Source organism: Carassius gibelio, chromosome B11, assembly GCF_023724105.1.
Source record: "Carassius gibelio isolate Cgi1373 ecotype wild population from Czech Republic chromosome B11, carGib1.2-hapl.c, whole genome shotgun sequence".
NCBI lineage: Eukaryota > Metazoa > Chordata > Actinopteri > Cypriniformes > Cyprinidae > Carassius > Carassius gibelio.
In genome coordinates this window covers 13,507,405-13,651,583 of record NC_068406.1, presented here as the reverse complement: position 1 = coordinate 13,651,583, position 144,179 = coordinate 13,507,405, and the positions used below count along the sequence as shown (strand labels likewise).

General features: G+C 37.8%; 7 protein-coding genes and 1 long non-coding RNA gene across 27 annotated transcripts in view; 5 read left to right on the top strand and 3 right to left on the bottom strand.

Moving 5' to 3' along the window:
* The window catches only part of LOC127968201 (voltage-dependent P/Q-type calcium channel subunit alpha-1A), a 99,106-nt gene extending 87,587 nt beyond the window's left edge, over positions 1-11,519 (top strand). For 11 of the 13 annotated variants that reach the window (XM_052569225.1, XM_052569224.1, XM_052569222.1 and 8 more), the window contains 3 exons: positions 2,437-2,659; positions 2,810-3,051; positions 4,264-11,519. In XM_052569225.1, coding sequence (XP_052425185.1) covers positions 2,437-2,659; positions 2,810-3,051; positions 4,264-4,920 — 1,122 coding nt within the window. In that variant the 3' untranslated portion in view covers positions 4,921-11,519. Of the gene's footprint in view, positions 1-1,149; positions 1,186-2,436; positions 2,660-2,809; positions 3,052-4,263 lie in introns of all 13 variants that reach the window. The other 2 variants (XM_052569221.1, XM_052569226.1) reach the window with 2 other exon arrangements.
* Positions 11,520-13,632: 2,113 nt separating this feature from the next.
* LOC127968203 (immediate early response gene 2 protein-like) lies at positions 13,633-14,790 on the bottom strand. Its single transcript, XM_052569228.1, has one exon. It carries the CDS (start codon positions 14,661-14,663, stop codon positions 14,166-14,168), a length of 498 nt encoding a protein of 165 aa, XP_052425188.1. The 5' UTR covers positions 14,664-14,790; the 3' UTR covers positions 13,633-14,165.
* A 3,921-nt stretch (positions 14,791-18,711) lies between these two features.
* Positions 18,712-23,920, top strand: LOC127968583 (syntaxin-10). 2 transcript variants are annotated; one of them, XM_052569880.1, is made up of 8 exons: positions 18,712-18,865; positions 19,405-19,574; positions 20,399-20,493; positions 20,585-20,647; positions 20,741-20,842; positions 21,032-21,138; positions 21,379-21,473; positions 22,312-23,920. In XM_052569880.1, the coding sequence occupies exons 1-8, from the start codon at positions 18,831-18,833 to the stop codon at positions 22,386-22,388; spliced, it is 744 nt and encodes a 247-aa protein (XP_052425840.1). In that variant the 5' UTR covers positions 18,712-18,830; the 3' UTR covers positions 22,389-23,920. The 2 variants fall into 2 exon arrangements, with proteins under 2 accessions (XP_052425840.1, XP_052425841.1); XM_052569881.1 differs by having other exon boundaries at positions 18,821-18,959.
* Positions 23,921-24,851: 931 nt separating this feature from the next.
* Positions 24,852-38,435, bottom strand: LOC127968572 (nucleus accumbens-associated protein 1). Of its 2 annotated transcripts, none has more exons than XM_052569857.1 (5): positions 38,021-38,435; positions 33,450-34,456; positions 32,534-32,819; positions 31,964-32,061; positions 24,852-31,852 (listed from the first exon to the last, which is right to left on the bottom strand). In XM_052569857.1, the coding sequence occupies exons 1-5, from the start codon at positions 38,089-38,091 to the stop codon at positions 31,548-31,550; spliced, it is 1,767 nt and encodes a 588-aa protein (XP_052425817.1). In that variant the 5' UTR covers positions 38,092-38,435; the 3' UTR covers positions 24,852-31,547. The 2 variants fall into 2 exon arrangements, with proteins under 2 accessions (XP_052425817.1, XP_052425818.1); XM_052569858.1 differs by lacking the exon at positions 38,021-38,435 and adding an exon at positions 36,981-37,987.
* Positions 38,436-39,828: 1,393 nt separating this feature from the next.
* LOC127968649 (tRNA (guanine(26)-N(2))-dimethyltransferase) lies at positions 39,829-47,048 on the top strand. Of its 5 annotated transcripts, none has more exons than XM_052569963.1 (16): positions 39,829-40,038; positions 40,416-40,814; positions 40,902-41,121; positions 41,649-41,836; positions 42,112-42,227; positions 42,321-42,433; positions 42,512-42,660; positions 42,754-42,837; positions 42,963-43,032; positions 43,614-43,748; positions 43,836-43,921; positions 44,283-44,391; positions 45,327-45,403; positions 46,147-46,266; positions 46,359-46,473; positions 46,786-47,048. In XM_052569963.1, exons 2-16 carry the CDS (start codon positions 40,567-40,569, stop codon positions 46,858-46,860), a joined length of 1,905 nt encoding a protein of 634 aa, XP_052425923.1. In that variant the 5' UTR covers positions 39,829-40,038; positions 40,416-40,566; the 3' UTR covers positions 46,861-47,048. The 5 variants fall into 5 exon arrangements, with proteins under 5 accessions (XP_052425923.1, XP_052425925.1, XP_052425927.1 ...); XM_052569965.1 differs by having other exon boundaries at positions 39,864-40,038; positions 40,558-40,814; XM_052569967.1 differs by having other exon boundaries at positions 39,864-40,038; positions 40,555-40,814.
* Positions 47,049-49,258: 2,210 nt separating this feature from the next.
* On the bottom strand, positions 49,259-50,992 carry LOC127968651 (uncharacterized). The gene is made up of 3 exons (XR_008156038.1): positions 50,815-50,992; positions 49,613-49,794; positions 49,259-49,499 (listed from the first exon to the last, which is right to left on the bottom strand). It is a non-coding gene; the product is annotated as an uncharacterized LOC127968651 (long non-coding RNA).
* A 5,390-nt stretch (positions 50,993-56,382) lies between these two features.
* On the top strand, positions 56,383-70,736 carry si:dkey-238i5.2 (uncharacterized). Its single transcript, XM_052569014.1, has 18 exons — positions 56,383-57,038; positions 59,548-59,715; positions 59,809-59,906; positions 59,986-60,100; positions 60,216-60,287; positions 60,524-60,639; positions 62,432-62,588; positions 62,964-63,094; positions 63,239-63,335; positions 63,428-63,706; positions 63,870-64,001; positions 64,187-64,339; positions 64,584-64,801; positions 64,971-65,139; positions 65,273-65,404; positions 66,344-67,087; positions 67,528-68,761; positions 70,099-70,736. The coding sequence occupies exons 1-18, from the start codon at positions 56,631-56,633 to the stop codon at positions 70,149-70,151; spliced, it is 4,476 nt and encodes a 1,491-aa protein (XP_052424974.1). The 5' UTR covers positions 56,383-56,630; the 3' UTR covers positions 70,152-70,736.
* A 1,195-nt stretch (positions 70,737-71,931) lies between these two features.
* Positions 71,932-139,628, top strand: sipa1l2 (signal-induced proliferation-associated 1 like 2). 2 transcript variants are annotated; one of them, XM_052569013.1, is made up of 22 exons: positions 71,953-72,106; positions 105,394-105,564; positions 105,688-107,112; positions 107,239-107,366; positions 108,153-108,341; positions 111,436-111,610; positions 111,897-112,000; positions 113,726-113,883; positions 114,727-115,312; positions 117,240-117,514; positions 121,517-121,741; positions 123,445-123,582; positions 124,058-124,152; positions 124,383-124,489; positions 125,947-126,368; positions 127,246-127,470; positions 129,736-129,865; positions 131,296-131,515; positions 134,323-134,454; positions 137,654-137,774; positions 137,968-138,049; positions 138,186-139,628. In XM_052569013.1, the coding sequence occupies exons 3-22, from the start codon at positions 105,744-105,746 to the stop codon at positions 138,330-138,332; spliced, it is 5,028 nt and encodes a 1,675-aa protein (XP_052424973.1). In that variant the 5' UTR covers positions 71,953-72,106; positions 105,394-105,564; positions 105,688-105,743; the 3' UTR covers positions 138,333-139,628. The 2 variants fall into 2 exon arrangements, with proteins under 2 accessions (XP_052424971.1, XP_052424973.1); XM_052569011.1 differs by having other exon boundaries at positions 71,932-72,106; positions 105,394-107,112.
* The last annotated feature ends 4,551 nt before the right edge of the window (positions 139,629-144,179 follow it).

Below are 144,179 nucleotides of genomic sequence, written 5' to 3'. Positions count from 1 at the left end.
AGCTAAACATAGAACCTCAAAAACTAGTAAGAATCTGCTAGAATCAATATACATTCACTTGTGTGTTGGAAGTGTGGTGTGTACAGTACACTCCAGGAAGTGTGAGGATCCAAATCTGTGTTTGTCCATGTGGTGTAAAGATGTAACATAGATGTGGTTGTTGTTCTTGTGACTCACTCTTGTCTAACACTGCTCTGCCCCACAGAGTGTGCGTTCTGCTGCGGTAAGTGTGTTAGTGTGCTTCCTATCTTCCTCTACACTTGCTCAATTTTTGTCTTTTTTCTCTTTCCTTTTCCTTTTCCTCCTCCTCCCCCCAACCCCTTCCTGTCAATGCCTGTGTGTTTCTGTGCTCTCTCTAAATTAAAATGGGGATCACTATTTTTCTCTTTCTTTGTCTTCTCCACTTTGCTTTTAATCTCTCCTTTAATCTTGTTTTTTCTGTCTCTGTTTTAACACATAATTCCCTGTGGAATTTCCATTTCCATCCATTTCCTTTTTGTTTTTCTTTTCCATTTTACTTGTTTTTTGTGCTCTCCTTTTTTGTCATAATTTCTTTTTTTAAATTTGGCTTTTTATTTCTTTGTTTGTTTGTTTTTTTTTGTTGTTTTTTTTTATGGACTTCCTGTTTTCTTCTGTTTTACCCATAATGTTTGCTCATGGTTTGCTCTTTCCCTTTTTTCTTCCTTCCTCCTTTCTCTTTCTGGTTTCCTATTTCCCTTCCCTATTTCCCTATTTCATTGTCATTCATATTCTCTATTTTACTTTGTCATTTTGTGGTTTTACTTTTTCTTTCTTTCTCCATTTTGTTTTTGCTTCCTTTTGTTTCGGTCTCTGTCCTTATTCATGGATTTCCCATGATGTCTTTTCATCGATTCCTTCTTGTTTTGATGATTTCTCAACCCTGTGATCTTTCTTGCCCATTCCGTCATGTTGCACATTTAATTTGGCATCATTTTCATTTCATATCTCTGTGCCCCTTGATTTCCTACTCACCTTTTCCTTTCCTCCTTGTTCCATTTCCTATTTTCTTCTTTTATTTTCCCCTCTCTTTTTTTCCTCACACACTTTCTCTGCTGTGCTCTGTATATATCGTCCCGTGGTCTCATGCGTGTGTCCTGTTCTGCACACCGTCTGTCTGCTGTTCAACAGCGACGGAGACACAGGCCGCGAGGAAGTAACCTCAGTGTATGTACCGTCTCTGGCTTTCTGCCTCTTCTCCATGCTCTCCCTCATTCCCCCTCTCTTGTTTTGTCTGTTTTAGGAGTCTCTGTCTCTCTTTATGTCTTGACGTCACACTGTTCTATATTTCACGCCATCCTTCTTGTTATTCACCCTCTTTTCCTGTTTTCCCTTGGTATATTCTGTTCGTCGCTATACCTTTCTCTCTATATACCTTTTTCCTGTCCACTTATGCAGCCCTGTATCCCTATGTGTGTGTGAGTGCGAGTGTGTGTGTCTGCCTGTGTCTTATCTCTATATTTCTGGTCCTGTGGACATGGGAAGCTTTCGCTGTCTCGTAGTTCTTGACGCATGGATTTCAAAAAGGAAAACCTGCTGCTAGTAATGGTCGTGTTGTTAGCATGATTCAGTCAGGCGCATGGCATAAAGCATTGTGTGTGTGAGTGAAGAAGAGTGTAAAGGGATATTTCAGTGATTTTGATGCAGAAGAGCATTATGTGCCCAAGAATGTCTTTGTGTGTCCATACATGCTATAGATTGTCATGTTGACCATCATGTCTCCGGATGTGTGCATGGACAAATGTGCTGAACTTTGTTTGGCTGGATTGGGTTCTGTGTGCTCAGCTATGGCAGAGAAACTTGAGTATTTAATGGTCCCGACTGAATTAGAAAAACTGCAGTGCATGTAAGGCATGATCTATCTATCTATCTATCTATCTATCTATCTATCTATCTATCTATCTATCTATCTATCTATCTATCTATCTATCTATCTATCTATCTATCTATCTATCTATCTATCTATCTATCTATCTATCTATCTGTCTGTCTGTCTGTCTGTCTGTCTGTCTGTCTGTCTGTCTGTCTGTCTGTCTGTCTGTCTGTCTGTCTGTCTGTCTGTCTCTCTCTCTCTCTCTCTGTCTCTCTGTCTCTCTGTCTCTCTGTCTGTTGGTCTGCCTGTTTCTGCCTCTCTCTGTCTCTCTCAATCACCAATTATCCATCTCTCTATATATTACTATTTCTCGCTCTGTCTTAATTGAGCATGACGGATATACCTGTGCCTTGGTTTTCTCTCTGGGTGCGGAATGGGCTGAGTGTTAACCAAATTACGTTCAAATGTTCTCAAACACGCACACATATGCACTTGTAACACTGCATATAATCAAGCTGCTCTGTGAAAACATATCAATGTAAACTTCTTTCCTTTCCCACTCTTTTTCTACCTTCTTTCTTCCTACCTTGTTTCTTTCTCTGCAGACCATCACAGACACAAGTCCAATGCGCCGTTCTACATCTTCACTGGTTCACGGACGTTCAGGACGAGGCGTGCGACTGGACGATTACTCTCTGGAACGGGTGGTGTCAGAAGAGGGTCACCGACACGGTCCACGAAGAAGAGAACGGGATCGAGACCGGGAGAGAGACCGCAGTCACCGCACCTCAGAGAGATCCCTTGCTCGCTATACAGATGCAGACACAGGTCACAATTGGAAAAAAAAATATATATATATACTGCATATATGAATGTTGATGAATGTTGGTCCCCCCCACCCCCCCAAAGTTCATGACATGGTTACACACTTGGTCTAAAAGTGTGTATCTCATCTCATTTCTGTGCTGGCTTTAACAGGTCTGGGCACAGATCTCAGCACCACTACACAATCAGGTGACCTTCCGACTAAAGAGAGAGAACGAGAAAGGGGTCGAGCAAAAGACCGTCGCCACCACCACCACCATCATCATCATCACCACCACAGCAGCTCGGTGGATAAAGAGCAGTACGGTCATGAGCGCGACTACCACCGTCATCCTCAAGACAGAACTGATCGCCACTGGTCCCGCTCACCGAGTGAGGGGAGAGGGCATAGACAGGTGGGGCACACATTCACTGAAATACCACTTTTATTTTATGAACAAATGTAACATTATTTTTGGAAGTAACTCACAAAGTACATAAATGGGTCATTTCAGATTAAATGTTTTTCGTTCTCTGATCTGCACTTGTTAATACATTTTAATCAATGTTTCTTGCTCTGTAAGAGTGTGATTTATCCAAATGTTTCCCACCTTTCCTCTGGCTATTATTTGCTGCTTGAAAAATTGTTTGTTATTATTATAGCTTCAGTTTCTAATTTTATCACATATAATATAAGCAACATCACTTATGAGTTTCAGATTTGCTGTCAGGTCCACTATAGTTTGCACTGCCCTGTTCTTCGGTAACAATAACTTTGCACGTTGCAATAAGTTCATACATTTTTAATGGTAGAAATAACATTGAAAAAGTTTGAGCACTGACAGAGGCAGAAACATCAACATTCAAACTATATAAAAGGTGGAGATTATTTATAATGGGCTTATGTAATAAATAATGTAAAAATAATAAATTAGAGCCATCAGTATCAATACTGATACCAGTGATATATTAGTCTTTATTCTTAGTACTTATTGAGAAGATGCCATTAAACAAATATATAAAATATCAAGTATTTTAAATACTGTGGAATTCATTATCAATTGGCATGACCATTATTTTTATTAAAAGGTGAAGGAAAATAGCAAATTTCATGAAGTAGCATCATTTTGAAGCCTTCCTTTATTCACTTCATTCAGCTCAGCTTTTTATGTGCGTAAGTCCTTGGTTTTACAGTAACCTGCAATGCGGAGCCTGAGGGATGAAAGGGATCTTGAGCACACAGGTGTGGGTCGACTGAAACCAGACAGCATATGCACACCTGTGACCTTATCATGACTGCTTACTGAAATCAGTTTCTCTTTTTTTTGTGTTATTCTTTTGTTTATCTTCTTTTATCACTGTGGTTTCTGTCCATTTTTCTCGATGTGACTTGTGGTTTCTCTGTGTCTGCTGTTTTGCCTCATTACCGGTTTGTTTCTTTCTGGTTTTATTGATGTTGTTGTTTCCACACTTTTCTCTCTCTCTCTCTTTTTTCACTTACTCTCCCACGTCTCTATCTCCTCATCCTCCTCTACATCCTTCCCCTCTTGCCGGTGTGTGCTACTCTCTTTTGTTTGACGTTAATTTTGTGGTGTTTTTTTATTTGCCTTGTTTTAATTTTCATGTAGGGCAGTAGTTCTGTGAGCGGAAGCCCCGTTCCCTCGACGTCGGGGACCAGCACCCCCCGACGTGGTCGCCGGCAGTTGCCCCAGACACCGTCTACACCACGCCCTCATGTCACCTACTCCCCTGCCGTCCGCAAGCCTCCATACGGCTCCCCGGGCCAGGGTCGACTCCGTTCCCCTTCCCCGCGACACTTCTCTCCACCGGGTCACGAACCGCCCTACCATCATCCACCCTCCCGCCATGCCTCGCCCCATCACGGCTCACCCCGGCACGCCTCCCCGCGCTCTCCCAGGCATGCATCTCCCAGGTCCCCACGTCATGGCCGCTGGGGCCCATTGCCTGACAGCCTGGAGGGCGACGGACCTTTCTATGAACGGGACTATGAATATGAGCGGCACCATGAGCCGCCTGCCTATGAGCAGAGTCTAACACAGGGAAACCCCCACCCTCATCCACTCCCGCATCCCAGATCACCAAGAACTGCTCGTCAAGGGCCTCCCCTGCACCCACGTCGTATGCCTAATGGCTACCGTTCCTCCTCGCCCTCCCCGCACCGGCGCGACCCCCACCCAGGCCCACACCGGCCGCCCCATGGCCGTGGGCCCCGGAAGGGGTTGCACGAACAGTATAGCGAGACGGACGAGGATGATTGGTGTTAGTGTGCAGGGTGACCAGGAGGGGGCACCATTCAATTTATACCAAGATGTTTATGCACTGCAGCAGGGAGAGAGGGGGTGGAAGGGGAAACGCAAACAGGGCGAATGCCCCATTGTGAGACTCTGAGCCTTGGAGCAGCACATACAGCTCCCCTACTCCCTCTCTCTCTAAAGCTTTCTCCTGCTCTCTGGACTACGTTTCCCATGCTGCTCAGCACGCAAGGGAATGGGAGCGTATGAGCGAGAATTGGGGTGGTTGCGTTTAGATGGACTGAACTTTTAAAGATCAGAGTCGTTGTGTTTAAATGCTCCACTTCAAACTAAGAAAGACCGAATGCTTCTTGCCCGATGGAAAAAATGAGAAGCAACATTCTCTTTCAATCAAAACAAAAACAAAAAAGAAGAAAAAAAAAGAATTGTGAAAAAGAAGCCAGAACCCATTTTCCCCCTCACATCTATGCCTCTTGAAAAGACCCAAAAAATAAAAAGGGAAGAAAAAACAGACATTGTTAAAGGAAAAAGCAAGTGTTCTTGTGAACGAGAGCTCTACCTACTGCAAAACCAGCCCCATGTGCTGGCCGATATCGATGAGTTTTATCATCTGCGTTTACTGTTACCAACTCAAGATGCTGAGTGACTTCATCACTTGGGGGAGGGGTTAATCAAAGAGGCATGGTTTATGAAAGGACCCAGTGCAGGTGAGGAGGCGGGTGGGTGTGGCACACCGAAACCCCACCCACAAACTGCTACACGGTCCTGACAAGGAAAAGGCCGTGGAAAAAGAACGAAACGGCAGATGAGGATGGGACGGAAAGACTATTACCTCTTCAGAATGTCTTCAATTGATTACTTCTTTTCGAACATTTGGAGCTTGGTTATTCTGTTGCATTTGCTCAGCTTTCTTTGATATTTTTGGACTAAAATCTGATGGAAACTTGCATGATTGATTTAAAAAAATATATATATATAAATATATATAAATATATATATCAGACAGAAGATTTACTGTGGGAAGGGGGGTGATAGCTCTCTTTTTTCCATTCAGTTGGAAGTTCTTTCTCTCGTTTTCTCCCTGTTGCTCTTGCCATGTCTACAGATCTTTACATGCTGATGGAGTTTATAGATAGACGCAGCAGACCTTTCTAAATAGCGAGACAGACCTGAGGGTTTTTTCTATGTTATATCCATCTGAGGATCCCAGATGATGTTCTGCACTGTTTATTATTACTTTGGATTGCACTAAAACGAGCCTGAATGGTGAAATCTCCCTCATTACGGCTCTGTCGGCCATGGCTGCGAACAGAGAGAGAAACGGGGTGAGAGACATTTTCCTTTCTAAAGGCTTCATTTGCTATTGTCAATAACAATAGTCTTTTAATGATGAAAACTATCTTAATGCAATTGATGAAGATAACGGTGATGCTGATGAAGATAGAGGTGATCATGTGACTGTTGTCTTGTTTTCGCGAATTTTGTCTGTTGTGGCCATCTTGTTTCGAACCTTATTTTCGGTTCCGTTCACCACAAATTGGAGTCTATAAGGATGCGCTCCTGATAGCATCCTGAAGTTTACGTACTTGTGACCTCAGCTGAGTAGAATATTCCTATCTGTAGTGAATCGTTTGGGTCAGAGCTCAAGAATGTTTTAAAAGAGAGAGTTGGGGCATTCAGGATACCCTCGGGCAGTTTTTGTGTCAGAGTTTTTCAGACAAATTCAGGGTCCATTCCATATTTATTTCTTGACAGAAAAAGATGGTCACACAACAGTGTGATCTGATGAAACCGTTTTATAGAGGGTCAGTTTTTAACCCCTTGAATTATTTCACAAGCTAATGTAGAGTTAATGCAAGTTAGTATTTTGGGTGATGAATGTTGTTGTTTACTCTTTGTCCATGTTGTGGTGCTGTTGCGCAGCTTAAACCAGGCTAGACTATGGACAAACAATCCCTTATGAAAATACGGTCGCCAGAGGGCACTTAAAGAACTTTAGATTTTGCAGAACTGTCCCCCGATAGGTGACAAAGCAGGTTTTTTTTCCGACAGGAGTTTTTTGGGAGTTTTGACCTGGGTAGTCTTTGATCACGTAACTGGAAACAATTCTTCCACCCTGCCTTCCTGTTCCCTGCCACGGGCAGCTTGTTATGTCTTTGGCTGCCTGCTCAATCTGAGACCCCCCTCCTTCTGCTCAGGATACAATGATACAGCCAAACATATATCTCACAGGGGTGTAGAGGTGCCTCCCCTACTGTCACTGAACCCGTCCAGCTGACCCCCACCTATCGGACCATCTCAAAACATCAGAAAAGTCAAATGTTTATGAAATCCCATTCCAACAGGCTTTCCCCTCCAGACAATTTTATTCTCCTAAATCCTTCAAAAAAAAAAAAAAATAGACGCAAATGAGACATTTGTTGAGATGTGTTATGAATATATATCTATAAAATGATAGTGGGTAGCATATCTTTGACTTTTGATTGCAGACTTGGTGTTTAGCAAATCGCAGAGTGTTTTTGAAATTCTAAAGGAGACGTGTGAGATCTTTTTCTCATTAGAAAAAGACCAAAAGTCTCAATTTTCTCTCTAGGAGTAAGTATTGAGATGTTAAAGAGATCTCATTTCTGATCTTTCTTTATGGGAAAGATGCAAAAAATGCCATACATTATGAAGCCGAAAAGGATTCAATAGGTTTTCAACATAAGCACTCACTTATTTCAGAAAAGCTCATCACATTCGTCTAATCTTGAAGTCAGTTGGGCGGTTCTGTATTTTCTCAATTTTCTTATCTTCATTCTGTCCCAGAGTCATGGAATCCACAGTACTTGTTTTCCTAAAAAATACAAATAGTGTCATTTCATGTGATCCCTTCTCCTTTCCAACCCATATTCAAGACTTTTAGGGAGGAAACCACTGTTTTCTGGGTGTTTGTTGATGTTTGGCCCACATTTATCTACAGCTGGCCCCCAGTTAGCCCCTGGTTCGATGGCCATGGGTCTAGATGAACCTGCAGAGCCACAGTGCCTTCTGTTCTAGTGTCGCACACTAACCCTTCCCCTGCCTCTCTTCCCTCTCCCCTCTATCTCTCTCTTAATGTGATGGACTCACACTACGCCTTAACAAGTCCCCATGTCTGCGCTGTCTGCTGGGCTTTTTAAAGACAGGGAGGCACGGTTATATGCTGAGTTACTCGAGAGTAATTAAGGGAAATGACAACCAAGTTCTGTCAGGGTGTCCATCTAGGATCTCTGTCTCTCTTAGCAATGCTTCCTCAAGTGGATGGCAGCCATTTTTTGATTTGTCTCACCCTGCTCGTTCAGAGAGTTGCATCGAACATCGGAGGGATTGTTCTACTTCTCAGGTCTTTAGCAAAAGGACAGAAAGGCTTGTTTTTGTCAGGCATGAATGTTAGCTAGACCTTTTGCATGGTTAATAATTATATGCCCATTTAGAAGTTCTCTTGGTCTTGTATTTCTTTGCCGAAAACACTTGAAATGCAGGAAATTTGCTCCATTTTAGCTCAAGATGTGGATTGATAGATTATTAATTCAATTTGATTTTATTCATTATAAAGAGATAGCAGAAGGTTGTGGTTTTTTATGGAACAGTTCACCCAAAGAAAGAGAATTCTGTCATCATTTACTCACCTTCATCTCATTCCAAACCATTTACAAACTTTCTTCTTTAGAACAGAAAAAGAGAGATGTTCAAGGATTACTGTTGCTTTTTTTCAGAGCAGTTAAAATGAGTAAGAATGGAGGCTTTTAAACTTCAAAAAGGTAACAAAAGTTCCATATAAGTAGTCCATGTGAATATATTCCAAGTTTTATAAATCATACGAGATGTTTGTGTGAAAAACGGACTGAAATACAAGTTATTAACTAAAGATTTTAGAAATTGGTTGAACCGATTGACAGAACCTGTCAGAATGATTCATTAACAAATTAGAAAGATCCTAGAAAGGCTTAAATTTGGCATTAGGAGTAAATTGCAATTACTTTTTATTTTCTATTGTGATGCATATACAAATAAAACATATTGAAGTGGAAAAAAATGCATGTTTTTCCAATCAAGAATTGATTGGGCACATGAATTAAAAAATGATGTGCATGGATAAATCATTTATTATAAACATGGCAGTATTCCATTCATTCATGGGGAGTTTAAATATAGCACAGAAGTAGATTAAAAATTTCACACACAAGAAATTAAGTCATCTTGCTTTAGATAAAATGAGGGTGAATGATATCAAGAATTTTCTTTGTTTGGGTGCACTGTCCCTTTAAGAGTTTACAAATATAATTATGACCGGTTCATCTTTCTTTGGCTCTGCTTGTTCATCAGTTTAGTTTTGACCCTCTTTTGCTCTCAGTGTCAATGCCTTTATTGCTTTGTTTTCAACTCGCATCTTCATTTTCTGTCCCAACCGAAGCCATTTTCAGTTTTCAACACACAAGAGAATCATCTTAGATACACAACACACTTGCATTTGAGCATGTGTTGTTTGTTTCGTATCGTCCTTGTAGAACAAAGCTGTATTTTCTTTCTGTTTCATACAAAATAAGGGCTTTCCTTCAATGGTTGAGTGCTGCCAAAACAAGTAACCCTCTATGTAGCTACACCACTTCCTGTGGTCTCCCTTTGTACAGAACAGAACTACATGTGTGTGCATGCTAACGTGTGGGGGAACTGGAGAAAAGGGAGGGGGTGATGGGTAATGTAGTTTTTCTTCCCTGTATGTATGAGAGCAAGAACTTGAGGCACAGCTGTGGCCAGCACAGGCAATGTGCATGCCAAAAAACAAAACAAAAAACATCTTGTCAAATGATATTGTGCACCTTGGGTAATTTAGTGCTGGGTTTGCCAATGCATTTATGCTCAGCATTTACCATGGCATACTTCATTATCACCCTCATCTGATCCAAATCCAAGATCGGATATGAATCCATCACCACTATTCCAGAAGATCGGAGGGTTGGGTTCATCCATGTGACAGTGGGACAGTCATCTGCGAGTGTGTGCACGTGTGTCTGCGAGCTAATTTGAAGGCAATTCGTTTCATAGTGCCTTAAATGAACAGTTTCCCATTGACCGTAGATGCGAAGCCATCGCGAAAGCGAAGAGGGTCATCATGTTTGTACCTCGACTGTCTATCCATGTCTATCTAACTTGTTTTGTTGGGTCTATCAATCTCTTTCTCTTCTGTAACTCTTGTATATCTCATTCATAAACTTCCTGCAACAGTCTGTGTTCATCCTCTTTCTTCAACATCGTCATTTTCCTATGTTTCATTTCCTCTCATTCTTTATGCATGTCATGGTCTCTTTATTCAAGTAGAATCTATATTGAGATTATATTGATAACTAATATGTAAGAAATCATATTTTCATATAAATGTATGAATTGTAACATTAAAACATAGATCATAATTATACACAATTAAAGGAGTAGTTCACACAAAAGTGAAGAATGTCAATTTTTTTGAAGGATTCAATATTTTTAGTCTGTACAATGAACGTCAGTGGGGGTACAAGATGTTGTTTTTCTCTTAAAATATCTTATTTTGTGTTCTGCAAATTAAAGAAAATCACTGAGCGAGTAATCAATTACATAATTTTCCTTTTTAAGTGCACCAATGCCAGAATAGATGCTTTGCTCTCAAAAAAATGTAATAAAAAAATATAGCATTAAATCAGAGAAATTAACAGATTGAATGTTGCGGTTCTCTAATAGTAAGCAGATCACAAGACAGGAAGTGTGTTTTTTGCCCGGTCAGCAGGAGTGCTCGTGTGTGTTGAAGCGTGTGGTGTGAATGTGCGAGTGTGAGGGGAAGTTCCTGTGAGCGCACAGCCACTGTCACCGTGACACCCACAGACCCGTCCCATCTCTCATTAATCACCCATATCCCACCCGCCATCCATATTACTATTGACCTGAACCATTTAGAAGCAAAAGAGGAAGTTTAAAAAGAAAAAAAAGGCCATGATAAAGAGAGGTATTTAATTACTGATTTGCATGTGCAATGTGCATGCCACTATGTGGGTTAACAAGTCAACTTCAGGAATTATACAATTTAAAAAGAAATATACAGAAAAAGAGTATATATATGTATAAATATATAAATATAGTAAGATGTTTTTATGAGCAATGTGTTCCTTTTTTCTTCTATTTTAAAAAATGAAAAAGACAAAAAAGGGAAAAAAATAAAATAATACAAGAGACATGATAAAACTCAAATAATGTTTGTTTGTTTCTATTGCCAACTGTTCTCTGAGAATTGTAGGTAAGGTGAGCACACAACATGCTGTGGAAATGAGTTAAAAAAGAAAAAAAAAGTGAAAAGATACCCAGTGACTCTCAGTATGACAGACTGCACATCACTCTGATTTAAGAAGAAATCAAAAACCCTTTTGCTGATGTTGAGCTGTGAAAGAGGCTGCCTGAAACTGGTGATGTTACACATTTATTCTGGCTATGAAAAATTCCCCCTTTTCTCTCTCTTCCTCTGTCTCTCTGTCTCTCTGCTATTTCTACCAGTGCATTTTGTAATTCCGAACAGAACTCTTCCTAAAGAACCTGAATAAAAACCAGAGAGAATGCATTCTAAACCCATCTCTTGTCTTCAGATGTGCGACTGCAGTTTGTGTGTGAACTTGTGTCTGATTTCAGCCTCTGCACAAAACAATTGAGGATTTTTTGTAGAGGGCAAAATCCTCTCTTTTACATGTGCATTCACACCTATACAACAATCTGAAAGGGTTTCAATCGAGCTCAGTGTTTCAGGTGGGGGAAGTGATGCCACACACTGACAACTGTTCAGGAAGTGCTTATACCCCCAGCCAATGATTAAGGATCTGGCCTGTTAACTCAGTGGCTCCATGATAAATCCCAAGTATGAGCGACCCAGGAAACAATTCATTATTAACTGTGCATATAAACACCCTCACAGAATATGTAAAGAATTCTAACAATATATTTTACACTTACTTTATGAGACGTCTTAATAAACAAATTCCTGATTAATATCTTGTTAACAATAAACATAGAGATTAAAAATTATTTAAATGTAATTACAATTTATAGAAAGAGATATAAATATTTACAGACAGACAGAAATTCTTTTGATTATATTAATATTGTCACTCATTTTCTAGCATTATATAACATTATTGTGGATATATCCTGTAGGATATACATAATATAATTAGTCTGGTTAAAAAAATAATAATAATGCACTTTAATATATATATATATATATATATATATATATATATATATATATATATATATATATATATATATATATATATATATATATATCAAGACTATTTTTTTTTGTTTTACTATTATTATTTTGGTAGTAATAATGGTTAATCATGACGACACTGTTTTATGATTTTAATTTAAGTTGAAAAGGTCAAAATCACTATAATTTCCCCCTTCCTGTCTGTTTAGTTACAGTGGTGAAAGAGCCACATTAAGACCACCCTGGAGGAAACCGGTATTGTATCAGAAACAGGCTTGAGGTTTACACTCACGGTCACACATACCCACAACAAACAGCTTAGGTTTCACACAATCTGTATTCAACTGGTTTTCAGTGACTAATATTAAAATGAGTTTCTGTAATTATCTCCCTGCCGTTTCCCAGCTGAGGATTCACCCAATCAAATTGATCTCCACCTAAAAATTTCACTTCCTGTCAGCTCAGCAGACTCCTGGCGCCAAAACCTGCTACCTGAAATATCTTGCACACCTATGCTGTGCAGATCCACCCCCACAACCCAACATTTACAATCAAAGCAATGAATCATACTAACTCATGCCGGTCATTTATGAAGGCTATTCACATGCTTTTGGGTCAGTCTAAATCTTTGATAACATGTACTTGCTTCTAAAATTCTAACATGCTTTTTTAGGCCCTGCAAAACCACCAGAGCCTGAAACACAATAATATACTATTTAAAGAAGTGATTAAAATTCATGCTCTGAGGCCTGTGGACTCTAGTTTCACATTAATAATTTCTCATTGAGGTCTACTGATGTTAGTCTTGAATGGTGTAATGCTGGGACTTTAAGCTTGAAAATTACATAGTCTGATGCTGGCTAGTAGCCTAAATGTGTGTGTATGTTCATGGGAAAACTAAATTTCATGACTCATGGACATGTTCAGACAGATCTTGCTGACTAATGAAGGGAAATTACACTTGACCCTAGTGTTTCCAGCTGATGCCTTTTTCATCGCCTACACGGGAGTAACAGATAATGTTATGTTATAGCAAAATATTGGGTTTAGGATCAGCGTGAGATAGGCCTAAGTATTACTGATGATGACTAAGTTATAGTCACATATCACAAACATGATCTGACTGAACCCCGTTGCTTAATCTTGAGTTCCTTAGAAATTTTTATGGAAACTGTATTTTAAAGCTGAATTAGATGACTTAATAGCCTAAATAATAAATTTCATTATAAAAATGTATTAAAAAAAATCTCGAAATCATGGGAAATATTTAATCTACTTATTTACTGAATATTTCTGGTAAGCCTAAATCTTTTTGACCAGAAATTGTTCATTATAATACTGTTGTTTAATCAAGGAACTTTGCTGGTTAAAATGTAGAAACAACTTCAATAGATTTTTCCCTCACAAAGATTATTCCAAACTAGTCATGCAGAGTTTGAAACGTTTTGTTTTTAAATGAAACATTTACAACAGGATGCTTTTTAAACATTTGCATGTTTATTGCAACCAATGAACACTGAAATCAGCTTCACATGATACCAGTCCATCAAGTCCTTCTTAAATTAATATTATCAATACATAATGAATGGTGCAATTGATCAGTGCAACAGTGACATTTAACACATTTTGGCAAAGACATTTTCAAGTGTCACAGCAGTGTTTTGTCTCATACGCCATCAGCGTTGTTCTTGTTTGAGGTTGTAAAGTTCGTAGACTTCAGAGCCTATCTTCCCAGTTCAAACAGTTCAAACGTGAGTCAACGGAGTCACCTGACTCCTCTCACTGAACAATAGCAGCTCTGGTGATTCCATTGCTCTTGGGATCACAGTATCCACCACCTGTCCTGTATTCCTGCTGATCCTGGCCTTTCTTGGAGCTCATATGGCGAGCTGAGCCAGCCGCACAGGTGTCGGGCTGCAGAACCGGTCCGTGTCGAACCGAACCAGTTTGTCCAGGAAATTCCCATCGAGGGAAATCGATTCTCGGAAAGATCCAAAGCGCATCTTGCTCAACACGCCACGATGGCTCGATTTGATGGGAAGGAAGTCAGAGTTTCAGTCTGGCGACAGCTGTTTCCATTATTAGTCCTCAGAACCTCGCCCTGGAGATGTTGCTTCTCCTCATCCGTTTCCATTTTTGCCTTCTTCAGAGGCAGAAAGTCAGCCTCGAGCGCCGTCTTGCCGCGGCGCTTCCTGGAGTGCTGTTCAGAAGCGCATCGGTTCTCTTTGTCCTCTTGTAGAGTCTCTTTAGGTTTCACTGCGACCTCCTTCGGAGTGTCTTTACTAATCTCCATGGGTTCCTCTGGAGCCGCTTCGGGGGCGCACGGAACGACCTGCTCCTCCTCCGCGTCTCTGAGCAGCTGCGCGGTGTGGTAGATGTCCCGCGCGGCTCTCACGGTCATGGAGAGCAGGAGACTCCGGTGAAGTCTCAGTCCCCCGCGCTGGGTCCTTAATGAATACAGTTTACTAATAGAGAGAGCCATGATTCTCTTGGCCTCGACGTCCATTGTGTTGACAGTGTATCGGAATCTTTCAGTTCTAGACCTGTTGTCTAATTTTTAAAACCTCGGCGCTTTGAGGTCTTCACAGTGGATTGCAGAACTAAAAGTTTTCTTCTCTCAGGGCGGTGTTTTATCTGCGCTTCGGTGACGTAAAGAGTTTCCATTCCCCTGGGTGTTATAAACGCCCCTCCCTTGTCAACATACGTCACATTGGCACAAGCGCTGAAGTATCAAGTCAACATATGCTCTGTGTTGCCATGTCCACTTATTATACGCTGCTCCCGACTTGTTTTGTTTAGCATAAAATAAGAAAATACATGCATTAAATTAGGTGTTATTTAAATATTATTTATGTAGTACTGTAGTTGTTATTTTTATTGTAATATATATATATATATATATATATATATATATATATATATATATATATATATATATATGACATATGTGTGTGTGTGTGTGTGTGTGTGTTGATTTATTGCCAGGTGTGGGATTCATCTTGGTGCTAGGAGCTTCCAATACAGAAAACATAGTGCAGACATACATATAATTAAGTTTTCGTTTTAGTATACATGCACTTTCATTCAAATGAAAAAAGCAACAATAAAAATGAACTAATTAACCAAATAAATAAATGCCAGGGGGTAATAATATAAGATACGAATAAGGGTACAATTGGGCATAGACATAATTTCAAAACAAATCAATTGTATTTAAAGCATTTATAGCTTTCTTATTTAAAGAGTCTCTATTTTCTGTATAGCCTTAGTTCAGTCAACAAACTTGCATTCATGAATGGGACATTTGGCCAAAATAAGATAGGTTAATTAAACAAAAGTATTTTTCATCTTATTCTTATAATCATGGAAAGTAAAAGCACAATAAAGAGCTTTTTAAAGATATGCTCATATTATAATAATAAATAAATAAATAAATAAATAATAATAATAAAACGCATTCTTTAACGAAATCTGGCAACTATGGCCTTAATGGCAGTGCTCTGCGAAAGCGTCATGACAGACATCACAGGCATTGTTATAATAGCACTGTATCAAATTCCCGGCAGTAGTAAAACGTTTCATGACATCAGATGATCTGTGTTTGTTTGTTTTTTGTTTTTGTTTTTGTTTTTTTGAGCTCATATAATTACACTGATGACCAGAACGAAATAAATAAAATATTCTCTGAGTGAGGCATAGAGTGTATAGAAAATAATAACCAACCGCATCATTTCACAGATTAGCTGTGTTGTTTTTTATTCTGTTTATATTTTTATTCACGTTTTATTATGCTTTTCTCTTTAAATCGAACATACCCAACAAACTCGACTTGAAAAATATTTCTGTTGAAAAGTGTATGGATATGTCCCGAGTGTTTACAGTTCTTTGGAAGGGTTAAACATCTTTTTTTTTTCTTTTTCTTTTTTTTTTTCTTCTGTCTGCTCGACGTCACGTTAAATCGCCATATTTGGGCCATCCGTCGGTCCTCCGGGGAGCGCGCAGTGGAAAAGCCGTGACGTGCCCTCCGCTGCTCTTCTTCCGCAGCCTCAGCGGAGCCAGTGATGCACCACGGACCATATTTGGACTTGTCACCGATCCAACAGCCCCTCCCCTTCTGCACACATGAACGTAACTAGGAAGCAAAGCGATTAAGGTCAGATGGCAGCTGTCACTCACATCAAATACACGTTCTTTTTATAGAAAGAGCTACCTGGCTATGTCTAGATTCAGGAATTTTGTTAACGTGCACCAGGGGTTTTTATAAGAAAAAATATAATATTATTATATTGTCTGTCTTATTTGTTGTGTTGCCTAAAAGCACATCTCTTCCATCATTATTTGAACCTCTGACTCTAGCACTCTCTACTCTAATTATTTTCTATTTAATTTTTTTTATAAATAAACAAAACTTTGACCTTTCATACTTGCACTCTATTCATTCACTAACTGCTTGTTTTCTATAAAAAATATTAACACTAGCTTCTCTATTCTTTTTATATTCTATTTTGTTTTATTATTATTTATTATAGAATTAACAAAAAGCGGAAAAGGCCTCTAACATTAGCTTGCTCTATTCTTTTTCTATTCTGTTTTCTTTTTATTTATTATATAATAAAAAACAAAAACCCTTGCTACATGTACCGCGTTAAGCTGACTGAGACTTGCACTTGCATATTATTGCTCTTTTGTTGATTTTGATTGCTTCCACTGTCCTTGTTTGTAAGTTGCTTTGAATAAAACCATCTGCTAAATGACTAATTATAAAAATAAATATGTTATTTGTCTAGCTGCAGCCTATATTAACACAAATTCCTTTAAATTATTTGTTTAAGCATACTTGGAAATAAATGTCATTCTTATTATATGGATTTATTGCTCAGGGTGAGAGAAGTCTCGTTTGTGAATGTGTGTTTCTAGATAGAAACAGATGATTTAATTAAAATACTACAGCATTGCATTTGCCTCCAAATGTGTTTTGAAAATAGAGTGACTCAGCAGACGGACCTTAAAGCCACTGCTTTAAAAATAGCTCCCTCATTACTGTTCTCTGACGAACTGCATTCCATGGGATCAGGCCTCCAGTAAGATCCACCCTTCATTTCCATAAGCATTCTTTGGAGCTGAGATCAAAAGCACACACTGGTTTCACTATATTAAAGAGGACACCTCACAGACCCAGTGGATTTCATTCACATATAAGGATATTTGCTTAACCCTAACACTCAAATAAACCTGTTGACATTATTATATTTAAAGCAATTCATGTTTTCATGTGAAAAACATGTTTTTTTATGATTCTTTCAAATAGTCAGCCCCATTTCAAATGTTCTCTCAAATCACTTTTCATTTGTGAGGATACAAATGAGGCCTTGACAACTTTCAGCCAGCCTTTTAACTGGAGGTGGAGAGTGTGTGAACAGGAAACAGAGAGTGTGGTGAGGGAGGAAGGCAGGAGACGGGAAGGAAGCGGTGACTTTGTGAGCTGGGGGAGGAAGTGAAGGAGAACAGTGTTACTAAACACTAGGAGGATAATAGGAAGGGGAGGCGAACAGGCCACAGGGATTTAAGCCTCTAGCTGGCATGAAAAGACATTGGAATCCTTTAAGCGGTTTAACACACCTATCGCAAAACTACATGTTACACACCAACTTGTCTTTAGCTTGGCATGTTTAAAGCCTTGAGCGCCAATCTAGGTCAGTTACCTAACCAAATTAATTATGAATCAGGTCAGGACTGCGGCAAAGGTGCGCTAACAGCCCTTTTATGGAAATGAGAGACAAACAATGCAAAAATTTATGACATTTCTACTTATCCAGGGATTTACTGATTAGTCAATGCTTTGTGAATAGTATCCAAGTATGAATTATTTTGTCTTCTCAACAAACATATTAAAGACTTCACATTATTTTTCTACAAAATTAGAGCTTATTATTTACACATTGTTATTGTTAGTTGCGTTCATTTTATGTACAAGTCAAGAAATGTGTGTTGGTACTCGTGCATGCATTAAGCTGATTTATGTTTTTAAGGTTTAGAGATAAATATTTAACAATAGCAATGGGACATAAAGCCCATAGTTTGAATACAAATGCAAACACACACACACATACACACACACACACACACACACACACACACACACACACACACACACACACACACACACATATATATATATATATATATATATATATATATATATATATATATATATAATGAGTAACCCGTGAAACCCCTTCTACTTGATGGGAATGAAAGTTATTATTATATATTACCTTTATATATATATATATATATAGCTTCACACTCAGTGTCTGCTTTAGTATAAAAGCTCACGGGATATAACACATGATTATGTGAATGCAATTCATGTTTATTCAACAAATTACTGATAAAAAGGCAACTAGTTTGTTTAAAAATACCATTTTACACACGTTTAAATTAACTTAGGCTACTATAGCAACAATTATTCATTCCATTATCCATAATTATATATATAATAAGTATCTGATATAGTTGTAGAACATGTTTTATGTCTCAACTGGCAATGATTAAATTATTCTATTCGTTGGAGCCAGACTTGCTTTTATTTTGAAAAGTAGTCCGTGCGTCATGAATTACACGAGCCGTCTTGCCGGTGACTTCACATAGCTCCTGAACCAAAGGGGCTAATATGTCGATGGAGGATCCTTTTTTCGTGGTTAAAGGGTAAGAAAAGTTAACTTACTCTTCCCTGTCATAATGTCTGTCTTCCATCTTTGTCTAAACGACACGGATTTGATATTGACAGGCTAAGTTAAAGGTAAGTGAAGCATCTTCATCACTGTGTGTAGCACCAGTTAATGTCACATTATTTGAGTTTCCATGCGACTTTACTAATTAACAGCTTTCGTGTAATAATAAGTTGTGTTATGACGGTGTTTCTAGTTACATTTTAGAAGTTTGGATGGTTAAATTAAGTCTAAAAAAAGCCAGAGAGTTTTTTTTGTCACTTGTGTTGACAGGCGTGTAAACACTCTGGTCTCTGCCATTCATTTAATGTACAGTTACAGTTAGAAACCACACATAAATTAAATGTATTCGTCGTAGTAATGCATGTTTGATAAATTGAGACCCCCCCCCCCCCCCCCCCCCCCATCACGACAGTAACCACCTGTGGCACAGTGCATGTGTTGTTTAATCTAGATGATAAACTTTCATTCCCATCAAGGAGAAGGGGTTTCACAGTTTACTCATGTTTTTGACAGGGAGGTGCAGAAGGCCCTGTCCAAGGCACAGGGGCTGTTCGAGCGCTGGGAGGACCTGCTTCAGGAGGAGACCCCTGTCAGCCGCGATGAGCTGGACTGGAGCACCAACGAACTCCGAAACTGCCTGAGGGCCATTGACTGGGACCTAGAGGATCTGCACGAAACCATCAGTATCCTGCCGTAAACCAAAGGCCTATGATGCCTTCAAACATCTTTAATATCATTTTACACAAACACTTACAAAAACTTATAGGTACGTAAAAAGGGAGATGGAGGTGCCAAAAGACTGTTTGGTCTAAATAAAGGGAAATATAAATGTTAACATTTAGAAAAATGATGTAAACTAACATCAAAGGTTTTGAGTTTTTTTTTTATTATTGTCTTTGAAAGAAGTATGTTATGCTCACCAAGGCTGCTGGTTAAAAATACAATAAAAATAGTAATATTGTGAAATATTATTACATGTTAAAAAAGTAGTTTTCTATTTGTTTATATTTTCAAATTTAGTTCATGATAAAGCTGTTTTTCAGCAGTCTTCAGTGTCACATGATCCTTCAGAAATCGATTCTAATGTGCTGATTTAATGCTTAAGAAGCATTTCTTATTATAAATGTTGAGAACAGCTAAATATTTGTATTGATTGTTTTTTTTCAGGATACTTTGAATAAGCCAAGGCAAGTTTATTTATATAGCAAATTTAGTACACAATGGTAATTTAAAGTGCTTTACATAAAAGCAAGTAAAATAATCATGAAGAAAAATAATCACAAAAATAAAACAAGCAATTTAAAAACTTTGAAATTGATTAAAAAATTACTTATTTATATAGATAAGATTCAAAAGAGCAGCACTGTTTTAAAATAGAAACTTTTGTTACCTATGCACCTTTAATGCATCTTTGTTGTATTGTAAAAAAAAAAAAAAAAAAAAAAAAACTAAACTTTTTGACTGGTAATGTATATGCTGATCTCCTTATAGTCCTTGACTGTATCAGGTATTGTGGAGGCAAACCCTGGAAAGTTCCGTTTAGGAGAACATGAACTCCAGGAAAGGCGGGAATTTGTGGAACGAACTCGTAAATCCGTGCAGGTATCGATCCCTGTCCCAGTTTCTATCATGTTTTTCTTTTTATGTTGGAGTTCCAGTATTTTCATATGCATGAATGTATGTCTGTATGTAGCTGATGAAGGAGCAGCTCTCTAGTCCCTCAGCTGTGGCTCAAGCAGAGAAGAAAAACAAACAGGTGAGTGATTCGTTCACTATTAAGCTGAAATGTATGAATCCAAATGGTCACATGGTGTGCTAGTGACATCAGTAACGTGCCACTGTCTGTCAGGCTCTGCTGGGGGCCACGGCAAAGGATCGGTTCTCCGGTCTGGAGCCTCACCTGGTGTCTGCAAACTCCAGATACATTCAAGAGCAGCAGGAACAGCAGCAGGTAAAAGACAGGAAGTCTTTTTCTCATTTAATATTGTTCTCATCCAGCATTATTTGCCAGTATTCCATTTTATAAGCTTTACAGAAAACAAGGAAGTGTGACTTTTTGTGCAAAGCAGTTCACATGCTTAATAGCACAGTTTTGAATCTACAGTCTTCTTTATTTGATGTCATGTTTTTGTGCTTGCAGCTGATCATGCAGGACCAGGATGAGCAGCTGGAACTGGTCTCAGGCAGTATCCGTGTCCTGAAGGACATGTCCGGCAGGATTGGAGACGAGCTGGATGAGCAGGCAGTGTAAGCAAAAAAAAAAATACAAATAAAAAATTTCTTTTTGGGGAAAATGAGAATGCGCAGTAATCTTAGACAATTCAATCCAGATATTTTAATCAAATCAGCAAATTCATTGAAGATGCGTTATCACGATTAGAAGATCTGGCATCTTTCAGATCATCTCAGATTTGTTAAGTAAGGTACAAAGAAGGGACCCCAGGATTTGTTTTATACTCCATGTTAATATGTGTGATTTCGTCCCAGTATGCTTGGCGAGTTTCATGAGGAAATGGACCAGACCGGTTCCAGAATGGACTCAGTATTGAAGAAAATGGAGAAGGTTTCACACATGACCAGCAGTGAGTGCTTTTACTCCTTATTGTATGTTTCTATAATAGTTTTCACATTTTCTGAATAATAATGATCATCAAATTTGGGTGTTTGTGTGTGTGTATTTTATATATGCATGTAAAAAAAAACTGTACACACACATATACATAAACTTTTATTTTGGATGCCATCAGTGGCAAATAAAACGATTTTACAGTCCTATGCTCAAGAAGCATTTCTCATTATTATCAATGTTGAAAACATCTACACTGCATAATATTTTGGTGGAGAATGTTTTTTTGAACTGTATTGTTTTTTTAATGATGTAAAAGTATCTACTATCACTGTTGATCACTATTGTCTTTGCTGAATTAAAGTATAATAAAACATTTTTTAAATAAGTGCTGTCAAATTATTATTTGTTTACCTAATATATGTGTACTGTGTAGATTTATTAAGTATATAAATATGCACACATACAGTATATATTTTGAAAATATTTACATGTATAAACATTTTTATATTTATATTCTTATATTTGATATTACATATAAATATTTAATATATAAACATTTTTCTTAAATATATGCATTCATGTGTTTGTATAAAAAAATATATACACAGTATACACGCATATATTATGTAAACAAAAACTTATTTTGGATCGCGATTAATCATTTGACAGCACAAATAAAAATCTAAAAAAATAACTTGTATTGCATCACTTTATAAAACTGATGCATTTATTTCTCAAACCCACTCAAACAGATACATATTTGTTTTTTTACCTAGCTTAATTCTGCAAGATGTAAGAGCATTAGAGTTTGTGATATTTTGTCTTGACGTGTGTGTTGTTGTGTGTTGCAGGTCGGAGACAGTGGTGCGCTATTGGAGTTCTTGTCATCATCCTGATCGTGGTGCTCATTCTGTTATGCGCTCTTTAAACCAGACTCTTCTTCAGTTTGGCCCTCCATCATGCCAAAAGCTTACAGAGGAAGTCAGAATTTCACCACAATTCTTCCACCTCCGCTTCCTTTGTCTTTGTGAAAAAAAGAGTTCAGTTATTTTTTTAGTCTTTTTACCTGTCTTTTGCCCTCATCTAACCCATATGTCTTCTGACTCTCAGCATTTTACTCTCTCTTACTGCTTTTAGATTGAACTCTTTGTCCCATGGTCTATTCCAGAATTTCACTGCTGCTGAGATGGAAGTTAACAGTTATTGCATTTCTTATGTTTTATTGTGGTACAAGTGTGGAATGAGGAATTTGATATTGCCTTATTATATTTTTATATGTGTAATTATTAAGCCATATAGGAATTGTGCACATTATAAATGCCCCTGAAAGATGCTGACAATACATGTGCTGATGGTTCACCAAGCACAATGAATAAAGCAGGCTCATAGCGCCCCCCCTAGATCTGTAACTGGCAGTACCACCATCAAACAACCTCTGATGATGTGTAAAGTACATCTAACTTAAGTTATAGCAAGAAAATGTAAATTATGTTTTTAAAGCAAAGTCACACCTTGAGTGTAACATTGGTGCATTTTACACCATTTGCTCTTCCTTTATGGATAAATCTAGCATTTTATTGCATCATTTGGGTGAGCTTATGGATGATTGCTGTGTGTACAGTAAGTACTTGGGTTTAACATGATTTAATGCATTATTGCTGTATATTGAAGTACTACTGTGGAGATGTGTGTAGAGTCATCTGACATATAGACATTTGAAGGTGTGGGTTATGCATTCACTGCATGCCACAGTGATATTTCATACCCATTACTCCTATACATATATATTCGTCATTTTAATAAAACAAATTTTTTAATGGAATCTGCACTTTTTAATTGCAGTCCAAATCAGGAAGATGCATGTTCTGAAAAGTCAGCTAATGACTGAGCTGATTAGACCCCAGAGTTAGGATGGTTTACTTGATATTTCTATTCCTGAACTTGAGCTCAGATCTAATATTGTGCCCTTCTGTGGGTGTGCTAATGAACATTTTGTACTCCAATCCTCCGTGCCAATGAGTTGCTTCCAGTGTGCTCTGATCTGGCTGTAACACTACATGCCTCTGGGTGAATGTATTATGTTCAGTATCAATGTGTTCCTCTTTCAAGCTTCAGCTGAATATGACATACTTCAGTATTGTTTTGTCTATTATAATTTTGTAATATGATATAAATAAACCCATAAATAGCTGAAAGTCAGATTCAACAGCAAGCATAAGATTTTAGAAAAATGCAAGCCTTAAAAAAAAAAAGCCAATAATCACTTTTGCTCAAAATGTGGAACAAGGTACTAAAAAAGATAATACCTCTTATATTTGGTACAAGTGATGTCTTTCAATGCTGCCTACATAAATGATTGTTTCAAAAATCGAATGCCCTTGTCACTTGTTTTTGTAAGCATTTGTATTATAAAAAAAGTTTGCCTTTATTTTGGCATCTGATTAAAGTATATGCCTTTGACGTGGTTTCGGTTTTCATTTATCAAGTTATTTACATATTTCTTTGCAACATATTATGGAATAACTTCATGGCAGCTCTCAGATAAAAATACTTCTGTGACATAATTTTTTCACAGTACAGATGCATATCATGAAATATAAGATACAACCTGTAAAGCTCAGTTTAAATGACTGAATCAGGCATTAATGGAATAGTTTAAAATGAAAATTAGCCGTAAATGTACTTGCTTTCAGCCCAGCCAGCATGACTGTTTCTTTGAAACAGATTTGGAGAAATGTAGCATAACGTCACTTGCTCACCAATGGATCCTCTGCAGTGAATGGGTGCCGTCAGAATAAGAATCCCAACAGCTGATAAAAACATCCACTCGACATGTCTTGTCAAGTGAAACGCTGTGGATTATTTTCATGTGTTTATCAGTTGCTCATTCTGACGGCACCCATTCACTGCATAGGGTCCATTGGTGAGCAAGCAATGTAATGTTTTTTCTACAAATCTGGAAATCTTTGATGTCCTAAAGAGGAGTAATGTTTTTAATTATTATTTTAAAACAAAAGCGAAACACGATGATTTTCTTTGTTACAAAGCTTTTTATTAAGATGTATTTTCATAATTTCTTCTTTTTTTTCTTTTACAGTAGTTAATGTGCAATTTTCTTTCTCGTTGGGTCACAGTAAAGGAATTCACAAAGTTATTGGCACTTGGAACACAGAGGAAACACTGGCATGTACTCGGGGTGGGGTGGAGGGTACAGAGGGGTTTTGACATCAGTAGACACTACTGCATTTGTTTCCGAAAAGCGGTTTCTGGGGAATAACATCTCATGCTGTGAGTGCACAACTAACAATCAAACTTCATTAGTGTTTCTATGCATAATGTACAGTATATATATATATATTTGTATTTATATATGTATATTCATATATATCTATACTGAAAAAAAAAAAAATAGCTGCAGGATCCCTGTGGGCACACCAGAGACATTCTCTCCGGAGCCATGCTGATGGAGCTCCCCGGCCCCTGGTGAGGTATGAATCTACAACATCCCATATTCAAAGTTGCCATTTACATCTATTTCCCATAACACCATGTTCAAACAATTCCCCTGCATCACATGACCTGTATCAGGGCACAGGGGCCAGGGAGGTATGGCTGAAGGTGTCAGGAGGTAGATCCACACACCTGCTTGTGTGTGCGCACATGCATTGGTCTCTGGTAGGCAGGGATGTACAAAGAGCAATATATGTTTTGAAATCTGTAAGAAGTCTTTGAGGTTGCCGGCGGAGCAGCGCAGAAGTGCACAGATAGGTGAAGTACATGGAGCGGCGGGCCGCAGAGGAGAGAAAGAGAGAGAGGAGTGGGTTTATGCGGAGGAGAGAACGCTGGAAAGATGTTAGAAGATTAACAGGCTGATAGACATCTTATTAAAAGCATTAAATGTACAAGACATCAGTTCAGGAGAGGTATGTCTTCATCCGAGGCTTTTTTGATTGCATCTGTCATTGTTTTTCCTGTGTTTGCACCCCTTCTGTCTCTCTTGAACTGTGAGGTGGAGTGAGCTTGGATATTTCCAGCTTAAGTTGTTCAAACCGAACGCGTTCTTGCACAGAAGAAATTAGTACTGAGAAATGAGAAAGAATAGAGCATCGAAATGTGCTTTTTAAGGTAAAACACTCAAACCAGTAGAACTATTTGCATCTAATTTAAATTCCGATGCATATAGGAGGCCAGTTTCTTCAATATGTCACCAAAAATCTAACAAATTTTGAACCTGGAAATTAGTGCAAATTTAATGACATTATGCCTTGTAATTAAATGTATAGCTTATTCACTAGTGGTGTCTTGCCTTAAAAGTTGAACTTGCCTTAATAGTGAAACGACTTTTTTTTTGTTAACGGCTTGGATGCACAAGACGCTGAAAAAGCAGCAAGATGCATCACAGTGCTAAAAGACATCTGCCTAGTGCATGTTTACATGGGACAAAGTTAAAAAGCAGCACAGTTAAATGCAAAAAAAAAAAAAAAAAACGAGGAGCTCTATGTGAACCAGCCCTAAGACTCGAATTTAAAAAAACTAACTTAAAAACAATTATAATAAAAATAGAATAGAGGGAGCTCAAGGTGCTAAGAAAAGGGGTATTCAACTTATTTTCAGACCAAGCACCCCTGATAGTTAGCGATTCACAAATCCCCATTTTGGTTGTTTGTTAATAAAGTATCAAATGTTTTGATCGTCACATTGGTAAACACCAGCAGAGACAATTTACTCTAGTTCTGAATAAACAAAATACCTTTCCTTATATTTGGCAGTTCAAACACATTTGAGTTGGCAAGGGGTTCATAAATTAAAGATCATGTCAAATTACAAGAGTTTTCCAAATCTTTGCTGCCCCTTAATGGTCAAGAGAAGTAACTGCATGGCAGTTTCCTTTTCTACCTGCAGCACATGAAGTCCGCCACCAGGTGGCACTCATCCATGTGCCATTCAACATCAAAAGTAATCTGCACCAGTAAACTAATTCAGTAAAAAAAAAAAAAAAAAAAGATATTTAAGATAGAAAGAAGTTATAATATAGCTTGCAGTGCACATAGACCGCAGCTCCCTACATCTATGCTGCTTCAGCCTCATCCACCCTTTAAAAATGTACATACCTTCTTAGCTATTTTCAGTGGCCCTTGTCCCTTCCCAGCACTTCAGTCATATGCAAAGCAAAAATGTATAACGCTTCTCTTGCTCCTAGCTACTGTAAATTTCATGAAGTTCCTCTACAAAGGACTTGGCAAATCTACAGTCTATCTATGTTAAAAATTAGTGGCATCTCAATGGCCAAGCGCTATTCTAGATTTGAACAAAAAATCATAGGTATTACTACAACAACAACAAAAACTATGGTTGTCATGCTTTTTTTTTTTTTTTTTTTTTTTTATGTTTTCATTGTATGTCTCAAAGCATCCGAAGAATAACCTCATTTGTTCTGTTTGACGTAGATGATTCTTTAGTATAACATACTAATAATACTGGAAGTTGAATTGCTAAATCAAAAAGGATTTTGCACGAAAGACCATGAACCCAGAGTGCGGGTCAGGGGTTGAAATTCGACACGGGCTAAATCCACTGAAGTTCATCGAGTTCAGCGTACATTGTGTACCCAATCTGACCAATGCACCACTGAGCAGAACATATTAAGAAGTCATTCATGGGTTGTAGACATCACAATCCAGCCATCATGAACATGCATTCGTTGCATTTAAAAAGGTGCAATGAGGAACAGTTCACCACAAAGCCATATTTACTATGCAGTCACCATCAATCACATTCATCTGTTTTTGGACAATGGAGTGCTAATCACACACACACACACACACACACACCCCAACCCTAGTATAATTGTGCTCATATGTTGGAGTTTTCACTTTTCATTTAACAAGTAACCCAAATATGGCCTTAAAGACGATATAAGATGACATTCGCAATACATTTGAATTACACAATGTTTTAGAATATGGTGAATATAATTAAACACAAATATTAGATATTAATGTTGGAATATATTGACACAATGTTTTGAATATTTAGTGGGAAACAAAAATGCAGGGCGTTGAAACTAAATGAAAAGAAGCTGCTGTGAAACAAATTGGATCCAGGCGTGAAAGTGAATTTGCAGATAGCTGTGAAGAGGATGAAAATGACATCCCAGGAACCAATGTTAGCATTAGCATGTACATTAAAAGACTGATTTCAGAGATGGAGCAAGTGATTACATTCTTTGAAATAACAAGCACTGAGAAATATGTTAAGATCAGAAATGGCAACATACTTCTTCTGCATTATGACATTAATCGGAGTATAACAGATTGAAAAGAAAAATGTAGGGAGGGAAATTGTCATTTTTGCGCACAGATTCTTGTGTGTAAAAGGTCTATGAAGTTTTCGACTACTGTCTTTATCGCTGTTACATGCTCACAGGATATTGCAGTGCTATGTGGTCATGAAAACATATCGTTTACACATGTTTTAAAGCATTGCGGTTTAAAAACAAGTGATTTTAAGCCACTGAAATGCAATCAGCAGTGAAAGAGAATTCATTTCTCTATGCATGCACTGTTTTTGAGCGCTGTCAGACACTGCTCATAGAGCAAGGGAGTATTGAACGCAGTTATTTTTGCCACTGTATAGGCCTTGAACAGTTTAATACACAGACCTCTGAGTGTCACAATGCCCATTTATGCAAGTATCCTCGTAAACAGTCATTTTAGTGAACGCAAACAGCTAAGAAAGAAAACGCAGTAACACTTTATATGAAGCCCATATTTCTAATACATTATACGGGTATTCTTAAGGTATTATAATGAATGCATAATGCATTATATTAAAAAAAACGTATAATATGCTATATAATAGTTTTAATGTTTTAAAATATTTACTTATTTGTAGTTATAGCATTTTTCAATAGACTAAGGGGACCATCAAAATAAAATGTAACCAAACATATAAACATTGCATTTTTAATATAATGCATTATGCATTCATTATAATGCCTTAAGAATATCTTTATAATGTATTTTAATATGGGCTTCATAGAAAGGGTTACCAAAAACACATCTGTAACAATATACTGTATCCAGGCAGCTCTTAAAGTGACAGCAGGTGTCTGTCATTCATGTTAATCAAACAACAAAAGAGCTCTTGACTGAATCACTTTTGTAACTTTAATAAGAAGAAATAAATATATACATTTATTATTATTATTTATTTTTTTGTGTGATATTGACTCTGGTGACAAGAATTATGTCATTTCTATGGTATCAAAAATGTTGATCTCATAAACACCTTAAAGCAAAACATCGTGATGCATATCATTACCATGAAATAAAATGACTTAAATCATGAAAAATGTGAAATAATAAGACAATTATGGAAAGTAGGATCCATTTTGATTTCATGCTAACTCTTCAATGAAGAAACAAATCCAAAGAAGGCAAATCAGATGAGATTCAGTGTGAGCTGAAGGTTTGTTTAGTCGAAGCGTACCGTTTGATGCCTCCATTTGGGAAATGGCTCACTGCACCAGTTGTGTGTTTAAGTGTGTGTGTGTGTGAGCATCCATCTCATCACCAATACATTCCCTCCCCTCTCTGCTTGCGTCTGCACTGTATGTCTCCCTCTCTGAGTCAGACAAAAACAAACACAGCTCTCTGATCTCTGCATACATACACACATACCACCCACCCATCAACACACACACACCGCACATATTCCAGAGTCATCCACCAACACCACCCTCTCTCACACGTGCATTTGGCAAAAAAAAAAAAACCTTACATTTGAACACGTACACATAAACAAATGCACACGCATAAAAAGCATGCCTCTGGCGCACGCTCTCGCTTTCCTGTCAGCCTCCTCACATGAATGCACAGGCATTAGCACGTGTGTCTCCAAAAATGGAAATGAAAAAAAGAGGCTCAAACACTGAGGAAAAGTAGGGAGCACACCAGCACGCACGCATGCATGCAGGATCATTCAGGCATTCCATGCCCTCCCCTTCCCACAATTTCTTTCACTTCTCTGTCGCAGACTGGCTGTGTAAGACTCCCAGGCACGAACTTCCACTATTTAAGGCAGTGCTGAACAATCCAGTTCAGATTTCTGTGCAAATATCTCATTCTCATCCTATCGTGCTATGATTAAGACTTGGTGCAGTCTCTTAGGATTGTACCACGTGGCTGAGAGGTAAAATTCTTTTGTCCCCTGGCCCAGTGCAGTGTATTGACAAACTTTCTTTTCATCAATCTTTTAAGTAAAAGGGTTTAAAAATTTTATTTTAAACCAATTGATCACCCAAAACTGTTTTGTAGCGATTATTTTATGATTTTCGAATTACAACACAATTTTGAAACTGTATTATGTATTTTAAGCAAAATCTTTTCTTTTTCTTTTTTAAGTCCAAACAATAGAAGTCAGTGGTCACCAGATTGGTTTGGTTACCAACACTCTTCGAAATATCTTCTTTTGTGGTTCACAAAATAAAGAAAGTCTAACAGATTTGGAATGGCATGGATGGGGGAGTAGAGGATGACAATTTTCATTTTTGGGTGAACTATCATTTTAAATGAAGAGGTCAGAAATGGAAAAATAAAATGTAAACGTTTAAAACCCACAAATAACATGCTTTTGGATTGGGGTGATCTTGTCCAATCAAAGCCTTTCTTCAGCCATAATCAATAATATCAAACAATATAGTCCGCATTTCGTGACATAAGTGTGCTTGAAACTTTGGGAATCTAATTTTAACACATCTTTAAATATTTTTAGAGTGCAACTACAATTTGAATGACATGGTCACTTTCTTTCAGCTCTAAACCTAGGGTTACAACAGCTCTTCATTGGCATTACAGACTTCAAGAATTTCTCTCTGAAACTCAAACCTATCAAGAGAAAAATGGACTTTTCAAATCCACATACAAAACAGACTACAAAACAGCTTCCACTCAGAGTGGTCTTTAGTGGTTTGGAACCACTGTAGCTGGGGCACTGATGCCCGTTCAGTGCCAATCTCTAATACTGCACTCATCAGAGCGTTTAGTGCATCTCTGTCAGAGGCGCTGAGGCATAGCACGTCAGAATGTGCCATGCGGCAGCATGCACCACGCTTGTGCGATCGGTGCATGAAGCAGTCATCTGTGAGATACCGTACTTCAAAAACTACCATCTGCAGCCTCCATACACACATTTACACAGCACACAGACCCCTACTTATGTGTTGTCTATACAAAACTACTAAGAACAAAGATACATTTAAATGATTTTTAAGTTTGTGGGAGTGTTTTGGGGGGTCCTTTGGAGATATTTGGTGGCGATTTGATTAAATTAATCTAAGGTAACAATATTAAGCCTTGGTAATATACCAAAATAAAATGATTAAAATAGATTTTGGATTTTGCAAATGCAAAAAAGTGGGAAACAATTCACTATTCATTGATTCAAAAGGTGCACAGGTCTTGCACAGACTCTCTCTATCAAAACACAACAGCAGTTTCAGATATAGCAGAACAGATTAATCTGCCTCTTACTAATTCATTAAAATCATAAATGATACACTGCCTCTCTTGGGATATTTGGCAAAAAAAAAAAAGTGGAAAAGTTGGCAATTTTTTTTTTTTTACAAATGTTGTTTGTATATATAAGTAATTTAAAAGAACAAAAATTGTAAGGTGTTTGTGCAGAAAGAGGAAATGGGGTCCAGAAAGCAGATATACAGCCACTAAATATTAACAGATGAATATAATCTTATTTCCAGCAACATTAATTTCTGGATTCTCCAAAAAGATACATTCAGAATCATGACAGTGTTTTCAGACTGGATAAGAGCTTCCAGACACCATTTCCCCTTCAGCTCACAACAAATGGCCCCAGAGGTCCCTCCTTTTCAGGAATGTGTTTCTGCAGTGTGACAAGGAGGGCCTCCAAGGTACAATCAAAAAAAAAATCTACAAGGAAATAAAAATGACCAGCTTCATAAAGATACACTTCATTATTCCCAGATGACATCAACGCCAAGGTGAGACTGGGATATGATGGAGGAGTGGAAGAGGAAAGAATAGCTGAAGCACGGTAGTGTTACTCACTAAAACAAGCTGTTACCATCCCCGCTCACACCTTGCAGGGCATCTGTAGATGACTGGCCTGATTCTGAGGCTGTACCACCTTCAAGGGATCCTGTGTCAAAAGCATGCTCCACAGCCAAGCCATCAGACTCCATTTTGGCAGCGTCCGGAAGAAAGTTGGCATAAGCATCACTTTCTGCCATCAGAAGCTTCAGTTTCGGAATCCAGCTCTTGCGTACCACACGCCGCGCATTAGTGCACATGTCTGCAGCGATCGCATTCATTTCACTCTCTTTAAAACTAGGAGCAAAGTTCTGGCAGTAAACTAGAAACAAAAAGAGAGAAAGAAAAAACTTTTACTGTCATTAGTTTATTATGCACTTTTTACACAAAGCTATTTTGAATAATGCTTAAAAACTTTTTGACCACAACTTACACTTAACAGCATGGAGAACCCGACTGTCCAGTGGCTTGCGGTTGGGGTCATTTGTGGAGGACCGAATGCCTGTCCCACAGCTGTTTGCAAGGGTGCTTCTACAGGTAAAATAAAGGATGATACATTTGAAAAGAAACATACAAATCTGACCTGTAAATTGCAAGAGCAATTGGGATTCCAAACCCAGAAAACTCATTTCATCATCATCATCAAAAAAAAAAAAAAAAAAAAAAAAGATAGAAGCTTTTTAAAACTCTAAAATAATTGGTCAAGTTCACATTAACAAGTTTCTTTTTTATTTTGAAGAGCTATTTCTCTCCAAAAATGTACGTTTTGGCATAATTTACTCTTATGTCATTGCAAACAGTATGACAATTAACTTTAACTGTATAGGAAAAAGCAACTTGGACATTATGCTAAACATCTCCATTCTGTGTAAAACAAGTCATAAGGGTGACTTAATAAAAACGATGATAGAATTTATATTTTTGCATGGACAATTTCTAGAAATGCTAATTACAGTGTCTTTTGTTTATTTCCTGCCAGATAAAGGTCAAAAACTTCACTCACCGGTCAAAAAAGGCAGCAAGGAGCCGCCTGAGCAACACTTTGTGGCGTGTGCCCGCACTAACGTGGCAGTTCATCAGCTGAGCACGTGAAATAAAAACACTGGTGCTTGTTACTAGCTCCAGTTTCTCAGCAGGGTCACCTTCTTCATAGAGTTTAGGATGACAGCGGTTTCCGATCTGTGCAATAAGCTCAGTGGGAAGAGAGGCCAGATCTTGCCTCACTCGAACTCCTCTTCCCCTTGATTCAACTGTGAGGTGGTCTGGAAGTGATTCCACTCGTTCGCTGGCTGAACCAAGATTACAATGGGGAGAGATATTTTAAAATAAAAAAAACAATGTATTGGCTCTAAACTGCCAATAAAGCTGCAGATAAATAACTAAAATAAAAAAACTTTAATATACATGTAAAACAAATTTAAATCCCTCTGAGGGTTTTTTATTTTTGTGCAAATGTTTTCTTGTACATTCTTTTTATATGTATTTTTGTTTTTAATTTATTCTTTAAGGGAAAGTTAACAGAAGAGCAATGATGAAAAGAAATTGCACATTCAAACTATTGTTTATAGTATATATATAATTATTGTATATATGTATATATATATATATATATATATATATATATATATATATATATATATATATATATATATATATATATAAATTGTAGTATATATATATATATATATATATATATATATGTATTTTCTTCTCTTTAATGTCTGTAAGAATACTTTTCTAAATTCTTATTGATGGAGTTCCTCAGGGCTCAATACTTGGCCAATTTTTTTTTGCCCAGAATTTCACTACATATACTGTAGTCTTTTATCACAATATGGTGTTAGTGTCAGGTAATAAATCTAACTGATAAGTATTAGCAACCCATCAATGAAATCAAATTTTAATTTAACTGTTCTTACCCGTTGCCCCTACGTTTAACATGCTGTACATAGTGTACATATTACAGATTTGTCTGTACTGTTCTTCCGTGGTTTCATCTGTGATTTCCTCTTCTTCATCATCGTCATGGTAAGAGATTGGCGAATCACTGGTGTACATGCTGGGTGTGCCTGGGCTGGTGCCTTCCGGTGTGCTACTGCTGTTGTTGTTATTGTTGTTGCTGTTGCTATTACTGGTACCGCTTCCACCCAATAAGGCTGCACTTTGAGGCTGTGCCCCTCCTGTGCACCTTGACACGTCCTGCGAATAGCGGGGTGCTTTCCTCATACCTCCCCCTCCTCCTGATCCTCCACCTCCTTCACGGCTACCTCCCTCCCAAAGACGCTTAGCAACTGGAGTGCAAACCACTGAATATGATGATGCTTCTTGTTGGGGCTGCTGGGCCTGAGGTTGCTGCTCTGTCTTCACCCTTGACACCAATGGAAGGGGTGTTAGGCAGGAAGCAGGTCGAGCTGTTGCTGTGGGGACTGCACCTACAGTACCACTTCCAGTTTGAGCAACAGGGCTCTGGGGTTCTGAGGGTGGTGTTTCTTCTGTGTGAAGGCCCTGTGAATCACAACTTGGTGAGCTGACCTTTAGGAAGAACTCTGTGCCTTTTTCCATAATCTGCTGAATCTGTAGGAATCCTGCCGTGTACATTAACAGAAACTGATCACCCAAGTTCATGCAAAGTCGGCCTGTGTAACAGAAGGAAAGGATCTGCTGGAAGCTCTGAGGCTGGACTGCTGGTGGTAACTCCACGACGGAGCTCTTACTTCCAGAGTTGAACATATCTCGAAAGTAGGAGCTGCTGGCAGCCAGCACTGCCCGGTGGGCTTTAAATGTGTGACCCTTCACCACCACTGACACATCACAGTACAGTCCCTGAAGTCTCTGCTCATTAAGACACTCCAGGACATTGTTGCCAAAGTTGGGAATCGCCATCTGCAGCATCTGAGCCATGTCGTAAAGCCCAGCACTACAGAGTCTGTGAAGAAAAGAAAAAAAAGTTCTTATAATAATGACCAATGGGCAGGGCCTGTAGAGAATCCACACCTACAGAAGGCTGCAGAAATATCTTCACATTTACACACAGTCCCACCCCTCAACTGTTTATTTTCAGAATTCCATGCATTTTTCTGCCAGAATCCCAACAGTGACGAAAATTTGAAAAGGTTTTCAGATTCCATAAAGGCTTATAAATGGATATGCTGTCTATTCATTTTTTTTTTTTTTAAGTACAAAAATATATATATATATATATTTTTTTTTTTTAAAGAATGAAGAAATATTTGCACAAGACTTAGGAGGACACAAAAATATGCAGATACACTGCCATTCAAAAATTTGAATAGCATTCATCAATTCTTGAAAATACAGTAAAAGCAGTAATATTGTGAAATATTGTTTACATTTAAAATACCTTTTCTATTTTGACAGAATGCAATTTATTAATGTGGTTGCAAAACTGAATTCTCAGCTGCCATTACTCTAGTCTTGTCAGCGTCATATCAAAATCATTAAAATATGATTTGTTGCTCAAAAGATAATTCTTCATATAATCTATGATGAAAACATTTGTGTTGCTTAATATTTTTGTAAAAAAAAAATTATGAAAAAGTGATATTTTCCAGGATAATGAATATAAAGTTTAAAATAACTGCATTTATTTTAAATAAAAACAGTCACTATTGATCACTTTAATTCATCCTTGCTGAATACAAACTTCTGAATGACAATGCATTTCTGTAGTGACAAAAAGTTGTTTTTTGCATAATAATTTTAACAATGTGACTCTTAAAGATTTCTGGAATCAACACACACACACACACACACACACACACACCTACTTGCAGTATATCATCATCTATTCTTATAAAACCATGGAGACACAGTGGTTCTCTCTGTTCTAACTCCAAGGTCAGTGCATGCAGTCTCACAAAAAAAACATCCCGTGATGGTAAGTCCATTACATAGAAACAGAAAATGCATACATTCTCCACAGAAAATTAGACTATGAACAAAAGCAATAAATGTTGGCACACATTCTTAATATAACTGAAGAGTATGCCTAGGGCCATCCAGGGGTTATCTGTGGGTCACATACTATTTATTATCCTACAGTCTATTATTTTTAGAATTATACAAATACTTTGCTTGTATGGTCAACATGTAACTTTTAACAAATAAAATCATTTTTGAAGCAAAAGATGAATAGATGGTATGCAGGAAGTGGTACAATGAATATTCTTTAACAGAAAAATAGAGCACAAGTCTAATGCAATGGGTATATAGGGGTCATATATCAGGCAATTAGGACTGTCATCCTGTATTATGCTCAACATGCTGAGATTTACTCTATTTGCACTTTACATTAAATCATATTTGTTTGTACCAGCAACACTCAAACCTAAGTGCAGTTACTTTTCTACAAATACATTGTTTACTTGTGTCAACCAGTCTGCTAAAGAGCACTTAACCTCTATTCTACTTCACTTTCACTATTCCTCTTCTATCCCTCCTTTTTCTAGCTTCTAGCCAGTGTTTTTCTGAATGATGTTTGAAACTTTGTATTGTAAGCACTTCTTGTGTTATTGTGCCTTATGACAAATTGCTTATTGTGTTCCTTGTTATATGTAAGTTGTTTGGTAAAAAAGGGTCTGCTAAATCTTTACATGTAAAATGCAATATAGATCAGCTCAACAGTTTAACAATTGAATAAATGTATCTTACAGAATCTGTTAACAATTCTTAAAACAACTGAAAAGTACCTTACAGTTTGATCAAAAATCCCCACTAAAGGTGTACTGAGTAATTTCACTCCAACTTCTTGCTTTGTGTCTTTGTACAAAGGTTGATCAGGAGGTTAAAGCAATGCTTATAGGAAGCAGATCAAAGATTTGTCTGGGTGAGCAGCAAGGTTTTGCTCAGTAACAAAACATCTACTTCCGCTCATACTCCCTTTAACCCTTAGGCCTACAATTATGTTTTATAATGAATAGATATTTTTATTTCATTAAATTATATTTTAACCCTGTTGCCTAAAATGTGTATTTTACTGCAATTTTAAGCTATTTATGCATATATATATATATATATAACTATATATATATATTAGTAGTCACCACTTCAACGGCAAAATTAACCAGTACAAAAAATACACTATAATTATTAATTTATTATCAGCACCAGCAGAAACTGTAGTAACTATGCCATTTTGGAAATGGTTAATATTCGGATTGTACCATCCTAATTTAAAGAAAGGGTTAAAACTAGTCCCTTAGCTAATAGCAATCACATTTTAAGAAACACAGTAAAAATACTATTAACTTGGTCTAAGAGTATTATCTTGTACTTTCGATTGTCGTTAATGTAATTACAGCTTCATGATCGGCGAAAGTGCAGACTATTTTCTTTGTATCACTCGCACAGCAATATTTCCCAATGGCATAACAACAGCAGTTTAATTAAAAACAATAAGGCAATAAATTAACATTAGTTTGTGATCTCACTGTTGAGAGTCGGGCGCCGGTGTTTCTGTGATGTGGCGGCCGCGGCGGGGCTGCGGTACCCGGTGAGTGTGTGTGCCCCGCACCGCTGCCCAGCTGGACACGAGCTCCGGGCTGGCACGGGCCCCAGGGGGCAAAAAAAACAAAATAAGAAATAATTCCCCAATTGCCTGGTTTCCACACTTGATGTGGCGACCAAAGAGGTAAAAGCTGCTCAGCCCTCAAAAATCCTGTCACCAAAATAGTCTGATAGATGAATTATTGAGGAGCCCACATCCGTTTCCCTCGCCCCCTCGGTGCCAGTGTAATGCTATGCAATGTCGGGCTGAGTTACAGCACTGCACATACCATGACATCTAATCTAACCGTTATACCGAAAACGTTTGGATTCGCCCAGCAACATCCATATGCATGCATTATTATTATCACTCTCCCGCAGCATACTTGCAAATCGCATGCAAATTAAGTAGTAGTCATATTTGTATGCACGCGGCGCAATCATTGGATTTCACATAAAATATTCTGTGGTTAAATTCTACTCCATTTTGGAGGAGGAGGAAGGGGGACTCGGCTCCATCTTTTCCCGACATCAACAGGTCATCTTGGGACAAATGCAGCAACCGGGGGGCGAGTCAGACCGATTCGCGAGACAAGACACCATTAACCACTTGACGTCTAAAAAGCAATGCACATTATACTCTCGTCCAGTTCTAATCCCCAAATAGTCCAGAAACACGTGCTAACATTGCAAGCGATGTTATGCATGGCTAAAAAGTTGGAAAATATAGACGGACGCATTGATGCAACATAAATCAAGCTCTCGGCAGCAAGTCATTGAAGTGGTTAAAGTTTCGCAAGCCCATCCCCCATCTAAAGCAATAGCACACCTTCACAAAACAATACCCCTATCCAAAAATAAAAATACCGTCAAATCTTTCTCTGTCACAATAACTAAATTCGACCCTCTTATTCGACCCACGTGGTTGCCCCTTGACCCCACTCAAAGTGGCATGAACCTCTCGTGCATGCGTTAAAATACTCACCCCCTCGCTTGCGATCTTCTGGAAAGTGTTTCAATGAAGGAGTCCGACTCTTTCTCTCTTCGGGCAGCCATTCATTGCGAATGCACAGGCAAGACGCCCGAGCGCAGAATTATCGAGGGGAGCATCATACTGTCACCCCGGTTAGAGCACAGAGTCACCGATCATCAAGACAGAATTAAAGAAAGCTGTCTGAACGCCGATGCGTGCAACTCGCGCAGCGCGCCCTCCGTTGGGTCTGTTCTGTGCGCGCGGCAGTGCGGGGAAAGGGAGCTCTGCGTGGAGCGTCTAGACTCAGGTGAAGCCCTCGAGGGGTCTGGGTGCTACGCGCACGGCATGCCAACTCGACTCTGCATGTCGCACTGGAGAAGTGTGCACTAAACATCTCAGAAATATGTCCATCACGTCGCTCTAATGGGGTCATATTATATGGCGCATAGGCAATTAACTTAGTGTTTACAGAGCGTGACTAGATTAGATTATTAGATCGAATGTGCCAGGAATGCTGCACGAGAAGGCATACTTCACGCAGAAGATGTATTTATTGAATTGTTTTTAAATATTACATATAAAATTAGGATTATATAATGTAAAAAGATAAGATAACATTTATGTAATATAATATATTTATATAATTTTTTTCATATTATTGAACTGTACATTGCTATTCTTGTCATGGAGCCGCTGCTCCAAGTAAAAATAAAAAGTTCAGTTTTAGTAAGCTTGAAGCTAAAGTTTGCCTAAATATGTATTTGTTCATCTGACAGTAAAAGTAAAATGTGTTCCTGGACCACAAAAGCAGCACGCGAATATTTTGTAGCAATAGCCAACAATACACTGTATGGGTCAAAATTATCGTTTTTTTAATTTTATGTTATATGCATTTCTAAGGACTTAATTGGGACTACTGGAGGCGGTTTTCTCAGTATTTAGATTCTTTGCACCCTATATTCCAGATTTCCAAATCATGTCAGATGTCCTATCATAACTAACCGTACATCAATCGAAAGCTTATTTATTCAGCTATCATATAGCTATTATAATATCATGATGAATAAATCTCAATTTCAAAAAAATGTACCCTTATGCTATTGTGGTCCAGGGTCACAAATGTGAATTTTTTATAAACTTACAGGCTAGCTGCAGTTCAGGTAAAGGTAAATGCACCTCTGACTAGTACATTTAAAATATATGGCTCTGCAAATCAATTAAAATAATATACAACAACTGCAAACAACTACTGAATTGTGATTTCTATCTCAACATGTTGTTTTATGATGCATACATCTCTGATTAGTCTTTATTAATATCTAAGGCTGTATAGTTAATATTTAGCTCTGCTTGACACATTTCGGGGGTCCTAACCCTGAAAATCATTAAAGAACCCTGCTCTTGACAGCTGCAAAGTTTAAGTTTGCATCAGAGATCAAAGAAGAAATGGTTAGCTACAAACTCTTCCTCAAAAAAAAGTAAAAAAAACCTTACAGTTTAACCACTTTTCAGTGTACACTTTTCAGTATACACTGTTGATAATAATAATGAAAATAAAGTAGTGTTTATTTATTCATTCATTAATATTACAAAAGCATAAAAAGGCACAGATTAAAAATAAAATATAGGCTATTATTATGACACACTTATGTATTTAGCAGACTATTTATCCAAAGCGACTTAAAAGGGGACAGTTACTGAAACATTCTGTGATTTTTGCTATGGACTTTTTTTATTGTAAAAAAAAAATAAAAAATAAACGAAAACGAGTTCCTAAATGACGACTTTCAGTGTAGCGCTTTTCTACAGGATGCTGTGCGCATGCGCAGTGCTGGAGACTCTGTCAGGCGTTTAGTACTGCAAGGCTTCCGTAGTTCACACTCAGCATGAGCTACACATGTGAATTTGTTCTTTTGGAAACACTCACGCTAACAGTTGACAAGTCTTTGTGCTAGTGTACATTTCACGATGTTTTTTTCGTGAGTGATGGCATAACTAAACTAATCATCTTTCAGGAAGAATAATCAACGGTAAGTTGGAAAGCGAGATACATTTTAATGCTAGCGTGGCTAACGTTAGTTGCATTTTGAATGTGAAGCTGACCATGTTTTTATATATATGAAAATAAACATTCAGATGAAAGTAAACTTAGTTGAAAAAAATTCGTTAAATAAAATTGTTTTAAATCTAAAATTAGACGATGTGGTATTATGGGTAATTAAAAAACGTTTTGACGATGTAATTTTGTTTAATATATCTGCACATGACTGGAAAAATTAAGTTCTGAATATTCTTCTGTCAAAAAGTGAGAATCCTTGTATTTATCTTCTTTTTTTTTTTCAATTGATACATCATGTAGGAATTTGTAAGCGCTATTTAACTAAAACGTGTTTATATTTTTTGGCAGGTCACAGGTTTTTTTTTTTTTTTTTTGGTAACTTAGATGTTAGCTTGAACTGTACTTCAGGTATCCTCAAGGTGTACTGGTTTATCTTTAGCATTTCCTAAGAAGAGATCCCCATTACAGAACACAGTTGTGTCTTTAGTAGTTCAGGACGATGGACAGCAAGAAAGAAGCTGAAGACTCCCTGGACACGAGCAGTGCAGGTGCAGACAGTACTAGCACAGCATTACCAGAGGAAGAAACACAACCGTCCAGCTCTACAGAAAGCTGTCAGACCTCATCTACAGAAGCAGGGCTTTTACCAGGGGAGACCGTTGTCAGAGAGGGAAAGGCTGCCATTTTATTCCCAAGTGCTAATGAGGTGTTCTACAACCCTGTGCAGGAGTTCAATCGAGATTTAACGTGAGTACGGCGTCTAGTCTTGTGATGTCTTCTAATGTTTTCTTTGTAATTTTGCTATTAAACTTCCTGTTTCCGTTCTTTGATCAGGTGTGCGGTGATCACAGAGTATGCTAGGGAGCAGCTGGCTCAGAGGGGCGTCCGGATCTTGATCCCGGGTGAGAAAGATCGAGTTGTGGTTCGGCTCTCGGAGGAGAAGAATGGAAGAGAGGAAGAGGACGCATCAGAACAGACTGGAAATGAGCAGCAAATGGAAGAAGAGGGTGACAAGAAAGAGTTCATCACTGCATCTGTAGGGGAAAGATGTGAGGTCTGTGTGTGGGCCAATTACTGTGTTTTAACCATTATTATTAAAATGTATTTATTGTAATGTGTTTTTGTTGTTTTATTGAAATAGTTTTTAATTACTTAATTAGTTTGTTTTTAGGTTAACTATTTTTATTTCAAGTAATTGTGGTACTTAAACTTTCTTTTAATGGCCTTGGCAACATTTAAAATTTTCATGTAGGTTTTTGAAGTTTAAGTTTTTCAGCTTATATTTTCAGTTTCATTTCTAATCATTATTATTAATATTTTGTGTGTGAATTAGTTCCTAGGATTTATATGTAAGACTAAATAACCCTTCAGATGTGTGTTTTTGTGTATATATGTAAAATGTAAAATAATTTAGTCAAAAATAATAAAACTTAATTTTAGATTTTGAAATAAATATATATATTTACGATACTGTTGTTTTGACATTATTATAAAAAAATTTTCTTTTCAGTTTTCTCCTATGACTGACATAAGTCACATTTTTTTTTATTACTTTGGCTGAATCTTTCCTTTCTGCTTTAGCAAGGTCTGCGTGTGCTGGAGGGTCTGGCAGCATCAGGCCTGCGTTCTGTACGGTTTGCTCTGGAGCTTCCTGGCCTGAAGAGCATCACTGCTAATGATTACTCTGCTAAAGCTGCTGCCCTGATTGCCCGCAATGCACAACACAACAACGTGTCCCACATACTGCAAGCCAGCCAAAGAGATGCCAGGTCTGAGCACCCTGCTGTTTATTTTGCTTATGCACTCACAAATATATTATATTTTTAAATATTTCAATTTACTTTTATTTCTGTTTTTTATTTTCTGTCATTTTTATTTATTTATTATAATTTAATTATTGTTCTTATTTTAGTATTTCACCCCTCCTGATTTTTAAGCTTTAAGTTTTATTTAATTTTTTCCCCATTACTAAAAATAATTTAGTAAACAGTGGCACTGATTCAGTTACATCCTAAATCCTGGCACTGGTACAACTTCTTTACAGTATGGTGATGTATGAGGCAAGAGGGAGGAAGGAACGATATGATGTTATTGATCTTGACCCCTATGGCAGCCCTTCTCCATTTCTGGATGCAGCTGTGCAGGCTGTCAGTGAGGGTGGTGAGTCTGCTGCTCTTCTCTTACATGCACATTCTGAATTTACTTAACACGATATGCATTACACATACAGTAATCTCGTTCTCAAATTGTCAGGGTTGCTTTGCATTACGTGTACGGATATGGCTGTAATGGCTGGAAATAGTGGGGAGACCTGCTACAGCAAATATGGCTCTGTGTCCATCAAGTCCAAATACTGTCATGAGATGGTAAGATCGGGCTGACTGCTGATTGGAAATGGATGGAAAAAAGGAACATCATTTCATAATCACACTTTTTTTTTTTAGGCTTTGCGTATAATTCTGCACAGTTTAGATCAGAGAGCAGCTGTTTATCAGCGCTACATTGAACCTCTCTTGAGTGTGAGTGTGGATTTCTACATCCGTGTATTCGTCAGAGTCAAAACAGGCCAGGTCGTGGTCAAAAACTCTGCAAGGTAAAACAGTTTACTCCGTCTTAACAGACCCTGGATTTTTGTGTGGAAATGTATTCTGTGATTAGTAAATCCAGGTATCTGTGTGTTTCATAGTAAGCAGGCGCTGCTGTATAACTGTGTCGGATGTGGTGCGTTTCATCTTCAGAGGATGGGGAAGAAGATGAGCAAAGGCAAACAGTGAGGATTCCAACCTAAATGACTGATCTGTTCACTGTTTCTCAGTGTTTATGTACTGTCAGTATCATCATGTGTTTTCAGTAAGTGTATATTTCTAATATATATATGTCATATGTTTGTTACAGTATGAAGTATTCGGCAGCCACTGGACCACCTGTAGGGCCCAGCTGTGAACACTGTGGCCAGAGGCACCAGGTCTGAACTTATCAATACACACAAAAAAAAAAAAAATCCCTTTGATGTGTGATTAGTTGGTACTGATATATCATGCATCCCTTCTTACTGTATATACCTTGTCGTTATCTATTTTTTTTTTTTTTTTTAGATAGACTTTTTTTTTTTAATAAATCCGTATCGGCAGATATTGAATGTAAATCAGCCAATATTGGACATTTAATTGTTAATCCTGTTTTTACATGTTTACATTTCATGTTTTTACAACAGCAAGAAGTCATTTAATAACACTGTTAAATGTATCTTTCTAAAATCATAATTAACTAATATTAATTTCCATTAATATTACTGTTTGGATTTTGTAAATCGCAGTTTGGGAAAACTACTTCAAGTTATAATCCCAATACTGTGATATTTAAAATGATCAATTTTAGTTTTAATGTTTTCTCTTTTTTTTATTCTTACAAAATAGTATTGAATTCTGATTTGATTCAGCCATTTATCAAACTGTTCTTATTGTATTGTAGAATTGTAATATCATTGCATTACTGTATAAAAGCAACTGACAACTGATTACTTTGTTCCTCTCTCTGTATTTGCAGTTGGGCGGTCCCATCTGGGCGGAGCCTATTCATGACATTACATTTGTTCAGAAGGTTCTGAGTGCTGTTTCGGGGAACCCCACCCGCTTCAAAACGTCCAAGCGGATCGAGGGGGTGCTTAGCATGGTGACCGAGGTCAGTCGTTAATAAACTCCTCTGTATCCCTGTATCCAGGGAAATAAGTTTTGGCTTTCTGAATAGAGAATGAGTTTTGTGTTTTAGGAGCTGCAGGATATTCCTCTGTATTATGTTTTGGATCATTTGAGCAGCACAGTTCACTGCAACACTCCGTCCATGCTGCAGTTCAGGTAAACTCTATATAACATATTCAACCTGTTATGTACACTACTGTTGCAGAGATTAGAGTCTGTAAGAATTATTATTATTTGTATTTTTAAATTAAAGGGTTAGTTCACCCCCAAATGAAAATTGTCATTTACATTTTACAGAGTCTTAAAACTCTCATTGATGTCAAAGTATGGTTGAGCTTTTATGTTTGCTGATCAATGTTTATATGTGAATAAAGGCATCAGTTGAATCTTTTTATTATTGTATCTCTTCAGAATACCTTGATTAAACCGCTTGCTTCATATGGGTTTTAAAGCAGCAAGAGTTTTGGGTCAATAGATTTTCAATGGAGGGTGTCCTCATTTTCTTTCTGTGGTGTAGGTCAGCTCTCCTGCATGCTGGGTACAGAGTGTCTCTCTCTCATGCTTGTAAAAATGCAGTGAAGACCGACGCTCCTGCTGAGGTGTTGTGGGATATCATTCGTTGCTGGGTAAGTAACCACCATACACTCTTTAAAAGGGTGGTTGATTGAGATGTAACTTTTTACGTTGCTGTTTGAGCATAATATTTGCAAATTTACAACGCTGAAATGCCATTTTAATGCCTACAAAAACGGCTCATAGGGACTACAACAAGCTACTTCCTGCATATGTGACATCACAAACCCAGAAATTTACATAAACTTCACCCCTTGGAACATGTAACAAAGGGGACGAGGCCATGCTGTGCTGCTTCAGAGTAGAGGAAGAGTTATTGCCATGCCATCAAAACTAGGGGTGCACTAAAACATCTGTTCATATATGAATCATGATTCTGTCTTCTAATGATTCTAATGGATTCACAAATTTCTAAATCAATGTTCTTTAATCATGTTCCTCGCATCCCTGCGCTGCAAATCTCTTTCTTTCTCTCTCTCTCTCATTCAGATCATCAGCTCATCACAGCTCCATCAAAGAACTGTGTTTCAATTATACACTGTTTATAGACAGACAGATATTTTTCACATCGCTATGAGAAGTGTTAAACATGAACGCGCATGTGGTTACCATGCGGTATTAAAGATTTAATCGTGATAAAACATCAAAAAACATACCATTAAGAGCCGTGCTTTCACAGGTTCTGCGCAATCCTCTTCACTGATATTGTTTATAATACAGCCGGAGTGCATGTCACTGAGGTAAGGGGCGTGACGTTTAGACGCACACTAAAGGTGGTTTAGCCAATCACAGCACACTGGGCTAGCTAACCAATCTGAGCCCATCACATATTTCTAATGGAGGGGCTTCATAAAAACTGAGAAGGGACAGAGTCGTTTAGAATAAAGGTAAATTATGTGAAAAATAATGCGTATAAAAAATAATTAAAAAGATCCTCATGATGACACCCTGTTTTCTAATGTAGTTTCTCTGTTTTTGTATTACTCAGGAAAAGACCAACCCCGTGAAGAGAGAGCGATTATCAGAAACCAGTCCTGCTCACCACATTCTCTCCAAAGAGCCAACGTAATGATCAAACACCTTATATTTAATTCACCCGATGGCTATTTGTTATTAATATCCCGGTCACTCTTTTTTTTAAGGTCCAATTCTTGCTATTAACAAACTATTAATTATGGATTTTGTTTCAATAAAGCCCTAATTTGCTGCTTATTAATAGCTAGTAAGGAAGTTAAGTTTAGGTATTGGGTAGGATTGGGCATGTAGAATATGATCATACAGAATATTTGATACAAGTACAAATAAACAGTCAGTATGTTAAAAAGCAACTAGTTAAAGGTGCACCAAGCAAATTTTGCCATTGACATCTGAAAGCACCAAAACATACACACCCATACCCTTACAGGACCTCACCCCTATTTTGTTTTCTCCAACCCCACATGTACGTACACAATCCTAGCAAGGACAGTGGTGGAATTTGCTATGCTGCCGGCCTGTAAAAGAAAAAAAGTTACTCACTTATAAATAAGAAACAAAGCAATCTCAGGATCCGAGGCCTTCCCAATCCTTGAGTTCTAACTGCAGATTGGTTGCCAGTATTGTTTTTGGGAAATGTATAAATATATATAAATATACTATAGCTTAGTAGTGCACTTTTTAATAGTGAGAATTGGTCCCTATAGTAGTGTTACCAAGAATCCCTGTTGTGTATGTTGCTGTACCTTTTTGATTAGTTTAAATGCAGTTTAATAAAAATACTATACTACCAAAAACTTTATTACCATTAACTTTCATATTCTCTCATTTAGTCTTCAAGCCTGCTTTGAAATCAGAGAAGATGCGAACCCTCAATCACGAAAACGGCACCTCACACGTTTCCAGGAGAACCCACAGGCCAACTGGGGACCCAAAGCACGTGCCAAAGCTGGGTGGGTCACACTTCTAATGTTTTTTTGTTAAATCATAAGCAGAGTCTTTCAACAGATTTTAAAAGATTTAAATCATCATTTCTTATATTTAGTGGAAAAATCTCCTCTGAGCTGGAGGACAAAAGGAAACAGTTTCAGGGTAAAAGAAAGAAACCGATCACAGACTCTTCTCAACTCAAGACCTTCCCCTGCAAGAAGTTTCGGAAAGTAAGTCCACTTGACTACAATTTATAGTGATTTCAGAATCATTTGAACACTTGAGTTGTCTTATTAGTTGTTGTTACCAAACTAGTCTGTATCTGAGAATTTAAATTTAAACAAGAAATTTCATTTTATTTGACGAATTATAATCCAACTTTTATTCCCAAACCTAAATGTTTAATGTATAAAATTAATTAATTAGGTTTAGTAGTCATAAATGTCCTTCATTTATAAATGATTCTAGCAATAATGCATACATAATAAATCACAACAACTGCTTTACCTAAAAAAAGCTATTGTATTTTCTTTCTTTCCTAGGGAACATGTACATATGGAGATAAATGCTGTTATTCGCATGAACTTGAGAAAGAAACTGAGGAAAAGATGGACTAAGTGGTTTTCTCACCCTTGAATAATGCATGCGTCCAAATGTGTACAGATTTGCAACTAACGTTTATGTTAATTGGGGCGATGCAAGTTTAATTTTTCTGGCGATGCATTGGTGGGACACATTCTATTCTTTGCAGTCATTTTATATTTTGAATGTTTTAGTTTTGCCTGGCAAATAAATACTAAGTGAATGGTTGTGTATTTCTTATTCAGCATGAGCGGGACACATTGAAAAACAATTTATTACTGGTTATTAAATTTATTCCACAGTTCATTCTTTAAAATTTTCATTTTCATATGAAAGGCACAATAGAAAAATACAATAAAATTATTGCACAAATGAATATTAGAAGAAACACAATATGCCTATTTGGCCAGTAGCTAAACAAAGTAGAGCGTGTGAGATTAATGCAGAAGAAATAAAGACTAGATCAAATACAGCTTTATGAACATTTGGCACAGTGAAGTGTGAAGAATATCCATACTCAAATTGTACAAAATAAAAAACACTAGAACCAGTTTTAATTGAACGATGCAGCATAGCTCAGCTCTTCCTGAATCAGTGCCAGGTTTGGATACTCCAATACTACACTCTGATTGGCTCGTACAGTGATCTGTGGGTTGTGGGTTCTACAGCTGTCGTACTCGCAACTAGAAGGTGCGGATCGCTATTGGGTTTAGTGTAACTTCCCATGGTGAGGGGTCTTTGGCACTGCGTGGAAGGGGCTTTTAATGCCTTTACTGAAAGACAAACATATCAAACACTTAATTTCTGGAAGCTTATTTGTTCAAAAGTTAGAGAAATGAGGAATTGGCTAACTGTGTTCCACTGCAGGCAGTTCATGCCCTCTTTCCAGTGATTTACCCCTAGATCTCAAACACTCCGAGCAACTCCAGAGTAGAAAAAAGCTTTTGCACATGCATAAAGATAAAGTTTATCATTATTTTTTATTATGTACTATAAGCAATAATGCACTCAAGATTGAGTGGACTTCACAATAAGTGTTGCATTAATTCAAGTATCTTACTGTGTTTTATAAAAAATATAAGCATTCATACATTTTTATTAAAAGTATTAAAATAGAGCCAAATCCTGTATACTTTGGACCCCAAATAGATTCCTGAGCTTCCTATTTAGAAAGTTAGCAAGTTAACAGTTTAGCCATCTAGCTTAAAACATTCCTGAATGCATAAGAAAGATATTTTAAAACTATTTATCAGGATTCAGCAGGGCAAATCTTGGTTAACACCAGAACTATTATATTTATTAAGGAGAATTGTTTTGGGTGTTTGTTCTGAGAATTTATATACAGCTCTTAGTCCCTGTGAAACACAATCAGTGACTGCAGCAGGATTTACTTGTACTGTACTGTGTAAATATGAATGAAAATGTGTGTTACCTGTAAGTTGACTGTAACAGGCTAAGAGTGTGTTTCGCTCTCTTTGGCCTGGTACTGATGTTCCAGCCTAATCAGAACAGAGACTTTATCCCACTGAGACAATAACAGGTGAACAGCAGGGGGCAGAGCAGCCTGAAGCCCAGAGAACTATGGGAAGGAAGGAATGATCAGTCAGATATTCAGTCATCTACTAGCCCTACCCTGTTCCTGGAGATCTACCTTCCTGCAGATTTTAGTTCCAACCCTGATAAAACACACTTGATCAGGGTTGGAGCTGAACTCTGCAGGAATGAGGAGGAACCTATTCAGTTCATCCATCCATTGATCCTCTACAGACCTCCAGTTTTGAAATAACATTTCTCTTAAATATGCATATGTGTGTATTTATATATACATAATGAATACACACACACATATTAAGTACATAAAACGTATAATTTGGATGCAATTAATTACAATTAATTGTTGTCCAGCACTAATAAAAATACATAATTTTATTTATAATCACACTCATTTTTATGTACATTTATAATCAATTAGTTTATTTTTTGTTCTCTGAATTTTATTTCTTGAAAATGCTCCATACCTTCTGTATGTTATGCCAACAAAGCACTTTTAACTTATTAACTAAACTGAGGGAGAGTTTGACAGAGAAGGAAAGGTGATTATATATTACCATTATTTCCTGCGAGCCGTTATAGATGCCGCTGGCCCATTGAGAGCGATCAGTCACTACTGTCACTTCTGTCAGCTGATGCTCGTCATCCTAAATGACCACAAACATATTAGATTCCCTGACAGGATAGGCCCAAGACGGTTTATGAAAATCTAAGCGACGAGAAATCAAGGATGAAAACAACATAAAAAGAAAAAAAAAATGTCAGTGTAATTCTAATAAATGGAGTCTAAAATATATAAACAAAATAATAAAAACAGATGCAGGATCAATAAAAAAAAAGACAAGAAAACTGACATAATTGGCTGAACGACACTTGCCTTGATGTAAGCGCGAAAAATTGATTGGATAGTAGTTTCCAGCGATTGGCTCGATCTGCTTCAAATCCCATATCTTTTTATATATATTAAAATGGACATAAAAACTTCTGTAATCAATTGTTCTATTTCCTTTTATCTCCTCACCGCCATTCTAGAATCTCTCTGCCATTGGAATCAGTGTAGAAATAGTCAGAGGACTCAATGTCTGTATCCAAATGAGTGATCACTTCTTTCCCTAAACCATCTCTGAAAAGAGAAAGAGAGCAGATAGTTAGAAAGGAAGAGCTATTAAGCAATACTTTCATTTTCGGAACATATCTACAATCCAGAGGAATCTGTGATTGTGTGTGTTTACTCACGCAATAGGCAAAGGTCCCCCGGTCCACTCCAGCTCCCTGTGGCCTTCATACAAACGGACAACCTGTGACACCCAGGGGCTGAACCACTGTGTCACCTCTTGAAACATGCTGGGCACTTTACACTAGCCAGTCCATTCAGTAATCCGAATCTTTTTTGTGATCCTGCATAATTTTGCATTTAACTGCAAAATAATCACAAAAAGTCCAGAACTACTTAGTTACTGACAAATTTGTGTGAATAAGGAAAATAAAGCACAGAAAAGATTTGATATTAAAAAGAGTTATTAAACACAATACGCTATGTCAAGTTATGACAAAATACCCATTTTGGTGAGTATTCACATAAACATATTTTGTTAGGTCTTATTTTCTCATGTTATTATTTTTAATTCCAAAAATAAAAACTACCGGTACTTGTTTAAAAGTCAGAATTTAGTAAGACAAATGTATTCAGTGAATTTAATACATAACTATTATACATTTAGTGACATACACAATATCTTAAGTGCAGTATCCTACCTATGAAAGATTGTGAGTTGTTTCTTGAGCTCTTGATTCTTTGATTCTTGCATCAACAAATAGTCATGACCGTTTACATCCTCTTTTTCACCCACAAGTTTGCTAAAGTCATGCAAAAATCATGTACTGTACCTTTAAGTTCTGTGAAAACTTGTAAATGCCATCTGTTTTCATTTAGTTAACCACTTTGCATATAAAATCCACCAGCTAAGTTCACACAAGGTCATGTGGGAGTACAAAGTTGCTAAATACAGAAGTGGGTGTCAATATACTATCACTCAAAAGTTAAGGGTCAGTAAGATTTTTTTAAATGAAGAATTTTATTAAGAAATTAAGGATGCAAATAATTTATCAAAATACTTTTGTGTTACTACCAAAGATTTCCATTTCGCATAAATGCTGTTCTTTTGAACTTTCTATTCATCAAAGGTGAAAATTCAGTTTTGCGATCCCAGGACTAAATAATTTTTTTTTAAATATATTTAAAAAGGTAAAATGTTTTATAGCATTTTTGATCAAATAAAGCCTTGCAGCCCAAATTATTTCAAAATAACAAACAAAATCTGTTTTCTATGGATGTTTTATTTATTTTCATCTTTCCTATGGATTTTACATATTTGTCTTGAGTTGCTTAGATTAGTGAGTTTAGATTAGTGATTTTAACCAGATGCTGCTGCATGTACCTTGTTCTGAATGGAGTGAGTGGCTTTGAGTTTGGCACTGGAAGCTAGAGACTCATCCTTTAGCATAGAGATGATATACATAGTGTAGGCAAGAGGAGGAGCTTCAACCTGGAAAAAACCAGCTCACCTTTAGCATAACCCCTGTTCTGTCTCACTTGCTGTGTGGATTTAGATAGTGGAACCACCTGACAGACAGCAGGGAAAAGCAGAGATGATGATTTCATATCATAAATGTTACAAATACTCTTAAATGACATAAACACATAGTTTCCAACCTGACTGTCCACTTGTGTTGGGTGATATGGTGATTTTTCAGATAGTTATATCGTAAGCCCTTGAGATAGACGATAGACGATATTATCGTGAGTGGGCGGAGCAAGAGAGAGACTCTTCTACTTGTAATAGCATAACTATTTGGTGTTTTAAACCATGCAGGTGCGTGAGAGAGCCTATGGAATCACCAATAATAGAAAAAAAAATACTTTCAAACATACTGATGAACTAACGTTAAATATAAAAATACTGTATTTAAAACAGCTAGTTCATATATAGTTGGAAGCAACTGTCATATCGCGCGTCCTGTGACAAATTTGCCGCATCTGCGCATCGAAGTTATCAGTCTAAATGTTCTGCAAAATCAGACAACGGTGAAAATCAATAGGAGATTTCATTTAAAGTCCAACAGTTTAACACTAATATTGGACATAAACGAACACGTTAAATATAAAGTATATATATTTGGAAAAAAGTTTAATTGAACTTATGCATCAGTCGCGCCGCATGACGAGACAGACGCACCACCACAGAAACAAGTGCGTTCTAACATAACTGTGGCATTAAACTTTGTTAGGGAGGACTCATTTAAAATATTGCACATATATACAGTAGGCCGTTCAGATTACTTGTTAAAGTGTAATGAAATACGATGTACGTCTGTTTGTGGATGGAGACTTTGTAACGGACAAAACTATGTATTTTGCATGCATCACATTATAGTACGGTGTGCATGAAAATAATAACAGGCGCCAGAGCGAACTTATCATCCATAGTGGTTCTCACGTAGTCCTTCTACATCATCACCACATAGTGAGTGTTATAAGTTAAGTGATCGGTCTTTAAGAGAAGGACCACGTGAGATGTTATTATTTTGTCTTTACTTTATTTGTAACGCCATGAAAGAGTTAATCTCTCATGAATGAGAAGAGCGGTTGCAGTGTATCAGCCATTAAATGTGTGGGACAAAAATTCCTAGTTTTCTCTCTCTTTAATTTCATGGATTTAACGAGTTATCCGAGTCAAAGCATTACAACTTAAGCGACTAACATTACAGGCTCTAATCTTCTAGTGCGCGCGCGGTGTGTGTGTGTGAGTGTGTGTGAGAGAAAGAAATTCAGTGCTGAAGTGAAATAGCTGGGCAGTTTGATAGCCGAATATTAATAGGCTACCTAATAAAATAAAAAATTATCATTATAATTTAATACATTAATAGGAGAAAGAGCCTGATATCTCCTTGACTATCGACAGAGAAATCTGCTAATGTCGATATCTCTGACTATCCTCGATACATGATACTATCATCTATCGGCACAACCCTACTGTCCACTGCTTTTCAGTTGTATCAGTAACACTGAACAAGGAACCATTGACGGGCAAACGAACAGGCCAGCTTACAGTCCTGCCCAGAGGATTGTACACATTCATAGAGAACTGAGAGAGAATAAAAAAAGAGAAAGATCATAATTTAAAAGTGAATGTACCGTATTTTTCTGACTATAAGTCGCACCTAAGTATAAGTTGCATCAGTCCAAAAATACGTCATGACGAGGAAAAAAAACATATATAAGTCGCACTGGACTATAAGTTGCATTTATTTAGTACCAAGAGAAAACATTACCGTCTACAGCCGCGAGAGGGCGCTCTATGTTTTCAGTGTAGACTACAGGAGCACTGAACAGCATAGAGCGCCCTCTGGTGGCTGTAGACAGTAATGTTTTCTCTTGGTTAATTTCTCTCAGTTCATGTAAAATTAATTTTGATAAATAAGTCACACCTGACTATTAGTTGCAGGACCAGCCAAACTATGAAAAAAAAGTGTGACTTATAGTCTGAAAAATACAGTACTTTTATTGTATGAATGCATTTACTGAAATCTGCGTATAGAACCTTTTATATGAGCTGGACATCCCTACAAAAACATTACAGTTTATGTATTTGTACCTCACAATGTGCCCATCCTGTAGCCAGTCTCCTGGCATAGTCATATGCCACATGCTGTTTTTCTGTCCCAGACACAGCATCGTGATGTTGGGCTACACCCATCGCCCTCTCTGAGCGACAAAAAAAGACATCAAACAGACCAATCTATTAAAGCCAACAGAAGTGATACATTTACAACGGACATAGACTTACTCTTAATATCAATATCCCCTTCACCAAAGGGTCCAGATGTGGACTTGAGCCCACCAAGCACCTTCAACTAGTTGCATGTCTAGAAGATCAAAACCAAAAAATACAGATTACGCCCCAATAAATAAATAAATAAATAAATAAACACTGTGATTTTGTATGTGTGTGTGTGTGCATTACCTGTAGTCAGCTATTGCTCAGTCTCTCGTATAACTTCAATGCTGGTCGGCTGGTAAAATAACCTGTCCAGAAATCATGAGCATCATCAGCATAGGGGAAAAATCATCTGTCTTCAGAGGCCTAAGATGAATGTCCAGGACAGGAAAAAAAATAAAAGAGAATCACAGGAAACACTTGAAAGAGATCCCTTTTATGCTAGTATCAAAGGATAGCTTAAAGTGCCCCTATTATGGATTTTTTAAAATGACCTTTCATGCAGTGTGTAACAAAGTGAAGGAAAACACCCTGCAAAGTTTTAAATCTGAAAGTGCACCATATATAAAGTTACTGTCTCTCAAAAGAAAGAGTCAACTCTGAATCATTGAAACGAGCCGTTTTTAAAACTAATCTCAAGCCTTTTTATGTTGATGTCATTATGAAACGTTAGCATACTGCCTGTCCGCTTGGTCTTTTTGCGTTGGTCTGAATGATTATTATATTATATTATATTATATTATATTATATTATATTATATTATATTATATTATATTATATTATATTATATTATATTATATTATATTATATTATATTATATTATATTATATTATTGCTTCCATAACAAGTATCTCTACCCCTAGTAAATTTCTTTTTTTAAGTGTACCTGTTTATTAAGGAGACAACAGTGTCCCTTGACAACAATGTCCTCGGATATTGTAACTATTACTTTAATTGCCACTTGTTAACTGTTAGTGTCTAAGGAACATGAACATTTTTGATAAACTTTTTAATTTTTTTCTGCTTCAATCAGTAGCCTTTCCTGCTCACAAAGACACAATGTTATGTATACTTATTAAGGGAGGAAGCTTTTACAGATGTGGTTTACTGCCTCACTGTCTGCAGCTGGGATCATGATGACCTCACCGTTTATCTACTTCATTCTCTTGCACTCCTTTTTCCTTCCCCCTCCTTTTCATGGGTTTGCAAGAGTCACGTACCCCCCATCAATCTTCTGTCTGACTCCCATAACAAATAGCTAACATTCCCCGGATCCTAAAATTAATTTACAGTGGAAAAAAGTTCTTTTTTTTTAAAACATAATGTATGTCATTATGTATTTTTATAGTACTTTATTAGTACTTCATGTTAAACAGATTACTTTTTCTTTTTTAAGCTATACACTTTATTAAAGGGCTTATCATGATAAAAGTTGAAGAACTGACTCTGATCTCTGACATTTCCTTGAACAGACATTTAAAGCATTACGTCATATAGTTAGACCATTAGAAGTCATTCATCATCATCTCAAATGTCAGATTATTGCACAATCAAAGGATTTACCAATCAAAATATTCAATTTCATATTCCCTACAGAATGAGTCCCCCTGTGGTTATCCCTCCATAATTAATCATGCAACTTTGACTTTATATTGTAAGAAGAAAACCCAAGAGAAGCATAAAAGGCAGTCCAGCATGAGCCCAAAGAAAGATGATTCTCATGGAGCCCCTGTGACTAAAGTCTTTGTTCACACTTTAGTCTCTTCATGAAAAGACAAGCTATAGGATGAGCCACATTGAAAGGAATCCAAGATCATGTTGCTGCATAGATTTTTACTCAAAGGCTTTGTGAGGAATCTCTGTTCTCTGTTCAACAATGTACAATTAGTAAAGTTAATTTTAGGTATATACAAGCATTACCTATTGGCCTGTCTGTTTGTTTCTAGTCATTGTTTTGTTGTTATTGTTTTTTTGCCATTTTTTAAAATGTTGCTGTTAATTTCCCCTTTAATTTTTTTTTTTTTAATGAATGAATGAATTTTATTCGCAAGATAGACAGAATTATTTGGGGGAAACTACACCTTTAAATTGCTTGGCAATCATAAACATTTTATATTATATCATTGTAGATTATATATTGGTCTCTTGTAGCCCATTAACTGTCACTCACATTTTTGAACATAGTCTTTATAGTGAACGATCCAAACTTACATTTTTATAATTCATGAATGAAAACATTTTGTAACATGATATTGATGTACCATTTACATGGTAATGCAATGTCTGATTTTAAAATGGGTTTTAAAGGATGAATTTGAGATTTTAAGTTTTCAGTTGATATATAATTTCTGATGATTTCTAAAATGTGACAGAGAAACAGGCAACTAAGAAATCTTTTTTTTTTTAACATAGGTCAAAACTCCTGTTATAATGTTGATCTTTTAGGGTGCACTCTTGTCATAAATTAATCTATTACTTTTCCTACATAATTTTAAACAAAATAAAATTGGTAAAATATATATTTGGGAGTCTTAGACCTTTCCAACAATACATAGTTTGTCAAGATTAGATTAGATTTAATTGTAATATAATGAAGTAAATGTAGGCATCCCGTATAAGGGACGGGGTGACAGTTAAAGGGGTAGCTGCCACAATAACGTGTTATGAACATATAATGAACCTTTAAGTCTGCTTAAGTAAACTTCACACAAATAACAAAATAAATACTTTTTTGAGATAAAACCGATCCTTACAGACAAATGGTACAGTAGCTTATTCCAACACACTGCACTAAAACACCTGGTTTAAATCAGAGGAGGGCCACAGCCAGAATGTGCAATGCTTTCCCTTGTTGCTGCTCTGTAAACATTTAGATAGTATGAGGCTACCATCCTCTAAACCACTTACAGCCTCCTGCATCTACTCACCTAGTATTTATGTTTATTTTATTGCAGGAAGCATCCGAGCACATGTATTTTTAGTTCAACCAAATATTCTGTAACATAAATGGATCTGTGAATTGTATTCACACTACATGAAATGACAAAAATACTGCATGAGAAAAAAAAGGGGAACAGCTGAGGAAAAATATATGACATCATTGTCGAGAAGCAAGGCCTTAGAGAGGGCTCGACTTTGTGTTTCTGATTCTTATCTGCCCACAACTTCTTACTTTGGGAGGAAGCTTTTACAGCTTGGGTTTACAGCCCTCTCTCCCTCCAAATGAGTGTGATGACCTCACCCTGTTTCTGCTAACTCTCTCTCTTACTTCTCTCCTCCCTCACCCCACTCTCGCTTTCTCGTAGTCTGTGCGGGAGTGAGGCTGGAGTCACGTTCTCCACAGTTCCACAGTAGCTTTTTTGACTGACTCGGTGGACTTCAGACTTATAAATTGATTGGATTTACCAGAAGAAGGATTCTTTTGATGTTTTATTGTGTTATGTTTATTTGTTCCTCAATCAGATGCAAGAACAGCAATGAAGAGGATCCAGCCTTTTACTATTGGGACCAAGTTATCTGTCCCCTCTGAAAACAAATGTCTGGATTATGTTGGCAACAACCTTCCTGTACCGGTTCTGGACTGCTGTGAACTAAAAAACAACTCTAACAATCACAATTCTCCTTTCCATGAAGAGATATTGTCCACATCTACACCTGTGGAAGGACTTTCTGATGATATTAAAGAGGAAGATGACAGGGACTCTGTGTCCCCGTCAGCTTCTTCCAGATCTATCAGGAAGATTGCTATGTGTGCAAATGTTGAAAGCCAGACTGTCAGTAACTTTGATGTGACAAACCATGAGACAAACAAGCCAAGTACTTCTACTGAAAAGCTGTTTCTGGTTGAGGAAAGATTGAGTGACAAGTCCGGTGCACAGCTGGAGGTGAGCAAGACTGCACTGCTTTCATGTGTTGGACATTATTTTCCTTAGCTGGAAAATATTTGCAGACCTACGGAAAATATCATTTGTTATATTATTTTACTTTTATTATATAAATCTATGATAATTATAGATTATATAGAAAACTTTAGCACTTACAATTTATATTTAGAATTTTATTCAAATGTTTAAGGAAGATTTATGATTGAATTAGATAAAGTATCAAACCAAGTGGCATTTAATTTTCAAGAAAGATTATTGCCACGAGGTTAATTGGGTTTTAAGTAATGTATATGAAACTATTTGTATTAATTTTTAATTAATAAAAATTGTTGGTAATTTTTATATGATACATTAAATTAATGTTAAATTATATTAATATTAAATTTTAATGATAACGTGTGTGTGTGTGTGTGAGAGAGAGAGAGTGTTTATACTGTATATATAATAAACTTTATAATAAATAATAAATATACTTAATTATATATAGCAATATCGATTAAGCATTAATTTTTTATCATTTTTACATCTTATAATTTTTTTTCATAATTAGTATTTTATTAAGTTTTTAAACATCACTATTACAAAAAAATCAACATTGTAGTCCACTTCACAATTAACATCTTGACATGTATCCCATAGTGATGATACATTTTAAATGTACACAAATAAATACAAATAAACAAAAAGAAATAATAAAAATGAAATAATACTACAAAAAAAAAAACACACAAAAAAATAAAATACAAATAAAATAAATAAATAAAACAAATATACATTTTTCAACAGGCACCACATTCTCATCTAGTTTATATCTTATAATTTATAATATACATCCCACTGTAATATTTAAATAATTGTAATTGAAAGCAATTTTAGACTCAATAAAAATAAAATAAGACAAAAACAAAAGCAAACCAACAGCACACACACCAGCTCCATATTTATTATTCACTCCGTCTCTCGCTGTTTTTTTATGAGCTGTTTGTTCAATTGTTATGCCCATGCACACTCTTCACAAATGCCTGCAAAGAGTTTCCCACTGCATAACCAGAAATGCAACTTCTCATTGCACAAATGAGCACAACGAGAACACATTGTCTTATTGTGAGAGGAAGAAAAAAGAAGAAAAAAGAAGAAAAAACGTGTGTGGATTATTACAGTTTTGCACACTGTGCTCATTGAGATGAGGTCATAGCCAGGCCCCTCATTACACAAGCCCACATCCGAGACGAACTGGTAATTTCCACAAAAAAATGGAACGTAGTTCCAAACTGGAACATACGGGGAAGTATCTAAGTCTAAACTGATGATAATGTTGAAACCATTGGTTGTGATGCACTTTGTGGATAAATAAGTACCAAATTATGTTAGTTTTCCACAACTTGTTCCTTTTTTTGTGAAAAGTGGTAAAACAACACTATAAATGCTAAAGGGCAGAAGGTGTGGTTTGCACACTCTTAAAGACTTTTAACACCATGTGCTGAAGATGCAGTCATCGCAGTGGTGCAGAAGACAGGTTAAGCAATGCATGATCAGCAACATAAAACACCAGCACCGCTAGATGAGATCATTATTTGGAATTACCACACCTTGCTGCAGGCTCATGTATTGTGGGTGGGCCAACAGACTCAGATCCTGCTATTATTGTGTTTTACGCTATAAAATACATCATAAAAATCCCCCGGGTGTCCCAAACACAGGTGCATAATCGTGAGGTGTTCGCTGTGGAGAAATCTGATACCTCTGAAGAGAATGTTTTGGCATATCATCTTGAAAGCAGTCTTCTTGAATTAATTTGGTACTTAATCTGTACTTCATGTACCCAAACAAACAACATGATTTTATTGCCTAACAGCTGAGAAACTGCAAAAGAACCAGAACTTGGCGCACAAACCAAATTAGTTGCAGCAACATAGAATGATGTAAGACATTTTGGGAGATTTACAAAATGAGAAATAGTCTGTCGGTCAAGAGTCTGAAGGCACTGGCCAAGAGAGCTTAATAAAAACCATAACTGGTAGAACATTATTGCTATAAAAAGATAAATTTAGAATATTTTAAAATAAAAAATTAAAGAAACAGAAACACTTAAAATTAGTAAACCAAAAAACTTTCATAATCCACATATACTGGGACTAAAAAAATAGGTGTAGAATCTGTATGTCGGTCAAGAGTCTGAAGGCACTGGCCAAGAGAGCTTAATAAAAACCATAACTGGTAGAACATTATTGCTATAAAAAGATAAATTTAGAATATTTTAAAATAAAAAATTAAAGAAACAGAAACACTTAAAATTAGTAAACCAAAAAACTTTCATAATCCACATATACTGGGACTAAAAAAATAGGTGTAGAATCTGTATCTTCAATCAAATTGCAAGCAGCACATTGAATTAAATGTCAAATTTAAATGTACAAACTAAAAACATTAATAATGGTACTTTTTGTCATTCGTACTCTATTAATCTTTACAACTTTGGCACTCATTTTCTATTCGGTATTTGTCTTAGACTGATCCATGGACTAAGGGAAGGAAGATAAGGAACCTTCATTACAACTACAGCGTGCCAACTTTCCCACATGATCAACCAGAGGACGCGTCTCAGAGCCAACGGAGAGACCTTAAAGACTTTGAGAACTCTCTCATCCAACTGACAACAAGTCTGGACTTGATGCAGGTTAAATGCATCACAAAGAGGTTTCTGTTTTGTTTATTAATATGTCTTCTTGTACCATTACCTCATGTACTCTTTATTCATCTCCTATGCCAGGAGGAACCAAAAAGACCTCTTCAGAAGAAGACAGATGCTGTAGATTTAGGATTGGAAATGTTTAGAAGACAAAGCCCGGGGGACAACGTTGACAAATCGTAAGATTTCCTGGCACAATAGAGCGTAGAGCATTATGACATTTTTGTTAGTGATATAAACTGTTAGGTTTCTCTGCAGGTGGCTAAAGTTGAGGTCACTCCTGAGGGACTATCATCAGGATCTCATGTTGGCTCTAGACGTCTCATCATTTTACCAACAAGCCGACAGCATTATTGGCACCATCAACAGCAAGGTTGAGAAAACAAGGGTTGATTTGTTTCGGCATTTAGAGATGACCTCAAACAGTCGTTATTAATCATTATTCCACATATAATACAAGCCCTTATTCAGTATACATTTTGTTGCAGAGAAACCGTGTACTGGCGGGCGACATCCCAAAAAGTGACAAAGAGACCAGAGAAATCGCCTGTCAGATAAGTGTAAGTCAATCAATGATCTCATTAGAGGAAATACTGTCTCCTGAATTTGAGAACATGAAAACAGTGTCGCAGTGTCACAGTCACTTTGTTTTTTTATGTATGATTTCTCACTTGACCAAATAGTAGCCCATTGCATTGGTCTCACACTGGTCTCTGGACTGTAGCAAATGAACTCCAAATGAATGATGTCATTTCCTTCCATGACCCCACCCCTCCCTGGACAACTCTCTTTCCAGATGCTGAATGAGTCTGCGTCTCGGCTGTCAACTCTCCACCCAACGCTGGCCAGAAGAGTTACATGCAAACAGGCCGAGGTGAAGGAGAACTGGGCACTTCTCCAGGAGTTTCTCTGGTAAACGAAAGTCCACCTACTCCCATTGTCCTCCTGTGAACAAAACACTATAGTAAACAAAGGATTGGAGAGCAGTGATGCCATATTTAAGGCTTGGAATAGTACATGACATCATGCTAAGATGGAATCCATAATTGTCCACATGCAGGAGTGAAGCTGACATGTGGTTTAGTGATGTAATGTTATGGTCTTTTATTTTGATATTGACCTATTGCAGAGTCTTAGATCATAAATGGTAGATGTTGTTTTGACGCAATTGCTCCGTATTTAGTTTCACGCATTGATTCCAAGTTTAAGCATTTGCCGGTTTATGTAATGTTTTGTGCCCTTTTGAAGTTTGACTCCGTATCCAGGAAGATAAATATCACTTAGAGCTTACAAAAATATTATTTTGATTTTTAGATCATTTTTCTATTAAACCATGCATGTCTGGTTTAAAACATTGCCACTACCATTACAGAAAGCTGTGATTAGTGGCTTAGCTAACGTCACCCTTTTAAGTTACAAAATATTACACTGATTGTATCATAGGTCTTTATCACAGAGCAATCAACAGCTTTAAACACAGAATTCCACAGATACTCACACCATTATGGATACTCGGATTTGGAACATGACTTCTGCTAAATTGTATGACTTCTGAAAATGTCAGAGAATGAATGACAAGAAATAGAGAAAGGGTGATTATCAATGAAGGAAGGCTGTTTCACCTCAGCTCTGGTACAGATGTGAGGAATAGCTCATATGGTATAAAGATATAGTGATGGGAGACAGGTACTCTGAGAAAATACATCTGGAGGAATGTTCCCATGCAGTGAGGAAGGAACTGATAATAATAACTGTCTAAATGATCGTCATAAATCACACTAAAGTAACTACTTCAGACTAATAAAGCACGATTTAACAAAAATATAGAGTAAAATAAGCCCCACTTATAACCTACAATACTTACACCTACCTACTTACAACATATTTTGAAATCAATTAGAGTTTTGTGTTAGAGTTAGAGAGAAATCACTTTTTTCAGGTATACACATTCATTAATTAAAAAAAGAAAAAGTTTTAATAAATGTTATGTTTTGTTCTGGGAAAACAGAACAAAAACATTTATTACTCTTGTGGTGATGGCTTGCACTACACAGACTTTTGTACATATGATATCTTATACATATATATTCTGACTTGAATATGCAGCAGCCTAGATCTCTCTCTCTCTCTCTCTCTCTCTAGACAGACAGACAGACAGATAGATACCAATTGTTATTCGCTAACAAAACATGTTTATCAAGACATTTTTCTTTTTTTTTTATGTCCATGGCAAAATTATCGCAATATAAACATTATTTTATATCTGTCTTTTCAACAACAACAAAAAAAAGCTGTTGCAGACATTACCCAATTTTTCGAAGTAAAGTCAACAAGCAATGGTTACATTCCTTTTTGGCTCTCTCGTCAAATCCTCTATCACTAGCTCTGCGAACACACCTTTCCTGAAACTATGAGCTAACCCGACCAGAGGGAAAAGCCTGCCAAAAATAATATCTTCCCAACGCCAAAACAATTGCTGCAAAACCTTGTCCAGGATTACATAACCTGCAAAGATAATGATGCAAGGGTTCTGTAGATATTTTTATATGTTTAATCTGCAAGTTGTTAGCTTTAAAGATTTAAAATCTTCTGACTTGTATAGTCAAAAATGATGATGAAACATGATGATATGTTTGAAATGTTTTGAAGAGTAATGCTGCCCCAGCGGTGTCATTAGAGGTAACATTTTGTTCCACTTCTACAGGAACCAGAAGACAGATGTTTCTTCAAAACGCCCGTCAGCGTTACCCGCCGATCCTCTAACCACATGCCCTGACTCACAGAGCTTTGCTAGAAATGAGGGTCACAGCATAATGGGAAAAGACGTCAAAGAAGAGCAAAACCGTCTCCGAGGATTTGAGGTTAGCTGCAGTGCATCCAAAAACATCTGCAAGCATATGATTATAAATGACCAGTCATGACCACATCGAAAAATCAACTGGCCTGAAATTTCTGTTTGGTGAAACAGTCTTTTACACAGAGGCTTTAAATGTATCACACTCGCCAGATGACCTTCTCTAGACAGTGATATTACTTGACAATGATAGTCTCTTTCCTACGAGTACTCATTTTGTGATTTCTGTTTAGGCATGTTTCCATCTGAGAGTGAAAAAAATTGATATCAATATGGATATAGATACAAATATGAATCAAAAGATGCCATCCCATGTGTCTGCGTTATTCTGGTGTAAATTATCTATGATTAAACTTCTATGCCTGAACATGTATTTCTGCAGTGCTCTCAAGGCCTGTGGACCCATAGGATGTGGAGTCCAGTTGAGGAATGTTCTATAGGGAGTCAAATCTCACTGTTGGAAAGCAGCTGTTCCAAGCTGGACAATATCTCAGAAAAGCAGGACTTAAAGAGGTGCAATTAGTGATTTATTTCACAATGAAGCTGTTGTTGACTAAAGAAGTAAATGATTCATAAATGTGAATGTGTCAGTTCATACAAAGGAATTCAAGATGCAGTTGTTGAGTAAAGTTTGATTAACACTTAATATTTTCCCAGCTGTATCGACCAGATGGCTCAAACAACCCCTGCTTCCTCTCAAGAATGTCTCATAACCAATAAGCTGCTGAAAGAGTTGACGACATCCACTGGAATGGTAATGCATTTTCAAGATTTTTTTTTTCATTACAGTGCATTAAATTCGTATATAAATGATCTCACTTATCTCTTTTCATCTCCTTTTCAAAGAATGAAGAGCATGACTGCTCGAAGCAAAGACAAGACCACAAAATAGAGGAGCTCCTAAGCCAGGTGGAGGTCCTTTGGGATGCTCTGCAAAATAAATATGGAGATAACAATAAGACTAAACCAGCGGAAAAAGAACAATCTGGAGATGAAGCTGCACAGATGGTATCAGATCTCACAGGTTCAAACAATCTCCCGGAAAAAGCAGAGGAAGGCAGTTCAGGAATGCTTGAAAAGTTCCTTGAACTTCTTGACCCCAGTGCTTATCACAAAATAAGTCAGGTAAACCAACCATCATAACCTTCACCAAGCTGTAGTTGTAGGTGACTATGATGATACCAAAACATGAACATGAATATTAAACTAGCATACTCGATTTCAAACTCCTTACTTGGTGTGTTTGTGAATGATTTAAGAAAATATAAATGTTGTAAATCTGCTTTAGGATGTTCCTGGATCTCTGCATAGGCAAGAAATGGCTGAGGCTCCAGAAATGTCACTAAATCTACTGAGTCAACAAACTGAACAAGAAAGATCCCAGAAGCAGGACCAGATCACTAATGAGCTACAAAGCTCGGTAAAATATGAGCTTGGTTCACAAAGTGATGTCCAACAGATAAATGAATTAAAAAAGCCATATTTCACTCATTTATATCACACAAATGACTTTAAACTTCTCTCAAAATGTGTCACTGTGATTGAATTAGATGATGAAATATCAAGCCAAGAGACACCTAATTTGAAAGATTTATCTTTCCTCAGCTATCTACTCTAACACTGCGGATAAACCAGCACCTCTGCCGCTGTGCTGAGCTCAGTATGGACCTCCTGGACATGGAAACAGATATGACTGTGCTTTGTGACTCCGACCTCAGTGGTCTGGAGGGGCTACAGGAGCAGCAGGATGACCTAGAGGTCAGATAATGAAAATAAAAATTTGTACTAACTGAATATAAATAGATGTTAATCACTATGTATGTGAACGATTTTCGAGCAGAAATTAAGCTTTTAAAGATGGGCCCAGCTTCTTTGGTATTAAAAAGTTGCTAAGATTAAACATAAAAAAATGTATAGGTTCCTTTATAAGGGAAATGGTTTTAATGAGCTTCAGTTTGACATTTAAGGTCATGCTAATGAATAAATATTTTGTCCCACAAAGGCACATTATAATATCATTGAGGGAGAGGTGAAAGAAATGGAGAGACTAGAAAGTCAGCTGAAGGTTCCTTCCCCAGAGCAGAGAGCCCTTCTCAGGGAAGAGGTTCAGGCGATCCTGCAGGCTTGGGAGGAAGTAGGCCGCAACATGGCTGAAAACCGAGGCCGCTTGGAGAAGTTCCACCAGATCCAGGACTACTTCGAAAACTATCTTGCCATGATGTAAGAAGTCTGACTAATTTGGATAATTATACATAAGAAATATTCAATATTTAATGTCAACAACTTTAGCAAGACATACTTTCCCATGTGTGGTTTTGTTATATTATAGCCTATTAGTTTGGGACTGATGTGATATTTTGATACAGTCTTTTCTTTCTGTGTCCTGTAGTACGTGGACAGAGAACACCAGATCCTGTATCCTCGCTGGCGGCTCTGCTTGGAGAGAGAGTGAAGTTGCAGAGATTGATCACAGCATTGAAACAAAGCTGGATGAGTTTAGCAAACTGGCTGCAGCTGGTCAAATGCTTATGCAAGATGAGAGTCGGTTTAAAGACATTGTGAGTGTGTGATTGATTTACTTACAGTTGCCACATGGTCATCTAAAAGCGATCTCAGCTGTCTAAATATGCGCCATCCATCTGCAGAGTGTTCGTTATGATGTTTTCTTGATTATAATCTTCCTGTCTGTAGATCAAGGAGAGAACAGATGAGTTGCAAAGCATGCTGGGATGGATCCAGGTGAACTGGCACGTTCAAAGAGAGCAGCTTAAAAGAAACCAGAATGGGAGACCGGAGTTAACAAACGATCCTGCTCAACAGCAGGTTATTAGAATTTTTTCATCATCATTTAAAAATGTTATGATTTTAAATATGAAATGGCTTATGTAGAGTCATGTGATCATAATGGCAAAATTAACCCCATCAGGATCTTGTGTCACCCTGAAGTTTATTGTGCAATGATGGCAATCTGAATGCACATGCTCATCCTTAATATACAAATGTTTAACAAATAAACTAAAATAAGCCTTAATATTTTAGAGGAAAGAGTGATGCAAGAGATATGAAACACAATCATGCACAGCTACAGTGCCATGCAAAAATTTGGGATCCCCTTGCAGAATCTGTGAAAATGTGAATAATTTTAACAAAATAAGAGGGATCATACAAAATGCATGTTATTTCTTATTTAGTACTGTCCTGAGTAAGCTATTTTACATAAACATTGTTTACATGTAGTCCACAAGACAAAAAATAGCTAAAATAATTAAAATAACCAAATGCAATGGTTTCTTAATAATGTGTGTGGTTACCTGGATGATCTATGACAGTTTTTTTGGTTTTGTGATGGTTGTTTGTTATGAACTGTTAAACTAAGCAGAGTTCTTCAGAAAAATCCACCATGTCATCCAGATTCTTCAGTTTTCCAGCATCTTTTGCATATTTGAACTCTTTCCAGCAGTGACTGTATGATTTAGAGATTCATTTTTTCACACTGAGGAAAATTGAGGCACTCAAACACAACTATTACAAAAGGTCCAAACATTCACTGATGCTCCAGAAGGAAAAAAAAAATGCATTAAGAGCCGGGGGGGTGAAAACTGTCAGATCATCCAGGTAACCACAGTATTAAGAGCTAAGGGTTCACAAACTTTTGAAGGGGGTTATTTTAATAAATTCAGCTATTTTATTTTTTATTTTATGTGTTGCCTTGTGGACTATTATTTTTGTTCTTATTTTTTAAGTTATGTTTTCCTTGTTTAGGCTATACCTTTCAAAAACCCTTCTGATGGTCTTTGCACAATAAATGGAGAGGTCAAAGGAACTGCTGAAACACAGCCCTCTCAAAACAACTTTGAGCAACAGAATGGGAGGCATGATGTGTCCAGTGTTGTTAATCAGGAGTCATGCCTTTCAAAGACATCCCTAGGCTCTAGCATCTGTCTCATTTTGAGTTTTGATGACCAGTCTTCAGGCATTAACCAAGTGACAAAGCAATGGTCCCCCAACAATAATGAAATATTTGAAGAGTCAGCAAGCTGCATTCAGGCAGACAGCTGCCAATCACAGGACAAAAACTCAATGCAAATGCAACAGCCACAAGAAATGCTCCAGGAGAGATGGCCGAATGAATCAGTTAAGAGTAAAGACACCAGACCCAAATCTTCTTGTGTGAATCTTGCACTGTTGCAAATCAAAAACCAAGGAGAACCAGACCAGTCACCAAGCAAAGAAGAAATATCCAGCCAACTGTCCACATGTAACATTGAATCTTCATTTTGCAATCACCAACCAGAGAATCTGCAGGCCAACAACAACCAAACATATCTGCAACTATCACCAGAAGTCGATCAGATGCTAAATTCAGAGAATCAAGCGCAAACAACTCAGTCACAGAGCCACAGCCTGAACCGGATGCAGAAATCTGCACGCAACAATCTAGAATCAAATCAAAACAAAAATGATGACCACCTGCGGGTTGAAGTGGCAGCTGAAGTCACTCATAGAGTAAGTATGACTTCAAATAGTGTGTTAACTTCAGACACATTCCAAACTGAAATCAAAGCACACACAAAAACCAGACATGCATGTGCTTATTATTCTCTGGGCTCTGTACATCCTTGTCCCATGTGGTGAAACAATGACCTCATGATTAATTTTCCATGGCGTGGCTTTGAAATGCCTCCTGGTGGTGTGTATTGTAATAATTCGCTATGAAGCCTGCTCATGCCATATAGGATTTATTAACTTGGCATGCAATCGTATTAGTCATGCTTAGGCTATTGCCATCACAGCTGTGTATGTATGCATTCAAGAGCCATACGATTTTTTAAAGCTTACAGAGTGTGTGTGGGCCATTATCAACTGGGTGTGAGTTTAGTTTTATGATATTATAAATTATGTCTCAGCTTATCTAAAGCTTATCTGCATTCCATTCTTTTTTGCAGGTGTTCACATATTTGCACGTCTCGGATAGTTACAGATCAACAGGGCAAGTCTTGGAGGTCGTATCCCCAACACATGCAGCAGAAAACATCACACCTGAGAGGAGAACGGTTTATAATCACAACAGATTCAAGCCAAGCTCTATGTTCAAGCTGAAAGAGCCAACCACAAATAAGGAAGAAAACCAGCGAAGGAACTCTCTGCTTGGATCTGTAGGATCGGAAAGGTCTGGCAAGCCTTCAAGCATTTTCAGGCGAAGGTGTAACACTTGGCCAGAAGGAGAAGGGAGAGTGAAAGAAAGTCAATCAAACTCCAAACTTCAGGTTTTTATTAAAAAAGACATGTTGCCGGTGAATTCTGTCATCGATAACAAGTCCAACTCTTTTCCAGAAGACAATTTGCCTAATGCTGTCAAGACTTCAAGTGGACCGGTTAAAAACATCTGCTCTTATTTGTCTCTAGGATCCACTCTTAGTTTCAGTCTTCCCAAGTGTTTTCACAACAGTGTCTTGGACATGGAAAATAAAGAGGAGAGTCAACCTTTCCAGATTTATGATGAAAAAATACCCTCAGCTCGAACACCACAGTCAGAAATGGGGTTAGAACCAGTGTTACATACTAAACAAACTGAAATAAACCTTCATACAGCAGATACGGAAGATTGGGACGATACAGAAGAACCAACCACTGAGGTCGAGACCCAACAGTTAAACCAAGTTTATGAGAGCACAGAACCTGTCTTAAGGGTTTTCACGTCGGTTGAATATGAAGAACCTGATAATGTTTCCTCCAGTCATCACAAAGCCTCTTCTCCAGTGGTCAATGACTCTGCCTTGGTCACTCACTGCAGGTCTCTGTGTCCTTCTTCATCAGGTTCTCACAGTTGCTTAAGTGTTTACACTAAAATAAAAGACCTGAACGGCCACTTATATTACACATCCAAATACATGAAGATAAACCCCTCAAAACAATTGTTCCCTAATGGCCCAGGCTCTCGTAAGAGCGGCCGTGTCATAAACTGTGGTGTGAGAGACTGTGCAGTGTGTTTCAGTGATACAGTGAAAGAGACAAGTGTGAACTGGGCAGAGAAACCTGACATTAGCGTGGAGGAGCTTCTTAAACCAGGCCACTGGTTATTCCAGCAGGAGGAAGAGGAACTGGAAGATATCTGGAGAGGAAGAGTGGGTGATCTAACTTCAAATTGTACTGTGGAAACAAATACGGATGAAGAAACAGGTAGGAAAAGACTCTCACAACTGAATTAAGAAATGAATACTTTTATCAGGGACATATTCAATTGACCAAAAGAGATTTATAATAAATAAATGCTTTTAATGAACACTAAACATAAATATTAAGCAGCACAACTACTGTATTATTGTGGTCATTCTTTAATTCAGACTGGAAGTTTCTCCATTATAATAATAAATAATATAATTATAAATACATATGATCATTATATGCATTACAGTTCAAACATTTGAGGTCAGTAAGTTTTTTAACACATTAAATTGATCAAAAGTGACAGTAAATAATGTTGACATTAATAATGTTACAAAACATTTATATTTCAATTAAATTGTTATTTTATATCATCACAGCATCCTTAAAAACGCATCAATGTTTCTACAAATATATTAGGCAGAGCAACTGTTTTCAACACTGATTATAATAATAATAATAATAATAATAATAATAATAATAATAAATGTTTCTTAACCACAAAATCGGCATATTAAAATGATTTCTTCTTATTATATATCTTATGTTATTATAATAATATTTCATAAAAATACTGTTTTACTACTTTTTGGGTCAAATAAATGCAGACTAGGTGAGCATAACAACACATGCATAAAACACATATATATTGTATAATTACTTGGCCATCACTGAATATTATTTGATAAAATATAAAACAATAGAGTAGTGCTGTTCTTAGGAGAGCTTGGTATGCCTTCGTATGATTAAGTACTGCAATATTCATATTAGTGGCCAGACTATGTGACCTGCCGAAGTGTGATGAGATTAGCAAAAAGCTCCATCTGTTGGGCATGTACAAATGAGGGGAAAATACTGAATTTATTTCAAAAGATTTTGAGCTACAGATATGAATGAAAACATTTCTAATAAAATGTGATATTTGCAACACAGAAGTACAGGCTATGCATAAATATGGATAAAGAGCTTCTGTGCGTTTATTGGAGGGATATCTGCATTTCTGGATGAAGAGAAAGAAAAGACGGTGTCTGTAATTGCATTAGATATTTTTATGCTCCAGTTATTAATCATGAAATGATATCGCCTTTATTACACCGACAAATACTCCAGGCTGTAATAATGAAATATCTCATGAGGATAACAATGAAATTGATTGCCATGTTTGACAGCTGTGTTGGGCCCAAAACACAGCTTTCAAAATTAGGCCAGTATTTCCCTTTAGACTTAAAATGTGCTTAAAATTGAGTATGTGAATGAGTATATGATATGACACATGCAAATTTATAATGAAAAACAAATGAACAATTATTTCTCCTTTTTAATGGCAGGTTAATTGCTTTTTTTAATTGCAGGGCTATCGATCAAAACCAAGAGGGGACAGGTAGCCCACCCACTCCATGGATGAGAAGGCGGTTTCTGGACATGTAACCGGTCACATCAATGACAAGATGGATTAATGGATCCATTTATCTGCTGTACATGCAATATGCTGTATTTGTATTATTGTATTTCAGTTGTTTTCTTCTCTATATCAACAAGGTAAATTTAATTCTTAAGGTTGATCTAAGATCATGTCATTTACAAAGTTTAAAATTTAATTGCCAAACTCCAGATGGCGCCCTTGTCACGCTTATGCGTACTTTGCAGTTTTAGGTAAGTACAGAAAAATGGTCAGCCCAAGTACAATAAAAAGACACTTCTGTGCACACCCATTTAGAGCTAACAACAAATTCAGCATGCCCAGAGACCTCATCCTGCTTATTCACTGTGGAAATTATAACAACACTCCTATGAGAAAGGCCTTGCATATGAATTAAAGTCAGTGCAGTAAGCTGTACATCTGAGAAAACATTTTGTAAATCACTATTGTGAAGCATGTATGCAATTGAAGGGATTATTACTGTTTGTGTGTTCATGCTGTTTTGGCATTCGCACACTTATGTCATCCTATTTTGCACAAAATAAAGCTGAACCTGCATTGTAAGTGTGATTAACATGCAGATTGCTTCAACTTAAAGATAACATGCATCATAATAAATTTAGGTCAATGTAAAGGCACTTCACAGTGTTGGAAACAGGACTCTTGATAGGTTATAAGATGACACATGTCACAGGGTAGCTCCCATCAGAGCTAAAAATAACTTGACATTTTACTAGAGTGTGTAAGATTTTCATGCCAACAATATGAGGCATAAATTTGATCATTAGTCAACTTTTGACAAATTAGCTCTCTCTTGCACGCATTACGAAAGCAATTTTAAAATCACATTTTGAAAAGGTATGTTTTGGAGTTGATGTTTTATATGACAATGGTGTGTGTGTGGGGGGGGGGGGTGGAGGGGGTTATCAAAGATGACAAATATTTTGTGTAAATAAATATATGTTGTGAAGTTGAGTGATTATACAATCTGTTAAGTGACAAATGACAAAATGACAAATAATAGTAAAATGACTTTACATGATAGTACATTGCTTTTATTTAGTTTACTACTTTTTACTTTTACTTAGGTATTAAGTAAATGCTCAAAATGCAGTATTTTATAAATACTCACTAATGAATAACACAAAATGCATTCCATCCACTATCCACTGTATTCACATCAGTTCCACCATTGCATAATTGCACATCCTCATTAAAACTGTTTATAACTTTAAACGTAACTAAAAATGTGTAGTATAGTTTTTGATGTGTGAAAATCAAAACAAAAAACAAACAAACAAAAAAAGCCCTGGGGGCAGAAATGTCTCTTCCACATAACGAAAAAGTTTTCAAAATGACCATCAGGATGTAGTGTGACCAAAAATGTTACTCGTCTTCATTATTAATTGCTATCTAAATATTCGTTACGTGCTTATAAAATGGCTTTATTGCCCTGAAGCAATTTCGTTGATCAAATGAGTGTTTACAGCTTACAAATGCATACATTAAAAATGTCATTTAAGAAGTGGAGTTTTTTTTTTTTACTTATTCACCCATGAAATCTGTATTATTTAATTGCCTTTGACACAGTAAATGTAACTCTATCGCCGTCAGACATAAATGAGTCTCACAACATTATCCCAGACAGCCCCTTTAAAGTTAAAAGGCAAGATTGACAGGCCAGAGAGCAAATGATACGCCTCTATCACTGGAGGCGGGGCTCTGTCTACGCCACGACGAATCAGCGCGCAGAAGAGGCGGGGCTTGTGCTGGTCGTGTTGTCAGTCAGCCGCTCGCTGTGTCCTGAGGTCTGGTGAGTTGTTGCGCTTCTATTGTGGAAGGCGCGTCTCTTTGGGAAATAACGCGTGCATTGACATCAAGGAATCGTTGCGTTGTATCATCTTCACATACAATGGGATTGTCGTCTCATGTCTAGCGAGGTAAGATGACAAACGATTAAATCTGTTTCTTGTATTTGAACTTGTTCCGAAAGAAACTTTTCTTAAAGGTGAACTCCACGGAGCTTAGTGGGTTGTGTTCATACAGATCCATCCGGCTTCCACAGCGTGTCTTTTGGTTTTAACAATGGGTTCTATCAACAACAACAACAAAAACAAAAAAGTAGGGGAACATATTACATTGATTTGTTTTAGAAAAATATATTTTATTTGGTTTAAAATAAATGTGCAGTCGCTGATGCACATAGCAGTGGGCAGTTTAGTAGCGTTATTCAATTCAGTGTTTGGGAATTGGGGGAATTAACAACACAACATTCTACAATACATTTGTTTTCACTCTAGTTGTTGTAGCCTACGATTTGTGTGATGAATATTCGCTCTGTCGTTTTCTTTTCACTTTAAAACTCGCTAGATCGAACTTGGTTCACCCAAAATTAAAATGGTCTTAATTTACTCACCCGAATTTTCAAATCCTTTTGACTTTCTTTGTTCTGTGAAAAACAAGTCGAGTCGTTACATATTTTTTTAAAGCCTTCTGATGCCATGCGATAGCTTTTTGTGAGGAAAAGGCCGAAATGTAAGTCGCTATATATTTATTCGTCTGATTCGCTTCAGTTAAAGGCTGCTACTCAATTGTTCAAGTCAGTGAATTGAACTCCAGAATCGGATCAGTCTGTTTAGTTCGGATTCGTGTCCGAATTTGCATACTTCCCTACTCTATAGTAAGCAGAAATTCCTAGTATGACGGTTTCATGAAACAGTATGTTACCGATACCTGCATGACTTACTACATACTATGTGAATTACCAGTCAATTGCGTCACGACATTAACAACATGACAAGTGTGGTTTGGATTATATTCATACTATATAGAACATACTTTTCCAATGGTCGCGAAGCAAGTTTTCAAATTAAGTAGGCTAACTTTTCAAAGAGTATGTTGTTTTGGAAACAGCCTTTGATTCAAAGTGGTAACAAGTGGTAAGTTTTTCTATCCCCAAATGCCAAGAAATTATTAGATACAATAATAATAATATTATAATTATGTAATATTATTAATATAAAATAAATAATATTATTAAAATGTAATTATACTGCACATTCGCTAATATAAAAAAGGCACTTAATCAGTTTGGGATAAAGCAAGTAAGAATTGCAATTTCAGATATCTGCAAATTAATTAATATAACAAAAAAAAAAAGTTTGGAATTTCTGCTTTTCCCATGAACTTGCCAAGAAGTACTGGGGCATATAACACAATCTTTAGTGAATAATGACTTACATTTTTTTCCTCATACAAAGGTATTGTATGGCTTCAGGCAACACGTCATGTGGACTATTTTTATGTTAATTTTGTGTCACAGAATTTATCTCCACAGAAGTGCGGAAGTCATGCAGGCTTGAAATGACAGTATTGTTGATCATTTTTCGTGAGAACTATTCCTTCAAAGCCCTTCAGTCTACAACGGATCCAATACATTTTCAATATGAAACAAGGGATTTTTGCGAAGACTTGGTCTGTACCGTTTTAGCACAAATGATAATCTTCAGTCTTATAGCGGTAACGCTCATTCTGTCACTGGTCGTCATACTAAGAGAGATCATCTGAAAGTACTCATTACTCACTGGTGTTGAAAACCCTGCAACGGTCCGAAATGGATTAGTCTCGCTTAATTTGTAACGCTTTTAAGAGAAATAGTTTTTTTGTTGTTGTTCCTTCAGCAGTAACCTTGGCAGCCAGCTGTTGCTTCGAACATCTTGGCAGTCTACCCAGTAAATCTGCGGTTTTATTCTCTCTCCTGGGGTTGGAGTTTTTGATGCCCAAATTGGAGGGGTTTGTGTGCTTTGCAGGCTTGAAACCCTTTGTACCTCCGCTGTCTTTGTTTTAGGCACATCCATTATTCAAATTCAGGCAAATACTTTGTTCTCATCTGTTAGAAACTGAGTGGCATGTAAATGAAATGTCTTCATCAATTGGAGACTACAGATATCCGCCCAAATGCCTTGTTGCATGTCAATTGAGGTGCAGATGGCTCTGAATGCTCATCTAATGACTGTTCATATATTTTATTGTTAATTTAATTATCAAAACTCCAATCTAATTATGTTCAGCCTAGCTATATTGAGTCAGAAACACTTCTCTTGAGAGCGGGGATTGGTGCCAACCAAGAAACACATCTGTGTCCTGTTGTTTAGGGCTAGAATAATGTTGTGGTCTTTCTAAATGTTCATATTCTCACTTAAATGGTGATACACTGCTTTAAACTTCTGAATGAATAGTCATGCTGCTTTGTGTGGTCATTTGAAACCCCCTCTGGGTGGATTAGAAGTCAAATACCCCAAATGTTTGACAGCAGGGAACCCATCAAAAACACTTTCCTTGCGCTCAGAGGGTTCAAATCAATGGCCTTTGTGTCGCTAGCACTGACAGAAAACAGGCCTGAGGGCGATTTGTTTGTGTTAGCGGATTAATTTCCCCTCTCTCTGTGTCATGGAGGGCACCTGTCAGCACTGAGGGACTCTTCGCGTGAACCCTGTGGGAATTTTTCAGCTGTCCCGACATAGTGCGGTCAGGCTAATTAAGTCTCTGTTCTTTTCTTTGCGATTCCCTGATCTCATCCCTCGGGTCTTAGACCAACGGTGAGATCGTAGAGAAAGATCAGCAGATGTTTTTCAAGTGGTTTAAAGAAATGTGATTTAGGGAAATTATACTAGATGCAGCTGAGTTTGAATTAGCCGTCCACTGACCGTTGATTGAGTTATCTAATTCTTGATAGACCCCGTTGACCCTAGTGAACAAATCAGAAGACTCCTCCCCCTTTTCATTGTTCATAGGCGACTGTGTGAGTCCGGTTAGAGTAGTTGTGAATGTTTGTATGTCTGGCTCCATGGGAGGACTCCTCGGTATGAGAGTTGTTTCCTCTGTGCATGTCTGGTTCCCTAGGGATGGAAAACAATCAGAGCATATTTAAGCGCCCAGATCCTGCACGGTGGAGCAGATTATGTACATAGTTTGCATAATTTGTAGATAATGGAAAGGAAATAAGTTCGGATATGTTTCAAGTTTACCAAATCGAGGTCAGGAGTTGAGAACACCTCAGGGAACAAGATCCAAATGGCTTAATTTGAAGACTAAACAGCCCCTGCTCTAAGTGTGACCTCTTTCTGAAAGGGTTTGTCTTTTGCTTCTCTTGGAAAGGAAGTATTTCATTATCTCGAGACTCAGAACGGATGCTTTAGTTCATAATCTGTTTGCCCCTTTCTGAACTCCTTAAATAGTCACTCAAGTCCATGCAAGACCCTGTTTGTTCATTGATTTATTTTAAGATCATGTTCTCAGAAAAAAATGGTTGAGTAGTCCGCTGGAGATCATGAAAAAGCTTTTGAAATTGCTGATGGTAGTGAAATTTGTGCTCTTTAAGTGGAGTCTCAGCAGACAATGACAAAGGATACATTTGCTGGTAGTATTGCAGTAATGCATTTTTGTTACCGATGGAAAGCATGAGGAGAATAAATGGATACAGACGGGGATTAGCTATGGCCATCTGTTGGCCGAGGAATCAATAGCCAGACCTTTCTGAGCTTCCCTGCATGGGTACAGGAAAGGATCACTGCACCACTCCATCAATGGCACTTCAGTTTGGCTGAGAGTGACCTTGGATACTCCATTTATAATGAGTGTTCGATCATGCACCTTTGTGAGCAAGAGAGTGACGTCTTGCATGGGACCACGACTTCCCACGTTTCATCCACCATCCCTGGCACTCTTCCAGCACCCTGCATGACCTCAAAACCTCTTGTTAAGATGAACGATATAATTGTTTTAAAGTAGTCAGCGGTACTGTATATTCAGCAGTGGTTGCCAACTGCTAATGTTAATTTTAAAAGTGAAGTGAAAGTGAAAGTGAAAGTGAAAGTGAAAGTGAAGTGACATTCAGCCAAGTATGGTGACCCATACTCTGAATTTGTGCTCTGCATTTAACCCATCCGAAATGCACACACACAGAGCAGTGAACACACACACACACACTGTGAGCACACACCCGGAGCAGTGGGCAGCCATTTATGCTGCGGCGCCCGGGGAGCAGTTGGGGGTTCGATGCCTTGCTCAAGGGCACCTAAGTCGTGGTATTGAAGGTGGAGAGAGAGCTGTACATGCACTATCCCCACCCACAATTCCGTCCGGCCCGAGACTAGAACTCACAACCCTTCGATTGGGAGTCCAACCCTCTAACCATTAGGCCACGACTTCCCCCTAAAACTTTCCAAAGGGCTTTTTCCAAAGCTACCGTATCATGAGGACACTCATTTGCTAATGTGTTCCTGAATTTTCTGTTAAGATTAGTCTTCTGACGTATCTGGATTTCATTTGGCTGTCCCACGGGACGCTTCTATTGCAAGAAAAGATTTCTATTTAGTTGGCCATTGAGTTCCCAGCTATTTTCTTTCTTTTCCCATTCTTTTTCATGGCTCTTTTTGAAGGTGTCGACACAATGGAGTGTCTTCCTATGACACTTCCACAGCCTGGAGGCTTGAGGGTTCGGTTTTCAGGTCGATATAGAGTAGACCATTTCATCCTTATTACAGACAAGCCTAAAGAGGTGACGCCAACTCAGACCACCCTTCTCACTTATGCCTGAGAGACTTTCCTGACATTCCTGGCAGAATCACCTGGCCTTAGCACCCTGCATATCTGAATCCAAGACATTGTGTGGTCAGTAGACTAGAAAAAAAAGCTTATGAGCATTGGATTGTTTATGTTGTGTCATTCCGGGGTTTGCTTTGAAGCATGGATGTGTTATCTCAGAAAATAAAGGTCTGGCTGTAGGTGTTGTATTGCAGTTATGTGATGGCAAAACTGTTTAAGATCATTGAAGATGGAGGGAACTGCCTGCTATGAGTGCTGACAATTTGAAGGAAGACAAAGGCTTGTACTGTAAACCTGAATGGACCTCAATGGTTTCGTTAATATATTATCAAATTACTTCTCATTAGTTTCGCATATTGCTCTTCAATGTTAAAGGGGTAGTTCACCCAAAAGTTTACCCAGCCTCATGTTGTTACAAATCTGTATGACTTACTTTGTTAAGACTTTGTATATAACTTGTTTGTATAGACCAACATTTTTTTTTTTTTTTGCTGCTTTACGTAGAGGACAATTAATCATAAAGGTTTTATATGAGACAACATAAAGTAATTCATGACATAATTAAATTTTTTAGATCAATCTATCTATTTAATTGTCAATCTGGAAAAAAAAAAAATTAAGCAAGACAATGGTGTTTTTATTATTTATTACTTGCTTTATTTATTTTTAACATCCTTGTCATGATTTATAGCCTACAGCCCCAGCTTCATAATAACTCAGAGCCATCTTGAACCATTCCCTCTTTTCTGCCTAATGCAGTAGCCCATGGGAAAGAGAGCGAGGCTGCTGGCAAACCCAATCAGATGCATGGAGCCATCTGCCTCTACACCTGACACTGTAACACTCACTTCCATCCTTCCAAATGGGTCTCAACCCCACCAAATGCCTTTTCCTGATTAACAATAGTTTCATTTCAAACCCTTTTGCTCATACGTTTCCGCTATCCTTTGAGATCTTCCCTCTTCCTTTCAACATGTTCCCTGAGCGTAACCTTGGATGACAAGCTGCTCAATATTTAAAATGGCAAACGCTACAAAAAAACTAGAGCACTGGAGTGCAGCGTCTGCATTGGTTTCTGCACGGTTTGTTTTCATGTGGGGCTTTTGTTTCGAGTTGGGGACGAGGATTGAAATATCAGCAGATAGATTTCCACAGTTCCACTTTGGCTGAACCGACTCTCATTCAAGTATCTATGCTGATTGTTAGAGGGAGATATTTCAGGAGGCTGGCTCACGCACACAGGGCCGTCTCCTTCTGGCTTCACTCTCTCTCTTTGAACCAGATCTCTCTTCTCAGCGGGACTAATATGACTCTCTTGCGCTTGCTAAGTGGACTCTTTGGAGGTTTCCGCCACAAAGAGGGACTTCAGATGGGGACAGGCAGATTTACGTGAAGTGTTCAAAGACATGAGTATCCCCATCTCTCTGTTGTTAGGTGGGTGGAAAGATCAAACCTTGAGCCTTTCATTAACACCAGCAGACACATTCACAATTAGATTTTATATTTTTATTTCATAAAGTGCAGGGGAATTGTGCACAAGCCTTCAGGGTGAAAATTTGAGGAATGTCACCTCTTAACAAGTTTATAATTGGTTCTCAGCTTTCTTCGCTTCCACCTGGAGAAACATGGTATGACTAATCAGATGATTGACAGGGAGCTGAAAAAATGAATTATGTGCACAATAAGGCCTTGCATAAGGTTAACAGCTCCTGCCAAGTGTTGAGAGAACAGTGGCTGTGTTGTACCTGTGTCGGTTGTCATGGAGGCGTGTCCCAAAGCGAAGAAAGTGATAAAGACTGCTCAGTATCTGTGAAATCTTTGTTTTGAAGTGTTTACCCTTCAACAGGCATGAATCACCACATCATTAGCTTGTATTGACTGCTATGTACAGTTGCTTTCATTCGGATTCTGCTCAACGTTATCGTGCTCTTCATGATTGACAGTAAAGATGTATAGTAGAGCAATTGCGAGGTGGAAGATGGCGCAACTGTCTCGTTCACTTTCCATCATTGTTGTGGCTCATTAGCCGTTAGCTTTTTCCACTGTATTTGCGCAAAGATTAAACGCATTGTATGCTAGACAGCACCACCTTCACAATGCAAGTCAAGTGGAAACTTATTATTTTTGCCCTACATTTCCTCATTGCCAGGCCTGGATGTGTTATTCCCATAACATTAGGGTTGTTTGTTAGTCATGCGTGTTCAAGGATGATTAAATGCATGTAATCCTCAGGACTCCTCATGTTAAGAGTCTATTTTACTCGAATTGCACTTAAATACACATATTTCAGGTCTTCGTCCTTGGCTGCATTGTAGTGAATGTTACTGTTTGAGGCAGTCCTACCTATGCTATGACCAGAGTCTGTCCCTGGTATATTCCTCATATGAGTATAATGTGTACCATAGAGATTTAGTATGACACTGCTGGATGTAATTTACATATGTTGGTCATAATCAGCAAGGCTATTTGTAGCAGAAACAGCTGTTGTTTGTTGCGGCGGTGGTATAGCTGCTGTTATTCTGCACACACAGCAAACCCTCACAGCGCTTTAATAAATCATAACCATTTTGTCTAAGAAGGTAATAACTCAACTTGCTCCAGTCTATTCACTTTTATACATGTTTTTTTTTCATACTTTAAGGCAAAGTCCATTTTTATGATGTGTAAATACTTTCTATCCCAGTTAAATGGAAAGAGTTAGCTTCATTTATACCGGGGTTTTTAATTTTTTTTATTTTTTATTTATTTATTTAAGTGGCCTGAAAACCGTGAGTTTAGGCTTTTTGGAAATATATTTTCAGTTCTGTTTGGTGCCTCTGTTGGTGTAGAAATTTCACCCTTAAAATATCAACTGAAGCAGCTTTTCTTGCCCCTGATTTGGTGAAGATTGTGGTGAAGGTCCTTTGACCTTCTACTGGCCACTTCAGCAGGGACAGATGGACAGGTTTATTTTTGAGGTCAAGGTGCCTCTTGCCCCAGGGTTTCCTGTTGTTCTGTCTTATTGATCTCATCCCATAAATGGACGTGTCCACATTGGTTTGGAATGTGGACTGTTGCATATGCTTCAGTCAGTGAGCTAAATGTCAGCAAGGTCACCTTTAAACCCTTCTTGTTTGAATGGGTGGCACAAAGGTTTAACTGGTGAAGGTCTTGGGAGAGACCACCTAATATTATATTTAAAACAGTTTTATCAACATATTAGTATTACATCTTACAATGTATTTAAAATGTTCAGCAACAAAGAGTTGTTACCACCAGCTTGTGAAAGCAATAAGCCGTTTGAGACCGTGGTCTTCACTGGATTACCAAGGTTAAGGGTGTTTTCGGCACATTGCATCTTCAAGTTTATTTGATTTGTATAGCGCTTTTTAAAATAGAAATTGTTACAAAGCAACTTTATAGCAAATTATGTTTCTACGATATTTAGTAGTAGCTTATAAGTGGTGACTGTCAGTTTGTGCACGTATGACAGGATTTTTAGAAAAATTAATACAAGACATTGTCAGCCAGAGGATGAACATTATTAATATTAATAAGAGTTAATAATTATTATATGATGCAGTCACACTTGTAGCAATATTTGTTAGTTCTGTTTGTTGATTCATGGTTAGCATCATCTCTTCTCAGGTGTTCTGGATCCAGACTGGAGCTTGTGTAAATCCCAGTTCCGTGGCAAAACATAGAAACAAATAGAGACATCTTGCATGCCTCGTGGCTTATTACTTTATTGTGCATGCGCCATTATGTGCACCATTGACCCATATAACATAAGGCAAAGCCAGATTATTCTTGTGAATCTAATCTATATGTCGTGACATTTAGGGACAAATATGGAGAACCAAAGGGATTAACTCAAGAAGGCATAGTGGTTCACAATCTGATGACCTGTGTTTGCTTTTGGTTAAGTCCCCCAGATCCATAAGCCAGACCCCAGACAATGTGTTTTTTTTTGTGGGGTTAGATGGATGACCTGTTATCCCCCAGAGCCGAAGGCCAGATAAGAGGAGCGGATTAGTATCTCTCCCAGCATTCCTTCTTCCCACTGTAGCGAAAGTGATGTCTCAATAGGAAGCCTAGAGGAATTTCAAGTGGTGACACTATAGACAATTTCTTTTCCAATGTTTATCTGGATTCTTTTTTTCTTTTCTTTATCTCATCCTTCCTTTCCCACCTTTACCACTGAAATAAGATGTTAGGCTTGATCATTTTCTGGAAGCCCCTATGACCTGGAAGATTAGAGACATTTGTGCAGGAAATTATAGGTGTGATTATGGTGGCAGGAAATGGCTGTTGGCAATTAAAAAAGATGAGGAGAAAACACGTCTTGCCTTGAGACGCAGGTGGAGCTTCCGTCAGCTCTCCTCGCATGAAAATCAACATAAGAAACTCTGTATTTTTTCGGAAAGGCTTGTGGGTGATCAAAGACCAGATCCATTTTCGGACACCTAAATGTCATCTAACGCACCAGATTAGCCGTTTCAGTTGTGGATTAAAATGTGTAAGTAATGACAGATGTTCAATAAGTGTTGATTTGCCATGCTTTGTCTGCTTACAAACAAAATATAAGATTTTTATAAGCTGTCGATGAGAATTTCTGTTGTTAGGTTTTATTTTCTCATTCTAGGGAATAATTCAATTCAGATTTTGTCATGTTCTTCTGTAATTGTGGGATTAAGTTCATGGAATTTGAGGCCTTTTCTCTGTTAAGCCCCTTTCACACTGCACGTCGGACCCGCAATATTCCCGTAACATTGCCTGGTCGCCTTCTGTGTGAAAGCAACCACGTCCCGGAATTGATTACCGAATCGAACCCGGGTCGGGGACATAGTAACATTGCGGTAATCGATCCGGAACGAGCGCTGTGTGAACAAAAGCCAGATCTAATTCCGTATCGAAGTGATGACGCGCGTTATCGCGTGACTCTTTTACCGGCTGTTTTGAAGGAAGATCAACATTCGCGACGAAAACATATGTGCAAACTGTAATGAAGCAGAGATCAGTTAGTTCCTCACTTTCCGCGCTGACTCAGAGATCGTTTGCTTGCTTCAGTTAAAGTATAATGGGCCAAGCCTTGTCGGCTCGTACATTACACGTCACGCGCTTATGTCACGTGTCGTTACGGGATCTTCAAGGGTTGTGTGTGAAAGCACGCACATATACCGGGTCATCACTGGCAGTGTGAAAGTGCCAAATCGAGCGACCAGGGAACAATTACAGGAACACTTTACCCCTGTATTTGCCGGAATGGCAGTGTGAAAGGGGCTTTACTGACAACAACATGCATTGAAAATCCAGGATAGTACATCTCTCTAGTTTTAAAAGAACATGGACACATGGCCACCTTAGGTGAACCTGGCTGTATTTTTAGAAATCCCTCTGTACATGTTGTGATTTTTAATGATGAACTTGGTTCAGCGTCGTTTCCAGGTGTCTTTGTTTATGTCCTATCACGGTACCAATCTCACATCTGCATGAAAGGGCAGCTGTTATCCTCGACCTTTTGCTTGTTCTACAATCTTCACGCTCTTATTGACTCCCATCAGTTCAGTTGACTATGTTTCAATAACGTAATTATCGCTATAAAATCTTTAGTCATGGGCATGATGAGATTTTTACGAGCCAGACGTGTCACATGTGTACAGATGAGTGTGTATTTGGCTGCCTGTGTCCTATCTTTGGGATTGATTAGCTGGTAAGTGACCTGCTTGGTTCAAGGTTAATTGGTTTATTGTAGCAGAACATGTTGTGAGATGGAGATTGAGCGGAGACGAGTTCGACACGGCTATAATGTGCATGAATGTGCCGCTTTTAGGCTCTAATGAGCTGCTGAGCTTGCAGCCAATCAGGCGTTGCGGTTCAGCCAGTTCAGCCTGTTTTATGTATTTAATGAGCTTTTTAGGGATATTTTAGAGAATCGTGTATTGTTTCTTGTGCTCAAAAGGAGGATGAGGTTATTGTTAGATTAATAACACGGTTAGACGTTTTGCTTCAGGGTGCTGATGCCTTGTGTGTTTTGGTGTGAATATGTGTTTGCTTGAATCTAATGCCTTTTCCTTACTCAGCAAGCAGAGTGCTGCTTCAGCTCACTGGAGCCTATAGATGCTCAAACACACACACACACACACACACACACACACACACACTCACACACACACACACTCACACAGCCTTAGCATTCACCCCAGCCTGACTTCATACATCCTATTCAAGCACCAGACATTCCTTTATCAGTGATTCACAGCTGGGTTCATTTAAGCTTGCTTTAAGCCTATTTCTTAGAATTCATTTTATTTTGCATTTTACACATATATAATATTTTTGTAATAATCATAAATTTTTATGATTTTGTTCTATATTATATATTTTTTTTAAATATTGGAGATTTTATTTATTTATTTTCCATTTCCATTTTTATTACTATGTAGTTCAGTTATAAAAAATGTAAGTTGCATCTGACATTTGGAGTTTTTGTCTTCCCTTGAAGACAAAAATAACACCACCTGTATGACAATGCAGTAGTAATATTTTTTATTGTGTTATATAATTCTTTTTTTTTTGTGCTATAGATTTATGTATTTATTTTTATTTTTTTAATAATTCATTACTGTTGTATGGCACTTTTTAGGTATGTCTGGTATGTTACTAATGCAAGTGTCTGACCATATATGAAGTAGGGCTGCAACTAACGATTATTTTGATAATCGATTAATCTGTCGATTATTTTTACGATTAATCGATTAATCGGTTTATTTACTTATATTTTAGTTTTTTTCCATTTTTTCCCCAAGTAAATTATTAATAAAGGGTCTTTATCATTCAGCATAGATTTTTAAGAGATTTTAACCATTTTGCATTGTCATATCCTCATCAAAAATATACCTGGAGTTGTTTTATTATGTTAGTAATCCTTTGTCGAACTCTTCTGCAATCAAAACACTGACCCATACTCTAGCAAAATTCACAAGGAGATTTCAAATATTGTTTTCACCATGGCAGTCCTTAGAGCTCCTAAAGTAGTTTAACATCCCAAACAAAGCTTAAGGAATCTTTGAGAACATATTTTCACGAAGTATAAGGATAAAACATAATAAAATTGCAGTGCATTGTATTTTATTATTTACTGGGAAAAAGCTTTATAGCTTACGCTGTGAAATTGTAAATAATCCTTCGAAAAAAAAGTGCCAATGGCATGAAACCTGAATGGAACTCACAATTTAAAGTAAAATCCATCAGAAGGTTGTCCAGAAAAAAAAAAATTGGGACACACACAAAAAACCTGCTGTGTGAAAAAGAGCAGTGAATACTTAGAAAAGAAGTGCATTTTAAATATACTCAAACATTTACCCATCTCATCCAGTCTTAATTAGGCTGCAAGTCTGAATTATGAACTGGTAAACGACAAACTGATCACATAACATGTTTGTAAAGCTTTAAATGTTAACTGTTAAAAAGCAATGTTATCAGCTTGTACGACTAAACATTTGCAAACAACCTTGTACTGGAGAATCTGCACAAATAAAATTCTTACGGGCCGTTCACATATCGCACCTAAAAACGCGTGGAAAACGCTAGTTGCGCCGCTTTCTCCTTCTTTCCAAAGCACTCGGGCACAAGCGCCCCTGAGGCGTCTGCCTTTGCTAAGCAACCATGACGTGCTTTCTCCATGACGTGCCCTCTCCATGAAGACCCGGAAATTTCAGCAAAGGATAAATGGATGCGGTGTGGACGCAGGGGGCAAGGAACTCGACCGGAAGTTGAAGTCGGGTGGGGGCTGCCATCTTTTAGCAGAACTTCACTTGCGTTAGCATTCCCATTGACTCCCATTCATTTTGGCGTCACTTTGACAGCGAATAACTTTACATCTGAGGCGTTTAAAGACTCTGTTTGTCCATTATTTATTTCTAAAGATACACGAAAATGTATAAAGGGCTCCATTACCCTCTATGTTACATTATGGCCCCGTATAAACAGTTTTTGTAAAAAATAGGCTAACGATTGCGTCATAACCACTCGGCTCTCTGTCGCATTACCGTACAGACAGGAGGAGAAGCTCGCAGGCAATTAACTTAATATGGCGTACTGGTGTTACATTTTAAAATACTATACAAAATAATTAATCAGAATACTTACTCCTGCTCACTCACGACAAAGAACTCCCCGCTCAAGCTCGCCGTCTCTGCAAGATTAACGATGGCAGTTTGCACGCACAGCTACTAGAAGGTTTACATTTGTCAGACAGGTTGCTGACATCGTCAAGCTTCGTTTGAGTCTGCGCGTCAGAAACGGAAGTGCTAAAAAACGCTAAAACTGGGCTTCATTTGTCTCAATTGAGTTCCAATGTGGTCGCTGTGTCCATTTCTTTTACTGTCTATGTGTGGACGCGCCTGGAAAAACGGGCGCATCGCACTGCGTGCGTGTCGCGACCGCGTCGCTTCCATTATGAGAGTGCATACTGCGCGCCTACATAGGAAATAACGAACTTGAGCACGCAAAAGACACGATATGTGAACGGCCCATTAAACAGTTCAGTAGTGCAGAGTTTACAGGTTACTCTTCATTTTGAAGGCTCAAAGTAAAGTACTCCCACTTCCCGCTGAATGCTGCAGAGACGCTGTTCGGGAAGCACGTGACATAAAACGAGGCCAGCTATTGGCTATTCGCTACTTCACCTGCTGTACTGGCTGAGTAAAACCTCCGGTGGCTCATTACTGCCACACTTTGGTCACCGCAGATTTGAAATATGCACGAAATGAGCCGCTTATGGCAAATAAAATTTATTTAGCGACGAATCGATTACTAAATTAGTTGACAACTATTTTAATAATCGATTTTAATCTATTAAATCGATTCGTTGTTTCAGCTCTAATATGAAGCCACATTTAGTACATTTGAAATTGTCCAAAATTGGATTCAGAAAAATCCTATCTTTTATTGTTTTTTTTTTTTTTTATTGTTTACATGGAAAAACATCCTGAACAAAATTGGCTGGCAAAATGCAGGCACTCAATAAGATTCAGTCTCTGCCTCTCCTCCTGTTCAGCCTTTCACATGCACCGAGGCTCATGAGATCGTTAGCCGAACTCCGTCGCAGTGGATTTCAACAGTCAGAGGTCAGTTGCCTTCAGAGACGTCGCTCACTGGGCCTGGAGTTTTTGTTCCCATGTGTAAGGAAAGACCTTATCCATGCAGTTTTATTTCCCTGAATGCCAAGGAGAAGCAGGAGTGAGGAACGGATGGAGAGAGAGAAAGGGACAGGCAAGCACAGCTGGGCAGCCAAGGCAGGAGAGTTTTATTTCAGAGAGTCAGTTTGCTTTGTAATGTGAAGAAAAGAGCCAGGGGAATACTTCACAACACCCAACAGACCATTCCTCTGTCTGGCTCTCTTTTTCATCCTCTCTTCATCTTCTCTCTCTCTCTCTCTCTCTCTCTCTCTCTCATTTCGGTTCCTTACTTATCATTTTAAAAGGGATAATTCACTCAAAAAAGAACATTTTGTCATAATTTACTCACCTTCATGTCACTTCAAACCTGTATGACTGACTTTCTTATGTAAAACATAACAGAAGGTTAAATTTGCTTGGACCCTGACGTTCCTCAAAACTTTTTGTTGTTGTTGGTCTCCAAAATGACCAAAAAGTACCATAAAACTGGTCCATGTGTTTTTTACTTTGGGTCTTCTAAAGCCAAACAATATCTCTGTGAGGAGATAAGGTTTTCAATGACTAATGATCATATGGAGCACTTTTTATGGTGCTTTTTTGTCATTTTTTGACTCTTCATTCACTTTCTTAAATTTTTCAAAAATTCACTTTGTGTTTCATGGAAGAAATACTGGTTTAGATTGAAATAAAGGTAAATAAATATTAGCAGTTTTAATATTTTTCAAGTTTCAAGTAATCCATTTTTTTTCCATTTCCATTTGGTAGTGCAAAAATTACACTTAAAGGGTTAGTTCACCCCAAAATGATAATTCTGTCATTAATTACTCACCTTCATGTTGTTCCAAATTCATTAGACTTTCGTTCATCTTTGGAACACAAATCAAGGTATTTTGGTGAAATTGGACAGCTGACTAGTTTCAGGAAATAGTGCGTGCATGCGTCCTGGTACTTGCCAAAATGGCGGAAGATGGAAACTCGGAAGAAAAATGGGTGAAATTCTTATTATTTTTTTTCGTTTTGTTTTCTTTGTGTTAAAAAAAAAAGTAACTTGGCAAAATTTAAGTTAAGCCTCTGATGTCGCATGGGCAGTTTAACTGATGTCCTTGCTACATTTCTGGGTCTGGGAACATTTCAGTTGTGTTGTTGTCTAGGCAGGGTCAGAGAGCTCTCAGATTTCAACAAAAATATCTTTATTTGTGTTCTGAAGATGAACAGAGGTCTTACAGGTTTAGAACGACATGAGGGTAAGTAATTAATTAAAGAATTTTAGAACCTATATTCAGTCCTTTTGTCTTTCTCAAATACACAATTTCTTCGCCGGCAATGCAGCGGAATAAAAAAAGTGAATTTGTTTGAGTCTGACTGACATGTGATTGTAAATGAGAAACAGCTGTTTCCATCCCCCTCTGTGTCTCTGAGTGCTCGTCCCACAGCAGGAGTGAGTCGAGTGGAAAGCAGCACCCAACAGCTGCACACAGACACAGCAAGGAGCTAAAACGGACAGGTTTTTTATGTCTTCGTTTTGGAGGAACAACAGGAAGGGAACCGTGTATCTGAAGGTTTCTAGCCTATAGCTGAGCAGCGTAAACAGGGCCAGGTGATAGAGTCATAAACGACGGGTGGGTCTACGTCAATACAAACAACACAAGTGTTTCAGATCTGTTGACTTGACCCAAAGTGCTTGGGCAAAGGGGGCGGTCTGTTGTTAAGAATTCACACCTCTACCTCAGGAGCAGCTGTTGCCCATCTCTCTCCTCCTCAATGAGGGGGGAGGGAGGAATGCTGAAGGTATTTTCCGGGTTTATTGCGACCTGACGTCTATGTGCCGCATTTGCGGAGTGCCGACGATTCTCAGACAATAAATGTGTACTTAGTGTAAACGTGTGTTTATAAACGGAGAGGGGCATGTTGAAATTATTGCCTAAGGTGGCTGAGAGCATGCTAATAGTGATAGATAAACTCGGAATATTCCTTTTAAGGTGAACTGTCATTTTTTTTATGATAAAATACTTTCTTTTGCCAGTTCAATGCAGAGAGACATAAATAAGCAAGCCATCGGTAGGTTGATTTCCTGAAACTTTTTTTTTTTTAGAACATAAGCTGCATTCCAAAGGATCGGTTATGATATACGATGCATTATGTATTCTGCTATCTAGATCCTTAATTTTTTAAGAGTAGTGTCATCTCAAATGTATATGGGGTTTAGTGTTTTTTAAATGTAGTAATCTTGTTCTTTCTTCATTCAATGAGGATCTATACAGTATACAGATGTCCATGTGAAAATGTTCATTAAAAGTATAAAGAGGGTGTTGAGGCTTGTATTTGAAGCCCTTTGTGGAAATGGTTATTATTTTTCAGACTGGTGCTACAAGTGGCACAGACATTTCATTTTTCATCTGCTTTGTTTATTCGTAGTCTGTGTGGAGGAAGGGCGATTTCATACCCTACAAAGACTTTAAACCTGTTACCTGATACAGAATGGTACAATTCCAAACTAAATTTAAACAGTGCTTTCTAATAAACTTGACAGCAAAGATAAAGACACAAAGGCCCATTAGAGTGAGAGAGAGAGAGAGAAGGAATGAGAATAATTCACAGCCTCTCCCTCCTGCGCTTCATCACTGGGGCTTTATGAGGCCACAGGCAGCTATAAACTTCTCCTTTTTAATAAAAGCAGCTATTCACACATTTCTCATTCTCATTGTTTGTATACAAGAGAGAAAAGGAGAATTGCCTTCCTACGCGGTTTTCATTTTAAACACGTATATGGATGTATGCAGTTCACACTATTTAAACAGACATAAACACACAAGCACCTCAGCTGTGTTTCTCCTCAGGGTGAATGAGTTTTATCCTGTCTGCTGCTGATCCAGAAGGCATCTGGGCTCCTATCAACACATTTAATACCTCCCAATAAATGAAAACATACACAAACACACCTCAGAGAGTTATAGAGAGGGTCAAAGTGTTTGTGTTGAAACTCTGATCAAGTGAAGGTCCATTCGATGAATGTCAAGGATCAGAAGTCTGTGAGTCAGGAAAACTGTTGATTTTAAAATCAACATGAAAAAACTGGCATTATTTATTTTTATTAATTCAGTTTGCTGGTCTTATTGTGCACAGTTGATCTGTGCAAGTTTGCCCCACTAAGAATTTTTGTTGTTGTTTGATCGATTGTAAAATTTCCTTTAAAGGGTTAGTTTACCAATGAAAATTAGGCGATAAATTATACACCCTCAAGTTGTATTTGAGTTTCTTATTTCAGACGAATCCAGTTGGAGTAAAAAAAAAAAAATGTCTTTGATCTTTCTGTTTTAATGGTACTCAGCGGGTGTTGCAGTGCATCAGTCCAAAAGAAGTAAAATAAAAAGGCCATCCTTAATAAAAGTGTCTCACACTGCTCCAGGGGTGAACCAAGTCCTCCTGTTGCGAATCAATGCATTTTTGTAAAAAAAAAAGAAAAAAAAGACAATAATCCATTTAATCTAGCTTGCACTTACTGTTGTACATGGAAGCAGCTCTGGGCCGATGATGTTTGAGGTCAGCTTTTGATATGGAACACGTATCATAAGAACCCAGTTCTTACAGTCCTTATATAGTCTATTCTGTAAAACTTTGCAATATGGTTAAATTTGTTAACAAGTTAATGCATTAGATCACATGAACTAACACTTAATTCATAAATACACTGTTGTCCATTGGGAATTTATGTTTGCATTTGTTTGATCAAAAATGCAGTAAAAATGATATTGTAAAATAATCTTAAAATTTACAATAATTTTTTCTTTAAAAAAAAATTCAAATGTAGTTTATGGAAGAAACTATGGAACTTAATTAGAATAATAAAATTATCAATCCAAGATTCAGTCTATTCCTGCTAAATAAATGTATCAAATTATGTTTAAGAAAATCTTGTTGGCTGTGTATAATGGGTTTAAAATTAGCCTAGATTAATAAATGTTATAAAAGCATTGTGCATTAATTAATATTAATATATAGAACCTTATTATAAAGTGTTACCATTTTCCTTATGGAGTTTTTTTTTCCCCGTTAAATATCCTGTTTTGCACTGAAATACTTTAGATTGTGGAAATAAAAAAGGATTTTGCATACCTTTTTGCAGGTTAAATGTAATATCTATACACATACTGTGGCCGTATGTTTTATGGTTGTGCCACATCCTGGTATGCTCCATCAGAAAGTGATAGGCCAGAAAAACCGAACCAGAGAAAGTGATAGTAGGAAGTAGTCCATAAATATGTGATGCTGTCTTTACATGCTCTCTCCCATCTCTAGCCATCTCTGTCTTTTATCTTTTCTCTTTGGTTTGACATATTGCAAACCTGCTTTCTCCACCATAGTAACCCAGCCGAGGGGGAAATGTGCTGTCAATCAAAAAGTCATGAGATCAGAGGTTGCTAGGTAACAAGGTAAAACAGCCTCCAAACCCCTAACTAACAACAACAAACTGTGCAAGGGCACATTTTAGAAAACAGCTAATAACATGTTCAGGAAGCCGATGCGTCTGGCATCTCGCTGGCATGTATCCACTGTATCCCACAGCAGCTGTGAGGAGTTTTCACACTAAACTACACTGCTACTTCCAAGACTTAACTCGTACTGACTGACCTTTTCCCTTGTGTGTGTGGGGGGGTGGGGGTGGGGGGGCTATCTCTTCAACTCCCTACCATTTTTCACCACTGCATAACCATCGCATCCAAAATAAAAGTTTTTGTTTACATCATATATTTGTGTGTACTGTGTATATTTATTAAGTATATAACAATACACAAACATGCATGTATTTAAGAATTTTTATATTTCTATATTAAATAAATGTATATATGATATAAATTATATAAATATATACATGTAAATATTTTGAAAATATATTCTGTATGTGTGTGTATTTGTATACATGATAAATTTACACAGTACACACAAATATATTGCATAAACACAAACTTTTATTTTGGATGCAATTAATCGTGACAGCACTATTTAAAAGAGTAGTTCACCCAAAAACGATACCTTCTTGTAAGTTGTTAGTCACTTTCATTATGTGTAAAAAAAATCACTTTTTGTGTTCAATACAAGAAAGTAAGTCATTCAAGCTTCTAAGCTTTGGCTTGGAACAAGATGAAGGCAAGTGTGAAGACAGGATATCCAGTACAAGAGCTTGATTGTATCTCTAAAAACAAGAATTCTTTCTTTTAATGACAATTATTGACTTGCCAAATTAGAAGTAAAACCAGACCAGTTTCCGGGACTTCAGGAGTCTTAAAATTGCTCTTGTCCAATCTAATTATAGCAGTGGAATGAAGTGTAAAGTTTTGAAATGCACTCACATAGTAGCTCCAGTTCACTTAGTCTAACTTGCTCTGGGCTGTCTGTTAGAAACTTTGCAGTGGAGCATGTACACAGGCGGTTGCAGTGATCCATGAGCACATTAGCCAGGCTGTGGGGAGAATGAAGATCGGTGAGTTAGGGAGAAAGAAAGAAAGAGCCTTGACAGAACAGTGCAGCCTGAAAGAGAAAGACATGGACCCTAACAAGCAGCAAGGCCCTGGAGACCTAGAGACCACCTCAGTGCACAGAAGCAGCTTCAAATGTGCCACTGATTCGGCTGACATGGTAGAGAGAGAGAGAGAGAGAGGGAGAAGGAAGTTTGGACTGTGTGTCCTTTCCTTACATTTAGACTTGTATAAACAGACTGGGTTAGCCTGACAGAGCGATGTGTAAATATTCCCCTGGAGACTTGGCGCAGCTGTAGGCAGAGCGAGGCAAGGCATCTTGGGTATTTGTTGCCGTGGTACGATCACACTGCATTACCGTCCAGCACTGTGTTCAACTTCTCAGGGTTTCAGTCCAACTGCCCCAGAGGTTCGTTCCCATCATTAATGTCTGTTTAGATGCATTTTAATGACAAGCAGCCCATACTGACAGGAAGTTTGAGCTTTTCAGTGTTTTAATGTGTTTTGGTGTGTATGTGTGTACAGAGCTGACACTGCAATATGTGTGTATGGGTCCATCGATCAAACTTTGTATAGTACATTTCCTGTAAACAGAGGAAAACAGATGCAGCATAGTAAATATTATCACTTAGAAGTTTGGCTTCTGGACAACAGATCCAAAGCTGGGACAGTAATAAGATATGAGAATGTGATTGTTTTTATATTATTTGTATTTATAGTTTATATAATTCATTATAAAGGGATTGCAAATTTGTTCCGAATGTCATGTTGTTCTGAACCTGTAAGACTTTTGTACGGAAACTTTTAATGATTATTATTATAATTATTTTTAGATCTATGTTTCTCTATCTGTCTATGCAACTACTACTTTGACGCTTCAAAAATGTAACCTATAACCCATCCCCAAACTTGCACCATTGGTTGAGCCAGTGTTGCTGTGCTGGGCAGGATTCTCAAACAAACAGTAGTGTTTTATCACCACAAAGCCCTAGTTTTGCTAAATTCAACCTAGTAAGCTTACTCAAGCCTTTCACACTGCGATTCTGAAAAATACACGTGTAATGTGTCCCGGCAGTTATTGCAGGGTCGCAAGATTTTGCCCCTTTCACACAGCCAGTGATTACCCGGAATATGTGCGTACGTTCACACAGAACCCGTATAGGTCTCGTAAAGACACATGACACCAGGATGTTACGTGTAATGTATGAGTCGAAAACGCAATGCACGTTATCTTTCACTTAAGCTGCCGATAGGTCTGGGCGATATATCTAACGGTATGATCGTGCACATTTAGTCAGTAAATCTGGTTCCGTGATTAGCGCTAAATTGCTATCACCTTCTTTTAAATGGAGCTACGCAATATCACGTTCATTATTGCAGATGAATTACGTTTGATAATGAACGTGATATTGCGTAGCTTGTCAGTGATCTACGGCTCTGTCTATTAAATGCCGCTTCATTTAAAAGCAGGTAATGGCAATTTAGAGCTGATCACAGAACCAGATTTACTGACTAAATAGGCATAATCATATCGTTAGATATATCGCCCAGTCCTAGCTGGCAAATGTTCTCAGCGCAAGCGTGGAAAATGAGGAACTAACTGATCTCTGCTTCATTACAGTTTGCACAATTTTTATTCGTCGCGATCACTGATCTGCCTTCAAAAAACCTGGTAAAAGAGTCACACGATAACGTTCGTCATCACTACAACACACCCTTTATGACATAAGCTCTGGCTTTTGTTCACACAGAGCTCAGAATCAATCCCGGGACGTGTTTGCGTTCACACAGAAGGCGACCTGGCAATGTTCCGGATCCAACATGCAGTGTGAAAGGGGCTTTATAGTTGTCTTTGAATATTAGACTTTTGATTTTTAAATAAAAAAATTACACATTTCACCTATAAAGTGTGAGTATTTCTGTGAGGGCTTGTCTCACTGACGCTGTCCTCCACTCGCCCTCGCCTCCGCAGGAAGTCTAAGTTTACAGCGCCACAGCATATGGCTCGTACATGGGATTATTCCACCTCTGTCCTCTCTGTCACTCTCAAAACTTCTCTCTATTTCACCCCTCTATAACCTTAAAAACTGAATTGAGGACTAAAACAATCATGTAGAAATCCCTGAGCTGTGTTCTCTATGCCTCTTTGAGGGTCTGTGCATCAATGCAGGTGGACTGAATAGGTTTGGGGGCGGGTTGAGCTCAGGAGAAGGGGGTGGAAAGGGCTTTATCTGCCGGTCCGACAACTGGAGTTTCATGGTACCGCCTCCTTTTTTTATTTTTATAGAAATGCTAATCTGAGCCAGCGGCACCAGTCGTTAGGGGCTTTTGTTCAGGGGGCAAAGGGGTCTGGAGAGATGTTGGGGGTTGAGGAAATGAGGTTTGGCTTTCTTTTTATTGTTCTCTCAGTTTATATACGAGTACTTTTATCTTATCTTAACCATGTTTTCATCGCACACATTTGTTTTAATCCCTAACCAGCATCAGTCCTCCATATCAGTGAGGCTTGCGGCCTCACAGGGAATGTATTGATTGGTTGAGGTAAAGCAAATGCTGTTTGCGAGAAATGACACTTCACCAGGTACATCTTTGGGTGTGGTTTCCAGGTGTTGGCGGGGTCCTGAATGTCGGTTTAAGCCAAGGCCTTGAGGACTTTTCTGCCAACACAGATGGATTTACAGCTGTTTTTCTGTGGTAAGGATGTGGCGGAGGGCAACTGATCCAAACCAGCTGATTGAGCTGATCGGTCCTGACTTGACTGCCAATGTGTGCTTGATTCGTATCTATGACGGTTGTGAAAAAGAATGCATATTTGTTTGGTGAGTTGTTGTGTGTGTTTGACATTTGTAATGTTCTGAATCGCTCTCCGCAGGCTTTTCTGAGGTTAGATGAAGAGCTTTGTAAAGCTGGGAATTGTTGCAGTATAATTAAATTTAACTGTCAGTAGGATAGATGTCCTTCAGCAGTAAAAGAGGTGTTTACAAACTATTTTTCTTTCTTTCTCTGCATTTGCATTGTGTGTTTAGTTTTACTGAAAGCATTGAGTGATGGTGTAGACATAGTGGGCAGTAGTGCTTGTGTTGCACAATGGCAGACAAATCGTCCATCAGCCAACTAGTCCATTATGATTCCGTTTTATGATAATTTATGTAAAACGCATTAAAAATACTGTTCATGAAGTAAGTAAAATTTCACTGTCTCAATACCATAAAAATATTGTTTTTGTAGTTTTGATATGATCATGTTATTTACTTATTTTATTTAAATTTAATGACTTCTTAAATGCTTATTCATTCAAATGTTATTACATATCAACATTAAATTAATGCATTGAAGATAAATTACATGCACGTTCATTTATTATGGATGCTGTTGTATGTCACTGACATTAATCTTTATCGTTGTATGTTTAATTTTGGCGCCAGTGTTTTAGTTGGCATGCTTTTTGTGCGTTAGCTGTTAGCCATGTTTGAATGTAAATTTCTTTCAGAAAAGTGTCTTTAAATTAGTTTCTGTGTTTTCTTATGGTCTGGTGGTTCATGAGCGGGTTGCAGATTTGTTCTTATGATGTTATGGGGGAAAACCTCTAAGCTCAAAAAAGAAAAAGAAAACAAGTAAAAACGGCTAGTAACTGCATAATCATTATGATAGCTAAAATACAAAGACATAGGCCTATGTTCATTTAAAACTGAGTAAAAAACTGTTCACATATCCTTTCTGTTTAAATCAGGGGTCTAGCATCCAATTAACCTTCACTTAATAGAAGTTAGCCAGTTAGGAAGGTTTGTATTTGTAATTACTGTAAAATATTATAATGAATAAATTACATTTCAGTGGGTGTTTTTAAGGCCTTTTTTTTGTCACATGATTTGCAGTGTAAAATCTAGCTCTGTATAACCAGTTGAGAAGCACAGTTCTAAGGGATGCTGGTTAAAGGTCATATTTTTACCAAGTCTGAGGAGTCCAGGTCTTTTATTCAGCAGTGAATGTGTGTGTGTGTATGTGTGTGTGTGTGTGCTGGTTAAGGTATTTGGCGGTGATGGTGCAGCGGGGTGTTGGGGTGTGTGTGTGTGTGTGTGTCTTTTCGGCTGCTGTGAGGAGCTCAGAATGCCAGATGGTGCTTGTTATACTCAAAAAGCTCTCCCACTCTCGACTGGAGCTCCGCGGTGTGGACCACATGCTGTCTGGAATGACCAGCTTCAATTCAGACAGGCAGAATTCTCTAACACCCAAAGCTACCTGCTGCTTCGGTTTTCTCACAGGCCCTTTCAGCCTCTCTTTCAAGTGCAGCATATCGTCAGAAACTCCCTATGAATGAAGGTTACTGCTCGAGCGCGAGAAGAAATTAGTTCAGCTCGGCAGGACAATGCAGTGCTGCTTCCACAAAGATGCCCGCTGCTGTCCAAACCCATAGAGGACCGATTTGAATGAGAGAAACAAGGAGGCAGTGTGTTTCAACTAGGGCTTCACAATTAATCGAATTTCTCATCGCGATACAATTATGGATGCCACAATTACGGAATTGTTAAAACTTCAATTAATCATTCAAAGTCCACTTATGTTATTCTGCGTGCTTAGTTTTTTTTTTTTTTTTTTTTTTAGTATAACATTATAATACCATTCACTTCTTTTTATAATTGAAAAAAAAAACAGGCAGATGTATATTTGACATTTGAGGCTTAATACTATACGTTTTTCAGTTAGATTGTTTTCAGCTTGTTTATTTTCATGTAAAACTATGGCATGCAGTTGCATCAAACAATGATATAAACATCATTGTGTAAATTGTGATAATTGTAATTAATTACCGCAATTACAGTTTTAAGGGAATAATGAACAATTATGATTTTTCTCATAATCATGCAGCCCTAGTTTCAAGCATGAAATCAGGTTTATGAAAGAGCCTTGGCCTGTTTGCTCCCACTGACCTTAAAGAAGCCGAGACAGATGTAGAGTTGTGCCATCGATTGCTGTCGAAACATGCCATGCATGTGCGAAACAACCAGTCCCTGCATGTTTGTTTGTGTCTGGTCCTGTCCTTTGAATGTGTTTTTACCCGTTAGTGTTGTCAGCAGGTGAACCGCAGAAATCGACACTTGTGTCAAACTTTCAGCATGTTTGTCATTCGCCCCGCAGCTGTACACGATCTGAACGAACTTTTGCTTTATTCAGATTTTAATTAAACGAGGCACTAGGCCGAATCGCCCTTTATGTCGTTCCTAAACCCTCATTGATGTGTGTGAAAAGAAGGATTTGTGTCCTAACAAAAGGCTTACATAAACTCTTAACTCCTACTTTTTTTTAGCTGCTAGCTGATGAGCATTGTTCAAATAAACTCTTTTGGGCCTAGACCAAGACTTCTGGTGTTTAAAAGACTGAAGGTTTGGAGGTTAATTTACCTCATGGCCTTGTTTAAGATGCCCCCGTACAAGGTTCCATTACGCATAAGATTGGTGTTGTTTGTGGTCGATGTGTCATATGGAAGACATTAAATGGGTTAAAATTAGGATAACTTATGCCTAACAAAGCTCATTAGCCAAAATAGTTGGGTTCCTTGTAAAACAGTGGATGTGTGTGCCAGAAGCATACTTACTACGCAAATGTGTAAATGCTTGGGCAGTGCATTGTATGTGGGCAGCCCTGTGTACATAATGTTAAAGGTCATTATTTAGCTATTTTTTTTTTATTATTGGCATTGTTAATCGTGTCCACATGGCTGATTAACATAACTGTTAGCTTATCTTTTTGTCAGTTTCCGAAAATACAAGCAAGATTTAGATGGTATTTAAAAACTTTTCATTGGGATTTGATTAAATATAGCATACAATTAATGTTTGTATAATTCCAGTAATATTAGGTGTTAATTTACTAATTTGTGTCTAATATCCTGTAATTAAAGATGGCGTATGTATTTTCATCACCAGTACTGGTTCCAAACAGGTCGCAGTTCCACTTGCTGTCACTAGTGCTCAACACATTTTAATTTATTAGGTATAGTTGACCACCACTTCAAGTCAGCTTAAAGTGGAAATTTTGCATCTTTTCTTCCCTACTCTGACACGCATCCAAGTGAAGCTTTTTGGACAAGAAATTGTAGGGTGGGATTTATCAGTCGAGAACTGATTGAATCGCTGGCTTGTTGTTGAGAATTGCTGCGGTCTCATGTGAGATGATGTTGTGCTGGGATATGGGAGTAAATATAGTTCTATTAAAAACTACCAAGGGGCACATGAACAAAAAAAAAGAAAAAGATGTGCACTCACGGTAGGGATGCTTCGATCAACCTTTTTCGGCTCCGATACTGATACCTGGGGTTCAGTTTCGGTTGAAACAAATACCAATCTGATGCCAGTGCAGTTAAAAAAAAAAAAAAAAGACAAAAAAAAAACAACATTTCTTTATCTGTGTGTGTGGAACTGATAATCACTCTTCTGCAATATTGCACTCTTCTGCAAAGATGCAAATTTAACATATGCGCAAAACTTGAATATTGCATGAAACATTTACGAATAAAGCACCTTTTCCATCCAACGAGTCAAAGAAAACAAAGAAATATCACTTACTGGTATACTGGCACTAAAAATATCTTAGAAAACTAGGAGAAGCCACTGAATATAATCATTTTCATATGTAATAATAAATTATGTGCGCTTCAGAGAGAGCAGATGTAACACAATAAATGTGGTCATTGCTTTTAGAGTTGGATGCTTGCTGTTTGGGAATGCAGTCATGTAAGACCATAATTATACTAAATACTTTGATGACAGACTTTCATCAGGCATTTCTGAACAACCAAAACAAAATATAGAGGCTGTGAACGAGATCGGTCCACTGGTTAGTCAGTTTATCCCATCTCATAGCACAAAGTCACATTACTTTTTCAATGCGCATTGTGGAATTTATTCGGTAAATGTGTTTAAAGAGTAAAATTTCAGTTACTGTACATGTTAAAATTTTTTGTTTTTTCCTACTCCCATGTTTTGTTCTAACAGACATCTGGTAACATGATGCAACAATAAACTCAAGAGACGGTTATTTTATGAAAAATCTGACATTTATTAACAAATCAAGTATAATAATAATAATGGGAACACTGGATGAGATCCCACTCATATGGTATTTAGTTTATTTGTGCAGATCTTAAAAAGGGTCAAAGAAATAATGCCGAAATTCTTTGACCGATACCCGATCCTGCAAAGAATGGCAGTATCGGAGCCAATAACTGAAATGAGTTTTGGATCAGTGCATCCTTACTGCACGGATAAATATATACAAAAAATTGTAATAGAAATTTTGATTTCATGACTTTAATGCCCTTTGGCGGTAACAAACCTCAGAATTCAAGGGGGTGATATATTTGCCCAAAAATATAGCTGCAATGCATGTTGTTATTATTAGGGTAGCTAACTTTAAATATGCCAACAGTTAAATTAACTTTAACTTGCTCGGCAAGATTGTCTTCAAGTTAAAACTGTTGCTGTAAGAAAACCATTTACGTTAAAACGCCACTGTGGCACCGCTGAGAAAGCTTTCTGGTTTGCGTTAGGAATTGCTGACACATTTCGCTAAAAGCTAGAGTATGTTTCAGGCCTAGAGTGACTGAGGAAAAATGGGATTTGGAGGAGGAGGTGGGTGTCCCTCATGTTTCAATCCAACTGGCTGTGAGGTAAAATATCTCAATGATAATTGCCTGTCTCCTCCACTTCAGTCGCAGCTGAGAATGATGGAAAATCTGTCTAAACGAGGGCTATTCCAGATGTTATTGATAAGATCGACAATGAGTACATGAAATACTGTGTTCGCAGCTTGTGTCATTAACAGGACTTTATCTCTTATTGGGCTGGATGCCATAAACTCTATCACAGACAGACGTGTCTAGTGTAGCAGATGCTGAATGGCTGTCTGCGTTTGCGCCTGTCTGACTCATTTTAACAGCTGATACACGTTATCCAGGTCAGTCAAAGCCAAAAGCTGAGTCTGAATCATGAAAGTGAATGGAAAAAATTTTTTCACCCACTTTGACTTACCGAGGGCCTTTTGTCCCGTATTAGGAGGGGTAGAAGCAGTCAAGCTGTAAGCTTTTAGCATGAAACTATGGCTCTTCCTTCTTGTTAAAGTACTGGCAATGAAAATCACAAGATCTTGACATGTTCTGGCACACGAGCCTGCATTCCGGTGTAAAATTTGCCAACTAGAAGTCATATCGCTTTGTAGAATACTTAGGAAGTAGCCATATCTGGGCTGTATCATATTGCAAATCATGGAAATGTGCGTTATTGCATTTTAACCAGAACACTTGCTTAGTTTTAAAACACAGCCTTTTCTCCCAGGCTGTTCCCTTTCTGTTTGCTCACTGTTGGAAGACTGTGTTTGTTTGGTAAACACCTGGAAATTATATTAACCCAAATGGTAAAGGTCAGTTGCTGTATTCCCTTCAGAAAGCCCCCTCAGTGCACCCCCTGGGGTCCAACCTTTTAACTCCCTGGGAGGATGTGAGGCCTGCCTTTTGTTTGTTTATTGTTCCTAGCCTATTTCTCATTGGATATGTTCCTCTTCCTCTCTTTCTCAGCATTCACTTCCTCACATTTTTTTTTCAGTGGAGTTAAGGCTGATGTATACTTCTGCGTCGGACCTATGCAGTAGCCTTCACGCCACAGGCTATGCGTCAGTTTTTATTTATACTTCTGTGTCATTGTCCGCATCGACGTGCAGTACACATCCAAACCACTAGGCTTCGGTGTCCATGAACAAGTTGCTTGTGTAACCCGCAGACCACTGCAAAAGCCGAAGTGGCTCATTGGAGGAGCATTATAGCCGTGACGGTGGCAAATAAATATCAAATCATTATTTGAAACTACAAAAGGAGACCACAATGGAACAGGAGAAGATGGCATTCTTTCAATCCCCACAAGGATTGGACCACGGCAGATCAACATTGTTTGTCGCGGACAACTACTGATTTATAATGCTATGTAGTATAATAAATGATAAGACACTTGTTCTTTGCTTTATTTCATGTAAGGTGGTGTAACATTTAAAATATTAAAGTGCACATAAACTCACACAAAACTCAAGTACTTATGCAGGGAAGGATTCTAGCAGACCAATCACAGCGCTTACGTTCCGCGTAGAATTGATGCCCTGTGAGATTTTTGGAGAGGTGCACGTCAGGCTGCACCGTAAAGGAGTGAATCTACGCTTAGGCCATGGCGTAGATCCAACGCAGAAGTATAAATCAGCCTTTAACCTTCAGTTTTTCATTGTACTCAAGAGGTGACATTTTGATCTGAAGTTTATAAATCAACCAAGTGCTGATCAACTTGAGATGTTTGTTATTTATTATAGCTTTTATTTATAATAAAAATAAACAATTTATTTTATTTGTAGATACAGATAGATTTTTAGATGTTCTAGATAGATATTGTTCATCTAAATGTCTTTGTTTGCCTCGTCTGACCCTACCGCAAAAGAATGAGTCATTTTTATTTTATGCATTTATTTTTTATTTTTATTTTACAGTGACATGATTAAAGTTTGATTATTTCTTTTTTAGGTTTTTAGTTATGTGTTTGTGTTCTTCGGTTGTAAGTCAAATACTTTTGTTCAGATATCCATGAAAGTATTATGGATTTTAGACTGTGATAATGAACAGAAATTTCCATGTGAAACATTAATGTAGGTTTCCTACATGCCAGTGTTTAGAATAAATCCAGTAGTGTTTGTGGCATGTGAGGCATTAGGGCACATCAGCTCCTGGCTCTTGTTATAGTGCCTCTAGCACTGGAATGCATAAGCGCCAAAGAGACTCCGGCCTTACTCCTAACAAGGAAAGGGAAATGAGAACACAAGACCTCCCAGCAGTGTCTCAGGAATGAGAAATGTAGGTGAGCTCAGGCCTGGAAAGCTTTGACAGCATCTGACAAGGTGTGCCCATGTAGGGTGTTCACTGAGGCTGATGTCAAAACCTTCTGGTTCTACTAGGTGTCTGCTCGCCCCAGTTACCCTGCCAAAACTGCAGGGCTCAATTTACTCAGTACTTCTGTCAAAATCATACTTGTTTACTTGTTGGCAAACAAATGTGGCCAGGAAACAATAATCCATTAGGTGTAACCTTGTAGCATTGATTTGGGCTTAGGAAAGTCTCAGTTTGCTGCAGTTTTTCAGTGTTTCCATCTGTGAAATGTTGTATTGTGTGGTCAACAATGGGGACCAAAAAGATTTAAAGTAGTTTGTTCGTTCGTTCTTTTTTTTTTTCTTTCTACAAAAATAGAAATATCAACATAATATGATTTTGCCAGGATTGCAAGATAAAATGTTTTTTTTGTACCTCCTAAAAACCAAGAAGAAAAAGACAGAATTGTGAGATGTAAATACAGTTTACATTAATAACAGTAACATTTCTGTAAAAAGTTCATTTGATTTTTTTGTATTATTATTATTAATTTTACTGATGATTTTTTTTATCATTTGCCTAAATTGCTTTAATGACCGCAGTGCACAGTCTCCCAAAATTTGTGCAAAACTTAATGTTATTTAAGTTTAATGTTATTTAGCATTATTTGAGATCCAAATAGCTTCATGTTACAGATTTTTTTTTCACAGAATCTCAAACATTTCTTTGTATTTTTCCTTCTAAAATCCTCAAACTTTGTTTATTTGGAGATCTAATGTAGATTTAGATTTTCAGGCTTTTTAGTGTGGAACTTTGGGCCATTCTGTATGTGGGTTGGACAGATGGGGACACTCTGTAAGTGCGTTGACCTCCTTTCCAGCATTGTTTTGATCTGTGATGATTTCATACCACATTTCAGAGCCCATGTCTCAAAAAGGACCAATGTTCCCGTCAGTCATCCAGTAAAGTGTGACGTCGCTTAGATTTAAGTAACAGCAGACTAACCAAATCTCTTTTCCGAGAAAACAATCAGAATGTTGTGGATTTATTACCTAACATCACACAAGAGTGTCCACGTAAGCTGCTTATTCTATTTGTGGCAAACCCTCCTTTGAGTCATGCCTGTCAGGAAGTGGAGATTTCTAACAAGAGAAACCACGCTTTAGTTCAAATATTCCCTCATATCTCTTGCCCCATCAAACCCTGGGCAGACAGGGACTCTTTTTAACCTCTGTGGCTGTTGGAAATGATAGACGGCCCAGTGTGGTCACAGTCCCCACTATAGATCCAGCTGTCTAAATAGATTGGGTCAGTGTGTCTTTGCGATGGGCGATGATAGCGATGATGAGCTCTGTTGTTTGGGTGGCACGGTGCATGTGAGCAAGCGTTTGAAAGCAGGGGACCGGCTCATAATGGTAATCAATGACCTGTACAGGAACTGCAGCTGGACGGAGGGCGTTGGAGGAGACAGGATTGGCCATTTGCCGGGCTCTGAAGCCCAGCGGGAGATGGTGGGAGGGAGCCTTTCAGATGTGCAATTTGTTGTCCTCTCAAGCCTTTGCAAGTGCTTGATGCTCTGTTTCTCTTTCTTCTCTTGTTTTGGATAAGGCTGATTTATTGAGAAACTAATGCGCTAATGCCTCTAAAGACAGTGTACACATTATTCTAACACATTTTTTTCCATTTATTTTGAAGTAAACGAGTCCCAAAACAGATATTTGTTGTATCATAGGGATCAGAGTAATTTTGTATGTCTTGGAGGACAACGGACCTCCTTCTGACATATGTATTTTTAAAACCTCAGACGATTCGCAGGAAGAGCCAATATAATAATTAATGTGAGTTGCATTCAACCTTCTTTCAAAGATTAAGGCGTATGTTTAGACTGAATTATTTCTCAATCCTGTGATGTTGAAAAAAACATGATTATGTTTTTCTAAGTTGTATTTTACTTTATAACAAAATGTGTTTTACACTGCACTAATGATAATGGCTATTTTCTGAGCTATGATAATGAGAATTGATGGTATGTGCATTATTGTCTCAATAATGTCATGTTTAATAATAATAATAATGTGTAAAAAAATCATACATCTCCTAAATATTACCAAAATATTTTTATGCGTTTAGAATAGTTGCAATATATATGTTTCTTTATAATTTATTCGCCTTCTGTTTGAAATAGAATTCTAGACCATTTTTGCTGGGGTTTTTTTTTCTGAGATTTCCTGAGACTTTTCACTTTCCCTTTCACTTGTGAGGATATCAAAGCTCTTCAAATCAAAGATTTCATCTTTCATGAAAGAGAGCCTCCTTACATGTTGCTCTTTCCTCCTTTAAAATTTAACAGCATTCTTTAAAAATGAAACAGCTTGTCATTTGTGCACATATTATTTATCTTTTTCTGATGCCTGATGCTAAGTTTAGCCTGAGAGGCCCTTTCTGTTCACGCCATGTTCAGATTAATCCAATGTTCAGTGCTTCTGGGAATGTTTACGATCATGGAACGTCTGCATTTTAAATTTTTGATACATCCAAGCAATAATACCTCTGCATCTCCTCTGGGGATGAATGTGTCCCTTTATCCAAGTGTCAGTGCCATGTCTTTTGATAAATATTTAATTTCCCCTCCATCTAGACGTCAGCTGAAATCAAATTTCTTTTAGAGGAGATTTTATGTTATGATTAAAGATTACAAACAATTGTTTTCTTGGAATGATATGCTCCCGTTAATTGTTTTCAATAAGACAAATGTGTAAAGTAAGTAAATTTTGTTTCCATGTTGACATTAAATCACAGCTCTGAATCCAGTGAATTTCCAGAGTCTAGATAGATATTGCAGTTTGAAAGGTAAAACTTTGTGGTTTACAGCTGGTGTTGGATGTGTTTATTTGGGAGGGAGGGTTAAAGGTTTTGGGGTCAGTGTGTTTGTAACAGACAGACAGAACTGCACGTCCAAAACACATTATTAATAAATGCCAGTTTAATCGGCTTTCCTTTGAAGGATTATTTTTAGTTTGCTGAATTTCACAGTGTGTACCCATAGTGGCATCTGTCAGTACTGTAATTTTATACTCTCTTCCGTTCTCACTAGTACGTTATTTTTGGATATGATATTGAAAAGCGCTTTCACTGAAAGGCAGTCTCTGGGTTCATTGCACTAAACCAGTCTTTTTTTTTTTTTTTTTTTTGGTGCAGGACCCAGATTTTACATTGAGTATCAAGTGGGGACCCAAATCAATACTAAAATCAAAACAAATGTTCTTAAATTAAATATCAACACCCTACATGGACACATACTGTCAGATGCTGTCAAATATTGAAATTACTGTAAACTTGTTTAGCCAAGTGTAATTGGAACAGATTTAAGTAACAAAGTTAAATTAATTATTTAATGTGCGACCTTTAAAGTAAAAAAAAGAAAAGAAGATTTTTGAAGATTCATATGCCTGTTTATTCTGCATTTTTAATAATGAATAATTTTATAGTTAATTGCATTTTATTTATTTTATTTAGCTTTTTTCCCCCACACTGAACTCAGTGGAAGAATACTGATTTTAAAATTGATGAATTCGGAAAACAAATTATGGTAGAGAGGTTAATATTTTTGAACATTTGTCATTTTCATTAAGAATTCTGATTCTTATTAAATACTTCAGCTTTGCATTTTGTGAAACAAAAATATTTTTTCAAAGTTTTGTTGGCTTTTTTCTTGAAATAACCACATTGAATATCTTTTCTGCTTAACACTGTGGGGAAAGTGGTCTGGATCTGTTATGCTGTTTATCAGAAATATTGCAGTGCCTAGCCCATCAATGCTTTTTGATTTAGATTTTTACCTCTAATTATTCTTTGCACAAAGGTCAAAAAAGTGTTACATTTGTTATATAGATGTTCCAGAAATGGCATGCATTCAGGTAAAAAAGAAAAGTTCTGTCTGAATAGACATTCAAATCCTTATTAAATTAATTGGTCTTTTTGCAGGTGCTTTGTTCAGATTTTGAGTGCTTTACGTTCTTTCAAGGTCACATTGGTATCTCTCCCTCCCAAATGGATTCTCCAATGATATCTCTCTCTTTCTCGTTTCCTTTCAGAGCATCAGAGAGATCCCACCTGGCTTTAAGCCTACATGCCTGTGAAATGACCGCATCTCCTGCTTGCCCTCCCGTGGAGTGAGCAGTTGTCCTTGACAGTGAAACAGATATAAAGAGAGCCATTCTCCTCCTATGGATTACAGACCCATAGGTCTGAACGCCCTGACGTGGGTCAGTCATCTTTCACAGACTTCTCCCAGCACCGTCAAGCTCCTTCACCATTCTGTAAAATGCTGGAGTTGGAATTCCTGGTCTGGACAATTTAACGTCAGTTATGAATGTCCCTGTCTTTAGGACCAGAGGCACAGCAGACGAGGTCGTTTAAGCTTGAGAAGCGCCTCACTTCAGAAATGCAGACCGATGATCTATTTGCCAAAAAACTTCAAGCATTGAATGATAATATGGGACCTCCTGGTGCAAACACACAGGGAACACCAGCAGTGCCCAAGATGGGCGTACGTGCAAGAGTGTCCGATTGGCCACAGAAGAAGGATGGCCAAGGTCCACTACCCAGATATGAAAGCCTAATGACGAACTTCCAGAATGGACAACCCAGTCAGTCGCCGGAAGATATGGTCAAACAAAGCCCAGGTTCTCCTCCCAACCCCAGCTTTATGGATCCAAAATATGGACTTGGTGAACTTCTAAACCACTCTCCTGGTAAAGTTCACCACGTCCTCCAGAAAAGGAGCAACAGTGATGTCACCATCAGTGATATAGGGGCAGAGGACGTGGATCAGACAGCAATTAACCCCAATACAGGTGCCACTTTGCACCGAGAGTATGGAAGCACATCCTCCATCAATCGCCAGGGTTTGCCCGATGAAGGATTTTTTGGCAATTTGAAGGTTTTCCAGCCAGAACTCTTGGAGCAACCAAGTGCACCACCTCCACATGGCTTTCCAGAATTTCGTCGGTATGAAGCTGCCATTTCTCCAAGTCTTCAGACTGCTGCGCAGATTGCACGGGGGGACATTCTCTGCATTCCAAACTACTCGGACTATGTGGACAGTTCCCTCTTCTATAGCAGAGAAAGAGAGAAGTCTTTCCTACAGCGACAGAAATCTGAAAAGGGTGAGACATCCATTTTCCGCAGGCTGAAAACCTTGAAAAGCGAGCAGAGGCAACTAAGCGACCATGACGATTGTAGTAGACATGGTCGCCCATTGAGTTTCCAAAGATGTTTTGCCCACTATGACGTACAGAGTGTGCTTTTCAATATTAGCGAGGCTGTTACCAATCGTGCTAACTTGGCACGACGGAAGAATATTTCCACGGGGGCTTCTGCAGCATCCCAACACCAAATTGGTGGGGGAATGGACAGTCTTGACCCGCTGTCTGTTTGCGAATCCCCTTTGGACAGCTGTGAGGAGCTAGGTCAAAAAGCTTGTACAGATCCTGATGAAGGGGATGGGAAGAGCAACGGTTTGGTGCTGAGCTGCCCATATTTTCGTAACGAGATAGGTGGTGAAGGTGAAAGAAAACTGAGCGTCACCAAACCAAACAGTGGACCCCCCAACAATGTAGGTGACAACTATACCATTGAGTCTACTTTAAGCTCACACTGCACCAATGCGGGGGTTTCCGTCTTGGAAATGTCACGTGAGAATTACGCCTCTCGTGAAAACTACGCTGTTCCACGGGATTGCATCAAACGCTACATCATTGAGCACATTGACATGGGTGCATACTACTATCAAAAATTATTTTTCAATAAAGGTATGTTGTACAGTCTAGAAGTCCATTTGATTGGTCTGCACAAAAGTGAACTATAGTGATAGATATGTATCTCTGAGTGAATCTCTCCCTGTATGTTTATCCCTTCTTATTCTCTTTTCTTTAAAGAACATCAGAACTACTTTGGTGTCGATGAGAACTTGGGCCCAGTGGCAGTAAGCATTCGAAGGGAGAAACTGGAGGAGGGGAAGGAGGGACCACAGTATAATTATAGAGTCATCTTCAGGACCAGCGAGGTAGAACTGTTTCTTTAAAACACACGGTTTAACGCACATTGTTTAACAATTTGTTTTTACATCCATTGGTCTTTGAGCTAGTCAAGTTTAGGGGAATAGCTTTTAATTACATTACTCATTGCATTTGTGTGCCATATCATGCAATGAGTGGACTTCTCATTCATTTATAATTGATTTCCATCTTTCCATTAAGTGCATTTCCCAAAACTTGTATATCATTCCTTCTGAATACAAATCAGAGCTGCCTCAATAATAGCATTGATTGTTTTGAAAATCAGCTCAAGATGGATGATGTCTGTGGCGTACTATTGATTTTTCCATGTATGGTTATATAAATTACCTTACTGTACTACATGATTCTCACCACTGACTCTATAAAAGTTCCAACCACTGCGGCTTTCAAAATGGCAAGAGATCTTTCATATTTGGCCTGCCAGGGGTTTTCCTTAGGGTGACTGGATAGTTTTCTGAACTGGCTGTTGAGCGTACAATGGACCTCTTGCTAAAAGCCAAAGCGTTACTTCAGCATTCGCCACAGTTAGTTGAACTCAATTATTCATCAGAAAGATTGGCAGAGCATGTCGCCGGATTCAGCATCATTGAAGGGACACTCTTAGAGAGTGCTTTGCCATTTGAGAGACAACTGCAATGGTTTATCCATCTGTTCACTATTTGAGAATGCTGTGTATTCGTTTAAGAGATACATGTGCTCATTTCAACAAACATTGTGAATTCCGTTTTTCTTTTTTTGCTAAACTTCTCTCTTTCCACTCTGTCTATCTTCAGCTCACCACTTTGAGAGGTTCAATCATGGAGGATGCCGTCCCCTCCACGGCTAAGCATGGGACTTCCCGTGGACTCCCTCTTAAAGAGGTGATGGAGTACGTAGTTCCTGAGGTCAACATTCAGTGCCTCAGACTGGCCACCAGCTCACCTAAAGTCCCAGAACAACTGCTGAAGCTGGATCAGCAGGGGGTAAGTACTGTACTAAAAGCTGTACAGCCAGTTTTACACATAGAAATGGTAGACATATTACTTATAAAAATGTGTAAAATTTGTGAATATGGCATATGTCATAAAAAAAAAAAAATACAGTAGCCAAACCTAATAATAATTTGTCTACAATAGGCGGCCAACCAGAGTGTGCGTTCTGCCGCCATGTTCGCTGCCGCCGCCATGTCTGAAAAGTGCATTTGCAGCTTTTGACCGCTGAGTGGCACATTTTAACCATAAGTTATCAAAAGCCTTGTTTCCACCGCAGGAACTTTACCCAGGAACTAGGGACTTTGGGCTGGTACTCGGTGTGTTTCCACCCCAGGAACCAGGATCTAAATAAAGTTCTGGGTAAATAAATGCCCCTCAGAAAGTCCCTGCTAGCGAGGTAGTACTTTTTTGGGGGCAGGACTTGGGCACTTAGCATGCTGATTGGTTGAGTTCACACAGCACTGTGCTTTCAACCACCATTTATTCTGACCATTTTCAAAATATTACTGTTATTGTGTCATGAAATGTAATTTTAAAAGTATTTCAGTTGAGAATTTAGTTGTTTAAAACTCATATCTGTGGTTTATTAATAAAGACAGCGCCTATTTAAAAATGCGTTTTGCTGATTTCGTAGACGGTCAGCTCCACGCAATTTTTTTTGTATTTTTGTGCTGAAACAGTTCCACCTTATATAAATGTCTAAAATATTAGATGTGTATGTGACCATTTTAATCAGCGCCCTGTAGTGTGACATGCAGTAATTAATCTAAATTTGTTTTAAACATTATTTATTCTTATTTTATAATTGTATAATTTGCCATTTTATGTCCTATTAACTAAGAGACTGTATTGAATATAGTTGTTTATGCCGTATGACCATTTAAAATGAATTAATCCGTTCATAAATTGGAACTGAATTGCAGTCTTGTAAAAGAAGTGTTGTAGTACTGTTTCCCTTATACTGATATGTTAATTTATTAAAAAAAATTGGATGATAAATACATGTCCATTAACGTTTATACATTAACTATCCAATCTACCCTTTGCTAGTGCTTGAACTGGTAAAATATACAACAAGCGTTTCTCCACAATACAGCCAGACTGTAAAATGATCGTACCACTATTTGGACAGTAAGAGACAGTTTGGCTAACACAAACTGACAGGTGGGAAGAAACTCCATTCTCTGGGATGATTCATAGCATACAGAGCACAATGTTGTGAACTTTACATGTCCGCAAGGCTTGTAATTACTAAGTGGGGGTTTGAGAAACTATCAGTTATATCCTTCATACATCCCATTTGCTTAGTTTTAATGCGTACTGATAAAACCAGAAACAGATGTTTTAAACTTCTGCTGATGATGTGATGTCCTTAATGCTGTTGTTCATTTGGCAGCTTAAGCAGGATTGAGCTTGTAAAGTGGTTCCTTTGGGCAAGGCGCCTATCAGGTGCCACCGATGGCCTTATAATATTTCCGTTTGAGGGTTCAAATTGCAGGTGTGTCAGGATGAGACGGTGTTTTACTAAAGAAGCCTTTTATAAAAACAAAGATCCAATTACTTATTGACAGACCCAGACTTGCACATCTCAGGGCTAGAGTGGAACAGAGAGATTAGCAGTTTTGTCAGTACATTGACTGAATGGAATCTGAGAAGCAGTTAAAGTCTTGATCGATATTGCAGCCACACGATGGGGAGAAAATCTGAAGAGTAACCCTCTAGAACAATGAATACATTGAAAGAGGCTAGTTGTAAAATTAAGGTTCGTAATTATTTCAAGTGGTATTTTGTCGTCTCCAATCAATCAGTTTCAATGAATACCTTATTGAGGACCTAACTGTAAAATGATAATTCAGCTATTGTCTGCATTTCCAGTGCTCAGACAAAAGATAACTAGTTTTCAAGGCAAATTATTTGGCAAAAACCTCTGAAAACATCACCATGGCAACCACCTAGCCACACATAACAGCCACTTGACCCATCTGAGCCGCTGCCAACTGTGACCAGCAGCACTTGAAATGAAAGAAAAGAAAACCATTGCTCGTCTTATGCTTTCTTGAGTCCCCCGTCTTTGTCCATTTCTTCATCTCACCCTCCATATTCTCTCCCAGTTCTTCCCTCTCTGATAATGGTGGGGGTTTTTCTCCTCTAAAGACTATTGGTGACATTTTATGGCACAAAAGCCAAAGCAATTGTAAGAATAGCACTAAAATTGCTTTTACCATTTCTGAATTACAAGACATTTTGGACAATTACCTTAGACCTGGTAATTTGTAAACCAGCATTTTTCAGTTTGTCATCCGATCATAAATTCCTAGTATTATGAATGTTAAGTATCATATTTTTGACGTACGGTTCATTATCTTTTAATGATTTTCGAAATAATTGTCTGGCTCTGCACTTTTTTTGCCTATTTGATGCCGTGTCTGGTTCCAAAGGTTCTTTCTTTAGTTTATGGCTGGTATGTGTGTCTCATACAAAAGTGGCATCTGAGCCCAGTCCACATGTTATTACGTGTCAGGCTTTTGTGTAGATTGATAGCACTTAACATGACTGAATCACCACTTGTGGTAGACGATGTATATCACCGTTCCATAATATGCTTTAAGAGTGCTTTTAAAGGTTTCCTGTACAATGTGCATTAAAGACTGGATAAATATATCACTTTTGACTGTGTTCTTTTAGAATTGATTCTGTTTCGTAATCCTGCCATGTAATATGCAAGGGACAGGACTAAAATATTGTTTTATATTGTTTATATATGGGAAAATATTTATAATATTTCATTTAAATTATGTGAAAAGGGAAGACCAAAACTGATACAATATATGAAATGAATATATGAAAAGTTGATAGGTACCAGTCAAATATACCGTACATTTAATGGTCATAAAAAATAAAAGACCACAGAGTGCAGTGAATCCAGTATTCTGCAGAGATGTATAATAGGTGTAATTGGGGTTTTGCAATACTCTGTGAAGGATGTAATGACTGGTTCACACTGAAGGTTTATACACAAAAAAACTTGTCAAATATCATTATAATGATTGAAACTGATTATGTTTTTATTCTTTGTAAATTGTAGTTGAGTTACCAGCACAAAGTGGGAATCCTGTACTGCCAGGCTGGGCAGAGCACAGAGGAGGAGATGTACAATAATGAGAGTGGTAGTCCTGCACTGGAAGAGTTTCTAGATCTACTAGGTCAGAAAGTCCGTCTGAAAGGGTTCAACAAGTACAGGGCACAGCTGGACAACAAAAGTAAGTGCTGCTCTCAAGATCATATTTTTAAAATGTTTGAAAATTTGAAGCCAAAAAGCTAACTGGCAGCTTCAGGTTCATTTCTGAAATGGGTTTTGTTTATACCACATTTGTTCTCGGTCAGTGCATTGGACAGTTTCTCTTAATCTCTAAATCTGTACAGATGAGCCATTTGCAAATTAATATTGGACTGCAAGAGACTAATTTCATATTTCATCATCAGTGTCTTTTTAATTTACTGCCTTTTATTACTGATATGTGTGATATAATCACATTGTTTCTGCAGCGGATTCCACTGGCACTCACTCTCTCTACACCACCTATAAAGACTTTGAACTGATGTTTCACGTCTCTACAATGCTGCCCTACACACCCAACAACAGACAACAAGTGAGTCGGACACATTTCATACTTAATACCTACTTTTCATCTACTCATCTTTATGATCCAAGGCCATATGACCTTTTTAGATGGAACTTAAAGAGAGATATTTAGAGTTCTATATATTTGAGTTCTTAGTGTGCTTTAAGCTATTTCTGTTCAACAAAGAATCCAGAAAAAAAACATGCATCAATGTTTCCACAAGAATAAATCAAACCGTACAATCATTTTCAACATTGCTAATAGTAATAAACATTTCTTGAGCACCAAATCAGCATATTAAAGTGATTTATGAAGTATCACGTGACACTGAAGAATGGAGTTATGATGCGGAACATTCAGCTATACCCTCACAGGAATAAATTACATTATATATATTATATTTATATTATATATATATTATATAATATAACAGTTGCAATTAAAAATTGTCATAGTATTTTATAATATTACTGTCTTTGTTGTTAAAATGTTAAATACAAAAAAATAATTTTGGTATGGTTTAATAAGAAGCTGATGACAACACTTTGATTTAATGGTAGAAATTTCACATGTAGATAGGTGCGATTTATAATTTCTTTTTTTGCGAACAAAAAAGCAGATAATCCAAGATAGATTGGTCTTTCTGCTGATTTATGCACACTTGAACAAGCACCTGCGCAAATGAGATTCAGGTCTGATCACTTACTCATGCCTGTCTACACAAAACTCTTTCAGCCCTCGTCAGTTCTCTATTCAAGTGGCTGGTCTTGATCTGTGCATCTTTCAGACCTCACAGAACCTAGACCAATTGTCCTGCATCCTGCTAATTGTAAACACTTCAGCGGGCAGGCCACGTTGTCATAGCAACTGTCTGAATGCTCCATCTTTCTTTTTTTTTCTTTTTTTTTTAAAAGCTCCCTTTCCAGTTGCCAGGACAAGGCACAGATTTTATGTTTTAAGTTGAGAGCAGGACGTATCATGGCTAATTAATGTAAAGAAATGCATCATTTTCTGATGGTGAAAGCCTGTTCTTATTTATTTGGTGGAACAAATGTAAAAATATTTATTTCCCTTATCCGCTGTACTTCTCAATGGGCGGAACAATCCTAATAGAGTCTGCCGCAGATTCATTTACCACCGTAACAGCTTTCCATCAATGACTTCCTGAAATCCCCATGGCTAGACTGAGCTCAGTCGAATGATAAAATTGAGATTCGTGCTTTTAATAGAAAGGATTTTAATGGAATTAGTAAAAAGAGAAGTATAGGAGCCCTTTCTTGAGTCTTTATTTGGCCGATATAGGGATTTGTTGTTTTCTGTCCATTGGATCATGGTCCGATAGGGATAATCTTGGAAAATAAGCTGAAGATCTCCACAGCTTTGAGCTTTAAATTCAGTACACCTCTGATCCTCTTTCTTTCCTTTGCTGACAGAGAGATGAGCCCAAAGGATATACAGTAGACTACAGCTAAACCATTTACACATTACTTAAGCTTTCTTATAGAAACAGTTGTTTATCCAGTATGCAGTAAATTATATGTGGATGTTTCTGTTGATTTTTTTTTTTTCATTTATATGAAAATATTTATTTATTATTTAACTTTCTTTAATTTAATTTTCTATCCTGTTATGCATGTTTTTCCACTTTTGTTTGAAGTTTGTTTTTGCTTTGGATGACATCAACTGTAACTAGTTTCTTGTTAAAATGTGCACTATGATGACTTTCTTCTTATGATGTGTTTCCCCATCCAGCTGCTGAGGAAAAGGCACATTGGAAATGACATCGTTACCATCATTTTCCAGGAACCAGGAGCTTTTCCATTCACACCCCAAAACATACGCTCTCATTTTCAACACGTCTTCATCATCATCAAAGTCCACAATCCTTGCACAGAGCATGTGTGTTACAGGTAAAATGTAAAATGTCAGTTACTCACCATTTTTAGCCTAGCCTGGAAAATAAAAGCTTATGTTTTACAATTAGAATGGTGATTAAGCTTATACATGTGGCTTTGCTAAGCACAATACTGTGTTTTGCAAAGTCATACCCAGTCCGTCCTGAATAAATCCAATTTTGTAAATGAAAGAACTCATTCTGTTGGGACGGTGGGCGGAGGTAGACGAAGATGCTTTCCAAACAGCTCGGTGACTGTCAGTTTTGACCTCTCAGAACGATAGGGAGGATTAAAGGATAAGATCGAAGGGTATTCAATTTCCAGTCTTATTTACTCAGTGTTTACCTCTTAAGCTTGTTCAGTGTAACATTTCAGAGAGCTGAGGGAGGCTGGAACCTGGCTCAAAGTAAAATCGCCCATCTCTAAGACGTGATTAAACAAGTGATTTTAATGTTGAAGTCAAATGGAAACGCTTTCTATTTATTCTTCTTACAGGGGACATGTTCTTCAGCCTTTTGCACGTATTACAGATATTTAAAGTTAAGCTTAATATGTGGAGACCGATGTAAGCCCTTCAGAGGTTGATTATATTAATGTCACAGTAAAAGGATATGTAAAATAAATAAATTAAAAATATATATATTTATATAAAAATATATATTATTTTTAGTGCTGTCAAACGATTAATCATGATTAATCACATCCAAAATAAACGTTTTGTATTGAAGTATCCTAACATCTTTTCAGAAACCTTTTTGATTGATTTTTTGTGGGATTCTTTAATGAATGAAACTTTGAAAAGAGCATCATATATTTAAATTGACTACACTAAATTCATTGTCTTTCTTTACTTAATAGTGTTGCGGTTGCCAGATCCAAAGACATGCCTGCGTTTGGACCTCCCATACCAAATGGGGTAATGTTCCCAAAGTCTGCTGTATTCCGGGACTTCCTGCTGGCCAAGGTGATCAACGGTGAAAACGCGGCCCACAAGTCTGAGAAGTTCCGTGCCATGGCAACGCGTACCCGCCAGGAATACCTTAAAGACCTTGTGGACAACTTTACCAGTGCAACGCCTGTGGACGCCTCAGGTCCAAAATTCAGCTTTATCACCCTAGGCGCCAAAAGGAAGGAGCGCAGTCGGCCAAGGAACAATGCTCATCTATACAGTACGGGAGCCATCACGTGGCCAGTGGTTGCTCGGGACAGTTGCCAGTCCATCGATATTGGTTGTTTGCTGGCCATCTCCCGAGAGTTTGTGGCGCTCATTGAGGAAGCGTCCCGAGAAGTGGTTTTCAACTGCTACTGCAAGGACGTGATTGGTTGGAGTTCGTCCTCAATAGTGGGCAGGGTTAAGCTCTTTTACGAGCGTGGCGACTGTGTGGTGTTTTCCGTGCAGGACGGATGCCCAGAGGAAGTTCGAGAGGTCGTACAACGGTTAGAGGTATGAGTAGCCAATCCAGAATGAAAGATCAAGTTTTATCTTAGCTGAAGCTAAAACCAAGCTTACCTTTTACTGTGAATAAGTGAGCAGTGTTGGTATACAGGATCAAGGTTCTGTTGGAATCAGGGGCCAAGGGTCAATGAATTAGCACTTTAAAAAGGGTATAAAGACCATGTTAGAGCAGATCACTTTACCTTAGCTTACCTTAAGCTTGCCAAAACTTTATTCACTCTGGGATAACTACATACATCAAGACACACCTTTATAAATCAATAGTAGTTCTGCTTCTTGCTTTATTGCCATCCCATTCATGCTCGGTTGGTCTAGACCTGCAGACATAAACTACATTTTTTACAGTGCAGTGGAGGTTTAAATAGGTGTACATGCCTTTTAGGTTGATGGACCCAGTCAGCATGTGTGGTCCATTCTCTTTGTGGGATTTGACAGCTTGTAAAATACTGTCCTTTGACTCTTAAACATGCTCTTAAATGTGTTTATTGCATTGGGTGGTTTGCTGTCATCATCATAGCATTTGTGCAGCAGACCATCAGCACGTTTTTCTTGGAATAAGCGAAATTTAAATTCAGTCATCATTTACTCAACACATTTTATTAAGTTTGGTGGCAAAAAAATAATAATTAATATGGTTTAGAATGGCAAAAGCCAAGTTATGTCTGAATTGAGTTTATATTTCATTTTAACCACCTCAGTGTCTTCAAAGTGCTTTTGTTGTTTTTGTGGGTGCTTAGAAAATGTGCCTTTGGCCTCTTAGCAACTTTACAGAGTCGGAGTAGTATCAGCTTACCTGAGGTTTGCTTAAAACCGTTTGTTTTTTCGATCAAGTAGTTGCATGCAGAAGGTTTAAACTGTTTTATCCAAAACACATTAGTTTTAGGTGTCAGGGGCAGATTAATGAAAAGTCCTCTAAAGAAAGAAATTAAGTCATTTCTTAAGAAATTCCTAACAGGTCAACTCAGTTCACCTTTTTTTTTTTGTTGTTGAGAAAATGGTTTTGCCATTATTTGGTTTGTATGGCAGTTCTATTGCTAGCTGATCAGCTCGAAGGCTGTGTTTCTGGATTATGTTGTAATTATAGACTTACATTAAAAGTGGGTGGTGTTAGCGCAGTGGATAAGACACATGCCTTTGGTGTTCGAGACCTGGGTTCGAATCTACTGTGAAACACCAATGTGTCCCTGAGCAAGACACTTAACCCCTAGTTGCTCCAGAGGTGTGCGACCTCTGACATATATGTATGTCGCTTTGGATAAAAGCGTCAGCTAAGTGAATAAATGTAAAATGTAAAAGCCCCAATTGACTTGTTTTTTGGAGAGTTTAGAGTTAATAAATGTAAATTCTACAAAAATAATTTCACACAATCACTGTTTACATTATCAATCCTTGGTGTGAACTTGTGCACATCCCTAGTAGTAGTATGATGCATTATTTGTAGCTAGTGTTATATTTTAATGCTTAATTACAACTATTTGAAAGATAATAATAAAAAAATTTATCTAGGTTATCCTAAGTTTAAGAAATGATTGATGTTTTTCATAATGTTGATTTTCAAGAAGTTTTAAGAATTTGTTTTTGGGAATACAACATAATCTAAACGAGAAAATAAGAAGAAAATCTGAATCTGGCCCCAGGTTTTCAGTTCCGGTTATAGGAATGTGTTATTCATGAGACAGCCAGTCTGTTGTGTTCTCCCATGTTGCTTTGACATCAGTTAATTTCATCCTTGAGAGACCTGGCTTCCGCCATCATCTATATCTCTGCGTACCTGCGTACCCATCTGCATGCTTACCTGTGCAGGACCCTCTGCCCATTATCACAGCACATATTTTATCTTCAAAAGTCGCTGAGGTGACAAAATGCCCAGTTTCAGTTGGTTAAAGTTTGTTTGTGTGTTCTAACTTCCCTGCAGATGGTCACCAGGGGTTGTGAGGCGCTAGAGATGACCCTGCGCAGAAATGCCCTGGGCCAGCTGGGATTCCATGTCAACTTTGAGGGTGTGGTAGCCGATGTGGAGCCATTCGGGTTTGCCTGGCAGGCAGGACTTCGCCCCGGCTGCCGTTTGTTGGAGATCTGCAAGGTCGCTGTTGGGACTCTAACTCACGAGCAGATGATTGAATATCTGCGGACCTCCACACCTGTTACGGTGGTGGTCATACAGCCACATGAGGATGGCACCCCCAGAAGGTAGAGTTGAATCCTTCATCTTACATTGGCAGATAAGCTCAAAATGTATCGCTCTCTCTCGCACACACATTTTCGCGCACACACATACACGACTAACAAAACTGCATTTGAACAGTCAATAGCAAATACTTAAATTAATATAAAAAAATATTTAAAGCAGCTGATTCAGAAGCACCAGATTGTCATAGCTAAGTCAGAAAGACCTCCTCTCCTAGGCTCAAGAAACGGTTGTCCATAAAATGCGTTGCTGTTCTGTTGTAAGTAATCTTAAAGATTCCTAAATGCATTTACTTTCGGAAGGCCAAATAAAATGCTTGTGCTTTCGCCTAGATACACACAACATCTCCCTGACATGGCTGCTTCAAAACTAACTGCGGTTACTGAAACCACGCTGTCTTTCTTTGCTGAACATTTGGGTAGCATTACGCAAATATTTCCACATAGTGACATAGACGTTGGGGCGTGTTTGAATGAGCCATTTTAGGGGTGTGTGGCAGAGTCTTAACTTTGATAAAGAATATCTCTTTGAATTTGAGACACTAGTTTTTGCAACTTTACAGATCTTTTTCATGCACCAAGAGCTTGTAACACTCTAAAGAGAAAGGAAAAAATTTAATTGCATCATATGACCCCTTTAAGATACTCTGTGAATTATATGATCATAGTCTGCTCATATTTTTTTTTTTTTTTTTTTTTTTTTCAATCCTGGAATAGAAAATGACATGGAACCCTGTTGAACCTTGTTGAACATGTGCCTCATGTAATGTTTGCTTATTTCAGAAGAGCTGAGGGCTTTACTGAAAACTTCTAAAGGGAGAGATTAAAGTGACCCTCTAGACTGTCAATAACTGGATTGACATTTATCGCCTCCCTGTGAGGCATAAAAGCCAGTCATATCAAGCACTCCGTGCTTTTTGTAAACAAAAATGTATAGAGTATTGCTTGCACATTTTTGGTTGACCTTAACTGCTCTTTATTTCTCTATCTTGGGCAAGCGTTTCTAGAGAACTATAGTTAACTGAAGCATGCCATGACAAGTCAGGGTTGTATTTGGTTACATATCAGAGCAGTGAGTTTAGAAGTATATAGTAAGAATATTTGTTCTAAACTTGTAACACCCTACTGAGTGAAAAGCAATGCACTAAAACTAATTGTAGCACTTTAGCAACCACATAGAAACACTAAAACTACTTGTATCACCTATACAGACACTGTATAGCAATGCATTAAAACCACTCAGAGCAATAAAATTCCTCCTATTTCTGTAAAAATCTAGTCTTATGGCCCTTTTCCACTGCATGATACGGCACAGTACAGCTCAGTATAGTTAACTTTTGGAGGGGTTTCCACTGGGTAGTGCAGTACCTGGTACCTGGTACTTTTTTTAGTACCATCTCGGTTGACATTCAAAAGCGATACTGCAGTGGAAACACAAGCCGTGCCGAGCCGAGTCGTACCATGCAGTAGAAACGCGCCAGTAAAGTCTGCAGTCTTTAGAGAAGTCTTGAACTTGAAATGAATAGTGTTTCTTTCATTCACAACACTTTCTAAGACATTTCTCAATTCCAGGAATTTGTGTGTGAGAGTCCAAGAGTGTGGTGTTCTTCACTGAAGTACTTTTTTGAAGAACTGTATCTTATTGTAGAGGCTGTGAGAATCTGTCTTAAGAGCTCTCGGCGATTCAAGAAGATCACCAGAGAGTCTTGTTTTGGGAGCAGTTCTGTGTGTGTGGTCGGAACAGAGTGGATTAGAAAGCGGAAACGCAAGATTAACCATCAATGAATCCCTCTGGCGTAGAATGAACTTGTGTTAATTTTCTGTTTGTTCTTTTGGTTTCTCCCTCTCTAATAACACACGCCACAGATAATCACAGCAGAATACAGTGCATCATTTATCTGATACCATTTGTCATGTAATTTGCGGATGTCTTTTCTCTTGCCAAACGTTCCTGTGGTGATTATCATTTAATACATTCAGCCAATTTCACTTACATGTTCTTCCCTTGACACTAAATTTGGTATTTTACTAGCTGACTAGGCTGACTAGAAAAGTAATCCATATTAATAAATTGGAATGGATTCATAGAAATAGCCTGGCTCTAAATAAAGCTCACAATTATGTACAGTGGGATCCAAAAGCCTGAGACAACTGGAGAAAATGCTTCTATTTTGTATTTTTCTCATTTGATACAAACTACGTTAGTAGTGAAAATTTGAATTAGAAAAACTTTCAGAAATTCAGAATGTGTTAGTAATTGGTTACATCTGACCATCTGGAGAACGGGATCACAGAATTAATGTAACAAACTAAATGAATCCATGCTTTTCACTGTGGTCTTAGACATTTACACCCCTCTGTGTGTTTCTATAAGCATCAACAGCCGGGAATTATCCAGTCAGCTCAGAAGTGTGAAGGAAGCGATCCCACTGTTGGGTGTGTTCTGACCTGTTAACTCAGCTGCTATGATAATCCTTATTCTTTTGTAAGGAGCAGTCTGCCCCCACAATGCTTAGTTCAACCTCTAGCCATTTCAAGGCTAATTAACTTGAGGTAAAGAACAGCAATCCACCCAAAAATCAGGCCAATACATGGTATATATGTGATTAATGCCTGCAGGCTTTTCTATTATTAGATGTTGTGCTGTTGATATAATGCAAGTTGTTTACAGGTGCCATAAAATGCATTGATACAATATTTTAAATTGTTCTCTGATGTCCCCAGAGTGTGTATGTGAAGTTTTTTTTTCTCTGAATACTTCAAAGAAATTTTTTTATAGCTTCTTGAAATAGCCACTTTTAGGGTATGAGCCAAAACGCTCTGTTTATGTTTATGTCCCCTTTAAATGAAAATGAGCCGGTGCTCCCGTCTCCCTTCCAGTGTTGCCAAATCTGCGGTTTTCCTGTGGAATTGGGCTACTTTATAACACTGTTGCCATGGGTTGCTTTTCATGTCCGTGGGAGTTTTTTTTTTTTTTGCAAAAACTTTGCAAACCTGCACGAAGCGTTGATATCGATCCCTCTTTCAGAAGCAAGTTTGGTTTCAGAAGCAGTGCTGAACTGACCCTCGTTTGTGAGGCAGTCGAGTCTGGTGTAAAATGTTTGTAAAGCGTGAGCAAAACAAAGTATAGGACATTTCCTTTTTTTCTGGGACATTTCCTTTGAAAATGAAATCACCCTGTCCTCAGTGGTCTATGGAGACTCCTATGTTGGTTGGAGCATCCCAAGACACAGACACTTTTAATGGCGCTTTGGCGCTGACATTGTATCTCCAGCAGCTACAACAAGAGAACAGTAATGGTGGACCGCAGCTTCTCACTCAGGGCTGAGTATTTGCTAATAGGGCAGAATGTGTCACAAATGGGTGGGACTTTCACCGATTATGTCATCATAGTCTGTAACTGCTCCTGTGGAGAGACTGTTTATGATTTTTTGGAATTATAAAACAATGAGTGAGTGAATTTTTACCATTATAGGCTGGCTGTTTTCACACAATGCGGTCACACAACTGTGTTCAAACTTTGTAAAAGTGATTTTTGCATTCCATGGCACCTTTAAGTGAAGATAAACACTTGGTTAGCTTAGCACATGTAGGCACCGATCACAAAGTACTTATGTCCTATCTACACTATCTGAGTAATTGGGTGAAGATGACCGTAAGATTACATGCGACAATCAGCCCTGTGTATGAGGCTTAACATTGAAGGCTGATGCTGAAAATTCAGCTTTGCCATCACAGGAATAAATATCATTAAAAGAAATTTAAAACAAAGTGATATTATTAGAGTAATATTATTTATTTAATATTACATTCATTTGATTTACTTATTAATAATATTACTGTATTTTTGATCAAATAAATGCAGCCTTCTTTCACAGGCTTCTTTTAAAAGCTTTTAAGTAGTAGAGTATTTCTAAACACAATTCTGTTACTTTAATACATGTCCAAAAAAACATGGTAGCACGTCTAAAAACCCAAGGTAATTTTCCTCTCTCTGTGTTTCAGAGGTGCCTCAGAGCTGTATCGTGTCCCCGTCATGGAGTACAAGACTCTTGGTACTGGGCCTGGTTGGCACAGGATGACTCACGTTCCCCAGGGGCTGCCGCTGTCTCGTGTTTCACCCACTCAGGGTCCAGATCGACCCTCCCCGAGCCAGCAGATGTTCCAGTACGCCCAAGCTGCCATCTCACGTAGCACTTCTTTTGATAAGAAGTACCAGGATGGTTCCAGGTAGGAGATATGTGATTGTCATTCCAAACACATATGCAGCTTTTTCATACTTATACAGTGTATACCTGTAATTTCACTTGTGTATCATGCTGTTATCCAACTCTCATGATTATGTAAGGGGAAACTATAGGAAAGTTTTTCTCATGGAGGCACAAAGTGGATTGGTTTGGTTTTTGTAATTGATTCCATCATCCCTTTTACAGCATGTGGGTCTGTATTTGGGCATGTGCAATGCATTTTTTTTTTTTTTTTTTAAAGATGTCAATATCATCCCTAGGACTTTTCTGTTCTAGTCTGTGTCTGTGATGATGTTCAGGATATATAATACCCAGATTTTCTATAATGCTGATTAATCTGAAAATCTGTTTTATATGGACAGCTAAAGCAAAAATGCCTGAGGTCAGATACAAGGATAAAACATTTTTTGGCTCATATTATTCAATTAAATTATGTCATTATCTCTGTAAATAGAGGACTGCCTTTGGAAATGTTCAGGTTACATTTCACTTCAAAATGAAATTAAATGTGGTTTATTCTTTGTTTAATTTATAATGTTCACTTGGGTACAATTATATTAGGACTATTTTAGTTTTTACATTTAGCATTATTTTAATGATAGTTAAGGACATTCCCCCTTCCCATTCTCCTTAATGCAGAAAAATCTAATTATGATTGCTATAGTAATAAATTAATCAATTTTTTTTTAAATCTGATTTACAATTCTGCTTCACAGATGTTAATTTATAGGAAATGTATATGCAATTTAAATAATATAGTACAGTATACAGTAGGCTGCTGTTTTTTTTTTATTTATTTAATTTTTAATTTTTGTATCCGTGTTGATTTTTTTTGTTGTGGTGTGAAATTTTTGGCACATTCACCCCAAAACGTTTGCCCTAAATAAGTTTGAGTCCAAATTTTAAGCCTAAGAGAGATGAAAATACAGTATTTTTATATTTTAATCTCAGTATTAAGTTATTCTGTATTTGGTCACCACTGTGAATGTGTCAGGACAGGTAATAAAAAGCAACACCTGGTTTTTATCGGGCTCAGCAACAGGAACTTTAAAAAAACTCTGATTCATAACGGTAATGTTTGATTATCCAGACACATCTCCGCTGACATATCCGCTGGGAAAGCCCAAAAGGGAGCACATAGAGGCTATTAGGGATGATACATGCCACCCTGTGGATAAGAGGAAGGAAAAAAGTACAGAATGATTATGTCCTAGTCTGGTGTGGCATTGATTCCTGCTTTAGTATTTCTCAGGAGATGCCTTTCAGGGTGAGCTAATTGGGAACTTGATTTTCTGGAGTTGGGATCCCTTCATAATGTGCATCTTCTTGTGCAGTTGAGCGACTGTGTGTTGCATGCATGTGTCTTCACCTTGTCTGAAATGCACACACCTTTGTGGCCTCTTCACCCAGGCTGTCATCTCGTCCTCTGCTGGGATCCGTGTTGCACATGGACTGTCATTCCTTCCTGGAGTACGTTTCTCTTTTTTTTCCCCCTGGAATGTGCAGACGTTCCCAGCCCTGGAGACACAGGGTCCTGCTATGAATAGAGTCTGCTCCACCACTTTTTTTGACAGTGTTTCCTCCCTCCGGCCCAGAATATGAATGAGTCTTGCTGTAGCGCTCTCATTGCTTTTTTCCACCAGAGTTTTGATTAATGAGCTTCTGCCCTGTGTTTGCTCATTGCAGGGTGTTGCAGGACTTCGAGATGGTTCAGAGTCCGTCTGGAAATCCCGGCCAGCACTACTGCAGTTCTCCCAGTAACCAATCAACCTCCAGTGACCCCGGTCCCTGTGGCACCTGGGCCCAGAAAGCCAGTTATGATGGGTAATGAGATTCTGTTTGAAGCAGCCTCATAACTCAGAAATCAAAGAGCACAGAGCCCAAAGCCAAAGAGCCCAGCAGGTTTAGAGGTTATCGCAGGAGTCTAATCATATGAGATTTGGTGCAAATCTTTGGTGCAAACAGAATTAGGTAGAAGATGAAGCCAAGTCAAGTGATATTGGAGTGTAATTCTATGTCCTCTTTTCTGTAATGTCCACTATGAGCTAATATTTCATGACCAGCTATGTGAACATCGCTGTCCATTCACAGACCAACACGCAAACAATGGTCTTGAATCCTCCCCACCCAACCAATGCTAGGATCAGTTATCATTATCAATGCCTTTTCAGTCATTGAGCCACATTTTCAGTCCATTTGAAATGCAGTTATCTGGCTTATACAATATGCTTGAATAATAAAACTGAGAATCCATTAATAAATAATGCCTGTGGACATTTGCGCTCTGTTTGTCCAATAGATCGCAATCACCTGCCCTTCACGACCAACAAGAAGACAAAGAAGGAGATGGGCACAGAGATAGAGAGCACAAGCTAGAGAGGACACGATCTGCTGGTACGGAAGCCTTGGTTTTTTCTCAAACTCCAATGCAGATTCAACTAGATTAGTTTCAAACGAATTATAGCATTGATTTACCAATTGAATTGACTTTATTTACTAAGCTTCATTAAATAACTTGAGAATTTTTTTTTTTTTTATAAATCATTTGGTTAAAATTAACCAGATTCAAATGTGCAGCGCTCCTATCAACATGTGTCATGTTACATCACATTCATGATTTCCAGGTTCGCCTTGTGTTCCTGAAGCTAAATGGCACATCCCATCCACCAAGATCCTGAACCGAGGTTTACAGAGACAGGGAGCAAAAGAATCACCTGGTAAATTCCCTCGGGTAAGTGATCAATCAAATGAACTATAAAACTGTTAATTCTTCTGAATTAATTTGACTAAGAATTTTTTTTATAGCACTGGAAGTTGAATTACTCTGCTTGTCTACATTCCTTCCAGACAGCGATATCCTAGTTTGCATATTAACGTTTGGTTAATGGAGCATGGATATCTTTAAGATACAGTAAATGTCTTGCACTGTACAGCAACAGGAACATATGCTAAGTAAATGCATGTGTTGGTGCAAGTGTTTGTGTGTTTATATGTGGCTGATGGGTGCAGTGACCTCATTAGTCAGGAACGTGTAGTTGGCAGCACTGCAAATGCACCACATTTCTCCATGTGGTTGTGGAGGGGAGGTCACTGGTTTGGAGAAAGGGGGGGGGGGGTTGACATCTATGGCATATGGCTCATAGTGTCCAATCCAGTAATGCAATCCCTGTGGGAATTGACGTAAGAAACTGAACGCCAGTTACAGGACACTGCACTGTACATTCTCTCTTGTGCATCAGGTTAAGTACAAATCCTTCTGATTTATCAAGCGCAAATAGGTCATCCTACCCTTGCCGCACTCAGCCGATGAAGATGCTAAAGGCAAGAAGTAAATTCTTGGGTCATGTTTATCTCATATTACTTATGCAAAGCCCAACATTCCTCCATTACATGATTTCACAGAACTGACAGCGTTTTGCTGTAGTGTGTTGACCACATTGGCTTAGCCAGTTGCCAGTGGGGATATTTGCAAATAGTGCACCATACTAGATCTTCCAAAGTAAACCGTGCATTAAAGTTTAAAAATCATCCACTTTCAAATCATTTGAAAGGGCTTAAATTTAAATCATGCAATTTAACAGAGTAATCAATTATTCATTTTCCTTGAGATTGGTTACATTAGGTGGTAATGGTGCAGCGCTAGTTCTTCTATCTGTAGCTGTTATTGCTCTGCTAAATGCACTTCACCGCTCCAGGGGTCTTCCTTCATCTATTTTTGTTGAGCTGTATTTTCACCGAGCAGTAAACAAATGTCAAATTTCTATAAATTGTTTGCCTGCCTTGTATTCAGTGCTTATGTAATTCAGGACATAAAAACAGAAGAAAAAAAATCAGAAGAAAAAACAAAATAGTTTTTTTTTTTATTTAATTAATTTCATTTTTTTGTAGGATTTGCTTTAAAACAATCTTCAGTCGCTAGTAAATCAAATTAATTAAAAAGTATTAAATAATGTAGTATATTTTTTTGTAAACGTATATGTATAAAATCTTTTTTACTTTTTTTTGGTATTGGTACCGGTAATTGGTATTTTTGATAAATGCAGCCTTTGTTAATAAATGCAGGTTAATAAATTAATAATTGCAGCATTAGTGAGCATAAGAGACTTCTTATAAAGCAACATTAAAGGTCTTACCAGCCCCAGATTTTTGAACTACTATAACACTTGGTCATCTTCCATAATCTTCCAGACTGGTGAGAAGAGCTGCCACAGTCATTGCTCCAGCCACTCCAGTAACAACACCCTCTCCAGCAATGCTTCTAGCGGCAGTGACGAAAAACATTTTGGTTCTGGAGACCCAATGGATCCAGAGTCCCTGGGTCTCACCTACATAAAGGGGGCGTCCACTGACAGTGGCATTGATACAGCACCGTGCATGCCCCCTCCACCTCCTGCCCTGCCCCTGACTGGGGTGGGACCCTCACGGATGGTCATGAGGGAAGGGAGGGTTGAGACGGGACTCCCATGGCCTCTGGAATACCATGAGGATGGAGAGACCGATGAAGGAAGGGCAAAGATGTTCCTGTCTCAAGGATATGTTGCTGCTACACCCACCGGTCACACCACAGATGGCAGCACTGGAGACCTGAGTGAGATTTCTTCGCTTTCGAGGTGAGATGAGAAGGAGAGTGGAAAACTATTATAGATTTTGGACAATTTTTTTAAGGTTTGGATCATGCTTGATTACTTATCAACAACTGCTTCGTTCTTAAATATTTAGCTTTCATTTTCTGCAGCTGCGCACATTTACTAGGATGTCCATAATTATGCCAGCCTTCTGTAAGAATGTTAACTTGACAATAACATTAAGAGCCACATATTAAACAAATACCAACAAAATTTAGTTGACTGAATTAAAAACAATGAAAGCACAAGATCTTCTTTTCAATCTTTTCTGGAATTTAATGCTTTCAAAGCAAACAGCATGTCTTGTTCTTGTGGATCAACTTGACAAACTTAGGTCAGTTATGCAATAAAAAGGTGCTTCTGTATTCAGCTTTGCTTTTACGGGTCTGAACACAGACAGGCACAGATGGAGAGTTTGCTAACAATCTGAATCTGCAGAGATGAGGTGATTTGACACAAACAGCCAAACATCATCCCATCAGCCCTGCAGCGGTTTCCACCGCAGTCCTTTTTTTATCTTCTCAAGTTGGACTCTTGGACTGTTCTTTGGAGTTGGTTTAATAAATAAAAGAAGCATGTTGTTGTGCAGTGCTGTTATTGTTAACTATTCAAAGTCATTTTCTTTAACTGAAATAAATCTAGGAGTGTTAGATAAAAAAGTGCAGGAGGCAGTATGGGAACAGCTGTACGGTTTATTGCTGTCTCAGCAGTTAATTAGATTTTTCCCATGTTCATGCCTTGACAAGAATACTCTTAAAACCTGATAATTAATGGTTCTTACTAAGACAGGCAGCATTATTACATGATAAATCAGTTATTTAATGAGTTGTTGGTTTAATTTAGTTCCCTTTTTTCCCCCCAGTGGTTCTCGTCATTCTGGAAGCCCCTCTGAACGCTGTTCGAAGAACTCCAACTCCATTGACCCCTCTAAAATCTACATTATCTCTCCTACGGACACCACTCCAATGGGAGGACGGGAGAAGCACTCGCTTAGCTGCCAGCCACACGGCGAGAAATATTTGACTGGCTGGAAGAAAGGAGAAAATGACAACTTACTGGAGGAGCAAGGGCAAGCAAGAGACTTCAGGTGAGTAGCACTTGATGTTTTATGTATCTTATGTAACGTTGGAGCTAGTCAAGTATTCGTACTTTAATTACGTTGCATTTTTTGGTTAATGAATGCATTGACCGGTAACACTGAATAGTGACATTCGGATAACCTTTTAGGTCTGTAACACATCTGTTGCTAGCAGCATCTAAGAGATGATCGATGTCAACAGACATATTATATAACCTCTATCGAACAGAATCCAGACAGAATCTACTTGACACCTGCCACTTCACATTATCAGACGGAAGGCCTGGTAAATGTTTGTCTGATGATTAAAGCAGAGACTTGATTTGATTGACAAGCTCACCAGGGGATGCTGACGGTTTCCTGACGCAGATCATATTTGATGGAAATTCATATTTCTCTTGTGTCAGGTTTAAAAACAAAAGGGACACTGAATTGATTCAAAGCTCTTTGTAATCATTTTTTCCCCTCTTTGTTGCCGCCTCAGTCACTCAGAGGCTTTGTTGTCTTTACTCCTGAAGACACTGTTGGGGAAATCAAGGTATTTGGATCATTACCTGGCCCTGAATTGTTCACTGTGTCGTTTCTTCCCTCTTGTCCTTTAAAAATGGCACTTTCTACTCCCCTAAAGGGACAGTTCACGCACAAATAATTCTGATGTAATTTACTCATCCTTATGTCATCGGAAAAAAAAGTAGCCTATGCAATTTTATTTCAGTTACGTGCTAGTTTCGTGTGAAGAACAGGCAATTTAAGACATTATTCACTGATTATCTTCCCCTTTAGTGAGCTGCAACTGGAGATTTAGTCAGTAAGTTGAACAAATAATTCAGACCTGTTTGGTGAACAACAAGTAATTCTCTGAAAAGATCTGACTCAGTTATTCATGAATCAGACATTGTTCCTCTGCTGAGGAGAGTTGTCAGTATATTAAAATATTTTTTTCACTAGTGTTCATTTTGTCAGCAATTTTTTATTTAATCTTTTTACTTTAGTCTTAGTGCTGTGTCAGATGTAATTTTTACTTCTCATGTTTAATCAACCCTGTCTTGTTTTTGTTCAGCCAACATTTAGTCGACTAAATGTCTAAGCAAAACTTGGTCAAATTTTTGTCTTGCTGTATAATGAACTAAACTGATTTTAAAAATTGCTCAAAATTACAATCGCATGAATTGTTGTCATTTGAGAAATGTATTTTTACATTTCAGGTATTGCACTTTCATCTTATGTTTATTACTATTTTAGTATATAAATGAATATCAAAGACATATGAGAGACATGCACTCTCTCTGTCTACATAATGAGAAATTGTAAAAACTAAAAAACTAAAATATTATAACCATAAAAATTCCTAATAGTAATTCCTTAATGGCATGGTTAAAAATGAAGCTAATCAGTTGGCAGAAAATGTATCCCATTAACAGAAAAGCTCTGATTTGGGGATTTAAACTCTTGATATCTGGCAACCACACATGAAAGCTTGTGTAGTAGAGGCACTTTTTATATTTGTTTAATCCTTTTTTCAACAAAATATTTTTTGTGTAGTTTTTTGTTTAAGATGCATCTTAGTCTCATCTTTCATCATCAACAATATTGCATGTTGATCTAGTCACAGTTATCGTTTATTGACCTTATTGTCATCTTATCTCATTTTAGTCATAGGAATAAAGCTAGTCAACAATATCATACTTTATCATAGTTTTCATTAACATTTTAACACCATTAATCACATAAAGCTCCTATATGTCATCAAATGTTATAAAGAGACAAGAAATTGTCTGTGAGGACATTTTTATGATCCCGTCTTAGTGCCTTCTGTCATTTTGAAACTTGACAGTCCTAGTCCTCATTCACTTGTGTTATATTAAAAAGGCCTGGCCGGTATATTGTTTAAAAACTCACTAAGAATTCATCATATGGTTTTGAAACGACAAACGCGTGATTAAACTATGACAAATGTTCATTTTTGGGTGAACTGTTCCTTTTAGCTCCCATGAGTCAGTGATTTGTTTTGATTTGTTCCCCGATGAGTCAAGTCACGACTGTGTGAAGGTTGTTCTTTACTCAATGGCCCCTAAACCTGTTTCGTCACAACTGTAGCTGTGTCCTTGTAGTCCTTTTTAATGTTTTGTCTTTAAAAAGACATCTACAGGAAGCACAATTCGCTTTAGATTGATACTACAGCAAAACCTGCTGCTAATGTCTCTCTTTTTATCTAATTTGTTTGATTTTCTTTCACCGTTCCTCTCCCTCTTTATCTCCATGTGTCTTTCTCAGGGGGCTCTATTTGAGAGACCCGTCCCAGGTGGTTAACAGTGCTGGTGAGAAGCTCCAGACGCTCTCTAAGGAGGCCTTCCTCAGGATGCTTCTACCCGACAGTCCCCCGGGGCAGGCAGGTCCTGGCAAGGTGAGTGTAGAGCTGAGCCCTGGAGGATGAGTAATGCAGTGAGCAAGCGCTGATGTAGTTAGGACATGTTATAAAGCAACACTGAGAAACCAAGGAATTATACATTTAAAACATGTTTTGCGCTAAACACATTATTCATTGATGTGTTACAATGCCAAGCAAATCAACCAACCAGTCAGCAGCCTGGGTAACAGCCATTTGTTTGACTAATGGAAGTGTCTGGAGGAAATGAGGTCACAACAATCAGTCATTTTCCTCACCTGATCTGCTCACAGCTGCGTGGATTATAAAGCTGCATATGCCCACACACCCTGCTTGTGTGTTAGTCTCACTGTAAGATTTAATTTGCTTCATTTGCATAGCACTTTTCACAATGCATATTGTTCCAATGCAGCTTTGTGAGAAAGCCAAAGGCATAATGCATACATTCACGAGTGTTAATTTGAAACAAAACCGAATTATGAAATTCTTAGGCAACACTATACTGTAATTAACATTGGTTAATGCATTGGTTATCATGGACTAACAACTATTTTATACATAATGTATGCATAATGTAAATGTTTAACCTTATTTAATACATTTTGTTAATTATTATGAATGATAATTTCCTATTATTATTATTATTATTAACAACAACATTGTTTCTGTTAACTTATAATAATAATAAAAATGGTTTTTAATTATAGTAATAATTAAATAATAACCTAAACTAACTTAATTGACTTAATATAGTTATACTAATAATGTTGATGATAATAATAATAATATTATAATGTTAATATAAATATTTATAAATGATAATATTAGGATATTATTGTTTTATATCGTTATTATTATTGTTGTTGTGACATTTAATAAAATAGAAATTCATATTTCATTGTTGCATACAGTCTCGCTCGCACAAACATTAATTCTACAGTGTTTTATTCATTTTTGTTCCTGTAAGTGTAATAGCGAACAGTGTTCCTGTAGGCTATTCTAAGCAGCTCATCTTTGAGGCTTGCTGGTCCTCTGTCACGTTCATGTCTCTAATTGTCTGTTTGAGCCCCTCCCCCCGCCCGTAGACCCCCCGTGAGGACCGTGTCCATCGCGCCTGCATTATTGATGAGAGCGCCATGACTCTAATAGGTCTGACTCACAGCCCCACAGTCACTCACTCTGATTGCTGATTGGTCCCCAGCTGAGTCTCATGTTCCCTTAGCTCACCCTCCTCCAGCTCTCCACCCCCCACCTCTCTCCCACAATTCAATTAAGTGATATGTGCTTTATTGCCATGGCTGTTTTATTAACAATATTGCAGAGCCTTTCATATAATCATATTGTGATGAATAATATCTTCTCTTCCCCCCCTCTCGCATTCAATCTCTCTCTTTCTGCTTTCTCTTTGTCTTCCTGTTACTCATCCTTTGCTTTTTGTGTTATTTCAGATACCACTTGTGGGTCAGTCTCCACGCCGCTCCCTGTACCGGACCCTCTCAGACGAGAGCTTGTGCAGCAGCCACCGAAGGGCACTGTCTTTAGCGAGCTCTCGGAGCTCCATGCTGGACCAGGCCGTGCCCAACGACATCCTGTTCAGCAGTGCCCTGCCCTACCACAGCACCCTACCACCTCGCATGGGTCTTAACCACACTGCCAGTCAGCTCAAAAGTGAGTGTTTGCAGATGTTGTTACCAACACAGTGATGCTAACATTGTTTTAAAGATCGCACGGTTCCGTTTATATAGAGTCACTATGCTCACTTCATCCCAGAATGCATCACAGTACCAGCTGTACATATAATGTAAACGCTTGGATTGCCTGCATTAAGACATGCATCATGATAATGAAATAAATGAGCTTTTTTTGGCTCATAACAGATTTTTCCATCTCCTCTGTAAGCTCACCACATTCTTTCCTGTTTCTGTAATTTTATCCTCCGCAGATTTTAATGTTGTACTTGGTAATGAAGCAAGTAATGATACTATAAATCTGCTGCTAATGCCTGAGAGACTTAGTTGTAATCATACTATTATACGTCTACTGAAATATGCTAGTAGGATGAAGAGTGTAATGTAATAGGAAAACCATTATAATAGAATGACTGTGCTGGACTGGTCACTGAAAGCAGAACGTGTTCATGCGTTAAACAGCTGGAGCGTGACGTAGTTGAACAGAAGAAATGTTCAAGGGAAGTTTAACTCGTGCAGAGTTGGGGATAATGCGTTACACGCAGTAACGCAGTAGAGACTGGTTTCGCGTAGATGATTATCTTATAATGCGTGATGTGCGCGGACACATTATAGGTGAGCTCAGATGGGAAAGACTACCTCGTGTTGGTTTCATTCAGAGAATTTGTTTGTTTTCGACATGACTTCATTTAATAATAGACACTTCAAGCTTTCTTTAGACATACGGTATTTCTCAGGTCATTTTCATTCATTTTAGTGACTCGTTTCAGGAAGATATTTACAGAGACTGAATGCAGAAAGTGCACCCTATTTGTTATATTTATTTTCCAAAACACATTATTTTTATTTTTTTTAGATATTGGCAGTGTAGGCTATAAAAATAATAGGCTACTTGTGTATTTTTTCAGTCATCATCATAATTATTTAAACTGATTACTTTTTAAATGCAGTAATCAGTAATGTAGTCAAATTACAATTTTAAAGAAGTAATCAGTAATTTGTAGTGGATTACTTTTTTTGGAGTAACTAACTGAGCTCTGCTCGTGTACACAATTGCTAATGTAAGATGCGTTTCCATCGAAGCAAAAAAAATTAAATATTGCAAAGACGATTGTGAATAAAACAGTGTTTCCCATGCGTTTAAGGTAAATCATAATTTATAGTTGAAAAATATACTTTATGTCAGTGTTTGTTGAGACAATGTCTCTAAATTTTTTTAACTATTTTTTTTCTCGAAATGTATTTGGAAAATGCTTCCATTGATCTTATTATTTTTTTTCTGTGTATGTGCATTTATATAAATATATATACTGTGTGTGTGTGTGTGTGTGTGTATATATATATATTCGATGTTGTCAAATTTAGTTACAGTTACATATTATTCTAAACAAAACAGGGAACTGTTTTCTGTTAAATCAAATTAAATTGAAAAAAAGAAAAGTTTTATGCACATTTTGAAAATTCTAGATGTAATAGTGGAACTATTTTCTGTACTAGTTTTAGAAGCATCGCACTTGTGGGATAGGATGCTGCAAAAATGATCAAGGCACTCTATAACAGACAACAACGGCCATATAATGCATGGTTATGTAGAACTACGAGCAAAATTGTGGCAATAAATAGCACATATGGAACACAAGAACACGTCCTGTGTGAACGGCCCTAATGCCTCTTGGCGTGTTTCGCATACAGACACTTGAGCTGTTCTCCAGCTGTCTGAAACGTGTAGTTCCTCTCTCATTATAGCAGAACTCTAAGCCAGCCAACTTCATTCATTATTCAAATCACTCTCACCTCTCTGCTCTCAGGCGAGGACTGTCTGTCTGCCTGCATGAGCAGACCGTGTGTGAATTAGCAAGCGTGTGCTCTCTAGGTCACCTAGAGCTAATTTTCCTCTGCTTCTGTGACTTGCAGCGTTTGATTCTTTCGCCATAAGTAGACCCAATTGCGGGTAAAGTTGCCCTTTGGCCCTGACTGTAGAGCAGCAGCAACTGTTTTCCTGTCAAGTTGAAATCTCTGCCACTGGATGAATGTTTAATGTAGTTTATGCAGCGGTCAGGGCCCTTCAGTTGTGTCCTCAGTGACTGTCTCAGTTTCCTCTCAATCGAACTGATCATTAGATCCGTGATGAATGGTTCAAGTGTAATTGTAGTCTCTCATGAGTTAAATTATTTAGTAAAGGCACATTTAGGTCAGAGAATGTTCTGTTCAGATAGCACTCTAAAGTCAATACGGGATCAGATTTGACCCTTTTGTACTTTTCTAATGCGTGTTCCTGCTCTAATTGTGATTGATTCAGTGTCTTTATAATCTTTCATCAAAATAAAATTATGTTCTCTTTCACAAAAATGACTTTTCCATGGACGCCACATAGGCCATGTGGCCTGTCAAATGTAAATCAATACACACAATAGTTTTTTTAAACAATAGAAGTAATAATAAACATTAATTTGGGTTGTTGGATGTAAACCATTAATTATATAACACTTCAATCATTATTTTAGCAATCCAGCATTCAAATGCATGTCCTTTCTGGTATAACTTTTCATAAACCAATCAATTGATGGATGAAGTTTCTCACTGAATATCCCGTTTCTCTTGGAAATACATCAATTTTTCAGAAGTTATATGGTTTTCTAAAAGAACTTGCAGCTTGACAACTGTTTGCAAGAGAAAAGAACCGATGCATGCTGAAATAAAGAAACAAAATAAATGAAAAAGTCTGCAGTAAAGTTTGTTTCATGCACTCTACTGTCCTCTAATGAACTATGTGTGCTGTCTCTGCAGATGAGCTCTGGTTCTCTGATGGCTCGCTGGCAGACAAGGCCAGGCTGGCGGACACTGGTATGATGCCCTTGCCGGACCCCTCTTCTGGTCTCGACTGGTCACATCTTGTGGATGCGGCGCGGGCTTTTGAAGGTACAAGCTTCCATCGTGTACACTAAATGATTTGGAGTACGGTCTTGACCCATTTAGCATGCTTTGCGATCATAAACTCACTGCTCACTGTAATGGAATGAACAACTACCGGGTATTTTTTCCACAAGGACAGCACTGACCCTTTGACTCTATGGATATTTTTGTACCAGACAAATGTAGTCAAATGCCTTCATGTCTGTCAAACAGCATTCGACAGCTTGTGGTATTTCAGCACACAAATCTTTCTTACCAACTAGTTCAGCATTACCAGGCACTAGCTTAAATAACACTTTAATAACACTGAAGTAAATACCTACATTTACTCTCTTGCATTCTTTTGAGCTCAAGCATGCCTTTTTAATGCTAATGAGGCTCATTATAAAATTCACCTTATTCCCAAAGGTCAGCATTGTTAGCTCAGCACAATTAATGTTGCAGTATATATGTATAAAACAAGTATCTTGTTCTCAATAAGGCTAAATTCAAAAATACAGTAATAACAGCAATATCGTATAAATATTGTAACTGTTTCTATTTTAATATATTTTAAAATGTAATGTATTCCTGTGATGGCAAAGCTGAATTTTCAACATCATTACTCCCGTCCTCAGATTCTCGTGATCCTTCAGAAATCATTCTATTATAAAGTAATTTATTTGAAAAAGAAATTGTAACATTATAAAAGTCTTTACTTTCACTTTTGGTGCATCTTTGCTAAATACAAGTATGTTAATGTTAATTAACACTTGTGAATGGTAGTGTATTTACAAATTTTCTGTCCCAGTAAAAGTAAAAAAAAGGTTGGTGCATGTGTTTGTGCCTTTACCTGATTTGCATAATTCCTTTAGTGGATTGGTAGCTAAGACAATGCAGACAGCAATTCTTTTCATTCATTCTTTAAAAAAAAAAAAATTCAGCTCACTTGTATTCACAAAAAACCTTAAAATGCCTTTTTGTCCTGTTTTTTTGAAGTGTGTTTTGACCAAGGTTTCCCCTCGCCACAAAGCTTGAGCCGCTCTCACACGCCATTAACAAAGTTAACTAAAGGTTGCACAAAACAGCACCCGTCTCTAACACTGCTCCTGACCATGTTGAAATCACCACGTCTCTATTTTCCTCCCATTCATTTCCTGTGACTGCCTAAAGGCACATTGTTCCGCAAGGTGCTAATTAGGAGCGGAGAACGTATTTTGAGCATGGAGAAATTAAGCCATTATCACAATGTGAGCCCAGCAAGACACCACTTAGGGAAATGACTCAAGCCATCGCTCGCTGTAATTACACATTTTGGGTTTTGGACGCTTTTACTCGTTTACAATTACATCTGTTCCCTCACCTTCAACCATCGCTGTGGAGACCATGGTGAATGTTGGCGAGGGCAGGGCACGGCTCTTCTTGAACTGAGAATTTCCTTTTGATCTGCATGTGGAATGGGGAAAAATACAAGGTAGATGGCTTTAATTGGTTGGGGGGGCGTCTGGCGAAGCAGCCGCTGTGCAGCTTCACCTTCCAGCGTTGGTAAGAGTCCTTAGAGATGCGCTCTTGGGACCTGACGGATATGAAAAATGGAATGAGTGTGCAGCTCCGCCCCGAAATAGTGACAAATATGAGACCATCGTTTCATGGTGGGAGAAATGATTAAGTTAGCTTTTGCCTCAGGGTCTGGGTGCTAACTAGAAGGGGGTGGGGAGGAGGTGAGCTTACATTGTTGATTTCCATGTGCTGCTGCTTTGTGCGTGTTTTCGTTCGGAGCACTAATAATTATCCGTCCATTCAACTCTAGCTCCTCTAACACCCCTTACTGTGAGACTGTTAATGAAATGAAATGGGGGGCGGGGAGGAGGAAGCACTGAAAGGTGTTAGAAGAGCTGAGAGCTCTTAAAGGAACCTCATGAACACTTTTGGCTCGGAGTTTGATGAAATAATGGCAGGTCAGCATCTTGTGAGATCATGGAATGGTATGCATTCTTGTTGACAAAGAGCTTGTAGGTCTTTATAAAGAAGCAAAATAATTTATTTGTATCTGAGGCCACACCTACATGTTTCTACAGCTTTTCCAAGTGCAAAACACATGTGGTGTGAATCCAAATTAAACCTCTATAAAAACATATTTATTAACTTTTGGTCTATATTTTGCTATAAATGGGTAAATATTTATATTTAATATTTTAAAACCTGATCCTAGATATAGCTGTGCCGCTACGGCTTCTGGGCTCCCTGGACAGCATATTTACTCGGCATATAAATACGCATATATTTATTTGTATTTAAAATGGATGTAGATACTGTAGTTTTGTTTTATGCAAGTGTAAAATGCATTTATACAAGTGATATGGGGTAAATAAAAATAAAAGTCCATAAATGGGAAAAAAGAAAAAATCTGGTCCATCTTTTGCTGCCAATGAATAATAATGGTATCTAAAAACTCTGATACTGTAGATTTATTCAAATGTAAAACATTTATGCCATTGATATAGGATAAATTCAAATTGTAACTCCATTAATAAATGAAAATTTGTCCATCTTTTGCTATCAGTGAATAGAAAAACAGATCTAGACAGTTACTTATGTCAGTGATGCAAGGTAAATTCTAAAAACATTTATTGGCTTTTGGTCCATCTTTTTCTGTCTGTGAGCAGACATTGACATTTAAAATTGTATCTAAATAGTTTCACTGTATGTGCAACAAAAAAAGCAGCACATTTGACAGTTGCACCCCCGGTTTGCCCTCTCAGCGGAGGTAAAGGCACTATATCGGTGTGTTCTTGTTCTTGAATGCTTAATGATAAGCCCCGACTGACAGTGTAATGCTAAACTCACCTGAAAGCCTGTGAACCCCTCCCCCCCATCTCGCTATTAACCCTCCTGCCGCATGAGCTCCGTTCCCCACTTAATTAACACCTTGCTCTGCTGAAGCTGCTTAACAGTTAGCTCTAACACCTCAGAAAGAGCTGAAAAGAAGGATCACATTTAATAAGCTTCGCTCTGGGTGTTGCTCAAAGCTCCTACCTGGAACATCCGCCTGTATCACCTCAGAAGCAGTATGATCTACCGTGTTTCCTGTGTGCCTTTGGGGATTTCCTATAAACAGTGTAGACACAAAACACTACACGGTCTTAGGCCGTTACTGCCTGCATATATCTGATAATGGATGTTTCGGCTTGAATTTCTAACAGAATAATCGCTTGCTCACTTCTAGATCAGACGGCGACCTCTCTGAGCTCTCTGACTGAAGAAGAGCAGGCCAAGCAGGTTCTGGAGCTCTCCGAGGAGCTGAACCGAAGAGTGGCGTGTGTAAATGCCTCAACCCTACCAGCAGGGTAAGAATGCAGATGTAGAATAAATCCATCCATCCGTATATACATCCATCCACATTGGTATATCCTTTCTACTGTTCTGCCCTTTCTATCTCTCTCTCTTTGTATTTGTCTGTGTCTGTATGTCTATGCACATCTGTCTGTTCATGTGTGCACCTCTGTGTCTAATTGTTCCTTTGTCTTATTATCTACACAGGGAAGGTTCTCCTGCTCTGCTCACTGGGAAGGTTAACCAGCTGGAGCTCATTCTCCGACAGCTGCAGTATGACCTAAGGAAGGTAAGAGTCCCAAACATAATAACAGGCCTTTAATGGGCAAACATAATGCTTCAACAAATCCTTAACATGCACTGTTAACAGCATTCACCTCAAGGTAGTTATTTGTAACCGCATGCTTTGTTATTATCCTCCAAAGGAGCAAGAAGACAAGGCTATGCTCCAAGAACAAGTTCAACACCTCCGACAAGACAACCTTCGACTGCATGAAGAGAGCCAGACAGCAGCCGCGCAGCTGAGGAGATTCACCGAATTGTTTCTGAACACAATTGACAAGAAACCTTGAGCTGAACTAGTCCACGACTTCCCCTTGTTGTGCTTCGCAAACTACATAACCCACGGATAAGTAGTCCAGCGTACTGTAAAAAAGATGTTAGGGGAGAAATTTCAGCAGTTGAATGTGAACGTGTGCAGAGCTAATATGCTAACACACTAAAAAAAAAAAAAAAACTAAGTCGTAGTTGGCAGGACATGAGAATGTGAAAGAGAAAAGGGAGAGTAAGAAATTAAATAAGGTATGTGATATGGGCTGGAAGGGAAAGATTTAATCGTTAATGACCAATCGAAGGGTACGAACATGTGGTGATCGTGTAAGTGAATGTAATGCAAAAAGCCGTGATTTCGTTCTAAAATCTTTGGTTGCGTGGGCTTAACATCTACAAGCTACCGATGTTACTCAAGTTCACTCCTGGCTTAGTGGCTGTCCATCCCATCATTTGTCAAAATGTAGACCAGCCATATGCAACGTTCCTTCGTATCCGAAGCTCCCCAAGACTAGGTGTACTGTATACCTGTTTTTGTACAGTAGGTAACACATTGAAACAAATGTTGTAGCAATAATTTAGCTGATGCTGTAATCACAGAGTTGTTCAATACGATTAGCACTGAGTGTGATTTTTGGTTGTGTTTTAAAGCTTTTATGTAGGGAAACAAAAACAAAAAAAAAGATGTTTGTGTACCTGATGTTATTGGTGGTAAAAGGATCGTCCCTCAGTTGTTTTCGTTAAATCATATGACTGTCTGAGTGCTTACAAAATCCATGCCCACTGCTCTTATCCATTAGGAGGCCGACTGGCTTTGTTTTACCCAAACAGACATTAAACAGTTGAACTTGTGTGGGTGGGCCAGTACATGCAGACTAGCACCTGTAAACCACTTAATATAAAAGCCAAATTCTGCTTGTTGGTGTAAAGTACCTCAGAAAAGTGTCTTGTACCTTCGCCCTCTTATTTAAGCTTATTTAACCTAAGATTGTTATTTTAATGAGAGTATTTTCCTTTTCTGCACTAAAAAAAAAATGAGAGAGAGTAATGGCTCCATGTGGCAGTACTTTGTATACTTGTGTACCTTGTCAGCAGTACTGTGTATAGCTTGGCTGAGAGATGACTGTAAACATAAAATGGTTTATTTCTGGGAAGTTCAGATGTTCGGATGCTGCTAGAGGACAGGATGTTGTTTTTTATGGCCTTTTAAAGATGTTTTTATTTCTTTGTAAATCTGTTTCGTTGAGGTTGGGATGAAAAGCTTACCTTTGTAAAATAAAGTTTAGGATGTCAATAAAGTAAGACTTGTGTCATTTTAATATGGAGCTTGTGTTGAAATTCTTTAACTGTATGAAACCGATTCATTAGGTATGCAAAGTTAAGATGCCATTATTAATTTGGATCATCGTAGCTTGCTTTGGTTTTTTAAAAATCCGTTCTTAGTGTAATTCATTCAAATTAATACATTTTGATGTATAATTTCACGAGTACACATCTACGTATATTAATACAGTAAGTTTATGCGTATTTGGCGTGCTGTCCGGGTGGAGGGCTCCAAACTCGGGATGTGGCCCGAACCCAGAGTACTCCCCCCGGTTGTGGTAAGAGTACATGGATCTATAAGTGAGGAGAAATGGGGTGGAGGAGGGATGCTGAAAACTGTCAATGAACAGAGGCAGGTTCTGCTGTTATTTATACCTTGTCATGAGTTGATTACTGATTGGTCTCCACTTGTGTTAATCAGGTTAATGAACTGCGACTGTTCCTCCCGAACTTTGTTATAAAACAGCATTTAATTTTGAAAACGTTGCCAATTTTGGTATAGTGGTTGGTCGTTGTCCAGTGTAAAATCTGCCAATCAAATTGCAGTTCATGATAATGTTAATTATTTAAATACTTATTAACTTACTACCTGTTATGTCCTTGGCATGTAGGGCAGCAAATAATTATTTAATTATTATATGAATATTAATTACAATGAGCACAGTTCGATGCTTAATTTTAGGAACACTTTTATTTATTTTAGTACCGTGTTGGGTTTATGTCCAGTGCACTTTCTTTTCTTTTTTTTCATGGTAATGTTAATTGTTCAAAATATTATAAGATTATCAATTTGTTAAAATGTATATATTTTGATGTTTAATTTAAGAAACACTTTTCAAAGTGTTAGGTCAATGCCCCATGTAAAATCTGGGTAATGAACCAGTTGAGAATCCATTAATCTTAAGGAAGGGATTTTAAACTTGTGAACTCTGTATGCGTCTCAGATTGCTTTTTGAAGCTGTTTTTAAAAGCCAGTGATTGATCGATACTGGCTTGTGTTATTGATCAGACACTTTGGAAGCAGGGTGCATGAGGAGCCCCTCTGCATGACAAAGTGTGACCATCCATGAGCTTCTCCACAATGTTACTAGTAAGAAATATGACCAAGAACCAACCTGTTCAACCCACTTGAGAGATGTTTGTGACATGTTTTAAATCTATGGCTGTGGTGTGGTTTTTGATGGATTAAGATAGATTTAAAACTGAGAAGATGGAGGAACTTAAACACAGTGAGCTGAATTGTGACATCGTCAATGACCTATTTTAGGAGTGTGTGTGTTGTTCGTGAAAACGCAGAGAAAAATCAATACATTTCTCCTTTTGCTGGTTGTGATTGAGAACAGAAATGGCAGCACTGCCGTACATCTGTGAGGAACCAGTGGAAAAATGTCAACCTTCTTAGGTGACCTGTGATGGATGACATGGAGCAAGGTGCCTCTGCTCCTGTGGGAACTGACAAGGTGAAACAGTGGTGTACGTTTGAGGGTCATTCCAAGATCCTGAGACCAAGATTGGGCACTGCATCTTTGCGTGAACAATGGATAATAAATAAGGGTTAAACTGGGATTTCAGAAGTGAAATCTGAATGTGATTCTGATGCCCTAGACAAGATATGACCTTCGCCCAGGGTTGACAAAAAAATTATTATTATTATTATTATTATTATTGTTACTAAACAAAGGTAACTGGCGACCAAATTTAACACCTGTGAAAATCTAACATTGCAAAAATTCTTAATTATAACATAAAAATTTTCATTATGACATAGTAAGTCATAATATGAGATACAATGTTGAAATTATTACAAAAAAGAGTTATGACAAATTTAAATGATGTAATGAAAAGTTATTTAAAAACAACTTTTATGACATAATTTTGACTTTCTATCATAATTTTGTTCATAATTGATTTTTGTCATCATAGTTGACTTATGACACTTATGTTAATTTTGACCTGTATCATTGTTTACATTTTATTACCTGACTTTTTGTGGTAGTTTCTATATTTTTATGTAATAGCGTTCAATCATAATTATGATGTTTTACATCATAACTGTGACTTTTTATCTCATAGCGTTTAAAGTATATCCTAAATTTGACCTCATAAATATGACTTGGCATGCCATAATTTTGTCTTTTATGCCATAATTATGATTTTCCAAAGCAAGAACTTTTCTTACAGTATTGTTCAAAATAATAGCAGTACAATGTGACTAACCAGAATAATCAAGGTTTTTCATATATTTTTTTATTGCTACGTGGCATACAAGTTACCAGTAGGTTCAGTAGATTCTCAGAAAACAAATGAGACCCAGCATTCATGATATGCACGCTCTTAAGGCTGTGCAATTGGGCAATTAGTTGAATTAGTTGAAAGGGGTGTGTTAAAAAAAATAGCAGTGTGGCATTCAATCACTGAGGTCATCAATTTTGTGAAGAAACAGGGGTGAATCAGGTGGCCCCTATTTAAGGATGAAGCCAACACTTGTTGAACATGCATTTGAAAGCTGAGGAAAATGGGTCGTTCAAGACATTGTTCAGAAGAACAGCGTACTTTGATTAAAAAGTTGATTAGAGAGGGGAAAACCTATAAAGAGGTGCAAAAAATGATAGGCTGTTCAGCTAAAATGATCTCCAATGCCTTAAAATGGAGAGCAAAACCAGAGAGACGTGGAAGAAAACGGAAGACAACCATCAAAATGGATAGAAGAATAACCAGAATGGCAAAGGCTCAGCCAATGATCACCTCCAGGATGATCAAAGACAGTCTGGAGTTACCTGTAAGTACTGTGACAGTTAGAAGACGTCTGTGTGAAGCTAATCTATTTTCAAGAATCCCCCGCAAAGTCCCTCTGTTAAAAAAAAGGCATGTGCAGAAGAGGTTACAATTTGCCAAAGAACACATCAACTGGCCTAAAGAGAAATGGAGGAACATTTTGTGGACTGATGAGAGTAAAATTGTTCTTTTTGGGTCCAAGGGCCACAGGCAGTTTGTGAGACGACCCCCAAACTCTGAATTCAAGCCACAGTACACAGTGAAGACAGTGAAGCATGGAGGTGCAAGCATCATGATATGGGCATGTTTCTCCTACTATGGTGTTGGGCCTATTTATCGCATACCAGGGATCATGGATCAGTTTGCATATGTTAAAATACTTGAAGAGGTCATGTTGCCCTATGCTGAAGAGGACATGCCCTTGAAATGGTTGTTTCAACAAGACAATGACCCAAAACACACTTGTAAACGGGCAAAGTCTTGGTTCCAAACCAACAAAATTAATGTTATGGAGTGGCCAGCCCAATCTCCAGACCTTAATCCAATTGAGAACTTGTGGGGTGATATCAAAAATGCTGTTTCTGAAGCAAAACCAAGAAATGTGAATGAATTGTGGAATGTTGTTAAAGAATCATGGAGTGGAATAACAGCTGAGAGGTGCCACAAGTTGGTTGACTCCATGCCACACAGATGTCAAGCAGTTTTAAAAAACTGTGGTCATACAACTAAATATTAGTTTAGTGATTCACAGGATTGCTAAATCCCAGAAAAAAAAAATGTTTGTACAAAATAGTTTTGAGTTTGTACAGTCAAAGGTAGACACTGCTATTTTTTTGAACACACCCCTTTCAACTAATTGCCCAATTGCACAGCCTTAAGAGCGTGCATATCATGAATGCTGGGTCTTGTTTGTTTTCTGACAATCTACTGAACCTACTGGTAACTTGTTTGCCACGTAGCAATAAAAAATATACTAAAAACCTTGATTATTCTGGTTAGTCACATTGTACTGGTATTATTTTGAACAATACTGTATGTGCCAGAAATGCACTTCCAATATTAAGGAGCCATCAAGAGATCAAGAACGTTATATTTTCCTTTTTAGATTTTTCTCTCTGAATCATTGCAGCTCCCAAAAGATGTATAAGTGTTTATTGGAGTTTGATTGAAAATTCAAGTCAGAATCAGTTTTATTGCTTTTGCCTGGCATACATCTGTATTATTTCCCTATGCGTCTGAAGTCCTATTTTAACCATATGCATGCATGTTATATTATTAACATCATTAAATAAAAACGGTTCATGTCTTGCCATAGAGTTCAAGCAGAGGTCAGTGAATGTCAGCTGATGCACTCAACTCGTGTAATATTTTGTATTTATCAGCGATGGCAGGCAAGCCATGATGTTCCTGTTTTGAAGATCTGGGAAACATTTGGGAAGCAAGATAAAAGATAAAAGCACAATAATCACAAATTATTCACAGACCACAAACATGTGGTTTGATTCATAATCAGTTTGTTTTAACTGACTGTTTTGTACTGTGAAGCTTTATAGTCCAGAACCTATGCTGTATTCCACAAAGAAGGCTCAGCAAAAATGTTCAGGTCCAACCACAGCTTTGAGGAAAAACTGCTGAGTGAGGCAATCTCACCGCCTCTGGGAAAGAAATCAAACGCTCCTGTGATTAGAAAGCTTCAATGCTTGGCATCAAGATAAATGATGGATACGAATTCACAGATTGCTGTTATCCACACGTTGCATAAGAAATCTATG

Bases quoted from the DNA above. Each gene is read 5' to 3' on its own strand.
- sipa1l2 (XM_052569011.1), top strand. From the start codon at position 105,672: ATGTCCCTGTCTTTAGGACCAGAGGCACAGCAGACGAGGTCGTTTAAG. The intron at 113,884-114,726 runs GTAAAATGTAAA...TTTACTTAATAG, and splicing joins ACAGAGCATGTGTGTTACAG to TGTTGCGGTTGCCAGATCCA. The intron at 129,866-131,295 runs GTGAGTGTAGAG...GTGTTATTTCAG, and splicing joins GGCAGGCAGGTCCTGGCAAG to ATACCACTTGTGGGTCAGTC.
- LOC127968583 (XM_052569880.1), top strand. From the start codon at position 18,831: ATGTCGATGGAGGATCCTTTTTTCGTGGTTAAAGG. The intron at 18,866-19,404 runs GTAAGAAAAGTT...TGTTTTTGACAG, and splicing joins CCTTTTTTCGTGGTTAAAGG to GGAGGTGCAGAAGGCCCTGT. The intron at 21,139-21,378 runs GTAAGCAAAAAA...ATTTCGTCCCAG, and splicing joins GAGCTGGATGAGCAGGCAGT to TATGCTTGGCGAGTTTCATG.
- LOC127968649 (XM_052569963.1), top strand. From the start codon at position 40,567: ATGGACAGCAAGAAAGAAGCTGAAGACTCCCTGGACACGAGCAGTGCA. The intron at 40,815-40,901 runs GTGAGTACGGCG...TTCTTTGATCAG, and splicing joins GAGTTCAATCGAGATTTAAC to GTGTGCGGTGATCACAGAGT. The intron at 44,392-45,326 runs GTAAGTAACCAC...TGTATTACTCAG, and splicing joins GGGATATCATTCGTTGCTGG to GAAAAGACCAACCCCGTGAA.
- si:dkey-238i5.2 (XM_052569014.1), top strand. From the start codon at position 56,631: ATGAAGAGGATCCAGCCTTTTACTATTGGGACCAAGTTATCTGTCCCC. The intron at 63,095-63,238 runs GTGCAATTAGTG...ATATTTTCCCAG, and splicing joins GAAAAGCAGGACTTAAAGAG to CTGTATCGACCAGATGGCTC. The intron at 65,405-66,343 runs GTTATTAGAATT...TTCCTTGTTTAG, and splicing joins ACGATCCTGCTCAACAGCAG to GCTATACCTTTCAAAAACCC.
- LOC127968572 (XM_052569857.1), bottom strand. From the start codon at position 38,091: ATGGCTGCCCGAAGAGAGAAAGAGTCGGACTCCTTCATTGAAACACTT. The intron at 34,457-38,020 runs GTGAGTATTTTA...TTTTCTTCACAG, and splicing joins AGAAGATCGCAAGCGAGGGG to ACTCTGTAGTGCTGGGCTTT. The intron at 32,820-33,449 runs GTAAGAACAGTT...ATCTTGGTTCAG, and splicing joins GTTAAACGTAGGGGCAACGG to CCAGCGAACGAGTGGAATCA.
- LOC127968203 (XM_052569228.1), bottom strand. From the start codon at position 14,663: ATGGACGTCGAGGCCAAGAGAATCATGGCTCTCTCTATTAGTAAACTG.